The sequence below is a fragment of the Suncus etruscus genome, chromosome 14, assembly GCF_024139225.1.
Source record: "Suncus etruscus isolate mSunEtr1 chromosome 14, mSunEtr1.pri.cur, whole genome shotgun sequence".
Taxonomy (NCBI): domain Eukaryota; kingdom Metazoa; phylum Chordata; class Mammalia; order Eulipotyphla; family Soricidae; genus Suncus; species Suncus etruscus.
This window is the reverse complement of record NC_064861.1, coordinates 69,661,348-69,805,526: the sequence shown is the minus strand read 5'-3', so window position 1 is coordinate 69,805,526 and position 144,179 is coordinate 69,661,348. Positions and strand designations below refer to the sequence as shown.

Below are 144,179 nucleotides of genomic sequence, written 5' to 3'. Positions count from 1 at the left end.
GAAAACCATATTTACACATCAGGTATTTTTCAAGGCATTTATTTCCAAGACATATAAAGAGTTCATAGGACTTAACTGTCTAAAAACAAATTACCCAATGGAAGAAAAGTGGGCCAATACCTATAGACACATCTCCAAAAAATGTTGGAATCGCTAATATAAATGAAAAAAACAGCTCATTATTACTTATTATTTACTATATGAAAAAGCAAATCAAAATCACAATGGGAAATCTATTCCCTCACACCTGTGAGAACTGAAATAGTGAGGACTGAAAACACATAATGAGGACTAAAAACAAATATCAGGGAGGGTGTGAAGGAAAAGGAGCCTTGTCTATTGTAGGTAAGATTGTAAACAGGGGTAGCTTCTGTGCAGGACACTCAAAAAAGGAAAAATAGAACTGGCCATATGTTATAATAATTCTACTTCAAGGGATCTCTCACACAAAATTGAAGAAAAAACAATATGTACCCATATGTCTGATCAGAATTGCACTATTTGTAATTCCCAAAACCAGAGTTTATGTAAATATACATATACATATATACACATGCTTATATTTATGTAATAGAATAAAAAAGTAAGAGTACTCATTTGTGACAAGGAAAGAGCTTGTGAGAATTATGCTCAGTGAAAAAAATTCAGAATTAAAACAAATGCTGGGTGATATCACTCAACTGAGAATTTGAAAGACCAAAGCTAAGAAACAAACTAAAGAGAAGCAAACCCTTGTATTTTCACACTAGAATTGAGGGTGTTTGACAGGAATATTGATACCAGGACATAGGAAACAGACATTTGAAAAAGTTTAAATCTGTGCTTCTAGCATGCACACAGTGTTGTAAAACAAATTTTAAACTTCACATATAGATATATTATATATGCTACATCCATACATACATATATAATCTCTGGAGAAAAGCCATTGTGATTAAATAAAATTAAAGAAACATTAAGAAATTGAGATTATGGCTGCATTTTTCCCTGAATGATTAATGGAGCAGTGGAAAAAATGATGTTATGGCTATAATGAATTTATGAATTTTCCTGATGAAATAGTTCCTGTCATGTAAGAAACGAAATCTCACAAGACAATTGGCCCCTTGTGTTCTCATAATAGACAAAACACAAGGTTTGGGGACCTCTGAAATGTGAAATTTTCCTCTCATTTGCCTCATCCTGTGTTCTGTAAGGAATTTAAAATGCAAGTAGGTTTGAAGAGAAAAATACTGCTGAAAACAAATTGCCATATAATCATACTTTTTTCTCATGGACATCTTTGACTAGGAGAGTGATTCCAAGTTGACGTATGTAACAACCAAGTGCTAATCAAAGGCTGGCAGTGTGATGTGCCAAGGGGATTTGTATTCATAACACAACTCATCAGCATTGCCATAGTTCATCGTAAATTGGATCTGGTTCATTTCTTGCCTTCGATTCAGTTTGCTGCCATGCTGTATTACTGTGTCTTTTAACTACATACATATGTCTGTATTGAAGTTTCAAGGCTGAAAAAAGGATGACTTTAATACTGCATATTTCTAGACCACAGAGCTATCATTGTGTTTGTTTGTTTTTTGGATCATATCTGACTGTGCTCAGAGTTTACTCCTAGCTCTGCACTCAGGGATCACTCCTGGTAGGCTTGAGAGGACCATAGAGGGTGTTAGGGCTTAAGCCCAACTTAGTTGCATACAAAGCAGGCACAGTATTTGCCGAATTGTCTGATTTCTCTGGTCATACAACAACAAAACTAGAAACCAAAGTTAAGCCAAAGAAATAACTATGTAAGAGCCATCTCTTGCTAGTGGTTTTTGTTTGTTTGTTTTTTTAAATCTCATCTATCTTTCTTGGCAAAGTGCAACAGTTCAGTCTGTGTGTGTGTTTAGTAAAACTAGAAAAAGGAACTTTAAGGAGCTGTGGATGGTGACTCAAGCCATAAAACCTTAAAAGTGGAAGGTCTTGTGTTAAATCTTAACTCCTAAACATTGCCAACTACAACTCTGATGCCCTGCTTCCAGAACTGGTAGGTGTGACATATATAATAGGAACAACTGGGCTCCTGGATGTGATGTGGTGCAGTAGTATACTTCTGCCTTCTAGCCATGAGACAAGGAACTGTGTCTTTGCCACCACTCACATGCCAAGTAGGATATACTGATCCTAACATTTGTGATCCCCAGTGCCACCCAACAAGTGTGATCTCCAGCCTATTACAACCGTGTGTGTGTGTGTGTGTGTGTGTGTGTATGAAAGCTTCACAATCAAGTATCTACAACCCTGGTCAATCACAACAACAGAAACAAAGGGAAGTTGAAAAAGAGGAGCTCATATTTATAACCTAGATTACTTTTGGATGAGTTGTGCTAATATTCATCCTACCTTTTCTGATGATAGAAAATATAGCTTTTACAGTCAAGAATTAACACATAGCTCATCATTTAACAAGTTGGATGCCCATAGCTCTGGACATTTTATAATTTGAGTCAGCTCTCTGTATGTAAAACACAAAATGAGTATGTTATCATTATACTCAATTGACTTACAGTTTGGTAACAATTCAGTTGCCACAATTAGTCTTCTATACATCTATAAAGTTGTAAGCCAAAGGGTCTAAGAATCTGAGCTTTCAATAGATCTAATAATCATAAATATGCATATTTTCATATTTCAAATGTAGCAGTAACTTCTTAACACTAGAAAGAAAAACATGTTGCTGCCTATGACTCAATGCCTGCAAAATCTGTTTCTGAATATGGAGATTCACAGCAGAAATCCTCCATCTCTCCATGTTTCTGATATATTCTTTCCAGGCATGAAATTGTTTCAAGAGTAACACTCATAGAGTTCCCCTTCCACAAGCCAATCAAACATGGACCAAGAAGTAAAAATGATTTTATGCCACTAATATTCAAGTTCACCATATTTGGCACAGGGTCTTACACTGAAATTTTTAAGACTGGCAGCAGGTGGCTGGAGCGGTGGTACAGCAGGTAGAGAATTTACTTTGCATGTGGCTGACCCAGGTTGGATTCCCTAGACTTGACCCCCAGCATCCATTATGGTCCTCCAAGTACTGCCAGGAGTAACCCCTGAGCACATCTGGGTGTACCCCCCAAAACAAAACAAAAAGGCTGGCAGCAAATCTCATGGGTGCTGATAGCTTATATTTAAAAGATTGTTGGCATAATTTTATTTCGTTAAACCAAAGATTTTTCTGAGGTAGTAAACTGCATCAACCAAGAAAAAGAAAGAGATGGAAGACGTTCCTTCCAAATAGCACAGCTATAAATAAAGGACCATAGAAAAACACTCTCCATGAAATTAGCAAAATATTAGCAATGTGGAAACTGCCATCAATGGTGGTTAAACCCATTAGAGGAAAGTTGGTTTCAAAACAAGATTATTATGTAATTTTAACATTTCTGACCACAAAGCACAGAAACCATGTTTTTCCAGTGAAGAAATTGTGTAGCTATCAAAGAATAAGAATGCACCCTGATACCATTCATGGAGAAAATGAAAATATCCTCTCCCATCTATAGAACTCTGTCAAACTACGCATTTAACTCGAATGGGGAGAGAGTCCATTCAACTGTACGAAATGAACTATAATATAATTAGTCTAGACACCTTTCAAATGTCAGTATGATCAAAACACCCCCACTCCTAACTCTAGAGAAAGACAGAGCAGCTAAATGCATGGTCGAGGTTGGAACTTGGATTAGAAACAAAGAAGTTGCTTTCCGACAATATTGGGAACTAGCAAAGTTTGGCTGTGGAGGAATATGAATAGCATTTGCATTTATGCAAAAGTTCCCAATCTGGATTGTTTTCACTATGGGTATAGGAGAAATGGATCCTGTTCATTAGAAAGTCTTGCTGACTTACCAATGGTGAACGGACATGATCTCACCACTTACTCTCAAATGTTCCACAATGTTGAGTAGAAAGAGCACTGAAGGCAAGTTAACAATGTTAATGATAGGTGATCCGGATGAAGGGGTGTGTGAGCCCTCAAAGCAATGCTGGCATTTTTGCAGGTCTGATTTCTCCTTCAAAAATTAAAAGGAGTTCATGACAACAAAACCCAATGGAAATTAAAAAGATCAAGTAATGATTTGAAATGTTCACTTCCAATTCTATAATCTACCCAGTTGGAAAACTCAAAAGGAATAGAAATTTCCCCAAGCTTTTAGGACAATAATATTAAATACATATCTGCTCTGCAGGCAGCTTGGAAATAAGTTTTTCGACCATCTTTTTTATTCTCTTTCTAGTTAAAAAGGACTGAAAGGACAGACAGACCACTGTACAGAAACAACTGGAAGCAGATGCCCCATGCTTTGGGCCCCTTGAGGAAGTCAATTTTTGTCCACAATCCAGAAACTTGGGCAGCCATTACTGACAAGTAGCTTTCCCTCATCAAAAATCCAGATATAATGGCCATTTATCAACGTGGCTATGTGGTGGGACAGTTACAGTCAGATCCATATCAGCCTCTGTACATCCTGGGATCTAGAGCAGTCTCAGAAGGACTTTGTCTCTGTGTGTTGCTGCAATTGTGGCTAAGTCAGGAGCCACTCAATCAGGAGCTATACCCACAACTGTTGGCCCTAGGACCCTTGTATATTTTCACCTTAAATTTGAATACTTATATATTATAATTATAGATTCATCCAAGAATTCAGACCAGAATCAATACCTTTAGCTACCTCAAGTGGAGTCTGTAAATGCTCAAATTCCCATTCGCAATGCCACCAATGGCCAATCTATTATATTAGCACTCTCAGAAGGATGGTGAAGATGTGATCATCTTAGTTTCATAGTCTAAACAAAAATTATGGATGTAACTGGAAAGGGTCATCCAATATTTTCCAAGTGGTGATACAGATAATAGGAGGGGGGATGTGGAAGGTCAAGGGATTTCAGCAATGATCTAGGAAGACTAGGGAAGTAGCCTAGGGTACTATTGGGAGTACATTCTATTTGTTACTAAAAACAGTGATGTAGGCACTGCAATTGGAGTTAATTAAACCACTTTCAAATGAGCCACAATGGTGCATGGAAGAATCAGCCTGTTAAAGAAGGCAGAGTTCCAGTGGGAAATGTTGAAGGTTTTTACTTTTGCCTAAAAAGGAGCAGTGTCAACCATTATCAATTCTGTAACTGTGTACTTTTTGGGTATTCAATTAAAAATTATAAAGGGTGGGGCAATGTGCTAAATAAGTATGGAAATCTTCTTGCCCACTAAAATAAACCAGGAGAAAGACAAACACAAGGTGATCACACTGGGAAAGAGAGAGAGAGAGAGAGAGAGAGAGAGAGAGAGAGAGAGAGAGAGAGAGAGAGAGAGAGAGAGAGAGAGAGAGAGAGAGAACAGAAAAATCCAGGTACAAACAAGTCCCTTGACTCAGACTCTGAGATCTGAGGCAAATATGAGGATCCCTAAGGGAAAGGGGGATCCAAAGGATGTGATGAGAGATTTGGTACTTTGGTGGAAAGTGTGAGTATGGGGACATTTATTCTGAAGTGCCTTGAAACAAGACCCCTAAAACACAGAGCTGGTTAAACCAGTTCTTCTTAACCAGGTACTATGTTGCCAACAGTATATTCCAATGGGGACACATGGATAATTGCATAGACAAGAGCCACAGCATGAGACTAAGAGACCAACCAGCTCTTTGCAGGTGAGACAGGAAGGAAACAAGGTCAGAAGGGAACCACAGTGAGAAAATGTTTAAGAAACACTGATGTCAACTAACCTAACTTTCAATGAAAATAAAACTCAGACTCAGAATTTTTAGCATTCAAATGACTATGTAAGGACATCTGGACTTAAACAATGTACTTTATGTCCTAAGCTATGCCCATTGCTAACCAATAATATCTGGAAAGTATTTTTATTCCTATGTGTTTCTCACTGAAATATGAATAATCATGCATGTAGATGGATTTCAAAAGGTAAGTCGGACACAGCAAATAAAGTCTATTCTACTCTTGGTTTTCCCTGTAGGCCATTTAGGTTTGGGGAACTGTCTATTAAGAAAACTCATACTGGGACATTGGAACATGAACCTCATTTACCTAGGTATCACTGTCTTTGCTGCAATTACATATTCATAGGATTGTCCTACTGTTTCTAAGCAAAATGCAGCATTGATAGTCTGATAGAGAATCTGGCTCTTTTCCCCTGCTAATAGTCAAACATTTGTTTTCATTTTAAGAAATAAGAATAAATATCTTTCAGCAGTAAACTCCTGTGAACCAGAAATGGGCCTGTGGTTATTCATAAAGATTATTTTGCATTTTCTTTTAGTGAATCATTTCCTTGCCACTTTGAATATTTGCTATATATATGAAGACTGCATCTTAATATCTGTTGGTAGTGAAGTCAGGATATAGTGTGAAGACCCTTCAACAGTATCTCATTGGAGCAGCACACCAGGAAATCATCCCCTTGAGACACAGAAAAAAAAATCGATGAAACGCAGTTTTCATCTCACACATTGCTATGACCTTTGATAACTCCAATCTCCTATCTGTTCAAAATTCCTTAAATCTGGGGCTAGAGTGATAGCACAGTGGTAGGGCATTTACCTTGCATGCAGCCAATCTAGGTTGATTCCTGGCATCCCATATAGTCCCCTGAGCCTGCTAAGGGCAATTTCTGAGTGCAGAGCCAGTAGTTACCCTGGAATGCTACAGGATGTGGCTCATTAAAAAAAGTCCTTAACTTGGGGCCAGACACAAAGCACAGTGTCTAGGGCAGTTTCCTTATACATAAGCAGACCCAGGTTTGATCCCTGGCATTCTCAAAGGGTCCCCAAGCCTTTCAGGAGAGAGAGGCAGGAGTAACCCCTAAATGACACCAGATGAGGTCCCAGAACAAACAAACAAAAATCCTTAACTCTCTTTTTATACAAATTTCTGTTGGTTACTAGACATTGGGATGGGGTGAGGACATAGATCCATAACTGGAGAGGTAACACATTTCAAGAACTGAAATAAGAGTTTAAGAAGACTATCTACAAATGTTCTCAGATCATTTATGCGCTGTGTGATACTAGATATTCTCTAGTGGCCCCATAAGTTCCAAATTCATATGAAAGCCAAAGAACACTCTCCTTATTCACGTAGAAAGATGCCTGAGCTTTATCCATAGTCAGTGAAAGTGGGGCCAAGAATAAGAAATGAATCGACATTCTTTCTGACCTTGAAATCAATGAAACCAATGGAAAGTTAATGCTTGATTCTTTGTATAAACATCTGTGACTTCCCACATGTCAGCTTGTTTTCATTCTTACATTGATTAAGTAGGATCACAGCATGATCTTCCCTCCTGTAGACATCTTGTTTGTATTGCAAATTGTTAATAATATCTCCAAGCCCAACAATATGATCGTCACAGGGGGCCCCCATAGCCTTCACCATCACATCCACATTGTGGAGCTAATATAGCTAATATGCAGGAGGATACAAGGCCAGCTGCAGGTTTGGAGGCTGAAGTCATCAGAGCTGACATTCCCAGTGGAAATTTCAAATGATTAAAGGACTAGAATAGATTGAGTGAAATCTGATAAGCAAAGGTTAAAAACAAAAGCACTTGTTTCATTTCTCCTTTGGAGAACTTCATATTTCTATTTATGTGGCGATTTCTATCCATCCTCTCTAATTTCTTATTTATAATGTGAGTTAAATTTATTAAGATGGCTTTTTTGCAAAAGCTGGCTCCCTGTGTGTGACACCAGGCGGTGAAAATCCGCAAAAGTACACCGGCCCAGTGGGGCTCAGCTGTGAAAGACTGTGAGTGTGACCTGTCTATGTCTGTCTACTGTCCTCTTGCGTGAAACTCTTGCGAGTGGGGCAAAAAGAGCCTCCAGAAACCTCGCTCGCCCAGACGCCATTTTCAGGGAGGGACTTCAGAGCATAAAAACCGGCTAACCTTTGCAAAAGCTGGCTCCCTGTGTGTGACACCAGGCGGGGAAAATCCGCGAAAGTACACCGGCCCAGTGGGGCTCAGCTGTGAAAGACTGTGAGTGTGACCTGTCTATGTCTGTCTACTGTCCTCTTGCGTGAAACTCTTGCGAGTGGGGCAAAAAGAGCCTCCAGAAACCTCGCTCGCCCAGACGCCATTTTCAGGGAGGGACTTCAGAGCATAAAAACCGGCTAACCTTTGCAAAAGCTGGCTCCCTGTGTGTGACACCAGGCGGGGAAAATCCGCGAAAGTACACCGGCCCAGTGGGGCTCAGCTGTGAAAGACTGTGAGTGTGACCTGTCTATGTCTGTCTACTGTCCTCTTGCATGAAACTCTTGCGAGTGGGGCAAAAAGAGGCTCAGAGGAGCACGGCCGCTCCGCTTCGCTACGCGGCCGTGCACTCTTTCTAAGGAAAGAACTCCATTGCAACAAGAAGGAAAAATCACACTAAGAATGGCGCTATATCACAGAAGCAAACATTTCTCTCTGGACTGTCTTCTCTGTTGCATGCTCGGGCCTAAGATTTGACCCAGTGTGAGGCTTCATCCACGGAGGACTCCCCTCCCATAGAGGCAAGTCAGCCCATCCAGAAAGGGAGGAGCCAGAGGAGTGTGCTGCCTACATCATATAGACAATGAATACCACTACAACACGTAGAAAAACCCACAATACAAGTGTGACAATGGGGAAACAACGCAGGCCAGCATCAGACATAGAGAATGAAGATGACAATTCTGAGGACCAGATAATGACTGAACAACTAATCAACCTCTCAGATAAGGACTTTAGACTAGCAATATGGAAGGTGCTCAACAGACTCCAAGAAACCATGGATCGAGTTGAACAGAACACTAATAAGAACCAAGAAAATATGAAGGCAGAAATGACAAAACTCCAAACTGAAATAACATGTCAACTAACAGGACTGAAAAAGTCAGTAAACGAAGTGAATGACAAAATGGATAAGCTCTGGGACAGGGTATCAGAAGCTGAGAATAGACTTGGTGCTGTGGAAGATGAGATACATAACAATTCCATACAGCAGGAGAGATTGGACAAAAAACTTAAAGCAAATGAGCAGACAATGGAAAAATTAGTCAAAGAATGGGAACAGACGAAAATAGAAGTCTATGATAAGATCAACAGAAACAACTTAAGAATCATTGGAGTCCCAGAGACCCAGGAAGAAAATTTCCAGGAAGAATCAATGGTCAAGAACATCATTAAAGAGAAACTTCCAGAGCTAAAGAATATATGTGATCAAATCCTGCATGCCCGAAGAGTACCAACCAAAAGAGACCCCAGAAAAACCACCCCAAGACACATCCTAGTCACAATGACAAATCCCACAGATAGAGACAGAATTCTGAAAACAGCAAGATCAAAAGGGGAAATCATGTTCAAGCAAGCTTCCCTGAGATTTACAGCAGACCTGTCACCAGAAACGCTCAATGCCAGAAAGCAGTGGTGGGATATTGTGACAAGACTGAATGAAATGAATGCTTCACCCAGAATACTATACCCAGCAAAACTCACTTTCTGGTTTGATGGAAGAATACATGGTTTCACAGACAAAAAACAGCTCAGAAACTTCACAGACACAAAACCAGTCTTAAGAGAAAAACTGAAAGACCTAATCTAAGACAAGACTACCCAAAAGACACACCAAATTTTGAAATAAAGATGGCGTTAAATCCCAGGACAATTCTTTCTCTCAACGTCAATGGACTAAATGCACCAGTTAAGAGACACAGAGTGGCTAAATGGATCAAAAAACTCAATCCAACCTTCTGCTGCCTACAAGAAACGCACCTGAATAGTCAGAACAAACATAGACTCAAAATAAAAGGCTGGAGAAAAGTTATCCAAGCAAACAACACCCATAAAAAAGCTGGAGTGGCCATACTAATATCAGATAATGCAAACTTTATACTCAGGAAGGTTGTAAGGGACAAAGACGGACATTTTATATTAATCAAGGGGTACGTAGAGCAGGAAGAATTCACTCTCCTAAACATATATGCACCGAATGAGGGGCCAGCAAAATATTTAATACAACTGTTGACAAATCTGAAAAATAATATCAACAACAACACAATAATTGTGGGGGACCTTAACACGGCTTTGTCAACACTGGACAGGTCAACCAGACTGAAACCCAACAAGAATATACTAGACCTGAGGAGAGAAATGGAAGAAAGAGGCCTAGTGGATATATATAGGACACTCCATCCCCAGAAACCTGGATACACATTCTTCTCCAATGTACATGGGACATTCTCCAGGATAGACTACATGCTGGCACATAAAACATACCTCCATAAGATCAAGAGGATAGAAATTTTGCAGACTACCTTCGCTGACCACAAGGCTCTGAAATTATTTGTGAACTCCAAAGGGACTCAGAAGAAACACTTTAACACCTGGAAGTTAAACAGCCTCATGCTCAATAACCAGTGGGTCCGAGATGAAATCAAGGAGGAAATAAAAAGGTTCCTGGAAACAAATGACAATAAAGACACAAACTCTCAGAACTTATGGGACACAGCAAAAGCAGTACTGAGAGGAAAATTTATAGCTTTGCAAGCACACATCAGGAAGGAAGAAGGAGCTTACCTGAGTAGCTTAATGACACAGCTAATAGAACTAGAAAATGCTCAACAAAAGGACCCAAGAATAGGAAGACAGAAGGAAATAACAAAGCTGAGAGCAGAAATCAACGAAGTGGAAACTCAAAAAACAATCCGAAAGATCAACGAAAGCAGAAGTTGGTTCTTTGAAAAAATAAACAAGATTGATAGACCACTGGCAAACCTAACAAAGAAAGAGAGAGAGAGAAACTTGATAACTCGTATCAGGAATGAAAAAGGAGAGATCACTACTGATATGACAGAGATTCAAAGGGTAATCAGAAACTACTTTGAAAAACTCTACGCCACTAAAAATGAGAACCTGGAAGAAATGGATAAATTCTTGGACTCTTATAATCTTCCACGGTTGAAGGAAGAGGATGTAGCATATCTAAACACCCCCATCACCATTGATGAAATTAAAACAGTAATCAAATGTCTGCCGAAAAACAAAAGCCCAGGTACAGATGGATTCACTAATGAATTCTATCAAACTTTCCAAGAGGAACTACTGCCAATCTTGGCAAGACTCTTTCATGAAATTGAACAAACAGAAACACTTCCAAATAGCTTTTATGAAGCCAACATCACCTTGATACCTAAACCAGACAGAGACGCTACCAAAAGAGAAAATTACAGACCAATATCACTGATGAATGCAGATGCAATGATCCTCAACAAAATCCTGGCAAATAGGATTCAATGCCTCGTTAAGAAGATCATCCACTACGATCAAGTAGGTTTCATCCCAGGAATGCAAGGCTGGTTTAACATCCGTAAATCTATCAACATAATACACAACATCAATAACAAGAAAAATAAAAACCACATGATCATATCAATAGATGCAGAGAAAGCATTTGATAAGGTCCAACACCCATTCTTGATCAAAACTCTCAGCAAGATGGGAATGGAGGGAACCTTCCTCAATATAGTGAAGGCCATCTACCACAAGCCAGTGGCAAATATTATCCTCAATGGAGAAAAACTGAAAGCCTTTCCTCTAAATTCTGGCACAAGACAAGGCAGTCCTCTCTCACCACTCCTTTTCAACATAGCACTGGAAGTACTTGCTATAGCAATTAGGCAAGAAAAGGATATCAAGGGAATCCAGATAGGAAAGGAAGAAGTCAAGCTCTCACTGTTTGCAGATGACATGATACTCTACTTAGAAAACCCTAAAGACTCTATCAAAAAGCTTCTAGAAACAATAGACTCATATAGCAAGGTGGCAGGCTACAAAATTAACACACAAAAATCAATGGCCTTTCTATATACCAATAGTAATAAGGATGAAATGGACATTAAGAAAACAACCCCATTCACAATAGTACCACACAAACTCAAATATCTTGGAATCAACTTGACTAAATATGTGAAGGACCTATACAAAGAAAACTATAAAACTCTGCTCCAAGAAATAAGAGAGGACACACGGAAATGGAAACACATACCCTGCTCATGGCTTGGCAGGATTAACATCATCAAAATGTCAATACTCCCCAAGGCATTATACAGATTTAATGCCATCCCTCTAAAGATACCCATGACATTCTTCAAAGAAGTGGATCAGACACTTTTGAAATTCATTTGGAACAATAAACACCCTCGAATAGCTAAAGCAATCATTGGGAAAAAGAATATGGGAGGAATTACTTTTCCCAACTTTAAACTGTACTACAAAGCAACAATTATCAAAACAGCATGGTATTGGAATAAGGATAGGTCCTCAGATCAGTGGAATAGGCTTGAATACTCAGAAAATGTTCCCCAGAGATACAACCATCTAATTTTTGATAAAGGAGCAGGAAATCCTAAATGGAGCAGGGAAAGCCTCTTCAACAAGTGGTGTTGGCACAATTGGATAGCCACTTGCAAAAAATTGAACTTAGACCCCCAGCTAACATCATGTACGAAGGTAAAATCCAAATGGATTAAAGACCTCGATATCAGCCCCAAAACCATAAGATATATAGAACAGCACATAGGCAAAACACTACAGGACATTACAGGCATCTTCAAGGAGGAAACTGCACTCTCCAAGCAAGTGAAAGCAGAGATTAACAGATGGGAATATATTAAGCTGAGAAGCTTCTGCACCTCAAAGGAAATAGTGCCCAGGATACAAGAGCCACCCACTGAGTGGGAGAAACTATTCACCCAATACCCATCAGATAAGGGGCTAATCTCCAAAATATACAAGGCACTGACAGAACTTTACAAGAAAAAAACATCTAACCCCATCAAAAAATGGGGAGAAGAAATGAACAGACACTTTGACAAAGAAGAAATACGCATGGCCAAAAGACACATGAAAAAATGTTCCACATCACTAATCATCAGGGAGATGCAAATCAAAACAACGATGAGATACCACCTCACACCCCAGAGAATGGCACACATCACAAAGAATGAGAATAAACAGTGTTGGCGGGGATGTGGAGAGAAAGGAACTCTTATCCACTGCTGGTGGGAATGCTGTCTAGTTCAACCTTTATGGAAAGCGATATGGAGATTCCTCCAAAAACTGGAAATCGAGCTCCCATACGATCCAGCTATACCACTCCTAGGAATATACCCTAGGAACACAAAAATACAATACAAAAACCCCTTCCTTACACCTATATTCATTGCAGCTCTATTTACCATAGCAAGACTCTGGAAACAACCAAGATGCCCTTCAACAGACGAATGGCTAAAGAAACTGTGGTACATATACACAATGGAATATTATGCAGCTGTCAGGAGAGATGAAGTCATGAAATTTTCCTATACATGGATGTACATGGAATCTATTATGCTGAGTGAAATAAGTCAGAGAGAGAGAGAAAAACGCAGAATGGTCTCACTCATCTATGGGTTTTAAGAAAAATGAAAGACACCCTTGTAATAATAATTTTCAGACACAAAAGAGAAAAGAGCTGGAAGTTCCAGCTCACCTCAGGAAGCTCACCACAAAGAGTGATGAGTTTAGTTAGAGAAATAACTACATTTTGAACTGTCCTAATATTGAGAATGTATGAGGGAAATGTAGAGCCTGTTTAGGGTACAGGCGGGGGTTGGGTGGGGAGGAGGGAGATTTGGGACTTGGGTGATGGGAATGTTGCACTGGTGATGGGTGGTGTTCCTTTTATGACTGAAACCCAAACACAATCATGTATGTAATCAAGGTGTTTAAATAAAAAAAAATTAAAAAAATTGTTTTTATTACCAAAATTACTTCATAAGCTTCCTATGGTGAACAGAGCTAAGAAATCAGTAATATTTTAAGGCTTGATTTTGTGGGCACCAGAAAACTAGTATGTAGCTGGTTTGGTTCTACCCAATCTTGGGAAATCTTTTGCTCTTTCTATTGGAATTATTTATTCGTTCCAAAACACTGAACAAAGATGGATTTCTTTTCTATATTACACTCAGCATTAAGTTGTGTTTAGCCTTCCACTGCTAATAAAACAACAACTTGTGCTTAATGTGGATTGATTCAAATAAGAGAATTCAGCAACTTTCCAAATCCACCAACTTCTTCCTGTGTGGTTAAGCATTTCTGTATTTGATGAAAATGGAAAAAGGAAATGACGAAGAATTTGGATATTCTCCCGAATTATTTGTTCACTTTCGAAATCTTAATAAAAAGATTTCTCTAATTTATTTTTTATAATTCATGGGAAGCAAGGATAATTTCAGTGAAAAAGCTGGTCTTCAGACCAAACCATTTAATCTCTATGTGCATTGTTTGTTAGTTGTAAGAATTACCTTGCATTGGTAATTTAAACTGTTTCAGGTTGAGAATACTTCAGAGATTCTCTTTACAACAATTGCAGGAACGCAAAATTGACTTATTTCAGTGGGGTGTTTATGAAAAGCATATGAGCTTTTTCATTCATCATCAGCCTCTCTGTTATGTTGTGAGAATGATATAAACCAAACCCAAACAAGAATGAATATTTCTTTGTATATGTCTATATTTAATGTTCAGGAAGCTGCATTTTATTTTCTTTTTAGAGATTTATTCTATTATATTTCTGTTCAATAAAGTAGAATTGATAAGTATAATTGCAAGATATTTAAATATATCATAGTGATTTGATGTAATTATATTACATAGAGCATCTAAAAAAATAATTTCTGGGCCCAGAGTGGTGGCGCAAGCAGTAGGGCATTTGCCTTGCATGTGCTAACCTAGGACAAACTGTGGTTCAAAACCCCGACATCCCATATGGTCCCCTAAGCCATGAGCGATTTCTGCATGCATAGCCAGAAGTAACCCCTGAGCTTCACCAGCTGTAACCCAAAAAGCAAAAAAAAAAGAAAAAAAAATTATTAAGATGGACACTGAATAGAATTTTGCCATACAGCATCAAATTTTCTTGGGTTAGAATTTTAGCTTCTCCAGATAACATGAAAGTTTCTGAACAAGTTTTTTTGAGCCAGTTCCTCTGTTCCCCTCTTTCCTTCTTTTTTCCTTTGGTTTTGGGGCCATACCCCACAGTGCTCAGGGGTAACTCTTGACTCAAAAATCGCTCCTGGTAGATTTGGAATAGATTTAGATATGAAATGTTTGGGGATTGAACCCGTGTCCATCTTAGGTCGGCAGCATGCAATTTAAATGCCCTACTGCAATGCTATTGCTTCAGTCCCTATTACCCTATTTCAAAATTATAAATAGCAGGAATTCTATTGTGTATTTAATAAGTTTTATTTAATGAAAACATGAATTGAAGTGTCTGTGCATAATAAATACCAACTATGGGTGTAACTAGTCAAGAAGGTGCATTTGGTGGCAAGAATATGCTATCTGTTAAAATTTTTTAAGTTCAGTAAATATACACTGGATTGGATTAAATATATACTAATGCTTTCCAAATGGCATCTTACCTACTGGAAATTTGAGGGGCCAAGTGAATGAAATTGTGAGTCATTTGAATGATCAAATGAGCAAATAATCTCATTTAAAATATGGCCATACATTTACTTAAATATTTTAGATGGATGGTAATTTTATTCCATCAATCATTCTCTTTCACGCTTAGGGCTTTATTTTTGGACTCAAGAGTGTGGTAATTGGAGATTTCTGCTTCTGGCTGTGATGGATTAGTTTGCAGCTGACCAAACTGTATGCCAAGAAAAGGTAGATGCAATAAAAAACACATTTTTTGCAGGTACCAGGGAGCTATCAAGGTAGTTAAAACTTGTGGAGCCAAAAATATGGAGAGAAGGAAAGTGCAAGAGAGGAGAGAGTACAACATTGGCCAATATATTCCTAGTCTAGGAATTGCAAATTGTTAAACAGCGTGGGGTGGGGACTGAGGGAGTTTAAAATCATTGAGCAGGAAGCAGCAACTAAGCAGCATTTCTGACAGAGAGAGCCCCAAATTGGGCATCACACCTGTGAAAGCATCCTGGACTTTAAAGGAACTTTGAGGAAACAAATCCGAGAGCAAAGGGGAGAAAGAGGTACAAAATCAGCAACTCATCTCTAAGTTCTGTCTACAGGTTTCTGTCACAGGGCAATAGGCTAAGTAGAGATTGACTCTGAAATGTCCAAGATGAGCATCAGTTTCCTAGGGTCACAGCACAAAAAAGGGAAGCACTGGAATCAGAGTGCCCGAGAAGGAAGGAATTCTGATAAACAACCTGTGAGAGCAGTAACCAGAAAATAGATCAGGGCTAGTAACAAAGCCAATCCCCTGTTGGAAACTGTGCAAAACCTGCTCACATCCTGATGCTGAACTTAACTCTTGGCAGGAACTTAAAATCGAATTCTCTGGAGGACCAAGTCCTTAACATCTTCTAGCACCTCTACATTTTTGCATGCAAAAGAAAACAACATCTACTTTTTCAATTAAGAATTGAACAAAGACCTCTAGGAAAATTTAAAAAATAGAAATAGCTAATAATCCTCTCTACTTTGAAATCAACTAAAAAGAAGTCTAAAGCAGTGGTTTATATCAAGAGAGCAGAGGGTATGCTAGAAAATTGTCACCAAGCCCTATAATATAGAAAAAAAAAAGTCCTTCAGAATTTTGGAAACAGTAAAATGTTCTTCAATTAGTTCCAAAGATCAATACTTAGAATATCTTCAGAATTCTCCCCTTTTATTGCAAATGGCAAGATATCCTTCTTTTTCGAATAATATTAATCACAACTAGCTATATAAATATCCAATTTCTTGACATATTCATCTATCTATTAAGGGATAGTTACGTGGCTCTGCTCTCTTGGCTTTTGTTTCTATCAGGCACATAGACACAAAGAGTAAAATGGTTGTTACCAGGGGCAGTGAGCTTGACTGTGATAATAATTTCATGGTGTATATGTATAGCAAAGCAGCATGCTGAATGCCTTAAATATATCAACGGGGAAAAGATGAGTCTATGATTTTTCTCCTATGTAGAAGATCAAAGAAGTAATGAACAAAGTAATCAAAACAAAAACAAATATAGTAATACCATAACTGTCAAGTCCATTATAAACTCACTAAACTATAATAATATTTTTAATGCTTAGATTCTGAGAACAGATTGCTTGTTACCAGAGGTTACCAGAGCATGAAAGGGCTGGAAAATGAAACTAGTAGAAATAAGGGGCAAATGTCATAGTGGAGAGCTGACTTTTGGTAGTGTTATTATATTACATACATGATTCATATATAATCAGATTAGCCATATTATTTCAATTTAACAAATATATATATGATTTTTGAGAAAAAGGTAATAATCATATAGAAAAAAATCAATAAATAGAATATCCCAGCCATTCAACTACTAAGAAGTTACTAAGATTAGAAAGGCAAGTCAGAGAGTAGAATTTACCTGCAATATGTAACAAAGGATTCATATCAAGAATAGATCAACAACCTTAATAAATCACACTTCACAAATTAGAGCAAAGAGTAAGCCAATTAGTAAATAAGATGATCTTCATCATTAATCATCCATAAATGCAAATTGCCTAACAACTAAAGCTGAGGAAATTGGCAAGATGGAGATTCACTGGAGAGAACATGGAAGAACATAATAGAACCTCTGAAAGGGGAAATATGGGGCCCGAGCGGTGGCACAAGCAGTAAGGCATCTGCCTTGCCCATGCTAGCCTAGGACAGACCACGGTTTGATCCCCTGGCATCCCATATGGTCCCCTAAGCCAGGAGTTATTTCTGAGCTCATAGCCAGGAGTAACTCCTGAGCATCACTGTGTGTGGCCCAAAAACAAATTAATAATAATAATAATAATTAATAAAAATAAAAGGGGAAATGTTTGATAGCATGCTGGACAATTATTTGGCCCTATACATTAAATATTAATTCTTTTGTTGTTTTTGGCAGGACTGTGCCTGTCAGTCTTCGGAGGTTATATCTGGGTCTGCACTTAGGAATCACTCCTAGTGGGCTAAGGATGCCTGGGGTTGAATCTGGGTTGGCCATATGCAAATGCCCTACCTGCTGTGCTATTACTCCAATCCCAAAATATTAATATTAAATTTTATTTGACTCAGCAAATAAACTACCAGGTGTTTCAACAAAAATGCACAAAATATCTAGACGAAAGATACAAGAGCATGTCTATTACAGAAAATAACTAAATACCAAATACTTGTTATTATAGATAAATGACATTGTATAGCCATACACTATAATAACATGCACAAATAGAAATAATTTCATTTATACTACAAGTAACATCTATAAATAAACCTCATACACATTGTACTAGTTATAGAAGATAGGCATAAAGGCACAAATATGAATATTTTGGCTAGTATACTAAAGCTAATCAATGAGATTAGACTTATAGATGATTATCTTTGTCTGGAGGTTATAATCAGGAGAAGCTAAGCAAGTATTTTTGAAGTCTTAGTAATGTTCAATATTTAATTTGTTTTGTTTTGGACACACAGCCAACGATGCTCAGAGGTTACTCTTGGCTCTATACTCAGGAATCACTCCTGGTGGTACTCAGGGTACCATATGGGATGCTGTGTTTCAAACCCGGGGTTGAAGTACCTTACCTTCTGTACTATTGCTCTGGTCCCCTAATGTTTGTTTCTTAACAAAGGAATTAATTACATGTGTGTGCTCATTTCAAGTTTATTCTCTTGTATTCTTATGAGATGTACATTCTACTAATATCTAGCAAAATTAACTGAGTCACTAAGAACCTCTAAAATTTAGCTTAATAAAGCTATTATTAATTTGTAATAAATAATATCAAATTATAGCTTTACTCTACACATAAATCACATAAATAGAATTTGTCTTTTCTCTCCCATTCCTTTTCTGTTCTTTTTATGGGCCACACCAGTTAAAATTTTGTCTTTTCCACCTTTAGGGAGCTGTGAAGCCAGGCTGGGCTAAGTATTTATCTCCTCCCCTGCCACTTCCAGAAGTCCCAGAAGCCTCGCCCATGATATGATACAGAGCCTTTTGTCATGTCAGGAGAAGCAACCAACGTCATAGACTCATGGAACTCTCCAAAGAGAAACCCAACTAGCAGGGAAAAGATCTAGTCCTACATTAAATATTATCCCCAACAATAGATCAGTACAGGTCAACCATAAAAGGGATCTGCCCTTTTAAGAAAGACCCTAATTGTGATTGGCTGGTTGAGTCTATAACCCACCCTCCAACCTCAGAAGAGTTGGGGTAAGAGATTTTGGCAGTTAGAAGAGATAGTTGAAGCAGCAATTGGACCTAACTGTTTCTACTCCTTGCTTCTACTTTTCTCCCTGATTTTGCCAGATTTTTTTGGGCTCTTTATTCCCTTTATATTGTATACCTAATCCTTCTACCTATTCCTGGCCCTCATTCAACCTTACCCTGATCCCCAACCCATCGCTCTCTCCTTTCTTTCTCTCCTGGCCTAGGGTTTGTCATAAACCCCTGTGATTCTCTATTAAAAGGGATTGAAATATTTTGGGGCACAGGTGGTAGGGCATTTGTCTTGCAAGCGCTGACCTAGGACGGATCTCGATTCGATCACCCGGAGTCCCATATGGTCCCCCAAGCTATGAGCGATTTCTGAGCTCATAGCCAGGAGTAACCCCTGAGCATCATTGGGTGTGTCCCCCGAAAAAAATGGATTGAAATATTTTGTCAGAGTCTGCAAGTCCCCCGTGACCACCAGCAGCATGGTCGATCTCCAGCAGCTCGGCTCTAACATAAACTAAAAAATTCATGGGCATAAGGGCCTCGCAGTTAATCACACTGTAGCCCTACAGGAGCCCTTCAGAGGCCCTTATAAACCACCACAGTGACCATGTAAGATTGTTGGCCCAGCACAGCAGATCCTCAGATTTGTGTTGCACAACACACCCATGATTTTAATTCTGATTTCCAATAAGAATACACAAAATATTATGTAAATTACTCCTACCTGCCAAAGGGGCAGGCTTCAGGGAGTTTGGGGCACTGATGACTAGAGTGTAAGGAATGTTACATTGATGGTGGAATATTAAATGTCAGAAATAACTGAATTATGAACGATTCTATAAACCGCAGTGTCTAAAATAAATTAAATTAAAAACTGTCTTTTCTTTTTCCGGGTCTTATTTCTATATCGGCTTCCTCAAAGTAAGGAATCGCTTATCATCTTAGTTTTATTTACTAAGCACATTGATTTATTGGTTGTTTGCCATTTCTTAGATGCTAACAACTTTTTATTGTTATATGAAATGACTAGTATATGATCTGTTATTCTGAATGAAAATAAGATGGAACCCAACATTAGTTCTGACTATGTGACTTAGGTCTGCCTTTTATTATTCATCTGCCTACAGAAAAAATCCAGATGTAAGAGTATGTATGTGTGTGCAGGGAATCATATCTACTGGACAAGTATAATTGTCTCAAGAGAATTATTTTTTTTATTTCTACTATTGCTCCATACAAGATACAAGATTCAACACCCTTTTTTCTCAACAGTCAAACTAAACTTCAACTTAACATTTGGATTGCACCTGTGTGGGTTCGTCTTGTTTTTGCTTTATTTTGTTTTATTATTGATCTGTTTATTTGGTAGGGTAGCATATTCTTGCTTCTATGTAATAACACTATTTCTCCCCCAAAGGCAAGTTAATATACTCTATGAAAATATGATAGCAATTACATTGGTTCATTTTTTTCATCTTCCAGCAATCTCCTCGTGCTTTATCTGATCTTCCACTCTGCAGTTTTACCAATTTTTAGTGTAAATTTTCCTATCTTTACTATCCACACTTTCTCTACCCTTTGGAAGCAAAATTACTTCCCAACCCTACCTCAGAAGCAAAATTATTTTACTCTAAACAAAGAACACCTTAATTGTCAGGAAACAACACTTGCAAAAATGGAAGCTATTATTAGTTTGTTGATCTCGGAATCAATATCCAGGCTGCAGTTTAGGCAGAATACTCAGATCAAATGGACTCTGCAGACTGGTCTTATATCTGGGGAAAGAAAGGAAGATTTAGGGAAACATGCAATACCAGCTACAGAGCAAGTCTCTTATTAAAGCTTTGTGTGCAAACACCATCAAATTTCTCTCAGCTTTTACCATTCAAGGAAGGGAGGTCCAGCTTAGATAATAGTAAATTAGTTTGAGAGAACTGTACTCACTCTCATGCAACTGGATAAAATGAAACAGAACTGTTTGAAGACATCAGATAGCTACATTTAAGGAGGTGGTTCTCAAACGGGGGAGGGGCACGAGGCTCCCCCAAAGGGGTGCTTTTGACCTCGGCAAACACTGTCATAACAAGCTAAGCTCCGTGTTCATGTCTCTGTATGTCTCTGGAGCTGAGAGTTGCTGTGCCCTGCTTCAAACCCCGCTTCAAAAAAGCTATGTATTGCTAAACGTGCTCATTGTAGTCATATATCCAGACATCACCTCTGATTAAAAAAATCAGCTCAAATTATTTTATATATTTTTGAAGGTTATATATTTTGCAGGTTAAAGTTTTTTTTTAAATAAAGATACTATTTACAGTCATGTGCGAGGCGTGAAAAATGTTTTCTTCTTCCTAGGGGGGCATGACAGAAAATAATTGAGAAGTACTGATCTAAGGCAATATATTTTTGTGAGAATAAGGGTAGGAAGAAGATGTGTGGAAAAGCAAATGAGATGGGCACCTAAAATTTAGCCTCATTCTCCATTGAGGTCATCTGAAATTAGGTACTCAAAGGCAGAGAGAAGTAGAAATCACCACAGATCTATCACAGGGCTGGGAAAAAGGTAGCAAAAATAATTTTGGTTTTCCTTGCCCAGATGGAAGTGTCCTAGCCAAACCAGAAAGATTACTTGCTTAAAGCTCCACTCATCAGCACATGATAGTGAACAAAATATCAGCACTCTCTGATGTTGAGATGCCATTTAAAACCTAACTGATTCTCAAGTAGATGAAGGTGTTCTTTCTCAATCTCCTTGGTTCCTCTTAAAGCCAATGAAAATCCTTTTTTATATTTTTACTAAAATTTAGAGATTTCAATAGAATATAATTTGGCATTGAATTAAAAAAGACAATAGAGGACCCAAGAAACCTTGCAAAATAAAAATATAGATTCCCAAAGTAATTCATGAAAATATTAATTATGTATTTTGAAGTCATGGTAATTAAACATTTCAGAGTATTAAAATCTAAGCAGAATTTGGCAAAGAACTAGAGATTCTAACAATTTGTAAAGTGAAAATTCTAGGAATAAAATATCAAATTGAAGCCAATACTGTGTGGGTGAATATAATGGCATTTTAGACATAGTTTGCAAGGGAGTTTAGGTAAATAGACAATAATGAAAGCGCTAAGAATGAAATAGAATGTGAAATATTATGAAAATATCACTCTAGTGATAGTGAAAATAGTATAAAGAAATTGGACATCATTAAAATGATGACATATGAGCAATTGTACTACCATATTTAAAAAGAAAAAGCTTATGGCAAAGAAGCAACATTTTTAAGTATAATGTTAGATAATTTCCCAAAACTAGGACAAGAAACCTCCAACTTAAGTATTAAAATTCCTAGCAGAACAGTTATTAGAAAATGACAACCAAACACTGCTAAAGAAAAAAAATATTAAAAGAAAAATCCAAAAATGCACCTAGAAAAAAATTGTTTTATCTTAATTTGGGGAACAGTAAGAATAGTTGACTTAGCAACATGAAATAGTAAAAGGCAAAATGCATTTTGCATTATTTCTCAAATGTTATAGAAGATCAGTCAATATTAGCATCAATACCCAATAAAAAATACCCTTCAGAAAATGGAGACAAAACAAGCTGAGTCTATCTGTCACCACAGTCTTTCTCAAAGGGCAATAATAACAAGCGGTCTCTGGCAGAGAGGAAGTATTAAAGGCAGATGTGTAGAAATTAAAACTGAGCAGATTTAGTGTGTGGGCAGAATGAAGCCATTATTTGGTACACAATTTTAGTATTATGAAATGAAAAGAGTTACAAAGGTGGGTGATGATAATGTTTGCAGGACAATATTAATGACTGAATACTACTAAACACAGTATGGCAAATCTTATGTTGCCATAAATTATTGGAGGTGGGGGAAGTGATATATGCACAGATAACAAGACTAACATAAATACTGAGTACCTGTCAACAGCTTCAAAAAATAGTGTTTTGATATGTGGAATATTGGTGATGAATGTCAACCCTCCTGGCTTACTGGCTCATTTATATGAACATGAGGCACACACCAACTCAGCTTAATATGCAGTGGAGCTTTACAAAAATCCTCCCCTTTCTTAATAAAGTTTTTCTTTAAAATGAATACCCCTGCTTATACAAAAACAATCTATCATAATGCCTCCTAGAATTTGAAATTCACAAAATAAAATATTCAACATTAACATTTTATAGGCCAGATAAAGGGAGACTTCTCTGAGGTCTTTATATTGGCCAGAATGTAGCAAAAGTACTAATTTAAATTAGACTTTAACGAGCAAGAATGCATGCTCCAATCTCTAGAGTAGCTAGTCAAAAGACAGTAATGAAACAATTAGACTGACTTACAAGCTGACAGAGAGGTAAAAGATGGAATGGATAATTAGTCAAGGGTTTTTTCTCTTTGGTTTTCCTCAAATAAAGCCTAAAGGTACAGACTTGTAAATCTAAAATCACCTAAAAACTGAAAGAAAAAGCTTGAGTTCATGATAGTTGCTAAACAGAATCAGACAGAAAATGAATATAGTTAACAGAAAAATTTAACATAACTCATGTAGGTACCATGATGGTTTACAACCTGTCTAACAAGTCACATTGACATATAATCTGGCAAGATTATACCCTACCATCATGGTCTGGGGAGACATAATAAAATCAAAATAGAAGCTGTCTACCTAAGAGACAATAAAGATGAGCAAAGGTCTATTCTCCAAACCACGACTGAAAGATAACCCATGAGCAATGGTTTAATGGTTTCTCTGCATTCCTATATTCTTTTTGGATATTCCAACCTATGGTTCCAGGAATATTTTCTTCTTAGTAAAAATAAAAATCTGGATGTAAAATAAAAAAAGCTAAAGACAAGGCACTTATCTGATGTCACCTGTAGAAAGTTGGTCAAGGACTTTTTGGAACTGATCTTTATAGCAGTGGTTGAACAAAGTAGGCCATTCAGATCATGAATAAATATACAGTTGGCTCTGTTGGAAGATTTGGGGCATTGTGTTTTTGGAAATATCTCAATTCTCAATCTTCAAACTCAAGGGAATCTGTGAGCTAGTTAGTTTTCTTTCCAGAAAGCTCTGTTTGGCTAAATAGTCCCAGAATGTGTGACTTTTCTGTGTTATTAAGAAGTCTTCTGACTGATAGGAAAGAGAATAGCATAAATATTCAGGCATCTTGACTTCAAAGAGCCAAATATTTTAAGGATGAGCACAAAGAAATAATTAAGATTCCCTAGTAGAGACATTACAATGGGTGTAGCTTTCTCTGTTATACTTAAGAATCTCACATAAAAAAAAAAAGAATCTTACATGAAACATCTGAAGAATACTAAATGTTTTGAGAACTGCAAGATAAGGTGATTCCATAAAATCAAGGTTTGGGAACAGTTGCTGTAGTTTAGCAATGAGAAGAGAATGGTATGGAAAGGGAGATAGATGATGATATAAAGAAGGGATCTCAAGCTATTGGAGGGAAATCATGGAAACACCCAGGTCTAAACATCTAAAAACAAAAAAAAAATATTTTAAAGTCATTTCATTTTTGAAAATTAAGCTGAACAATAATTTTTTTCACTTGGGCTTGAGTAATGTACTCTATAAAATAAAAAATAAAGGTATAATATAACAAAAGGGGCTCAGGGTGGAGGGAAGGGAAGCATGCTGGGAACAGACAGAGGGAGGTTGACACTGGTGGTAGGAATTGCCCTACTTCACTGTCACTACGAACCTTAAATATAACTGTGAAATATTTGTAATTCACATTGTTTCAATAAATTTTTAAAAAAAAATGGACAATAGATATCCTTAATTTTCTTCTTTTCCTTTGCATTAATTTTCACTTATCTTAGAAATGGAGAAAACATTTAAGTGAAAGTAGAAGCATGAGAATTATTTAAATGTCTAAATAATAAAATCACAATCCTCGTTGTCACACACATAAAAGTGAAAGTTAAAACCATACCCATGGTGATTTAGGGGAGAAAGAGTATTTTTAGAAGACAGGAGTTAAGTAGGTAGAGTCCCCCATAATAGCATTTCTAGAATTACATAAATAATATTTTAAAAATTATGTATTTTAAGGTATAGTTGGGATAGCTAGCAACTCTCAAGATGAAGAAATATGATCAAGATTCTCAGATTTATACAAGGTACCCATCATTTCATTTTTTTTTTATAATCTGAAGTTTTCTCTCTGCTCAATTTCAAATACGGTTACAGCATTGAATGACTTGAGAAACTAGATCAAAGAGTTTGGAAGAGCCTTTCTCCTATCCCCTCATCTTCTCTGATGTCTCTTTTACCTAATGGGTGCCTTTAATTTATCAAAAAGCAGCAATGCTATAATAGTCCAATGTTCTGAAGGCACTGAGGTTAGCAAGGAAAAGGATGTATAGCTGTGATCTAAGACAGTGCTTGAGGAAGAGAAATATTTATTTTCCCACACATTTTTTAGCTTTAAAACCCACTGAGCTGAGGAAGATAAATGTGCATCTTTAAGACATATTTAAAATAAGTACAATTAATGATACCCTCATCCCTTTGGATCATTTTCATCTTCCATCTTCATCAGCCCTCATATCAGAGATGCACTCAGCATATTAGTTCTGTTGCATCTTGGATGTGGAAACTGGTGGTCCTCAAGGAATGGTGTTTTCCAGAAGCACATAGATAGATCTTAATATCTTAAATGGAGCCCTTAATATTTTCTCAACTATCTTACCTGTGACACCAATACTCCATGTCATGATATGTCATTCTCAGAACCTGGCTTTCTGCCACTCATTTAACTACATGGAAAGTCTACTGCCAAAGTTTTTCAATGAGTTGGTAAATTTAATAGGTTAGATATAGAATAATAAATAATACAAGGAGCCATCCTACCCCTTAGTCATTGTCATTTGTACTGCTCATTGTTGGACTTATTTTTGGGTAAAATTGATAATCCTAAATAGCAGGTTTCTGAAATAGTTTGGCAACCTTTGTTCCAGAAAGAATTTAAAAGAGAAAGACATTTAAAAAGAAACTAGTAAGAATGATTTGCTCTCTTTTAAGAAAATTCTTTTAGCCATTACTTTATAAAGGTATTTACTGATACTATGCAAAACTTACATATGTATCATTGCTTTTTTCCATAAAAATGCTTTATTGGGGCTGGAGCAATAGCACAGCAGGTTGGACACTTACCTTGCATGTGGCTGACCTGAGTTTGATCCCTGGCATCTAACATGGTTCCCTGTGCCTGCGAGGAGTTATTTCTGAGTGCAGAGCCATGAGTAACCCTTGAGTGCTGCTGAGTGTAGCCCAAAAACAAATTTAAAAAATACTTTATTTAAATATAGAAGGCAGTCAAGTGTCTGGGTTTCTATGCTAAAATCAGTCTGCCTATGTCAGAAATTTGGCTTTGCTTATCAGCTGTGTGACTTGAGAAGATCTAGTGAATGATAGGTATCTTCATTACCTCATCTATAAAATGGGATAAAAGTATCTATATTTTATCCTTTGAGGTCACATCTTGCATCATTTAGGGCTTATTCCTGACTCTGTGCTCAGGTATCATTCCTGGTGGGGTCCTGGAACTTTATAGGATAACAAGAATCAAACCCAGGTTGTCCATATGCAAGGCATGTTCCTTACCTGTTGTACTATCATTCAGCCACGAAGTTTATCTTTTCCTTATAGTGAAGTAAAATTTATACATGTAAAATTCTTAGATTAAGCAAATAATTCTACTTCTGATTATGTGTCCAAAAAATGAAATTAGATGTTTTAATTAAAATGATTCAACTTTCATAGAAGGATGTATAGATAAGTAAAATATATACTTACAATGGATCATTATATAGCCGGAAAGAGGAAGGACATTCAAATATGTTACACCATGGTTCAATCTTGACACTTTGTGATAAGTCAACTAAACCAGTCACAAAAGCTAAACATAAATTTTATTTTATCAGGTACCTATAAGGAGTCCAATTCATAGATTCAGAAGGATCTGGGTGCCAGGGGTAAGAGGGGCTTGAGAAAGGTGATTATTGTTTGTTGGTTCAGTTTCCATTTCTGATAGTACAGCTTACTTTTGCACCCAAGTTTAATCTTAGCTTTCTATATGATTTCTGAGCATCCCAGGAATGATCCCTGAGCATGGAACAAGAAATAAGTCCTGAGCGGGGCCGGAGAGATAGCATGGAGGTAAAACGTTTGCCTTTCATGAAGAAGGTCATCAGTTCGAATCCCGGCGTCCCATATGGTCCCCCGTGCCTGCCAGGAGCAATTTCTGAGCATGGAGCCAGGAGTAACCCCTGAGCACTGCCGGGTGTGACCCAAAAACCACAAAAAAAAAAAAAAAAACAAAAAAAAACAACAACAACAAAAAAAAAAAAAAAAAAAGTCCTGAGCACTACCAGCTGTAGCCCACAAACAAAACAAAACAAAATTCTGTCTGTGGAGCCAAAGAGACAATAGATGGAGTATAGCACTTGCTTTGCACCCAGCCAACCTCAGTTCAATCCATTGTAATCTTTCCTCTGAGCATTTTCAGGAGTAATTCCCAAGCACTAACCAAGCACGGAACCAGGAGTAAGCCCCAAACACTTCCAGATATAACTGAAAAAGCCAAAAAATATTTCTGGGGCATGAGTGGTTGAGTGGCAGAAATGGTTACACAACCACTTGGATGACATTTATGCCATGGAACTAGATACCTCCAACAAGTAAAAAATGGTTCATATTCTATGATAGCTACTTGAGACACTACCTCTTAAATGCTTCAAAGGATGCTTAACCCATGTTTCTCTTCTTGGTATTCAGCTTTATTAGCCTAACCTTGGGACATACTATGTAAGCAAATTCTAGGGTCCAGCCTCAGATCTACACATTCAGTAGAGTATGAGGGAGACAAGAGCAGTGTGTTGTGTTGTAACAAGCCCCCAGGGTGACTTGGATGGTTGGAAAATCTCTACTCTGAGTCTTAACAGAGCAAGCAATTGAAAGTAGTTAATGAGTATGAGGTGCCATATCATACATTACTCTTTGCTACTCTTTAGGCTCCCTTGATTCACTTTCTAGGACACATTGGTGTTTTGTGTAATTCCTCCTTTGCCTTCTTTACCAGATCTACTCCCCTTTCTTGTAGCTGAACTGTATAAGAAAAGATGGAGATATTGAAGAATAAACAACACTGAAAATTAGTTGCAGGCAGGGGTAAATCCCCAAGGTCTCTCGCTCATGTCTGTGAGAAAGAGACCAACCAGAGGTTGTTTCCATAGTGACGCACACTCTGCGATCTATAAATCGCAAAACACAGAAGAAAATTATTGAAAATGCCTGTGGAAACTGTAAAGTTTTCTTTCAAAAGAATGTTTGCAATACCTTAAATTGGCATGTTCCCTCTCATGATAAACATAGAGGTTATGGGTTATTTAAATGGGTTGTAAGCATCTGGGGGGCCATTGTGATTCTCATTAAACTTCCACTAACCATAAAGACCTCTTTTATTCTTAAAATGAACATGCTGTGAAGAAAGTCATTGCAAAATACCCAGACTGTGACAGACATTAACCTCCAGCATCAATAGCTTCGACTTTTCCCGAACTCCAATAAAACCTTGGAATTCTCAATTGGAGCTACTTTCCTCCTGCAATAAAGTTTGCTTTTTGTAAACCCATAAATTAAAAGTACTTTCCCTTTGTGGAAAAATATCTAAACTTGATTCCTTGCTTTTGTTTTCATCAGACACCCATAAGAGCAAATTTCTTCTTGATTCTTGGTAAGTAATAGTTGTGTGTCCTCAGGAAATCAAATGCTCAGACAATAGGTCAAAACTAATGCTGGCCAAAATTCCTTTCTGTTATTTTTCTTTATTTTGTGTGTGTGTGTGTGTGTGTGTGTGTGTGTGTGTGTGTGTGTGTGTGCCCATACACACGCGCGAGAGCTAGCAATGTGTACTCAAGATTTTCCTGTAATTTCTCTATAATGAATGTCTATAAAAGGAATTCTGGATTCATTTAGTAAATCTGAAAGTCTGTCCCCATGCATGTATTTTTGAGAACACCTCTTATTACCTGCCTCTGAGACTGTGTCTCTAGGCTCTTAACTGAGCTAGGACTATTTTCAAGGTGCAACTACTGTTTATTCCATGGCCTCCCGAAGTTTTAAACATCATTTTGTGAGTATATGTGAAAAGCTTTTGGGGCCATACTCAGTTTGGCACAACGCTTAAATCTTACTCCTTTTACTTTACTCAAGAATTACTCCTGATGCTACACAGGGAACTATATGCAGTGCCAGGGATCAAATTAGGGCCACCCAAATGCAGGCAAATAGCTTATTCCTGTACTGTGTTTCAATTTTTATCTGATTCCAGACTAAGTTTTTCAAAGTTTCCTTCTAATTCTGAAGGTTCTAGCATTCTACCAACCTGTCTAAGGAAAATTTCTGCAAAGCAAGTTAGTCAATTCTGAGAAATGTATGATTAGGGGCTAAGAGAGAATATACAACATGAAAACAGCTTTTTAATTTCTGTTCAGCTCTCCCTGGGGGACTTGAAAGGAGACAAAAATCCCAAGTTCTCATAATTTTGTTTTAGATAAGATGCTGGATACTAGACTGCTGTGTCCAAAATCATTGTTGGAAATAACACACTGAGGAAATTGCTGTGATGCCCAGGCACTGAAAAGGACCTTCTGGGCAATGTACTAAGAGTAGGCCTTGAAAGTAGTGGTAAACGAATGCCTAGACAGGATGAGCTTTTCTTTTTTCTTTCTTTCTTTCTCTCTTTCTTTTTCTTTCTTTCTTTCTTTCTTTCTTTCTTTCTTTCTTTCTTTCTTTCTTTCTTTCTTTCTTTCTTTTCTTTCTTTCTTTCTTTCTTTCTTTCTTTCTTTCTTTCTTTCTTTCTTTCTTCTCTCTCTCTCTCTCTTTCTTCTTTCTTTCTTTCTTCTCTCTCTCTCTTCTTCTTTCTTTCTTTCTTTCTTTCTTCTTTCTTTCTTTCTTTCTTTCTTTCTTTCTTTCTTTCTTTCTTTCTTTCTTTCTTTCTTTCTTTTCTTTCTTTCTTTCTTTCTTCTTTCTTTCTTTCTTTCTTTCTTTCTCTCTTCTCTCTCTCTCTCTCTCTCTCTTTCTTCTTTCTTTCTTTTTTTCTTTCTTTCTTTCTTTTCTTTCTTTCTTTCTTTCTTTCTTTCTTTCTTTCTTTCTTTCTTTCTTTCTTTCTTTCGTCCTTTCTTTCTTTCTTTCTTTCTTACTTACTTACTTTCTTTCCTTCTTTTCTTTCTTTCTTTCTTTCCTTTTTTTTGTGGTTTTTGGGTCACACCAGGCAGTACTCAGGGGTTATTCCTGGCTCCAGGCTCAGAAATTGCTCCTGGCAGGCACGGGGGACCATATGGGGCGCCAGGATTCGAACCAATGACCTCCTGCATGAAAGGCAAATGCCCTACCTCCATGCTATCTCTCCAGCCCCCAGGATGAGATTTTCTACTTTTTATTTTTCTACTTTTTTACTGTTGGATATGGGAAAGTTAAACAAAAGGGGCCTTTTAATTAATTATTTTTTAATCTTCTGTAGCTTTCTCAGGATCTCAGCTCATAAAGGAATTACTGATGAAAGGGAGGTGGAAAATCCCCACAACGATTTTAATGAAAAAAAGTCAGGGTAACATATCTGGTTCAAGAAAATCTTTCATTGCATTCTAGAAGTAGGTAACAGCAAAGTTGGATTTCTTCTTCAGGGCTTTTTCACCACTAACTGTGGTTCCTTTCTCTTGCCTTATCTGTAAGGCAGGTCTCTATTGCTGGGAAAGAAGAGGCCTTTCAATCCACTTTGTCACTTCTGCTCATCAGTCTAAACAGAGGATCTAGAGATGTGCCTCACCAATTTTCAAAAACATCTACCTCAGACAAGTTTATTTTTTCTGCCATGAATTGGGAGTGGTGGAAAAGTCCAGTCTTGGGGCAAGTGAAGTAGTACAGATGTGTAGGTGGTTGTATCCCTGGTAAAACATATGGTTTTCTGAACACTGCCAGGTGTGATCCTTGAGCATAGAGCCAGGAGTAAGTCTTGAGCATGACTCAGTGTGGCCCAATAAGGCCCAGTCTCCTTTGTCTTGCTCTATGGTAAAATTGGTCACCTGATGAATTTATAGTTCATATGAAGGACATAGAATTCCCTGGGTATAGACCTCAACCTTAGGGCTCTGGTTCCATTTTTATCACTCATATCCCCCTGTTCTCCAGTAAATAGTTTTGGGGGACATGTGGCATAGGGGTGCATCTTCAGGTCAGGCCAGGATGCTGAGCCCATCTATGGCATTGTTCCTATTCTTTTGCCTTTTCTTTCAGTAGGAGAGACTGCATTCTTTCTAAATATGGAAGCTTCCTACACAAACTGTCCTTCATCTGGAACATTCTATTTCTTCTCAACTCTACTGATGAGACCAATTGACTCAGTTCTTGAAGTGTACGAGAATGGCTTTTAACTTACTCTGCCCATTATACTATCAATTATTACACATTTATATTCCTTTGTGACAAAACTCACAAAAAAAGATTTTTCTGTCTAAAGCTCTGCCATTACTATGGGCTCCAAAATCCTAGCTGAATGTCAAAACCAGGATATTGGTTCTGATATCTTTAACAACTCAAATCTTCTTTTATGTCATGGATACCTTTGGTCACATGTGAGCAATAAACCCTGAGTAGGAACTTCCTTGGTAGTTGGCTATGTCCATAAGTACTTAGTTAATTCTCTCAACCATAGGCATATTCCCTCCCTATGCCCAATTTTCAGGGGATATGAAGGCTTAAATGAGTTAGATATTTTACCACATCTAGAAGAGTTCAGAGCTAGTCTTTTGGGAATTATCCACCCAAGAGACAAAAACCTTCATTTTAAGTTTTTGGGGGCTTGGGGCCATTACCAGGTGGTTCTTAAAGATGAAGTCAGTGATCCTGGGTGAGTTCTTGACCATGCCCAGGAAAAACGGCTTACCATGGGGCAGGACAGCAGAAGATGAGTGCATTAGATCAAACCCTTCAGGAGAACCTTATGGGTGATAACTTAAGTATTTTAGGGAGTGGGAGTGGGATACTTATAATGTGCTCAGCCAATCGGGTTCAAAAGATTGCTCTGTGCATGAAGTTTAAAATGAAGGAAAGTGAAAGCCATGACCAGTCACAAAAACTTCAGTGGTTTAGTTTTGCATGCAGTGTTATAGTGGCTTAGGGGAAAGCAGGGTGTGGGTTCTGCTTTTAGGAGGCCACCTTGTGCAGTTCCAATCTCCCCCATGGGGGGTTGGCCTCTCCTACATGATTGCCTGTTGAGACTACATTGGGGGTCTGGTAAGAGTTGGCTTTAAAGGGGCTTTTGCTCGTCTCCCTTGGTGAGAATATTAATCTACTTTCCCAACTCCAACAGCCGGTTCTCAGAGCTCACTCCTAGCTCTTACTCCTAGCTCAGAGATCATTCCTGGAAGGCTCAGGGAACTAAATGGCTGCCAGGGATCACACCCAGTTCAGCTATATATAAGGGAAGTACACTACCCATTGTGCTATCTCTCTGGTCCCTAGACTTAATTTTTATTATATATATTTTATTATATAAAAATGTATGTGTATATATGTATATACACTTATACTATTTATGTGCTTTACACATTTCTTTTCTTTTTTTTTCTTTTCTTTTGATTTTTGGGTCACACCCAGCAGTGCTCAGTGTTACTCCTGGCTCTACACTCAGAAATTAATCCTGACATACTCGGGGGACCATATAGGATGCTGGGATTTGAACCACCGTCCTTCTGCATGTAAGGCAAATGCAGTACCTCCATGCTATCTCTCTGGTCCCCACATTTATTTTCTTTAGATAATTTTAAATTAAAAATTGTAAATAACAGGTGACTAGCCTTCCTCATGAACAAAGGATCAAAATAATTAGATTGGGGATGAGAAACTGATTTTAAATCCCACATATTTAAGCAAGTATTCTCTACACTCATATCACAACATATGCAATATAGTGTACAATGTTTTTGTATACTTTATAAAACAGTATGTACTAAAGAATTTAGTACTTAACTCATGGTTCTCTTCAATTTACTTACATGTTTTTATTTTGTGGATTTTTTTTGTTTTGGGAATCACAGTCACCAGTACTCAGGGCTTACTCCTGGCTCAGCATTCAGGGATCACTTCTGGCAGGGACTGGGGAACCATATGGAATGCCAAGATCAAACCCAGGTTGGCTGCATGCAAGGCAAGCACTCTGCTTGCTGTACTACAGCTCCAGCTCATGTTTACATATTTTAAAATCCAAATACTTGTTTGTATTAATGTCTTGGTTAATTATTTCAAAGAGGAGCATTTGAGGCTAAGGGGGCAAGAGAGAATTCTTGTCTCTGGGCCCAACTTAGCTTCCCAAGGCAGCACCCACACTGCAGAATCACTTGGAGCCTTTCTCCCCTGCAGGTGGCCACTGAGCACAGGAACATCTTTTAAAGTATAGTCAGAATGCCACGGCCAGATTGTGCTGGACTCAAATTAGGCTCTTAATGACGATGGGGCTAGCGGCTAACCCCAGAGTAGGTGCTGTGTGCTCTTACATGGTTGACTCACCACATTCCTCTTCTCTCCAGGCCTCCAAAGCAATATGCGCCAGATAGTAGCTGTTTCTCATGCTTATCTTGTTCAAAGTACATGCTGTGTTGGGTCGGGACACTGTGGTGTGCTGGAACCACACTTATTCTCTAAACCCTTCCTTGATTATTTTCTTGAAATGGCAGTATTTCTACAGGCAGCTGTGGCCCACTCACTTCCCCATAAGGCTGAAACCAGAATCAGGGGTTTCAATTCATAGATCCAGGCTTTGACCACAGGCTCTGTGGGCTCCTGACTCTGTGTTATTCACTAATACCCAGCACTTAGTACTCTACTTGGGACCTAATAAGCACTCACCGTGTGTTTTCTTAAATTATTAATTAACTAATGGCACTAGCTTGTGCTTTCATCAATTGATTTAAATGTCAATTCACTAATTATCCTGGAGAAGCAGATGTGGTTTTACATGCTTAATTTAGGAGAAGGAAGCCTTTTGATTATCATGGGTTTGCTTTAGAGATCTTAAAAAAAAATAGGAGAAGGATTTAGTGATTTGATGAACCATGGAATTGATTGCTCCCATTACCCAATTTTAATGACTCGCCCACCTTGTCCAGTCTACTAGAAAGATTTTGGTAGCTTGACACTTGGCCCTACATTTTAAATAACAGATGACTCGCCTTCCTCATGAACAAGGGATCAAAATCATTAGATTGGGGATGAGAAACTGATTTTGTAAGTATTCTCTACACTCATATCACAACATATAACTCTCTTAAGGCTTGAAGTACAAAATTTTCATTAATTATTTTAATCACACCTAATCATTATGATAGAAGTTTCTGAGTAAAGTGAAGTAATGGATCTGCTTTGAGTCATGGCAATTTTACTACATTACTTGTATGAGATTTAGAGGAAGATTTTCAAGGAGGCCAGAATATGGTACTTGCCTTCTATATGTGAGGTACTGGATTTGATTCCTAGCACCCAATTTGGGGAAAATCAGCCCATAAATCTGGGCCATGGAAATAGATTAAAGGGCAAAAGTTCCAAACTTATATTCCCTCTAGCTTTTAACACAGCATTCTTCTACTGGTCTATTAGTTCACACAAAGTAACTTGCTTTCATTTTCCTATTGATAAAATGATACCAGCAGCACTCAGTTTTCCAGTAACAGGTACCAGACACTACTATCACAATGAATTCAACTTCCCTCAAACAAGTGGGTCCATTGAGTAAAAGGCAAAAATCAAGATTCCAGTTCAGGTGGTAGAAATTTCATATCTACACTGCCTGCTCTCTAACAGGTGTTCCTGTTCCCAAAAGGGGTCACTTGGACATATAAATTATGTCCAGCTAAGAAGAACGGGGACTATGTAAGGTCAAGAAGAATTTGGACCCCTCCTTCCAAAACCTTCCATAATGGAAATTGGAGGTACTAAGCAAGTCCAGGAACCTTTCATAAGAGAAAGGTTACATGTAATTGGAGAGCATGTGAGTTTTTTTTTTTTTTTTTTTTTTTTTTGCTAAGTGACCCCCTTCTCCCATTGAATCCACAGAACACTATCTCATTCAAAACCCTGGATTTATATCAAAACAACTGGTCTATCGGTAGACCAGTTGGTTCTTTTCTTTTACTAATCTGCCTGATGTTCATTTGATGCTTGCCAAATCTGGGAAAAACCCAAAGGGGTGGGAAGAGGGCTTCTCTACTCCTACATCATCTTGTTTCTCTCTCTTTCTTTGTACACATTGTTAATTTACTGTTCATTTAATCATGGGCCAGGTAAATTGTGCATTAAACACTTTAAACACTGCACCAATTCACCATTTCACCACATGGCAGCTATAGTCAACCACATACATGCATTCTAAAAGAAGAAAAATAAATATATTCAGTGTACATCACTAATTCCTGATTATCTTCATTTCCCCCTGTTATTTAATTACTGCCCTTGGGAGAGACATGATCTTTATAAATACCATGAAATCAGAAGGCTTGCATTGTTCTTCAAAGCCAATTTTCACTAAGAAATAAGACTGACCCATAGAAATCTTTATTCCTGCTTTTAGTTATTGTAATCTCCTTTTTAAAAAGCTACAAATCCTGATTTGTGATTTTTAGTGTCCTTTAGAAAATACCACCAATTCAACTAAATGCTCTATTTAGAGATACTGGTTTTTAGTCCGAGGCTTTTAATAAGTAAATGATTCACCACAGTCAATAATTTATCTCCAACAACATATTGATAAGTAAATAAATAATATAATTGAGTATCAGTGTGGGACTGTGTATGTGAATGTGTGTGTGCTTCAATCTAAATGTTGATAAGTACTAAAGAGAAGGTAAAGGAACCCCGAATTCTAATTGCACCTTGCACAACTCAGAAAACAAGATCGCAGCTTTTAATGTTATGTTAACCACCCAGTTAACCACACAAAGACCCATGAGTTTTGTTTGATGATGGATTGACCCTTCCAGACAATTTATACTCATTTCTAGAGGAAAAACTATGACTGCCACATGTTCCATGATCGGTCACAACCTTATGCAGCCTCTTTATTGTGATTCATTCTGCAAAAAGTGTTATACAACTTGGAAGTTCTCTTGCTCTGTTGTTTTAAGATTGGACCTTAAATGTAACTTCCTTAAAGACCAGGAAGTTGAGTGTTTTCTCCTCTTGCAGTGCCATTGAGGTGGCCAACAAAGTGTCTCTGTGATCACTTAAGGATGGACTGTAATTAAACAAGCAGAATTTCAACTTCTGGGAAAAGATTAACATCCATGGACTCCCACCATGTAAGCTTCAATTATTATGTGTCTTTTACTCAGTTCACTCAGTGTTTTTCATATCTCACTGTGAGCTGTGAACCAAGGTGCAACATCAAATTGCCTTTATATTTTCTTACTCTTGAACATAATTCCATTGTGTACATGTACCACATGGTTTCTTTACTCAGTCATTTGTTCTTGGGAACTTGGATTGTTTAGAGATTTTTAGCTATTGCAAACAGTGCTGCAATGAACATAGGAGTGTAGATGTCTTTAAGAATGAAACACAATAACTGACAAGTGGAAGAAAGGAGAAGCAAATGGGACTACATTAAATTAAGAAGCTTCTGAACCTCAAAAGTAACCATGACCAGAATATAAAAATAGCCTACAGACTGGGAAAAACTTTTTGCCCACTATTCATCTGATAAAAGAGTTAATGTCCGGAATATAGAAGGCAGATGATAGAACTCTACAAGAACAAAACCCCCATCAAGCTCCATTGATAAATGGGGAGAAAACATGAACCAAAAACTTCCTCAAAGAAGAAATACAAATGGCCAAAAGGCACATGAAAAATGCATAATATCTCACCCAATTCCCATCAGATAAAATATACAAGATACTGACAGAACTTAATAAGAAAAAATCTAACCCCATCAAAAATGGGGAGAAGAAATGAACAGACACTTCCTCAAAGAAAAAATACAAAAGGCCAAATGACACATGAAAAAATGCTCTAAATCACTAATAATCAGGGAGATGCAAATTAAAACACCAATAAGGTACAATCTCACATCACAGACGCTGGCACACATCACAAAGAACAAGAGCAATCAGGGCTGGCTCAGATGTGGAGAGAAAGGAACTCTCATTCACTGCTGGTGGAAATGCCATCTAGAACAGCCTTTATGGAAAACAATATGGAGATTCCTCAAAAAAAAACTTGAAATTGAGCTAACGATGATCCAGCTATAACACACCTAGGGATATCCTAAAACACAAAATTACAATACAAAAATGCCTTCTGCACACCTATATTCATTGCAGCGCTATTTACAATAGCCAGAATCTGAAAACAACCCAGATACTCTTCAACAGATGAATGACTAAAGAAATTGTAGTACATATACATAATGGAATACTATGCAGCTATCAGGAAAAATAAAGTCATGAAATTTTCCTATACATAGATGGACATAAAAACTATTATACTGAGTGAGATAAGTCAGAGAATGAGAGATAGAGAATAGTCTCACTCGTCTATGGGATTTAAGAAAAATGAAAAACATTATTGTAATAATACCCAGAGATAATAGAGAGGAGAGCAGGAAGGACCAGGGCACAATATGAAGCTTACCACAAAGGTTGGTGAGTGCAGTTAGAGAAATAACTACACTAACCACTATAATAACAATGATAATGAGTGAGAGAAGTAGAGTGCCTGTCTCAAATACAAGCAGGGGTGGGGGAGGAGAGAGATGGGGGCATTGGTGGTAGGAATGTCAGACTACTGAAGAGAGGTGTTCTTTTCATAACTAAAGCCCAACTACAAATATGTTTGTAATAATGGTGCTTAAATAAAGATACTATTTTTTTAAGAAAATAAATAAACAGGACTTCGTCATCAGGGAAATGCAAACACCTTACCTCACAGAGACTAGCCTCATCACAAAGAACAATTGGTGTTGGGAAGACGTGGGATAAAAGGACCCTCATTCACTGTTTGTGGGAATGTCCTATCTGGAAATCAATATGGCCATTGCCCTAGGTCTTATCTAAATGATGTTACCGATCACTACAGGTAGTTAAAAACTAATGATTTTTTAGACTCCATGAAAATCCTTGGCTCCAGGCAATTATTTGGGGGAATATATGTGCATATGAGCACTCCTAGATTCTAATTACAAACTAGATGCTGGTAGCAGCTTTCCCCAGTCCTGAGAATCACAAACTTCTCTCAGTCTTACTAAATGTGTTCTCAATGATGAAAATTGCTTCCTCCAGAATTAGCAGAATTAGGTAATAGTTTCAGTCCTTTACCCCTCTTCCCTAAATTTGTACATTATCAACAGTAAAGTCATCCTTAAATAAACATTCCTATAATATTTTTTCTTGTCTAAATACTGGGTTGCAATATCCATGGCATCGGTAATCTGCACTGTAAATAATGGCAGTGTCAAAAGCTGGTCTGAGATAGTTGCCCTGTGCTGGCTCTGCTGTGACCTTCAGCAAGTACACCGACTTCCCTCAACTCCATTTTCCTCATTCTAAAAGCTGAGCTGAAGGATTTATAATATTTTCCTCACTCTAACACTCTCAGATTCTTCACATAATTCAGTTACCTAAGCAAATTAGCAAGCACTGTCTTTACAAGTGTTTAGTGCTGTGTGCTCTGACAGAACGGATGGTTAAAGATACTTAAATCATCAGATCTGTCTAGTGCAGAACACTTTCTAAGTGCCCAGAGTTTGACCTAAATATCCTTCTTCTAAAGTACCATGATATCCTCAGTAAACCTGGCACTTTATACTATTTTGAAAGTAAAGTTTCAAAAATAAAGGAAATTCTTTATGTAGTAGATTATTTTGTAGCTAATAATAATAATAATAAATAATAATAATAATAATAATAATAACTATGAGACATCTTTAGACACTTAGTATAGACCTGGGGGAGTGTTTTCACCTAATTTCTCAACTCGATTCCATCCCCCATCAATAAAGTATGAATTTAAATGGTAAGTTGTTTAAAGTAGGAATTCAAATAGTAAGGCTGTTTGAAATTGGACACTATCACCAGGTGCATAGTACATGCTCAATAAATTTCACTGCTATTAACTAATTCCAAGACTTTTTATAGCAAATATAAATGTGTCTTAATCAGCAACCTTTCATTTTAGTGTCATAGCCCAGTAATGTTCATGTAGCCATCAATGACATCATAAACTGGGAAAACATTAGTATTCTGAGCTATTTTGTGTGCATCCATCCATTACAAGGGTTTCCAGCATCCTACAGTTGAGAGTTTAACACCAGTGACTGAGTGCCCTAGTGCTGCTATCTATGCATGTTTCAGAAACATCTGGGCCCATGTTCTACTTAACAAGAAAATGTAGTTTTATTGACCTAGAATGGAAAGCAGCAAAAGCCACTTCTTGTTTATGAACTAGATGGTCAGAGTAAAAAATTGCATTAAAAATTTCCTCATTTGCATAGCATGTCCTTTACTCATAACATTTAATTAATATGGTAACTCATCAAAAGTGCTAAATAATAATATATGCCATTATTCGTTTTGACCAACCCCAAAGGAACATACATTTATTCGGATTTCCCAGAGTAGAGAGATTAAGGCCTGAATATGCTGCCTTAGAACCTACAGCTATCTTTATTTTTCCCCAAGCTGCTAATTATGTTCTCAAAATATGATTAGTTGAAGCAATTTTATGCAAAGCACATCCTATCATACAATGCCTTTACATCTTTGTCATGGCGTGGCTGAGCTTATATAACCTAAATTAATAACCCATTATCAGAAAAGATGATCTGCGCACACATGATAATGCAGAATGAAGGGTTGTTTCAAAATATGTCAGTGAATTCAGAAACAAAATGAAGTTGTTTTAAAAATATGAAATACAACTTAAAGTAGGATTCATAGATACCTAGTAATGGCTAGTTATAATTCTCGAGTTGGGATGAACAACTGGGATCAATCATTTGAGAATATAATGGGAGCCTCTACTTGTATCAATTAAATCAGAATATTGGAGGAAATATTTCCATATAGTGATTGCTGCTCAAAGCTGCCCACATGATGATAATATGGCATGTTAGAGAGGAGAAGAAATCTCCTGACTCCACTAGGTTGTTCATATAAGTCAAGTATCAAATTAACATCAGACAGATTAAAAGGAGAAAAAAAATCTCTGCAAATGTAATTAGATACATATGGGAAACCTACACAGAAGTGGGCCCCAAAGGCAATGAAGAGGGTGAGAAAATATCCTGAGCTAAGGAATAGAAAAGGGATCTGAGTTTGAAAGTAAAGATAAGGGAAATGTCACATGAACAAAAAGACACTTCCTAGTTTGCCTTGTTATGTAGGCAAGCTTCTCTGAAAGAAATGTTATTTCTGGTAAAAATTTTAATTCTAGGTTATGTATCCATTTTTTTATTCTTCTAGGTTTAAGAAAGGTTTTCAGAAAATTGCAGTGCCTTGATGGACTTTAGCTCAAAATACTCTACAGACACATCTTGGGAATGACAGTTCTAAACATTTGGGGGAGATCTATTCTTTGGTAGCTAGAGCTGAAAAATCCATGAGCTAAGTTAGAAGATATGATGCTTTAGGGGTACTGTAAAATTGCATTTCATATTTTATCTAGTCCATACAAAAAGTACTTATATCTGTACCTTACTGATGAAGAGCAAGTAGATCATGGATTCAATAGAATGAGGCAATGTAAATTTTAAAACTTTGACCAGCTATTAAAAAATAGGCTTTAAATTTTTTCCAAGAAAATAGTATAAAAGGATTGAGTGATAGCATAGAGGGTAGGGTATTAGTCTTGCATGCAGCTATTCCAGGATTGATCCCCAGTACCCCATATGTTATGGGACCATATGGCAAGAATTATTGAGTGCAAATCCATGAGTAACCCCTGAACATTCCCAGGTGTGGCCTCCAAAAAACAAACACTAAAGCAGTATAAACATATATGATCATCCTTTATATTTTTACATTCCCTTTTTAACACAAAGGCTAATAAATGTCACAAATTTATAGATACTTAAAATCAGACATTCTCTAACTTTCTAATTATTTTGTAATATGTTTCTTTGTGGGAAATCTATTGTCATTTAAAATAAAATAATAAAGCAAAAAGTAATATCTTTCTAAATTGTTATGATTTTAGTTCAAAAACTGCGAGTGGGCTTTCACAGAAGGAACCTAAAAAAGCAATATTTATGAACAACATAATACACAATATCAACAACAAGAAAAATAAAACCATATGATTATACCAATAAATGCAGAGAACGCATTTGATAAGGTCCAACACCCATTCTTGATTTAAAAAAACCCTCATCAATATGGGAATAAAAGAAACTTTTCTCAATATAGTCAAAGCCATCTACCATAAGCAAATGGCAAATATGGAGAAAATGGCAAATATGGAGAAAAACTAAAAGCCTTTTCTCTAAAATCTGGTACAAAAGAAGGCTGCCATATCTCACTACTCCTATTCAACATAGTACTGGAAGTACTTATTATAGCGATTAGGCAAGAAAAAGATATCAAAGGCACCAGATAGAAAAGGAAGAAGTCAAACTCTTACTCTTTGCAAATGACATGAAACTATATTTAGAAAACCCTAAAGATTATCAAAACCCTTCTAGAAACAACATATTAACACATAAAAATCAATGGCCTTCTTTTACACTAATAATGTTAGAGAAGTAATGGACATTAAAAAAATCCCATTCACATTAGTGACACACAAACTGAAATATCTTAGAATTAATAAAGAGGTGAAGGACCTATACAAATAAGCCCTACAAAATACTGCTTCAAGAAATAAAAGAGGACACAAGGAAATCGAAACACATACCCTGCTCATACATTGACTGAATTAATATAAATAAAATGGCAATACTCTCCAAAGCACTGTACAGATTTAATGCAATTCCTCTAAAGATAACCATGACATTCTTCAAAGAAGTAGATCAAACACTCCTGAAATTCATTTGGAATAATAAATGCCCACAAATAGCTGACACAATCCTTGGGAAAAGGAATATGGGAAGCATTACTTTCCCCAATTTTAAATCGTACTACAAAGCAATAGTTATAAAAACAGCATGGTATTGGAATAAACAGAGATCCTCAGATCAATGGAATAGACTTGAGTATTCAGAGAATTTCTCTAGACATACAATCAACTAATTTTTGATAAAGGGGTAAGATATCAAAGTAGAGCAAGGAAAGTCTTGTTAGCAAATGATATTGGCACAAGTGGTTATCCACTTGCACAAAAGTGAACTCAGACCTTTAGCCAACACCATGCACAAAGATCAAATCCGAATGGATTAAAGACCTTGATATCAGGTCTAAAACCACAAGATATATAGAACAATATGTAGGTAAAACACTCCATGACATTAAGACTAAGGCTATCTTCAAAGAGAAAACAGCACTCTCCAAACAAGTGGAAGCAGAGATAAACAGATGGGACTATATTAAGTTGATAAGCTTCTGCACCTCAAAGGAAATAGTACCTAAGATACAAAAGCCACTCACAGAATGGGAGAAACTATTCACCTAATATCCATCAGATAAGGAGCTAATATCCTAAATATACTGACAGAACTTTACAAGAAAAAAGACATCTAAACTTATCGATAAATAAGTAGAAGAAATAAACAGACATTTCCTTAAAGAAGAAATACAAATGGCCAAAAGATACATGAAAAAATGCTCCACATTACTAATCATCAGGGAGATGCAAATCAAAACAACTATGAGGTACCATCTCATGCTAGAGAGAGTGGCACACATCACAAGAACAATCAATGGTGGCAGGATGTGGAGAGAAAGGGACTCTTATTCACTGCTGGTGGGAATGCTGTCTAGTCTAGCCTTTATGATAAACAATATGGAGATTCCTCAAAATACTGGAAATTGAGCTCCCACATGATCCAGCTATTCCACTCCTAGGGATATACCCTAGGAACACAAAAATACAATTCAAAAGTCCCTTCTTCATACCTATATTCATTGAAGTGCTATTTACAATAGCCAGACTCTGGAAACAACCAAGATGCCCTTCAACAGATGAATGGCTAAAGAAATTGTGGCACATATGTGCAATGAAATATTATACAGCCATCAGTAGAGATGAAGTCATGAAATTTTCCTATACATGGATGTACGTGGTATCTATTATGCTGAGTGAAATAAATCAGAGGGAGAGAGACAGACACAGAATAGTCTCACTCATCTATGGCTTTTAAAAAATTAATGACATTATTGTAATAAGGCTAGAGACAATAGAGATAAGGGATGGAAGGACCAGCTCACAATATGAAGCTCACCATGCTCTTAGGGAAATAACTACACTAACAACTAGCATGACAATGTTAATGAGTGAGAGAAGTAGCATGCCTGTCTTGAATATATGCAGGGGTAGGGGAGGTGGAAGCGGGGCGTTGTAGGTGGGAAGGTTACACTGGTGAAGGAGGGGTGTTCTGTTTATGACTGAAACTCAACTACAACATGCTTGTAATTATGGTGCTTAAATAAAGATTTTATAAAATTAAAAAATTAAAATAAAAGAAACGATTTAAAATGTAAAATTATTCAGCTGTTATAAAGAACTAAAACTTGCTTTCTTTTTACTACAACATGATGAAAATAGAGAGATTTGTGCAAAATAAAATTAATCAGAGGATAAAGATGAAGAGAATAACAAGTCATGTCATTCAGAGGGGAAAAGTAAAGCAAGCACCAAATCAGCTCACTTGGTCAGAAGAGAAAGGTGAGGAGAACACCAGGTCACTGCACTAAATCAGAGGAGAAAGACAAAGAAAACACCAGGTCATCTCACCCAGAGGAGAAGGATGAAGAGAACAGCAGGTCCCTTCACTAAGTCAGAGTAGAAAGTAGAAGAGAACACCAGGTCATCTCACTCAGTCAGAGGAGGAAAACAAAGAGAGCATCAGGTCACTTCACTCATTTGTGGTATAGAAAAAAGTAAAACCCAAGAATTGACATGGCAGAGTCAAACACACCTTTATATACTTTGATGACAAACTGAGGTTATCAGTAGGTGAAATGGGTATGGTGGAGACAGAAAGGATCCTATGGAGAGATCAGAGCAATAGTATAGCCAGTGAAGCACTTGCCTTGCTATCACCTGGCCCAGGTTCAATCATCAGTATCCTATGGTCTCCTGAATCTTCCAAGAGTGATCCCTAAGTAGAGAGTAAGGGAAAAAACTTGAGTACCACTGGGTTTGACCCAAAATAACACAAACCAAAGGGGTCCTATGGTCTGTGGTGTCATGGGTATTAGCATTTTGGAAGAGCATATGGTATAGTAAATTTGTACCCCAAAAAACATGTAAACATTTACAATCTTGTACATTGATGCCCCTATACTAAATTAAAACAATAAAAAGATATAACAGGGGCTAGACCAAAGAACTATATTGAGGTGCCACATGGCTGAAGAAGCACACTTGGCTTTTATACCATCAAGAAATATGACATCTAGAAGTCACATTTTATTATATTTTAACAATAATGGGGAGGACGATTGCCATGGGAAACTCATGCTATGATTTTTCCAACAAGAGAGAATTCAAATAAGATGCATTCCTACTATATTTTATGAAGTGTCAAGGGCACAAATAAGAACAAAAGAATAGCAGTTTTTGAAGACATTCAAATTCCATCCTGGCCATTTTTTTATTTACCAAATTTGGTGAAAAAAATGAACAAATCATTGTGGATATCTGAAAGAGTCTTACTCTCTAGAGTTAAACTTGATACAGGCAGAAATCTCTATCCTTAGTAGTAATAAATACTCACAAATATAGTGACTTGAATCATTCAAATAGAGAAAGCATTCTCATTATGACACAGAGTCATGCTGGCTTTTAGTGGCACACATGTTCCTATGTTTTATACATTTATTTGCTCATCCTAAGCTCAGGAAATCTGGAGATACATTGATTTGACATCATTTCCTCCTCTATTATCTATTGTAATTCAGTCCTTTGTCCTTAAAAGAGTTATTTTCTCCATTGTTTGAATTTAGGTTGGTCTGAAGATTTGTGTTGGCCAATAGAAGTCAAAGGAAGCCACTGCACTCATTTTAAAACCAGGACTCTAGAAAGTGGACTTACCTATTTTCTTTCCAAGAAATCTTCTACTCACATGAGAAGAGCCAGAAGACAAGTGACTGTGTGAAGCAGAACTGTAACCTATAGTCAGACATTCCTAGAGAAAGAGATGTTTCTGATCACCAGAGATGAGAAAAGAGATCGTCTATAAAGAAATCAGAGGGTCCTGCTGATCCCTGAGCACTGCTTAAGTGACTCAGGGACTAATAAAGCAATAAAGAAGCTTTCTAATTTTAAATAATGAAGTTCGGGTGTTCTGCAGAAAAAGCAAGATGGTATAGAATAGATCCTCATGCCTAGAATAGAGATGTTGGGTTGTATCAAAACTCCAACAAAATCATTGGCACTGGGAAAAAAGAAAATAGCCAAAGCTGGTGGGGAAATGGCAAGGAACTTAGTTGGCAAAGGCTTGGGAAACAGTGAGAAATAAAAAAGACTAGATTGGAAGCAAATGGTGACCCGTGGTTTATAACAACAAAGAAACTGTCCAAACTGTCTCTTATGAATAAGAAAAAGACCCTCATAATCATGTGCAGTTTAGATCTTGGCAGAATACTTTCCAGGTGGAAAATGAACATGCCACTTGATATTGTTTTCCCTGGAAATGATAAGGTATGGCAAGATTGAGAGTCATTCAAGACTCATCAGGAATGGGTGACTAAAACCCCAGGAATAATTACAGATGCTGCTAGTGGTCATTCACAGCTGCCTTGCCTTGGGAGGGAATTCTACATGAATTCTACATGACCGACTTGACTGTATTGTTTTCATTTCAGCATCTCATCAGTTGAAGCTGCCAACTAGAGATTTAAGAAATCATTTCATTTTACTCTACGCTTAGACTTAAACTCGTTTTAACAGCTTTATCTGTTATTCAGAAGAGGTACGGTTTGCTTGTTTGTTTGATAAAGGATCGTATTGTGATTGTAGTGTGCTTGCTTATGTGTTTATAGTTTTGCCAAATTGCTGATTTAAGTGGTTAGGACCTCTGGATGCATCCCCCTTAAGTCATTCTTTATTTCCCCTGTGGAAAACTGTCCTTAAGTAGCCTCAGAATTACCCACAAAATGTATTTCATGCTGTAAAAAAATTAGAGAAAATATAATTTCATTTTTCTTTCATATAGCCACAGAAGTTTAACATAAGTAATAGAAAAGGCACATTAAAATCTCCCAGTGAGGGTGAAAGTATCAAATGAAGCTATGCACAGGGAATAGTATGCAATGCAAATCATCTACATCATCCTTTTTAGTATTTTTACTACTTTTCTCTCTACAATCCATATATGTTCTGTCTCTTGTACAATAATATATTAGAAAATGGATTTATTGGCACACTATCTCTATAATAGCTTTACAAAACTTAAAAATATCTACACTTACTTACAAAATATGCATGTATTTATGCAAATCATGCAAGATAATACTGTAAAATCTCACCCCCCCCAAATAATGATTTCTTTTTAGTTCTCTGACACCAAGTTTGAGCCTCTAAGGATGACAGATTAATTCTTGAGTGGATGAATTTTTGTCTGTAAACACTTACCATTAAGATGAAAATGTTTTGAATATTTTTAAGATGCAAAATGGTTTTGCCTGGATGTCTTCCATTTTAAAAATTGTTTCTTTGTGAAGGTATAACTTTAATTAATGGCATCTGCATTTAGTTTTTGTTTGTTGATAGAAACAGATAATCTGAACTGAGAAGGTATATTACAGTTGTGCCAGAGAAATCTTAAGGTTTTTGCTCTGTGCTCAGGAGTGACTCCAGGAGTTTAGGGGACCATATGTGGTGATGGGTTTTCAATCATGTTTGGCTACATCCAAGGCAAATACCTAATCTTTTCTACTATCTCTCTGGTCCCAAAGTCTGACATTATTTTCAGAAAATTATTTTGCAAAATATTTGTTTAAGAAGTTTATGATAAGGATCGCCTCATCATTCTTCAAGAGTATTTCTTGCTGACATAGCTTTCATTCAATAAATAGTTTCTGAATAAATGGCTAAAGCAGAGCACTCTCTATAGCAAATGAAAGAAAGATAAAGAACATATAACAATGGTAGCATTGTGACCATAGAGAACGTTGTTAAGCTGATGCCTCTCCTGAATGGCTAAATCCTGAATTATAGTCATGCTTTTTTCATACTCAGGCCTATAAACTAGACATATATTAGGAAGGTCAAGTTTTAACATACAAATAGTTTGTGATTAATGGTGTCATATTCCTCCCTACAAATATAATTCATTAAGATCTTTATGTTTAAGTACTCTTCATTGTCTAGTTTTTTTTTTTCATTTCTTTTTTAAAATAAAATCTTTATTTAAGCACCATGATTACAAACATGTTTGTAGTTGGGTTTCAGTTATAATAAAAAGAACATCCCCCTTCACTAGTGCAACCTTTCCACCACCAATGTCCCTCATCTCCCGTCTCCCCATCCCCTCCTATATTTGAGACAGGTGCTCTATTTCTATTTTTCTCATCTTTTAGGTTTTTTTTTTTTTTATAAATAATTTACTTCCCTAACTAGTGTGATATAAAGCTCTCCTATTTGAGAGAGATGCTCTAAAGCAATATTCAGTGAGTCCAGGGGCCACTTTCAGTGACACTCAAAATGGGTAGAAGATTCACTCTGAGCAGCAGAGAATACAAAGTTGCTCAGGTCCAGTAGTGCTGAAGACAAGTAAGCGAGGCCACACCTAAAGGTGCTCAAAATTTCTAGGAGCAATCTTACCAGAGTCCCAGGAAAGCAAAGTATGTGTCCCTCATACCTGTACCATCTTCTCTGTCCTCAGAGCTTTTCTTTTCCAAATATGTGGCCATAACTATAGTGTTTCTGTTGACGAATATTCATTTTGGAATGAAATTTGCAGACGACTCCCTCCTACTTATTTTCATGAGAACTGAACTGAAACTCAGACTTGTTACCTGTTTGTTTCCACACCCAGTTGTCAGTAAGGCCAAGATTCTTGACTTTCTGATTTTCCGCAAAGAGAAACCTGACAACTCCCCAAGTTATAACCAAGTTTATAATTTAGAATTTGGTTCATATTTTGCTGCTTCCTCCTATCACTTGCTTTCATTTTTCACTCCTTGAGCAGATAAAGTACCCTCCAAGCATCAATTAGCGGTTCTATCAGAAAAGGTTAAAAGCAGATATGAGGACTATAAACAGGTTTAAAATGACAAAATTGTGTTTTAAAAAATAATGCAACCATCCCCAAGACCAGATCCATACAGAAAAGGAAGGCAGCAGTTCTTAGGATCTGAACTTTAACTAGCATCCAAGTGACTTTGAAATATTTTAACAGAACCAAATATATTCCTAACTCTTCCATTAGAGGTACGCTACTCTGAGGGAATCAGATAAAAATCTCAACTTTTCTCTCCCATCTTCTCTCTTGAATCACATGAATTTCCCTGTGCTCTAATAATGTTGAGTTGGAATCCAGGAAGCACATCCGAGCCTTTTATTAATATCATTATATTGTGTGTATGTTTCTCTGGGACTGGAAGCAGACGGATGCTTCAACACTTAAAGATGTTTGCCAATGGCAGCTATTTTCATGCATTCAAACCTCAACACTACGGGGAATGTCGCCTTCTTCTTTAATGATGAGCTGAATCTGTCAAGGAAAGTGATGAGCAGCAGTGGGTAGCGAACATTTCTTCCCACACTTGGTAGGCACTCCTTTGTGTAACTCTCTGATTGCAAGTTGGGAGGTGCACAATGTTAGGGGCCAGACACAATCACTCACTCAAGCCGAATACCTAACTAAAACTCTGCTACTCTGGGAACTATTGAAAACACCCCCTTGTTTTTGCCCAGCTAGCAGTCAGAATACAGCTTGTTCATAAAGGACAGTTCAAATATTAGGAACTTTTCTCTTGAAAATAAGCTGGGCAGAAAGTCATATGGACACTCCAGAATTTAAGGAAACAAGTGGCTATTGGAAGTGGCTCTGATGATTAGCATTACTGTTGTCAAATGAAATCAAACATAAAGGTGATTACCAGGTCAGGCACATTTGACTTGGACTATAAATCCCAACTCTTAAGTGTTTTGCAGTCACTGGGAGTTTTCCATTCTCCATCTTTCATCATTTCCTCCCCTGTCGTTTCAGAGACCATCACTCTTTCTGTTCTCTGAACTCTTGTAGTAATTACACTCACTACTACTTAATTACACACCACACTGCCTTGAGAGAACAAATGCTAGTGCCTGAAAGACTCTTAAAAATCCTCTCCTATAGCCATCTTACAGTAGAAGGTGCACCTCCCAAAAGGTGTTTACATTTTTTCTACTATCTCTAGAAGGCGCCAAATATAGAATAGAATTGAAATACAACTCAAAATGTATGGTTCAGGAAATAGGCGTCTTTCAAAAATAATCCTTGTCCCCTGCTGCCAGCTGGTGAGGTCCCTGAATGCCAAACATTGAAGGAAATGGAAAGCAAACACCCACCAAGTAGATACAAATAAAAGCACTGCAGTCTGACTTTCAGAGACCCTGGAGAATGGAAAAGTTGGCAACAGCAGCTGGAAAAAGGCCACTTAGGTAAATGGTACACTTGTCAGAAAATTCTGTTGTGATAGACAAGACTTAAAAAATTAAAATGAAAACATCTAGAAACTGTGCTCATCTTTTTAAGGTTTACAGTGACTCATCACGGGGGTGACAAAGTAGTCACTTGATAGAGAGATTATCGGGATTACCCTGCTTTGCTCAACTATCATGGGAAGTCTTGTCACTATTTGCCAAAAAAGGGAGAAAATACAGCAAAGAATTTTTTTTTCTTCCAAGTATCCATTATTCTGATCTGAAGATTCAGGGATCTTTGGAGAAATACTCATTATAGGAGCAGGGCAGAAAATATCCAAGGTGAATCTAATATATCTTTGCAGTGCCAAAAAAATGTCAGGAAGAGCTAAAACCAAAAATTTCTGTGAGAGGATATGTGAGAGTAATACAAGAACCTATGGAATCAGTTTTCTGTTGGCTTTGATTTGAGCACAAAAATATTGGATCATGAGCGCAATATTGGATTATGCCTGATGTATAAGATAAATATTCCCAAAGTTCATTGTGATATTAAGTAAAGAGAAGCTACAATTCACCCAGCAGAAAAATTCCAAACCTTTTAGAAACCATTTTCTTAAGTGTGTCTGCATGAATAACAAATTTCTTCCCAAGGACATAGTCTATAGAGAGGGAAAATATGAAAGTAACATTATGACAAAAAAATCAATAAACTCTACCTCCACCTGGAGGTCAAGGTTAATGCCAGTGATCCTTCACATGGGTTTATGTATCCTTGTACATAAAGGTTAAAATGGATAGCATTGGGGTGAAGATAAATATTTTGTGGACACAAAGATGATGATCATATATTTTGATAGGGTTGTTATCATTTATTTCTCTATGTGTGTTCACAAAGCAATCTAATTTATTTTGGGTAGGAAGTAGTGATGGGCTGCACCTGGATGTGCTCCAAGATTACTATACCTGGTGCTTGGAGACCATATGTAGAGCAAGAATTGAATCTACGTTGGCCATATGCAAGGCAAGTACTTTACTCACTGTACTTTCTCTGCAGCCCAAACCAATCCATTTTAAAATAAATTCTTCTTCTAGATATATATGCCAGTTCTAATTATCCAGCCATGCCTGACATCTTCCAAATCACAAAAAAGGAGAAAGATGCATTTTCAAAGTGCTTTATAGCTCTAGGTAGCTGAAGTCAGATTCACTTCAAAGGAAGCTGAATGTGATTTTCCTGGTCTGTGAAACACGTGTCTAACTCTATGTCAGAAGCTACATTCCACCACTAGAAAATGCCTGAATACAAGCTAAACTTGTTTATTGCTTTTATTTGCCTCCTCCTGCATTAAATATTGCCTTTTATCTTTTTCCATTTTATCCTTTGAATGAAAATTCAAAATTAATGGATTGCATTTACTTTTTTAACAATGACATAATATTTATAAATGGGATTATTTTTATAGAGGAGCAGCCATTTCTATAAACAGAACATACACCATAATTATTCAAATTTTTTATTCCATTAAATGAAAACATTTAAGTAATAATTAAGTGTTTCATAATTCAAACCCAAATTGTTACCCTAAAGTCAGATGCTTTCATACTATTTGAGTAAAATAGAATTATTATTTCTAACCCACTTACTATCTATTTTTAATTTAATAAAATGTTCTGTTGAGTTTATTTCTCTCATTTCTTTAAAAACACTCTGATAGCCTCTACTGAAATTAAATGATGACTCATTCCTATTCTCCTACTGACACTAATATTTCAATGGCTGATATTTTTGCCTCTGATTTAAGATTCTGGTTATTGGCAATGAAGATAATCCATGATCCCTGCTTTTTATAAAGAACTGTTGCTAGAAAATGTATTACTGTATTATTCTGATATTACTTATTGCATATTTCAAACTTTAAATATTAAAAAATAAGACTTACTTGAAAATTATATATATATTTCACAATGAGCAGCTTTTGTACTCACACCCTGCATCATTTGGGGGTACAGTGAAACAGTCCCCCCAAACAGTTTAACAGCCTATGATGGTCAATGCCAAAGCAAAAGAGGAATACAAACACACGAATTTGCCCTCCCAAATCAGGGAAGAATGTTGTTTGCCATCCATCTAAGATGTAATTTTGGTAACCTCCTAATTACTTACAGTCTAGTAAGCCACAAGACAGGCCAGTATCACCTAGCTCTAGGAAACTCCCTATAGATAACAGACTAAAATCAGTCTGTTCATTGTATCACTCTCTACCTCTTAGGACAGTCATTGTCTCTGAATTCTCAGCAGTAAATGCCTATTGTCTCCATCCAATGAAAACCTCCTGAAGACCTGATCTACCAATGCAGAACCTTCTACCTGGGATAAAGACTCTGGATAAGGCCTGTGCAGACTCTGATTCTCATCACAGGTTTACTCTTCTTTCCTGCATGCTATGATTACTTGGCAGTTCCTTTTCCACTGTTGGCCCAAGACTTTTTGCGCAAGCTGATCCTGGGTCCCCCTATTCATTTGTCACTCAATGAATATTGTTCCTTTCCCCTCACTTTTTTTGGGGGGGGAGGTTTGGGCCACACCCATTTGGTGCTCAAGGGTTACTCCTGGCTAAGCACTCAGAAATCGCCCCTGGCTTGGGGGGACCATATGGGATGCCAGGGGATCGAACCTCGGTCCTTTCTTGGCTAGCGCTTGCAAGGCAGACACCTTACCTCTAGCACCACCTCTCCAGCCCCTTCCCCTCACTTCTGTACAGACATCAGGTCTTCAGAGAAAGAGTCTTCATTCCCTAAGGCCCTTGAAAGTATCTATTTACATACTCTTTCTCTATCCTCTCAATGTACCATTTTTTTATTGCTGTGGGCTTTAATAATGTGTGGAACACAGGACTCACCATTTTATTCCAACACTCAATATAATGAAACAAATATTTTGTGACAAATGAACAAATATTGATAAAGCCCCTACTTAAGTTCCTGGCAGTGATCTGGCTTCTTTAGAAATAATAGCAAGTTCTCGGGGAAACAGATCGTTACGAGATAATAAACAAACAAATACATGCCAGGGAGTCTGTAAAAACACTAGATATGTTTTGAGGATAAAATAAAGCCTCTTACAGCAGAATAAGGAAGAGTGTGATGGGGGGCAATGAGGTAGTATTTTATAACCCCTGGGCTTCCTTAGACTGTCCTTGTGAGGACCCATCCTTGGAGAAAGAGGAAAATAACTTGAGGTACATGACATCTGGCTTTCTGGCCACATCATGCAGTGAAGGTGCAGGCATGTTGCTTAAGATCTTTGAATTTTATTCTCAGAGAGATGAGAAGTCAGAGAGAGTTATGAGCAGGGCGTGATGTGGTCTGATTCCGTAAATAAAGTGATGTGCTCTGAATAAGTGATAAAGGCTCTCTCTGGCTGCTCTGTGGAGTACAGGCTTGATGATGGAGAAGGCAGGAAGCAAGTACTTCAGTCAGCGGGCAGCTACAAAGGTGCAGGGAAGAGATATTTGGATTCCACTGTGTTTAAAGGGAGTGTGTTGAGGATTTACTGCTAGAAGTATGCATGGGAGTTGCAAAAGGGGTATAGAGGATAATGCCAAGATTTTAGGCTACCCGAGAGGAGCTTCCAATCACAGGGAAAAGAAGTGTGTGTGTGTGTGGGGTCTGTGTGTGTGCACGCGTGTGTGGGTGTGTTCATATGAATAGATGTAGAAGGGAAGGGGTGGTTGCAGGAAGACATAAGAATTAATAATCAGTCTAAGACAAGCCCATTTTCTTCCTGGATGAAATAATCTCCAACAAAAGCTATTCCTGAGAGCATTAGAAACTCACGAGTCAGAAATTGTGCTCAGGGGAGTCTACATTGAAATATTGACATGAGGCACTGAAGAAATGATCAAATATTTATAGAGTGGTAATTAATTTTTTAAGTTTTCCTTCCTCTAAGAGTTGGTTTATAAGAACAATACCAGGCCTGGTCACAATTCCTCTAGAAGTTTTCAAGGCTATGATTTTAAATGAAGACAGAAAACTATGTTTAATTCACTAACACTTGACAATGTTGAGTTATTGTGACCGGATGATATTAGTGGAAGTTCTTAGCATATTTTACTTTTAAATTCTTACCATAATTACATAGACCTCTATTCTTATCATTCAGTGGGTTATCTATTCTATTAAATGTGAAATGTGAAATAACTAAATTCCTTAAACTTGCATATCTTATTTTGTTTACATAAACTATTCTGATATTTATAAGCCTAGGTTTGTCTTCAGATACTTTGGCTTTTATTTTATTATTATGTTTCTGTTGTTGTTGTTTTGAGCAACGCCCATTTGATGCTCAGGAGTTACTCCTGGCTAGACACTCAGAAATCGCCCCTGGCTTGGGGGGACCATATGGGACACCGGGGGATCGAACCGCAGTCCGTCCTAGGCTAGCGCTTGCAAGGCAAATGCCTTACCTCTGGCACCACCTCTCCGAGCCCACTTTTGGCTTTTAATTCACAATATTACTATAATTGAAAAGCTCCCAGGCCAAAGAATAAAGCTAGAGTAGTCCATAGTTAGTAGCTTGATTTTCCCAAATCAACCCTAACAAGGCTACATTCTTTTTTTTTTTAAGGCTGCATTCTTGATTCAAAATTACATGAAGGGGCAGAGTAAAAGTTATCTGGAAAATATATATAGTCAGAACCCAAGAACAAAGACTACAGACTTGAAAAGCAAGTCAAAACAGGAGAAAGAAATAATACTATTAATTTAAAACAATTTATTGAGTTCATTGTAAATTACAAGTCCTTCATAGTTATATTTCAGGCATATGGTGACAGTGGATTAGGGCCATTCCCACCATCAGTGTTGACCTCCTCAACCAGAAGGAACAAAACTAATATTGATTTATTTTTGGTTTTGGGGGGCCACTCTTGGTGACTTCCAGGTTATGCGCTCAGAAATCGCTCCTGGTTTGGAGGACCCTATGGGAAGCCAGGGATCAAACCCAGCTCCATCCTGGGCTAGGGCAGGCCAGGCAGATGCCTTAACCCTTGCGCCACCACTCCGACCCCCTGGAAACAAAACTAACATTAAAAATATAAAGTGGGGGAGCTGATTTCTGCTGTGTGAACAGAAGGAGGGAAGACAGCTTGGGCCTTCTCTCTGTTGTTCTGTGGCCTGGGATTTTGATCCTCTGTGTCATTCTTCCCTGAGGGCTTCTCTTCTTCAGAAGTAAGCCATTCCACCCCACAGAGAGTGGAGCTGATTTCTGCTGTGTAAATAGAAGCACGGTAGACATCTTGGACCTTCTCTCTGCTGTCCTGCGGCCTGTGATTTCGATCCTCCTGCACCATTCTTTCCTGAGGGCTCCTCTTCTTCAGAGGTGAGCCATCCCCACCTAAAGGTTGGAGCCAGAGGAGCATGGCTCAATGACACCGCTTATAAAATTAGAAAAAGACCAACAAATGAAACAAAAAAGGTAGGCAATAGGAAATAACAAAGCTTAGAGCAAAAATCAATGAAGTGGAATTTCAAAAAACAATCGAAAGATCAACAAAAGCAAAAGTTGGTTCTTTGAAAAAAAAATAAACAATATTGATAAACAACTGGCAAAACTCATAAAGAAAGGGAGAGCAAGAAACTTGATAAACAAAATTAGAAATGAAAAGGGGGAGATCACTACAGATATTGCAGAGATTCAAAGGGTAATCAGAAGCTACTTTGAAAAACTTTGTACCACAAAACATGAGAACCTGGAATAAATGGAAAAATTCTTGGACTCATAACCTTTCACAGTTGAATAAGGATGAGGTAGCATATCTAAACAGTCCCATCACTATAGAGGAAATTAATATGGTGACCAAAAAATTTCCCAAAAACAAATACCCAGTCCCAAATGGGTTCACTAATGAATTCTTTTAAACCTTTCAAGAGGAACTTCTCCCAATTCTTTTGAGGCTCTTTTGTAAAATTGAAGAAATAGGGACACTTCCAAATAGTTTCTATGAAGCTAACATTCCCTTAATACTAAAACAAGATAGATGCTGCCAAAAAAAGAAAATTACAGACCAATATTCCCTATAAATATAGATGTAAAGATCCTCAACAGAATTCTGGCAAATAGAATTCATCAAGAAGATCATTCACTATAATCAAGTACATTTCATCCCAGAAATGCAAGAATGATTTAACATCCACAAATCAATCAACATAATACATCATATCAACAAAAAAATAAAAATCATGATCATATCAATAGATGCAGATAAAGCATTCGATAAGATCCAACACCCATTCTTGTTAAAAAAAAACCTTCATCAAGACGGGAATTAAAGGAACTTATCTCAATATAGTAAAGGCCATCTACCACAGAAAATGGCAAATATTATTCTCAATGGAGATGAACTAAAATCCTTTCCTCTAAAATCTGGTACAAGACAAGGCTACCTTCTGTCACCACTCATGTTCAATAGTACTGGAATTACTTGCTATAGCGATTAGGCAAGAAAAAGATATCAAGGGCATTCAGATAGGTAAGGAAGAAGTTAAGCTCTCACTGTTTGCAGATGGCATGATACTATATTTAGAAAACCCTAAGGACTCTGCCAAAAAGCTTCTGCCAAAAAACAATGGATTCATATAGCAAATAGGCAGGTTAAAAAATTAACATTCAAAAGTTAATGGCCTTCTTGTACAGTAATAATGATAAAGAATATATGGACATTAAAAAAACAATCCCATTCACATTAGTGCCCCCAAACTCAAATATCTTGGAGTCAACTTAACTAAAGAGGTGAAGAACCTATACAAAGAAAACTACAAACACTGCTTCAGAAATAAAAGAGGACACAAGGAAATGGAGACACATACCCTGCTCATGGATTGGCAGGATTAACAACATTAAAATGGCGATACTCCCCAAAGCATTGTACATATTTAATACAGTGCCTCTAAAGATAACCATGACATTCTTCAAAGAAGTGGATCAAACATTCCTGAAATTTATTTGGAACAATAAACATCCACGAATAGCTAAAGTACTCCTTGGGAAAAAGAATATGGGAAGCATTACTTTCCCAGTTTTAAACTGTATTACAAAGAAAATATAAATATATTTATTTATAAAATAAAATATAATAAAAATATAATAAATATCAAAAAATAGTTATCAAAACAGCATGGCATTGGAATAATGACAGATCCTCAGATCAGTGGAATAGGCTTAAGTATTCAGAGAATGTTCCCCAGACATACAATCAACTAATCTTTGATAAAGGAGCAAGAAATCCAAAATGGAGCAAGAAAAACCTCTTCAACAAGTGGTGTTGGCACAACTGGTTAGCCACTTGCAAAAGAGCTTACTCAGACCCCCAGCTAACACCATGCACAAAGGTAAAGTCCAAATGGATTAAAGACTTGATATTAGGCATAAAACCATAAGTTATATAGAACAACATGTAGGTAAAACACTCCATGTCATTGAGACAAAAGGCATCTTTAAGGAGGAAACAGCACACTCCAAACAAGTGCAAGCAGAGATAAACAGATGGGACTATATTAAGCTGAGAAGATTCTGCACCTCAGAGGAAATAGTGCCTAGGATACAAAAGCTACCCAGCAGAATGGGAGAAACTATTCACTTAATACCCATTTGACAAGGGGCTAATATTGAAAATATACAAGGTACTGACATAACTTAATAAGAAAAAAACATATAACCCAATCAAAAATTTGAAGAAATAAACAGACACATCCTAAAAGAAGAAATACAAATGGCCAAAAGACACATGAAAAAATGCTCCACATCACTAACCATAAGGGAGATGCAAATCAAAACTACAATGAGGTACCATCTCACACCACAGAGACTGGCACACATCACAAAGAACAAGATAACCAATTCTGGAGGGGATGTGAAGAGAAAGAAACTCTCATTCACTGCTGGTGGTAATGCCATCTAGTCCAGCCTTTATGGAAAAAAATATGGAGATTCCTCAAAAAACTGGAAATTGATCTTCCATATGATCCAGCTATACCACTCCTAGGGATATACCCTAGAAACACAAAAATACAATTCAAATATCCCTTTCTCACACCTATATTCATGCAGCACTATTTACAATAGCCAGACTCTGGAAACAACCAAGATGCTCTTCAGCAGATGAATGGCTAAAGAAACTAGTACATATACACAATGGAATATTATGCAGCCGTCAGGAGAGATGAAGTCATGACATTTTCCTATACATGGATGTACATGTGATCTATTATGCTAAGTGAAATAAGAATTTTAAGAATAATTAAAGACATTATTGTAATAATGCCTAGATACAATAGAGCTAAGGTCTGGAAGAGCCGGAAGGACCAGCTTACAATTTGAAGCTCACCACAAAGAGTGCTGAATGCTGTTAGGGAAATACCTACACTACCAACTAGCATGACAATGTTAGAGAATGAGAGAAGCAGAATACCTGTCTCAAATACAGGCAGGGGTGGAGGATGAAGGGGGGCATTGCTGGTGGGAATGTTGCACTGGTGAAGGGGGGTATTCTGTTTATGACTGAAACCCTATTACAATCATGTTTGCAATAATGGTGCTTAAATAAAGATCTTACATATCTAAAAAAGAATATAAAGCTGATTTGAAGTAAGATAAATATAATATAAAAGGAGCTTAGAGATATTAATTTCTTTACTTACAAAAAGAAAAAAACCTCCTAAAACAAACAAAGCATGAGCAAATTGAAATTCCGGATAAACAGCCTTCAGCCTATGCCTCCAAAGTATGAGGTCAGGCAAATATAGATAGAATAGCAAGATAAGATAATCAGGGGATGAGCCTTAGGACTTATAGATGAGGCCTTCGTAGAAGAAAACAGGCAATATCCCTTTATAGTTTTATTTTAAATGACAACAGATGAGTAATGAATTCAAAGCAAATAGAAAGGAATTGAAAGGAAAAAATTATTTAAGAAAATACTAGGAAAATTTAAGAGAAAAGAAGAATTTCTTCCAAGAGCTCATCAGACTATTTTATATGGCCAAGTAAAGAATCTATGAACTCGAACATGTGTTGTTAGGACCTTCCTAAACTATGGGATCTAGAGAGACAGTATAGTGGGAAGGGAGTTTGCCTTGCTCACAGCTGACCTGACTCCATCTCCAGTATTTCATAAGGTATTCTGTGCATTGGCAGGAGTGATCCCTGAGTGCAAAGCTGGAAGTAAGCCCACAATCAGTTGTAGCCCCCAAAACAAAACAAAATAAAACAAAAAAGCTTCTTAAACTGCGAATAGTTTAGGGGAGGGATTCTCAACAGGGTATTCAAAAATTGGGGGATAAAATTTAAAATAATGATATATGATTAATTGCAATCTCCAAAGGAGGAAAGAGAATGAGACAAAGATATTAAATTTAATAATAGCCAAAGCATTTCCAAAATTAGAGGGATATGGATAGGGAAGATGACAATGTCACAGGGAATAGGATGGAGAATTTTGGAATGATATAACATACTTACACTACTTCTGGAACAGTATAATGTTATTTGTAAATGCACATAGTAATTATAAGCTATGAAATAATTAAAAAATTATAAATGCATTTTAGAAATTCAAGGGTAACTGCTACATACTGGTTAGAAGATAAAGCACATTTGGGATGAAATAAACTTTTGAGAAGAAAGATTCAAGAGTTGGAAAATATAAAGGGGCTGAAGGATAGTCCAGGAGGTAAAGTGCTTGCTCTTCATGTAGCCAACCTTGATTCAATCCTCAACAACTCATATAATTCCTCAGACTAAAGCTGGAAGCAAGCCATGAGCATCACTGGATAATGAAGAATAAACATCCAACCTGTTTAGATGTGATGGTAATTAAGACCTAGAAGATGGTACAGAAGTGCCTAGAATCCTCTTGCCAACAACACAAGGCAAAAGATTGGGCCAAGACCTTATATTTCGAGTCCTGGATTCAATTCTTCTATGTGTACAGTGTGTTATGTGTGTTTCTGTGTGTGTGTGTGTGTGCAAGAGAGAGAGAGAGAGGCAGAGAGAGAGAGAGAGAGAGAGAGAGAGAGAGAGAGAGAGAGATGGGTCTCCCAAACTAAGAAGCAATACTTAGACGCCAGCACAGCGTGTGAGAATTCAACTTAAATCTGACTCTATGGATCTATAGATTTAGCAGCACATTCTTGGGCTCAGTGCTACAACACTGTCTACCAACACTACTTCAATCACCAACCTAAAACTGTTTATGCTGGTAACTGAGAGGGTTTAAATCTGAGCTTGCCAAGATCCCTTTCTTGAGTATGTGACTAATGTATTCAGAGCGCTCACATAACTCAGAGAAATAATTTACTTACTAAATTTCCTCTTAATTAACAAGATATACAAATGAGAAATAACTGGGTAGAGCATGTAGTGTAGAGCATTTTCTATGTAGTATAGGTAATAGCTACATTCTTTAGACATACCATCACTTCCAAAGTTTCTTGTGTTTACCCACATAGAAGTTTTATACAGCTCATCCTTTTGGGTTTTATGGAGGCATGATAGATGAGCCCATTGATGGCTGGTACTTGATTCAATCTTCAGTTTAAGAGGCAGGAGAGTGGGAACTAGAATCCCAATTCTCCAATCACATGGTGATCTCCATCATTAAATGATTTCCAAAGTCATCTCATTAGTCTAACAAGAACTACTTCATCACTGTCCTGACTTAGGGAATTTTGAGGGCTTCAGTACCTCTATGCCAGAAAAAAATTGGACCAGGATCATAGAAATATTTTGTATTATAAATCACAACATCACACCAGGAAGAAGGATCATTAGCAGAGACTGGTACATTTTGATGATGCCTCAATGACAAGATATGTCATTGGAAAATAACTGTTAAATCTTGGTAGACATGATAAAGCATAAAGACTTCAGAAAACAGCTAATTTTCATTATGGTCTAACTTGGGAAATTCACATCTATATTATTATATAATTACTTTATTATTATTAACTGATAATGCTCAGGTCTTATTCCTGGTTCTGTGTTCAGAGATAACTCCTAATAGTACTCTCGGGATGACATGTGGTGCTATAGAGCAAACCAGGGTTGTCCAGGTGCAAAGCAAGTGTCTTGACCTTTGTACAATCTCTCTGGCCATGAAGAACTTTATGATTTATTTTTGGGTTTTGTGCACACCTGGCTGTGCTCAAAGCTTAATCTTGAATGTGTTTAGAAGTCACACCTGGCAGGCTCAAGAAACCTTATAGTGTACCAGAAATCAAAACCAAGCCAGCTGCTTACAAGGCAAACAAACACTCTAGCCACTGTATTATATTTCTCATCTTTACCATTTATATTAGAACTCTGTCAGGGTAACAATTCTATTATAACTGAAGGTTTTCAATTCTCTTTTTCTCTGATCAGGAACTTGGGATTATTTAACTGAACCATTCTTCACGGAGATGAATTCATACTGGAAGAGTTTTCTGATGGGATTTTATTATCTAAATGATCACAAAGAACAAAGCAGATAAAGGGAATATGTCAATAGGAATGTGGGCTTTTTTTAATACTTCAAAATGAAGTATTTTAAAGTACTTTTCAATGATTTGAATTTGTGTAGGAACATTATTAGTGCATCAAGTAATATGAAAGAGAAAAGAAATACATCATAATTTGAACATTTTTGTAGATAGTGTCTCTTGTTCTTCCAGGGGATAAAAAAAATTAAGATCAACTTATCGATTGAACCTTTGGCTATGATATGCTTCTGCAGGAAGATGTTCACAGACTTTGTTTTATTATTGTTCATGTCTAATTATATCTGAGTAATTGCTCACTTCTAATCTAATCATGTCTTTCTACCTTGAAAATAAAAGTCTGTTAAGCAATACTAGGGGGTTGAAATGCATAACCTCAGGCTAATTTTTAATTCGACATTTCATCATTTCTATCTTGGATAGCATATGGCTGACAACAGAAAAATTAGCATTCTCTTTGTACTTGATTATTAAGGTGTGTATGCAATGTGTATGCAATAAATAAAAAGTAAGAATAATGGTTGATTTCAAATATTTTTAATGTGGCACATTTTCAAAGATATTTTCAATATCTCCAGTTACCAAATATTTGCTTATTTATTTGATTTTGGGGCCTCAACTGCCAGTACTAATGGCTTACTCCTGACTCTATCCTCAGGGATCACTCCTGGCAGTGCTCAAGGGACAGTCGAATTGATTATGCTCAGGATAAGTGACTTACCCTCTATACAATCTCTCTAGCCCAAACTGACTATGTTTAATGTGACCTTGTTCTACTATCAAATTTCTTGAGACATAAACGGAGAAGAAAATATTAAAAAAATATTCTATTGAACATTTGTCAATATAGTCTACTATGTAGGTATTTGATAGCTACTACTGTACTTTATTGGTTGGTTTATTATATTTAATCAGTCTAAGAGTCATAAGGATAATATTCATTAAATAATGCACAAGAAATTCTGGGATGTATCATCTATTATAATCCGTTCCTAAAATTATGAGAATACCTTGCTTTGAGGATATATTTTTAGTCATTTTTCAAAATTTTTGTTTATATACAAAATTAAAATATCGAAGCCTAGGATATAGTTCAAGGGCTGAAGCACATACCTTGCTTGGTAGTTTTCATTTCTGGCATTGAATACCCCTACATGCTATCAGGAGCTAGCACAGAGTCAGATTAGACCCTGAGCACCACCAGAAATGGTCCTAAAAAGCAAATAAAAAAAAAAACAGATAAAGAACGAAGGACAGTAAGATAGTAAAATAATTATTGCTAGATAGAGTTTGAATTTGAGTCAAAGTTTCATGTTTCTTCATTACAATTTATTTAAATCTGCTTAAGCCTACTGGAATTATTTCTGTCATTTAACAAATTCACACTGTGAAGACCCCCTGGTGGCCCACACTTAACGTGGTTTAATTAATATAATTTTAATTATTATAAATTACAACACCGGCATCAATGTATTATATTATCATTTAAACCTGAAATCAAAAGATATAGCAAAATATATCAAAAGATATATATTTAATTCCATGCTCAATTATATAGTAGATGAACATTAAGAACAAAAATGACAAACCAAAACAACAGCAAGAACTAGATTTTATCCAGTGGACAAGTTATTTCAGTGGAAATAGTGTAACCAATAAGTCAATAACTAAAAAACAAGGAACAGAGAGATATCACAGAGATGTAGGCACTTGCTTTCCACGTGAGAGATAGACAATAGCAGCTTCTGAATATGGGAAGGCATCCCCCCCAAACAAACAAAATAAAAATTAAAAATAAAAGCTAGTCTTGTTAATGGATATAACTAAAGAAATGAATGAATAAAATGTGTTTTAAAAAGCTCAAAATGGAGTCTATCACATCAAATCCCACCAAAATTATTTAGTACCACCTCTAGTACATTAAGTTAGAGTATATGCCTACCATAAAGGACCAGGGCACTATCCTTGCCACTGCATGGCAACTTAGTACTGCCCAAGGTAAACTAGATGACCCCAAGGCTACTGGTTCAGAGTCAACCTGAGTTGAGAATTGGTACAATAGTTCTACATAGCCAGGCCAAGTATTCCTGGACGTGACCTTGGGCCCCTTTGTGCTGCTTGGGAAGGGTTCCCCACAAAAATGTAAATTTAACTAAAACTTAGCCAAGCTATAGTTGCAGTGTCTCACCAAAGAGAAAATCAAAATTAATCTATCTGGGCTTTCTTGGTCAGCAAGGAGGGAATAACCAAATTAGTCAAACCCAAGCAACAGTGACCACTGAAGACAGACCTGAATCAACAGCAGCCAGGACCAACAATGCAGGAATTTTAAGGGTCCACATGTCATCAATTTTACTAGCTCCTCTATCTTCCTCCAAGGCCATTTCTATTTTAGAAACGTCAACCATTGACAGAACCAGTAGCTAAAATGCTAATACTGAGTGGGTCACAAACTTTGGCTGTTTTTTTAACCTGTTCACTAAGCTTGTCAACCCTAAAGAACAATTTGTAAAGCTTTCAATGGCATGGTAAGATAAAACTAACAACCCTGTCATGAATTGGAAATCAATAAAGCATTAAAAATGCAAATACATTCTTGTTAATATGATATAATTGTGAAGAACTTTTAGGCATTCAATTATCATTTAACACAAAAGCCTGTAACGATTTAATTAGGAATCCTTCACCTAATTGAGGTCAAGATTGTTAGCAGTAGATGTCTAATTAACTTGCTTACAGCAGAGATCTTTTTTAAAACCTCCCTAGATAAAATCCTTCCTTACAAAGTCTCTACCCCATTTCCCCATCCACAAACACACTTGGAATGCATAAAAAAGCTGTAAGAATCCAAATAAAGTCTATACCTGAGTAGACAGTAATTAGATTCTTGATTCTATTAATATATATATATATATATATATAATGTTTATGTATTATCTATGTGGGGAGAAGACAAAAGGGAATGTCCAAGGTCCATATTATTGTTGCAATTTATTTTGAGTATTATACAACCCAAAATGCATCTATATATTTACAAAATGGAAAGTATTTGAATAGTTTTATATCTCTTGAGAGATGGTGGTGATTATTTTGAGCAATACTTGGCTCCATGAAATGATAAAGCTAAATTAAATTGTAATCTGATATAAGAATGTAAACATCTAGTTGTTCTAGTTCAGATTAAGAATACCTCAGACACAGTAGCACTTTTAAAAGCTGTTTAAGAATATTCTGAATATTAGCCTCTTTGGGTCAAATTATGTACTTTTAAATTCTAGTTATCAAATCTCTCCTCAACCCCAAAATAAAATATAAGATAAAGTCATCAAATTAATCTTCTTTGTCTAAGAGAATAAATAGCCCATTTTATTTCTTTAAGTTTAAGAGTTGGATAATTATTTCAGCAGGAAACACATACTAGAATAGAACTTTATAATGAGTTTATAAGAACCATGAAAGATGGATTGTTCTAGGACCATCTGCCTGATGCATTGACCAAGTCCAGATTTTATCTCCTAAAGCTTTCATCCACCAAGGTTGCACAGGAAAAAATTTTTAAAGGGCAGAATCCACATCAATTGAATAATTATTCATTAATTATATGTGCTTTTATGGTTAAAGATTTTCTTTTATTTGTTTATACTTAGCATATACCAAGTAAATTCTGTCCTTGGTTTTTTTTCTCCAAATTTTACATTTAACAACTTTAAAAATTAGAGTTCAACAGAATAGATGTTGAGAATGATTTGCATATAGAGTAAATGCATGTTTCCTCATTAAGATTAGCATCAACAACCCAAATTAGAAATGTGTATTACACATCACTGGAGCGGCCATTGTAAAAACTTGGAATTAATTACTTTAATGACTCAAAGACTTTGTGATTTTTATTAGGAATACTTGCCCACTTCACATTTCTCTTTAAATTTTTCAAATTTGCTTCTTAAAATCAGCAGATGAGACATTTCTTTTCCACTGGGCTATACATCAGGAACCTGAGAGTCCATCAGAAAGTAGGCCTTTCTGTTCAGTGTTCTCCAGCTTTCCCCATTGCCTTCAGTTCTTTGAACAAAACCAGCTCTCCCATGCCTTCAGCCACCATCACACACTGGTTTCTCCACATGGAAAGCATGTCCTCTAATCTATACCTTGCTGTCTTTGTGCGCCTCCATTCATTCATCATTGAAATTTCACTTCAAATGACTGTGAAAGATCTCAGATATGATGATAACAGTGACTTTCAATAGAAAACTTCTATGATGGTCAATGGACATTTTTCAAAGTCTGGAGGGAATAATCTCAATGAAGTCTTCCAAGTCTGGATTTACAAAGTGTCCTAGAAATACCCTGTATATATTAAGACAGCAGTGAAAATTATGTATGCCACTCATCCCAGGGAAATGGGCCATGAAAAAAGAATTTTTCTGAGTGTAAACCTGGTGTAGGGTTCAGTGAGAAGACATAGAAAGTAGAATCCTAAATACTATAGTATTTAAGCATCCTAATTTAAATAATAATTTATGTAATCTGTGGATTTAAATTTAAATGCAATTGCTTTTATATTCTATCCATTTCACAATCCAACTTGCAGCATTTGGTTGCTTGTCTTACAAATTAATGAGAATATACCTAACCTATAACTCTGGATGCAATCACTTCCTTTTATTTTGTTCTTTGTATCTTTTGGTGGTTGTTTGTTTATTTGGGGGCCAATCTAGCACTGCTCATGGCTTATTCCTGGTTGTAAGATCAGAGATATTTCCTGGTGGGATTCAGGAGACCAATGTGGTACTGGAGATCGAACCCTGAGTGGACTGTCTGCAAAGCAAGTGCTCTACCTGCTATACTATTTTCCAGCCCCTATATGCTATTTCTGAAATTTTTCTTTACTAAGACAATAGTTTATCTTATACTTTCCTTCATGTTTAGACTACAAAGTTGGAAGAAAAGTGGACATGATTTTAAAAAGAAAGAAAAATATCTATTAAGAAGCAAACAAAATTCTGCACTCTCTAGAAGCTAGACAAGCAATCATTTGGCAAGACTGATAAGGGGGGAAGTAGCAACATATTAATAATATTGTCGACCTTCTGCAGGAACCGAACAAACTGAATAATGTACAAAGTGGTCTTAGACCCTATCTTTAAACAGCACAACTTACAAAGGACTCCAGGAAGCAGGAAGGTAAGTTCAGATGTTTTCTGGAGAGGTAAGTAAAACAATTTTAGCACTGCCTAATCCATTGATTAGAGTCCCCCCTAAGGAGAGATGTTTACATGTAAATATTCTCTTCCTTTGAAATTATCCTTCTGTCAAAGGGAGTCTCATACACAATCATGTGAATGTTTTATGTGATTAATTCACTAAAAAACTTATTACTGATGATCCCTACTGAATGAAGATATGCTAGGAGCTATGCTAGAAACTTCCATTTGTAAATGTGCATATTTGGTTTTGCTATCTTTGGGTAGAGAACTTGATAAATCACCAGTCACACTTCTTGGCTTCTCCTGTTTTTGAACTCTTAGTCAGCAGCTATTACATGGACTATGTATTTCTTAGTTATAAAGAGAGAAAGAGGCAGCACTGTATAATGTGTTAAAATTATATTTATCCAAAGACTTTGCTGTTTTTCATAAATATGCTCAAAATTTGGTTCTCCTCTTTAGCTTCTAGGTGGATTCAAAATAGATACTCACAGAAAAAGAAAGGTTGAATAAGACTGGAGAAATGTGACAATAGTCAAAATACAGTAGCATATTTATAATAAAAATTAAAATGTAGTCATTGAACATCTACTCAAACAACCCTTACAGTTGTCTGAATGTGTTACTTACAAGTAATAAAAATTTTTGAGAGAATGTCTAAGACATAGCAATAAAAGAAGTGCTTCCTGTATATCAGAGATTATCTCTTACAGATCAACAATCTGCACCCAACAATTATTGTACTAGATATGCTCATTCAGATTTTATTAAGTTTTATCCCATCAAGTTAGTAGGTATAATATGAAGAATGTGAATAGTGAACTAGTGTTAGAAATTAGGGAAGTAAACATCCTTTTTTGCCATTAAGCAAAAAGACATTTAGTTTCCTGCTAAAATCATGCTCATGAATGTGGCCTAAAACAGTCAATACTCTTGATATTGTAATTCTAGATGCTTCTGCCAGGAGAAAGAAAACGGGGGAAAAATACAAAGCAAACCAAGAGTTAGTTGATGCAGGAGTGGTGACAATGGATCTCTGTAGTTGTTCAAGGTTCCCAGGCTCATTAATATTTTTAGGAGAAATATTGAGTAGTAATGATGAAACTATAAAAAATAATATTGAATATTAATGATGCTCAGACTCAGAGTTAGGAATGTTGAAAAGTTCTTGGAAAATAAAGAAGAAAATGAAACTCCTTAGGTGAGAAGGAACTTAGTATAGGATTAATTTAAATGTGGCTGGTTTTGTAGTTTTTTTTTTTTTATTGTGGGATTTTTGTGGGAATTTTATAGGAAAAACCAAGTCTTTATGCAAGACTCAAAACACTCTTTGACTTTCTTATCAATTGATAAAAATTTTACAAAGAAATTGCTAAAAATGTTAAAAAGAATTCAAGGATCCTACAAAGATCCTGGCTGGTCTGAGCCCTTTGGATTCGGCCATTTGTCTTAGGCATGTTCATTATCTTATCCTCCTTGGGGACGCAAAATTCTAAGGATCTGAGCCAGACCCCTATTAGGTCAATAGGAACAGATGGAACTTCTAGCAAGGGGAGGCTGACTGAGGCTTCTTCTTCAACTACTAACACTGTGAGTAGTCTCAAGATACAACTACTGTGCTAAAATTCTGTACGCAGTCAATATTAAGTAATTCAATAGCCTATCTACAATAAATGGATTGATATCTTAGCAGATACTTATTTCTTTGTGTTAAAGAAATATTTGATCATACTTTAAAAGAGAATTAGTGATTTTTATAATTGACTTGTATATCTTATTGAAATAATTTCAATATTTATACATGCTTTCCTGATAAAAAAAAACCCCAAAAAAAGACATCTTATTTTTTATTACAAACTAGCCTTGTAAGCCATAAAATACCCATAAATTATATAGTTTTTGGAGATACTAGCTTTTACATCTTTACTTTTTAATTTAAATGCAATAATTGTTGTTTAAGTTTTATTTTGTGCTAAGAACTCTTTATGAATGATGCTATCTCTTTTACAACTCATTTTCTTAATGTTTTAATAAGAGTGAAACTTATGGCTTATCTATGTAGTAAAATTTCATAGGTCGTCCTTTTTTAAAAAATTGAAACTCTTCTCACTGTATCTTACCTTGACAAGAGACCATCAACTATTCATGTTTAGGAAAAAATGAGGTTGTTCAGCAAATCTCGACATTCTCTTTGAATCTCTTAATCAAAGACATTTTCAAGAGAGTACTGAGGCTAAAAGGGCATTAGATCACCTGGGAAAAGACATGGAAAATTACCCATCTGCTTGATAGCTGGGGGGTATGGGGCATTGAATTATATCCGGAAAGAAGAGAAAATGTTCTGTGGTAGTTCTACTTTTTCAGATCCCAAATGATCATCTTTGTAGAGGGAGAAATTTTAGGGACTTTCATAAGAAACTGTCTCCCTATGCCTGCCTAATTATTGACTTCCTGTTCAGTTCTGTGGTATGAAACTGTTGTTACTTGTCCAAATCAAGCCTTACTCTTCATCTTAGAATGACCTACATAATTCTTCCATCTTGAAGCATAAGTTTTTTTTCTAACTTACTTGATATTGTTCTTTTACATAAACACACATGAGCATGTATCTACCTGACATTTATCTTTTTCTTTAGTGAGCATGTATCTACCTGACATTTATCTTTTTCTTTAGTGGGATAAAAAATTTGCTCAAATACATTTTGAAGGGCAGGGTATTATATCTCTTCTTATTTTTGTGTTCCCTTTATTTATGTTTTTTGGGCCATACCTAGTGGTGCTCTGTGATTCTTCCTGGCTCTGCACTCAGGAATCACTCCTGGCAGACTCAGGTTGTTGGGTGAGGAGGTCAGAACCAACTATATAGAATACCAGTGTTGAACCCAGGTTGGTTGCATGCGAGGAGAATGCCCTATGTGCTCATTATCCTAACTCTCTACCCATTTTTTTATTCTTTTCTTGAATGGTGATCACTTTTCCTTACTACATGTCTAGCTATGTATCTGGCACCTTCCCTGTATTCAGCTGGAGAAGAAAGAACAAAGAATGAATGGGGAGAGGTATAAAATTTCAGAGAGGTGGAATATGCTATCAAGAATACTTCAGCTTGGGGCTGGAGAGATGGGACAGTGGTAGGGTATTTGCCTTGCATATGGCCGGCGAGGATGGAAGGGAACCTGGTTAAATTCCTGGCATCTCATATGGTCTCCCAGCCTGCCAGGGGCAACTCTGAGTGCAGAGTCAGAAGTAAATCTTGAGCACTGCTGTTTTGGGGTGTGGCCCCAAAACAATCAATCAATAAAATAAAGTTAAAACAAAAAAGAATACCTCAGCGTAGGGCCAGAGCATTAACACAGTTGGTAGGGCATTTGCCTTGCATGTTGTTGACTGGGTTTGATCCCTGACATCCCATATAGCCCCTGAGTCTACCAGGAAAAATTTCTGAGCATAGAGCCATGACTGCCACTATGTGTGACCCCCCCCCCCCAACAAAAAGAGCTCCTCAGCAGAAAAATGAGGGCAACTCTTAAATATATCAAGAGTGCCTTATTAAATATCATCTACTGTATATGTGATAGTGCCATTTATAGTGTGCATCTATTTATTAAAATTTTTATTGCCTCTCTCTACAGACTTAATTTTTAGCTTCACCAGCTCAGGTAAAACAAGCCTGCATCTCTAAGATTTTTAAAGGGAACAATACATAAAAGAATTGTAAAAGGGCTACAAAAAGTTATAAGGTCATCCTAGGCTTCCACTGTCATATAGTTCCCTGACTACAGTTATTGTTGTCAAATCTGTCAAAAGTTATTCTGTATCTTAAGTCAGTAGTGGCTCCCAAACACAGCTCTGAGGTCATAAAAAATGTCTTTGTGGGGGACATTCTTCTTAAAGGGAAAAGATCCTGTTTTCTTCCACAGTGTTCTCTGCCTGCGTCTATACCACTTTGTAGCAGTTCAGCTCCAGTGTTTGGCTAATAGAAAATGACAGCTCTTAAGCTACTGCAAATAATCTTAAAATATTAGGGTCAGTTAGGAGGTGAGAAGAAGTAACAAGAGATAAATGAATTGAGAGAAGTCACCAGATGCCTAACAGCTGAGAAACCAGCCGGGAGTGAAATTGTCAGGAAAATATCCTAGTAACAGGAGCCAAAAATTATTTGAAGACTGAGGGGACCTGGTGCTCAATGTGAAGTTGTGTTTATCTTTAATACACCCCAGTGGGTATCCCCATATTCCAAATCTTCATCAAAGACCACAAAATACACACTTGCAATTTCTGAGGGAGTGGCTGGGTTTTAGGGTTGGTATAGAAACAAAGACATTTGGGAGACAGAGTGATAGTACAGCATGAAGGGCACTGGACTTGGAAGTAGTAGATCTGGGCTTAATCCCTGGCATCCCTTACGTTTTCCCAAACTCCTCCTGGTATAATTCTTGAGCACCAGAGCCAGAAGTAACCCAGGAGATTCACCAGGAATAGCCAAATCACCTCCTCTTTCTGCAAAATAATAATAATAAAAAAGAACTAGAGACATTTTTCTGAATTGATACCATGGAGAGCAAAAACTAGTCCACACAGGGTGGGGAGATGATCAAACCTATAAAAGGAGACTGATGGCCCATCAAAGAGAGCCATTGCTGCTCAGGAAGTAGGACACATTTGGGGAAGCAATTTGGAAATACACAAAGATTGGATTTTGGGGTTTGAAGCCTATTTCTCTGGCAGTAATGTACCAGCTGACACACAGCCTGTGGAGGAAGTGACTGATAAAAGAACGGTTTACATAATAAAATGGAACCATTCAAACTAAGATAAGATAGAGATGACAGGCAGCCCAGATTCAAGACAAGACTGGAACATGTTGCAGTAGAGCCAGAGCTAGGGGGATGATTGCCAAGATATAATGAACAACTCAGTGCCTCCTGAAGACATTAATGAGTCTGTTGAAGCTTTGGCAGAAGGAAACAGGAGATGGAGGGGTGCAAGAGCTGACATGAGGATAGGGCAGGGGAAAGTTGCTAAGGGTCACCACCTTCACAGTCTTCTTTCACACTTAGAACTTTATATCTTTGCCAATCTTCTGCTCACTTGCTGCCTAGCTCTGGTCTTTCCTATCCTTGGAAAGATCATAGATTATGCAATGGGAACAGATTCTTGGCACTAGCTCACCGATATACCTTCTCTGTCCTAGAGCTGTCTCTGTTTGCTCTTGGAGGTGTGGAGGGAGTGTTATTCCTGTCTCCTTTTTCTAGAAGATATCAAGTAAACAAGAGCTGAGAACATTCTAAGTGACCTCTGGACTCAAATGATGATGAAACTTCTGAATCTGCCCTCCTTCTTCCAGGATGAATCTTTTCTCCCTCAGACACAACATTTTTAACTGTTCTCCTCTGTGTGAACTAAGACTGGCTCATCTCCTACTAAAAGGTAATGATTGAGAGCTATCCAGAGTGTGCAGTAAGTCTCAGAGGTCCTGAGACAAACAGAAGAAGTCTATTGGAGATGCTGGCTGCAAGAGGTAAGTCTTCCTATATCTCTCCTTCTCACACTTCTATTTGGGCTGTGAACTAGATTCTCCTCTCCAGATTGCAGTTACAAAAAATGTCAGTGAGCCCCTTTGAAATGTGTGGACAGATAAAATATGGGATGTTCTCTTCCTTGAAATGTTCAGAGTTGTTAAATGTATTGATATGAATGTGATACTTCATCAGGGCAGTTTGGATTTTAGCCAATCTGGCTCATAGAAATAGCTACCTTATCCCTATCTAATGTCTATCATAAAACCCGTATAGCCACAATTAGTTGAACATTTAATAAGAATAATGGTATTCTAATTATTCCTACTGGGAATTGTGCTCTACACCTAGAAAAACATTTTTACTATGCAGCATTTTCTTAACTGGAAAACTTCATTTCTTCTTGTAGGTATCCTTGGGGCTATAGAATATTCTTGTCTGTCTAATTCTTACCTATCAATCTTGGGAAATTTTTGTTCTCTACTCTTTCTAGAGAAATTCTTTGGTGTAATGGAAAGAAACAGTGCTGCATTTCTGTTTAGTAATTCGTATGCATAAATTAATTTGGAAGTCACTTTTACTTATATTAAAAACAACAAATAAATGAGCTTGATATATTCCCTAAAAGAGAATTTGGAGTGGCCAAAGAGATAGTATGGAAGTAAAGCATTTGCATTGCATGCAGAAGGATGGTAGTTTGAATCCTGGTGTCCCATATGGTCCCCCGAGCCTGCCAGGAGTGATTTCTGAGCGTAGAGCCAGGAATAACCCCTGTGCACTGCCGGGTGTGACCCTCCCAAAAAACAGACAAAAACAAACAAAAAAGAGAATTTGGGGGCACAATGTCTAGGGTTACTCCTGGTAGTACTTTGGGACTATGTGAGATTCCCAGGATTGAACCTGGGTTAGCCATGTATAAGACAGGTGCTGTGCCTACAATATTATCTCTCCTTCCTCAGGATGTAAATATTATAATTTCTAAGCGAATTCAAACTTGGATAAAAACCTTATGTTTAGGTCACCCCATAATATCCTATTCAACTTACTTACTGATTAATAAATGAAAAATTTGCCAATAAAGATGATAAAATTCCAGAGTTCTTCAGATTTTGTACTTCAATAATAGTCATTGCCTGCCCATTTTTAAGTCAAATTTACTTTTAATACTTTAAAAAAATTGTGAGGATAGTATAGTTTTCATATATCCCCATATTCAGCTTCCCTTCTTTCTTATTAACATCTAATAATTAGTATGGTATATCTGTTAAATTGATAAATATTTATATAATTTTAGTAAAATCCATACTTTTACTTAATTGACTTATTTTTTTCTTTCTTTTTTTTTTTTTTGAGGCCACACTTATAGGTACTCAGAGGTTACTCTGGCTTTGTACTCAAGAGTTACTCCTGTATTAGTAAGAATTTTGTAAAAAAATACTTAAAAACCTAAAAAAAAAAAGAAGAGTTACTCCCGGCAATGCTCAGAAGACCATATTGGATAGTGGGTCAGATGTATACAAGGTAAATCTACTTTCTGTATCACTCTAGCCTCCAGTAGACTTATTTTTGCTATAGCAGGATACCCTTCAAAATTCTATATCACATGTCAAGTCTTCTTAAAATATTCTTGACTGTCACTATTTCTCAAATTTTCCTGTTTGGAGTGACATTGACAGTTTTAGGAATATTTGTCAAGTATTTTGTAGAATGTCCATTAACTGCGATTTATGTATTGTGTTTCTTATGATTAGTTGAAGGTTATAGGCTTGGAGGGAGAGACTACGTAGGTAAGGTGGCATTTTATCACAACATATCAAGGGTAGATGCCAGCAATATGATTTGTCATTGTGGGTATTGATATTCTTGGCTGGCAAAATATTTAAATGTTTCCATCACTTAACGTTGTTCTTCCCAGGCTTTTTTTCATACTATTATCTTTAGGAATAAGAATGTATTCCTCTTACTTTTTCCTTTAAAAGGTAAAATAAGTCTTTGGAGAAAACTATTCGAGTAATAATATAATAAAAATATAAAAGAGCCTGGGGGATCTTGTAGTACCAGAAACTAAGAAAGTATTAAAGAAATGAAAGGACAACTGCAATTGTTATTGTGAAAGATTTGTAAGTCACGTTGATCACAATAAAAATTATTTAAAAAAAAAGAAATGAAAGGACAGAGTTATGTCCAGTGGATATAGAAACTATTCTGAAATATTTCCTAGTGGTCAAAATTAGAACAGTTCAAACAACAAGATAAAGAAATATGTAGGGCTATAATCCAACATGAAACATAAACATGCAGGTTTCATACTAATATCACTCATAACTGAATTAAAAATGGGCAAGAAGACCCATGAACTGAAATACTCTTATAATAGGTATAAATAATTCCCCCTAGTAGGGGTAGATCTTGTTTCTTCATATCCAATTATTGGATAGTTGTTGAATTTAGCAACTTATTCCTAATGATGGAGTATAGAGTTCAAAATGTTACTTTACATTAGAGAAGACTAGTCAATCCTTTCAATGGGTTAAAGCCAACATCCAAAATTCTGTAGCTCCTTAATGGAAGCTGATGATAGGGTACTTGATTCTGTAGAAGTTCTCCACCAAGCTAGTCATCAGCAAATATAATACTATCCAACAAGAGAATGAAAGGACATTGTACAAGATGCACATTGAATGAATGGTACAAAAAAGTTCTGAGAAGCCATCACAGTTCAGAGAAAACTGTGGAAACATGGTAACCAAATCTAATGTGATTTCTTAGGTTTGCTCTGGAACAGAAAATGATTGCTAATGGAAAATTTGGTCTAATCTGAAGTCAAAACTGTAGTGAATAGCAGTGCTTTAATAAGAGTTTCTTTATTCTAATATTTGTATAAGAATTGCTTGACTTAACTTTGCAACTTCTCGTATATGTATGAGTTTCCCAAGAAAAATCATTAGTAAAAAATAAAAGACAGGGCTATATAGATAGTAAGGGGGAGATAAGGCATTTTCCTTGCATTCAACTGACTCTAAATTGATCACTACTACCTCATAGGGTCTTTTAAGTATCAAAGGCAAGATTAAGTAATAAACACTGCTAGGGTAAACCCCCTAACTAAAAATTAATTAATTGATTACACTAAAAATAAATAAATTACAGATCCTAAAGTAAGCATGAGAAACAAACTACAACAATCAACCTTTAAAATATATGTTTCAAGGAGGTGGGCTGAGGGATTGGAGGGAAATTAGAGATACAAGTGGAGGCAAATCGGCACTGGTGATGGAACAGGTTTTGGAATATTGTATGCCTGAAAATCAACTATGCATAACTTTGCAAAAAATAATTCCTTAATTGAAAAATTAAATAAATTCTAAATTTAAAATAAAACATCTTTTAAAAAAATGTGTTAAGTATATGATAATTAAACATAGAGACTAACTTAAATGACTCATCTTTCTATTAATAAATAAAGTTAGGAGAGTAAATTCATTTTCTGATTTTTGAACCTAAGAAAACCATAGACTGCTTTGATTTCATTATTTACACGCAAACATCTTTATAAGCAGAATATTTATATTTTTAATTTTGAGTAAGTGGCACTTCAAACATTTTTGCTCAAATTCTTAATTTTTTAATATCTTTATTTAAACACCTTGATTACAAACATGATTGTAGTTGGGTTTCAGATATGTAAGGAACACCCCTCCTTCACAAGTGCAGCATTCCCATCACCAATATCCCAAAACTCCCTCCTCACCACCCCACCCCTGCCTATACTCTAGACAGGCATTCTACTTCCCTCATTCATTCACATGATATGATAGTTCTTAATGTAGTTATTTCTCTAACTGCACTCATCACTCTTTGTGGTCAGTTTTATGTCTGAGCTGGACCTTCCAGCCCTCCTCTCTTTTGTCTCTGAGAATTATTGCAAGAATATCTTTTATTTTTCTTAAAACCCATAGAAGAGTGAGACAATTGTCCTTCTATCTTTCTTTCTGACTCATCCATGTATAGGAAAATGTAATAACTTCATCTCTCCTGATGGCTGAATAATATTCCACTGTGTATATATACCACAGTTTCTTTAGCTATTCTTCTGTCGAAAGGCATCTTGGTTGTTTCAAGAGTCTGGCTATTGTAAATAGCGCTGCAATGAATTTAAGTGTGAGGAAGGGATTTTTTTTATTGTATTTTTGTGTTCCTAGGGTATATCCCTAGGAGTGGTATAGCTGGATCGTATGGGAGCTCAATTTCCAGTTTTTGGAGAAATCTCCATATGGCTTTCCATAAAGGTTGGACTAGATGGCATTCCCACTAGCAGTGAATAAGAGTTCCTTTCTCTCCACACCCCCACCAGCACTGCTTGTTCTCATTCTTTGTGACGTGTGCCAATCTCTGTAGTGTGAGATGGTACCTCATAGTTGTTTTGATTTGCATCTCCCTGATGGTTAGTGATGTGGAGCATTTTTATGTGCCTTTTGGCTATTTGTATTCCTTTTTTTACAAAGTGTCTGTTCATTTCTTCTTCCCATTTTTTGATGGGATTAGATGTTGTTGTTGTTTTTTCTTGTAAAGTACTGTCAGTGCCTTGTAAATTTTGGATATTAGCCTCTTATCTGATGGGTATTGGGTGAATAGTTTCTGCCACTTAGTGGGTGGCTCTTGTATCCTGGGCACTATTTCCTTTGAGGTGCAGAAGCTTCTCAGCTTACTATATTCCCAGTTGTTTATCTCTGCTTTCACTTGTTTGGAGAGTGCTGTTTCCTCCTTAAAGATGCCTTTAGTCTCAATATCATGGAGTGTTTTACCTACGTGTTGTTCTATATACCTTATGGTTTCAGGTCTGATATCAAGGTCTTTAATACATTTGGATTTTACCTTCATACATGGTGTTAGCTGGTGGTCTGAGTTTGCTTTTTTGCAAGTGGTTAACCAGTTCTGCCAACTTGTTGAAGAGGCTTTCCTTCGTCCATTTAGGCTTTCTTGCTTCTTTATCAAGAATTAGGTGACTGAATGTCTGGGGAACATTCTCTGAGTATTCAAGCCTATTCCAATGATCTGTGGGCCTGTTTTTATTCCAAACCATGCTGTTTTGATAACTAGTGTTTTGTATACAGTTTAAAATTGGGGAAAGTAATGCCTCTTATATTCCTTTTCCCCAGGATTGCTTTAGCTATTCAAGGGTGTTTATTGTTTCAAATTAATTTCAGAAGTGTTTGATCCACTTGTTTGAAGAATGCCCTGGGTATCTTTAGAGGGATCACATTAAATCTGTATAATGCTTTGGGGAGTATTGCCATTTTAATGATGTTGATCCTACCAATCCATGAGAAGGGTATGTCTTTTCATTTCCACGTGTCTTCTCTTATTTCTTGGAGCAGGGTTTTATAGTTTTCTTTGTACAGGTCCTTCACCTAACACAGTCAAGTTGACTCCAAGAAATTTGAGTTTGTAATGTAAATTTACTAATGTAAAAGGGGTTGTTTTCTTTCTTTCTATTTTTTTTTTTTGGTTATTCGGGGCACACCCATTTGATGCTCAGGGGTTACACCTGGCTAAGTGCTCAGAAATTGCCCCTGGATTGGGGGGACCATATGGGACGCCGGGGGATCGAACCGTGTTCCTTCCTTGGCTAGTGCTTGCAAGGCAGACACCTTACCTCTAGTGCCATCTTACCGGCCCCAGGTTGTTTCTTAATGTACATTTCTTCCCTATCATTTTTGGTATATACAAAGGCCATTAACTTTTTGTATGTTAATTTTGTAGTCTGCCACATTGCTGTATGAATATATTGTTTCTAGTAGCTTTTTGGTAGAGTCTTTAGGGTTTTCTAAGTAGAGTATCATGTCATCTGCAAACAGTGAGAGTTTGACTTCTTCCTTTCTCTATCTGGATTCCCCTGATATCTTTTTCTTGCATAATTGCTATAGCAAGTAATTCCAGTACTATGTTGAATAGGAGTGGTGAAGAGAAGACAGCCTTGTCTTGTACCAGAATTTAGAGGAAAGGCTTTTATTTTTCTCCATTGAGGATAATATTTGCCATTAGCTTATGGTAGATTGACTTAACTATATTGAGAAAGGTCCCTTTCATTCCCATCTTTTTAAGAGTTTTTTTTTTTATCAAGAATGGGTGTTGGACTGTATCAAATGCTTTCTCTGTGTTTATTGATATGATCATGTGATTTTTATTTTTCTTGTTGTTGATGCTGTGTTGTATGTTATTAGATTTATGAATGTTGAATCATCCTTGCATTCCTGGGATGAAACCTACTTGTCCTTTGCAACTTTTCTGCGTCTAAAGTTTGTGTTGTCTGATATTAACATGGACACCCAGCTTTTTTAAGGGTGTTGTTTGCTTGGATAATTTTCCTCCAGCCTTTGAATTTGAGTCTATGTTTGTTCTGATTATTCAGGTGTTTTTCTTGTAGGCAGCAGAATATTGGATTGATCTTTTTTTATCCATTTCGCCACTCTTTGTCTCTTAATTGGTGCATTTAGTCTATTGACATTGAGGGAATATGATTGCCTTGGGATTTAATGCCATCTTTGTTTATAAGTTTGGCATGTCTATTGGTCTGTCTTGTCTTAAAGTAGACCTTTTACTTTTTCCTTTAAGGCTGGTTTTGCATCTGTAAAGTTTCTGGCCTGTTGCTTATCTGTGAAGCTATGTATCCTTTATTCAAACCTGAACATGAGTCTGGCTGGGTGCAGTATTCTAGGTGATGCCTCCATTTTATTCAGTCTTGTCAAAATATCCCATCACTGTCTACTGGCCTTGACAATTATTTGTGACATGTCTGCTGTATATCTTAAGGATGCTCCTTTAAATTTAATTTCCCTTTTTAATCTTGATGCTTTCAGTATTCTATCTCTATCTGTAGAATTTGTCATTGTGACTAGGATGTGTCTTGGGGTGTTTTTTCTTTGGGTCTCTTTTGGCTGGTACTCTTTGGGCATGCAGGATTGATTTCATGCAGTCTTTAGCTCTGGGAGTTTCTCTGTAATGATGTCTTTGACTGTTGATTCTTCCTGGGGATCTCCTTCTTTGGCCTCTGGGACTCCAATGATTCTTAAGTTGTTTCTGTTGAGTTTATCAAAGACTTCTATTTTCATCTGTTCACATTTCTTGAGTACTTTTTCCATTGCCTGATCGTTTGCCTTAAGGTTCTTTTCCAATCTCTTCAGCTGTATGGAGTTGTTATGCATTTCATCTTCCAGTTCACTGATTCTGTCCTTGGCTGCTGTTATCCTGTTGGAGAGGCTTTCCATTGAGGTTTTCAGTTCAGCTACCATGTGTTTTCAGATCTGTTATTTCAGTTTGGAGTTTTCTGATTTCTATCTTTGTGCTCTGATCAACTAGAGCTGTTTTCTTAGATTTCCATGAGGATCTTTTATATTTCAATTTTAACCTCCTTATCTGAGTGATTAATCAGATGTTTGGTATTTTTTGGGTCATCAGAGCTATCATCTTCTCTGTACATGGTGTTTGCCTATGAGGTTTCCCCATTGTCACATTTGTAGTTTGATTTTTTTTCTACATGTTATGATAGGATTCATTAGTTAGAAAGAGCATTCAGCAGTGAAGCGAAGCGGAACCCTGTTTGGGTGGGCCCCAGAAGCCTCAGTCTCTAAGATTCCCATGGGGGGGGCACTCTCTAGGTGGGCATGCTTAGGTACCCCTCAATGAGGAAGGTAGTGGGGGCCTGCACTCACCCTGGTCAGGTGGATCCAAGACTCCTTAGTCTCTGAGCTTCTCATGGAGGACACTCTCCAGGCAGGAACACCTATACCCCTCAATTATGGGAGCAGTGGAGGCCTGCACTAGCCCTGGTCAGGCAGGTCCAAGACCCCTCAGTCTCTGAGCTTCTCACAGAGAGCACTCTCCAGCTCATCCAAATCTTAAGAGGTGTTTTCTCACAGCAGTTTTCAGGGATTACTCCTACTTTTGTTCTCAGAGATCACTCATGATAGTGCTCAGAGAACTATATGCAGTGCCAAGTAATAAACTGGACTCAGATTCCAGGAGTGAATGGAGCACAAAGTCAGGTGTAATTTCTGGTTTGCCTCCCTCCCTGAGGTGAAAGCAATGTACCAGCTTCACTACTACCACCGTAAGCATTTTTCTCAGGTTAAAAGCAGAGAATGCCATAAAATTCTTAATTTTTTAAAAAAGGCTGTTCTTGACCTTCACCAAAAATCCTTCACATACATACACTATTTTCATTAAATTTTGTTTGTAACCCATTTGTACTACATTGTATAGAATAATAGTTATTTTTAACATGTTATCTAAAATTACTTTTTAGACAGACATATGGCTTACTCTGATTCTGATGTTAGAACTAGAAATAAATACAGTCCACACTAGTTACAGTCATGTTACCATTTCAGAATCACTCACAGATAATACTCACACATCCTCAACTTCCCACTTCATAATCAGATGCATATTAAACATTAATATCAAACAAGTATATTTAGTGTTATGTGTTATGTAAATGTAGATACAAAGAAACCACAGTAAAACACACTGAGCTACATAAACCTGTAATTTCTACTATAAGGAAAATAACTTATATTTTTGTATCTTACAAGTAGATTATAGAATGTGTGACTTCAATCTTACAATTAGGATTTAGCAGAATCTGTGATGAAACTGGATAGTACCATGACATTTTTTAATAAAAATTACTATAGAATTCTATTTAAAAATACTAATTTATTTGTTTTTCCTGTTTTAGCAATACTCTAGTATTTGGCATAAACGATTTTATTAACAATAGCAAGTAGAATAACTAGAATGTTTAATCAAGAAACCTCTATAATGGGGCTTGAGCACAGTGGGTAGAGCATTTGCTTTGCACATGGCCAACCCATATTTGATACTTGGCATCTCATTTGGTCCCCCAAGCACTGCCATGATTAAATTTCTGAGTGCAGAGCCAGGAGTAAATTCTGAGCACTGACAGATTTGTAACCCCTCAAGAAAAAGAAAACTTTATAACAAAAATAAGTGTTAAAGGGGCCAGAGCGGTGGCACAGAGGTTTGAAGTTTGCCTTGCATGCGGCTAACCTATGACGAACTGCGGTTTGATCCCCCCACGTCCCATATGGTCCCCCAAGCCAGGAGTGATTTCTGAGTGCATAGCCAGGAGTAATCTCTAGGCATCACCTAGTGTGGCCCCAAACCCCAAAAAATAAAATAAAATAAAAAATAAGTGTTATAATTAAGTATTTAGTAAAATCTACTAACTATTAAATAAACTCCTTAATTATTAATAGTACAAACTATATTTCATTTCATCACCTATATCACTTAAATGAAAATAGAGGGATAAATATAGTGGTATATACTCATTTATTTTATTTTTTTAAGTTTCTTTCAGTTAATAGAAGAATGTGGAAAAGAATAGTTGAGGGTATTTGGGAATTAAGAGAGCATCAATACCAGTTCTCTTACATATAATCTATTCTACTAAAGGGTAAATTTGACATGTTTCCAGCCACCACTAAAACTGTCAGAAAACCCTTGAAAGTGGCATTTGAAAAAAATCAATAGTGACCCTTCAAATCTTTTCAGTTGGTCAACTTTGATTGCCTGGGTCCTTGTAACAGGAGAGAGAGAGAGAGAGAGAGAGAGAGAGAGAGAGAGAGAGAGAGAGAGAGAGAGAGAGAGAGAGAGAGAGAGAGAGAGAGAGACCCATTTAGAGATACAATATTATAGAAACATTGAAATGCATCCTTGGGTCCTACTTAGAAAAAATATCATGATTTCTTAAATGCATTCATCTCCTGGGGGATAAAAAGGAATAAAAAAGAGTTTAGTGGATTAACTCTTAACATGTAACTTTGGAAAGAAATGTCAGGAAAGTTTTCCCATTAGCAAAGATGCTAAATTTGCTATGGATGCTGCTTTTTGAGAAAATCTTTTTTCAAGTATTTTATTACCAAGTAATTTGACGTTTGAAGTTGAGTTCAGTGAAATGACTGGATAAAGAAACTATGGTTCAGATACACAATGGAATACTACTTGGTTTTAGGAAAAGATCAAATCATACAAATTGCTACTATATAGATGGATCTAGAGAAAATCATGGTGGGGAAAGTTAGTCAGAAAGAAAGGGACAGACATAGAATGATCATTGTCATACATGGGGCATAAAAAAACATAGCAGAGGAATAACAATGCCTAAAGATAATAGAAAGCTTACTAGCAGAGATGGCAGATGTGAAAAAATGGTGGATAGAAGTATAGTTTTTGTATACCACTGTATACACACTGGTATACATTCTGGTATACACTAAGAACTATATACATATGGAAGAGATGGAGCTGGGATGTTTTACTTATAAAGTCCTACCAATAACCAGTAACAGTTTTGTCAAACATAGTGCCTCAAATAAATTATTTTAAAAGATAAGTGCAGCTATTACTTTTGTTTGTATTTGGGGCCACGTCTGGCAGTGCTCAGGGTTTACTCCTTGCTGGCAGGCCTGGGGGAACATATAAGACGCTGGGGATCAAATATTTTTTTCTTTTCTTTTTCTTTTTTTTTTGGGGGGGGGGGGGTTTTGGGCCACACCCGTTTGATGCTCAGGGGTTACTCCTGGCTATGTGCTCAGAAATCGCCCCTGGCTTGGGGGGACCATATGGGACGCGGGGGGATCGAACCGCGGTCCGTTCCTTGGCTAGCGCTTGTAAGGCAGACACCTTACCTCTAGCGCCACCTTCCCAGCCCCCAAATATTTTTTTCTAACATTTTACTTATGTGAAAGCTGTTGGTCATATACATGGACTATCAGAAGAAACACATTTTTTGTTATATACTTAAACATAACTTTAAATATTGTCAAGATGAAATTTCTGGGGGTAATAAAAACATTCCAGACAGAGTAGGAACATGATTTTACAACTATTTTCATTGTCAGTTTGTCACTTACTTGACAAATATAAAGGTTCCCCCTAATAATATGATCCCAGCAGTAATTTTTTTGTTTGTACTTCAATGATAAATGTGCTATTCATCTTATAGGTTACATGGACTCTAATTAAATTTCCCTAAACATGTGAATTGAGTTACTCATTCAAGTGTCACACTCATTTTCTCCCTGTCTCTATTTAATTTTTTTCTTTCAGAACTTTATTTTCCTCACGCAGTCAAATTGTCTGCAGGAGAGCCAATGCTGGGCTTGGTGCTGGTCTCAAAGGAGTGATTTTTTTAAAAATCCATTTTTATTGAGGTGTACTTATACATACAGATTTTCATTGTGCTACTCAATATATCTTAAGAAATATTACCATCACCAAGTCCAAGAAACTAAATATTTATATTTATTATTCTCAGAACATTCCTAATATCCCTTTGACATAAATCCATGCCCCCAAGAGAAGGTAAAAAATGAATTGCTTTCTTTCCACCACTGGGAGTTAGTCTGTCCTGTCCCAGAATTTCCAAGAAACTGCATTATTCTCCCATGTGTCTATCATCCCTTCTTCTATTCCACAAGATGTTTTTGGAGACTTGGCCACACTGTCATATCTATCAAGGGTTTATGTTGTGGTAAGCAGAGATTAGATTTTTTGACTCACATTCTTTGTTAGCACTAGTCTTTACCTCCGACACCCAGAAAAATGAGAAAGGGAACTTTTATTCTTCAGCATTCTATTGATCTATTGTAGAACCTTAACAAAATTCCACTAGACCTACATTTCCATTTGTTAGATAAGGTGGGTGATAAGCCATGGTCACTTTGTAAATTCAAAGAGTTTTAACATAAGAGATATGGAATGCTGAGGGCCTGGGATGCTCCTCACAATTTAAAGGTGTCAAAACGACCAGAAAGGATTATGATTTTCCTCACAAACTTGTATAATAATGTCTGATCATGATTCCAAAGACTACTGTAATTGGTTTCTATCATTATCGACAGCATTAGTATCTCCAACACACATTGCTATGAAAAGCAACTATTTATTTTACATACAGTAAATTGCATTTTCAAATGGCAAGTGAGCAGGAGGAACAGAAGGCTTCTTAGGGAAACTAATTCTTGTTTCTAAAGAACTAGTCTCCTATTTATGGAAGGTGTGCATTCCTGATAAATAGAAAAATAATACTTGGAAGAATTGCATAAATATAGATACACTTTTCCAAATTGTTCTGTTTACCCCCCCAATATCTTAATTATCCCAGCAGTAAAGTGGTCTTTGCAAATTCCTTCACTTCTTTGCTATCCCCCTACTTTTGCTTCCCTCTGGGAAGACCCACATTCACGTTAGAATTGGTTCCCTTTTCTTTACCTTCTGTCATATTTCCTCTGCTGATTTCTTAGCAATACTCCATGTCGTCTTGCAAAACATCCTTTTGTGTGAGAACAGAAATGTGCCTAGACAATCTGAGTGGTTATCAGAACTTTATGGTCCTTGGCAGGCAGGAGAACCTTTGGGGCTTTGCGAATTTTAATCTCCCCAAGGCTCTGCTAGTGAGTGAAACTGTGTGATCCAAGCAGGAAGGTGGTGGTAGCCTCCACAGTAGCTACTTCCTTGCTTGATATGCTAAGTAATGCCAGCAAAAACAACATGTATAGTCCATGGTTATGAAAGACTATCGAAATAAGCAAAAGATCTGCGTTGTTCCCTCCTCATCACAGAGTTAAATTACTATATAGGAAAATTCACTAGCAAAATTTTGAAAACTAAGGCTTATAATGACGTTGGTTGGTGGCTCTTAATGTCAGTGGACAAAGGTATGAAAGAAAATGATGAACTCAGGGGTTTGAAGTCCCAGCTCTAACACCACTCAATGACCTCAGTTTTTTCAAGTGTGCCCTGGTGGAGACATAACTTCTATAGCCTCGGGGTTGAAATGATTGAAAATCAAACACGGAAGCTCATCCTGCAATGGATGCATTAAAAGCTGACTCACAGCCTTTCCAGGTTTCTTCTCATTGATGCAGAGGAATGAGAAGCTGATCATTGAAATGGATATAACAGAAGATACTGTTGGCTCTGGGGACGTTGAAACTCATTCTCATGAGAGTTTGTCCATGGAACAACCCACCTCCAACTCACTGAGTGACCTTGCCACCTGCATCTCTAGGAATATTGCAGTGAGATATAGCTACTGTTCTTATTTTCAGTTTTCTTGATTCTTAATCCTATCCCCTGTATTAATCATTTATTCCATATCCAGAGTTTGTGAAAAATTTGGTTTTTGTCAATTCTTGTCAGGGTTCTTGTCCTTTCAGGAGCAGAAAGTTCTTAAAATTGCTTGCATAGCTGTTCTCCAACATCACGTAGGGTCATAAGAAAAATGTCATTAAAAACATCCTAGAGTTGATTTTATTTTAATTTTCAAATGGTAGCATGTTGTTTGACCAGAGTAACAACTATCTACATGATTCAGTTTTACTGAATCGATTGGCAGATGGTTCTGTGAAAAAAAAAAAACACTAAAATATATATTCAGTGTTTCATTTTTAACTGTAGCATGTGGTAATTACCAGCTGTTCAATATTTGTCACTTTCATGAAGAATCTATAACAATGGAAGATGATTTATCTTTAGGAATTTTAAGTGGACATATCTCAATTTTTATTAGCTTCTCCCCTTTTCTGACATAATCTATAAGATTTTTTTTTATAAACAAATCTAAGTGGAATTTTTTTGCTGGCTTTTTCATTAACTGCTGATGCAATAGTGAATACATTCTGCAATTAGTTGTAGGATTTTTATGACATTTCTATTTTATTAAGCATGCCTCTTGTCACAATGACCTCTGAAGGGGAAAAATCTTTCTCTGAGAGCTGAGTGACTACAGTGACTGAAATTAATCTTTTAGCATCTCAAAATAATGCTGAATATTTCCTTGTCTTTATTTCAAAACATAGGTTCAACCTATGCACGTTTACTTATTTATGGGCAAGTCAAGTTTACCTAGTCTCTTTTAGTCTGTGGAATCTTCATGAATTCTGAGTGTTCTCATCATATGCGTCCAGTCTTAGGACCCAAATTGAGTTATTTTTGTATTTTTGAAAAACAGTTTAAAAACTAAATATTATTTGAACGAGGTAGTTGTGAAATAGGCTATTCAGAAGCTCATACAAGTGTGACATTTTACAAACATTTTCTGTAAAATATCTCAGAAATATTTTTTATTCATTGCCTATTTTCTCTGCTAGTCTATATTATTAGAGACATGATTATAGAAATAATTAATTCAATAGTATTAGATCAATTGTATTTTTCTTTATGGCTTACCCTTATAGTCCTTTTTGAATTTCACTTGATTAATAAAGTTGGAAAAATATCAATAGTCATCTGGAACTTAAGAATAGCTTAGAAGCACTATAGACTCTTCAAAGTCTGCTGATAGGAAGATAAGCATGACTGGAGAAATTGAACTGGAGAGAGAAACCGATCTTAAATAATTGTAGTTGAAATGCCTTCCTTTTATAAATTTTAAAGAAATATATGATCATCTTGGATCATTGCCAAAGACTTAAAAGCTGCCTGTACAACTCAGGCATGCAAAATATTAGGTATATTTGAATCTTGATCAAAGAATTTTCTTCTCACTTTTAAATAATAAAAACCCCCATGCCCATTTTAAGATATAAAGAATAACTTCCAAGATGAACTAATAATTTCTCAAAGATAACATAGAGATGGCCAACAGGCATATGGGGAGAAAAGTTCATTATCATTGATTAGCAAGGAAATATATATCAAAATGAAAATGAGGTATCCTATCACACCAGCAAGAATTGCCCAGATCAAAAAGTATGGAAACAGTAAGTCCTGGCAGGGATGTGGTGGTACTACTACTTGATTCAACCTCTTTAGAAATGACTTGAAGACTTCTCAAAAAATATTAAAAATAGAGCTTCCAGCGCACTTGTAATTGGACTCCTGGGCAGTGACTTCAAGAGCATAAAAATATTAATCTAAAAAGATATATGTAAACCTAAGTTCATCGTTGCAACTCTTTTTAATAACCAAGAGATGGAAACAACCCACCTGACAAAAAATAAATGAGTGGATAAAGAAATTACAATATTTATAGAGTAGAATACTCATCAAAGAGAAAAGATGACTGTTGAACTTGCTACAAGTTGTATAGAAATGGTAAGTGTCCTGAAAAGTAAAGTGGGTCAGAAAGTAAAAAAGAGAGGCCGGGCGGTGGCGCTAAAGGTAAGGTGCGCCTGCCTTGCCTGCGGTAGCCTTGGACGGACCACGGTTCGATCCCCCGGTGTCCCATATGGTCCCCCAAGCCAGGAGCAACTTCTGAGCGCATAGCCAGGAGTAACCCCTGAGCGTTACCGGGTGTGGCCCAAAAACCAAAAAAAAAAAAAAAAAAAAAAAAAAAAAGAAAGTAAAAAAGAGAATTACTAGATGACTATTCATATACATACAATGAAGAAAAAAAGCAAAGAATTATATAGGCCCCATATATATACATATATATGGAAATAAATCTGTGATCCAGTCAATAGAAGTGTGAGGTAAGGATGCTCTGGAGGATCTTAGGATAAAGGTGGAGGGAACCTGGCATGCTGGTGGTAGGTATAAAGCAAAAACAGAAAAGATGGGGATCAGAGTGATAGTACAAAGTATAGGGTTTTTGCCTTGCAAATGGCCTACCAGGGTTTAATCCCCAGCATTTCATATCATCCACAAACCTGCTAAAAATAATTAATTTCTGAGTACAGAGCTAGGAGTAATTTCTGAGAAACACTGGGTGAAGTCCACCCCTCTCTATTCCCCCTTTCCCACCCCCAAAAACAGAAAAAATAATTAATTTAATTGTTGTTAAATTAAACTTTAACTTATTAAATTTATTTTATTTGTAAATTTACTTTTACCAGTTATTGTTTTATTTACTAATTTAATTTTACTTATTTTTAATTAAATAAAATAATTTTATTTTTGTGCAGACCTCTTTAGTTTCAGTGGCAGCAACCAGATTCCATTCAACCTTTTCCTCCCTTCCAGAAGCATGAAGCAAATTTTCCTTCGATCCTCACCTCTCATTGTTTTGTTTTGTTTTGTTTTGTTTTGTTTTGTTTTTTGAGGCCACACCAGTGACACTCAAGAATTACTCCTGGCTATGCGCTCAGAAATTGCTCCTGGCTTGGGGAACCATATGGGATGCCATGGGTTAGAACTGTGGTCTGTCCTAGGTTAGCACATGCAAGGCAGTTGCCCTACCACTTGTGCCACCACTCCGGCACCATCACCTCTCATTTTTAAGATCAAAGAGTAACTCATATTTTTTTCCTCACACACACACACACACAAGCACACACAAGCACACACGAGCTCACACCACCCTTCTTTTTGTGTGCCTATGAATAGGTCAGTAATATAACAGAATTTTCTAAGAAACTGTGTTTGTGAAACTCCTTCCTATATAACTAGAAATCTTAATTACAATACAGTCTTAAGCTAAGTGAGCATCAATTATGAGGATTTTCCTTCTGATATTTACATCTTGATCTGACTCATAACAGAGAATGTTATTAGTATATGGGTATACTAATAAAGGCTTTTAATATACTTGAGGAAAAACTGAGCTGACAGATTCAAAAAATCTACTTAATTACATTTATTTGTGCTGAAAAGTTATGCTAAAAATATATGGGCTCTAGCAGATCATAATCAGACCCGAATCAATTATTGGATTTGAAAACATTGTTATGATATTTCAGTCCTTCAATCCACTAAACAAATTAATCAAAAACCCTATCTTCCCATCCTAGATTTTATAAACATAATTAGAAAATTGAAATACATTGTTCTGCATTTTATGCCTTTTTCACGGCTTAAAATCAGTACTAATCAAGAATTAAATCAGGTATGAAATTTTATTGAGGTTCAAATAAGATTTTCTTCTTGCCAATCACTCTTCCATCTTTGTTCTCCCCACACACCAAGATAGACTCTTCTTTCTCTGGTTGTCTTTTGCACCTATGAAGACTACTAATGATTTGGGTAAGATTCAGAGCAAGACTAAAATGAAATGATCTGCCATCTCTGTTTACCCTTGAACAAGCAGCTCCTCTCTGGTCCCTTCGTGCTTAGCAGAAAGGCAGACTTAATTAGTTAAAGTCACGAACAACACGGAACAAAGTAGTCATTTCTAGCCTTTTGTGAATCTTTAAAAGATTCCGTTGGAAAAAAATGCCCGTTTTGCTTGCAATAATTTACACCAGAAAGGGCTTTGTAATTTACTATGCATCTTCCTATTCTTCCTTCAATCTAAGTTAATTTATTTTAAAGTACTGTCACCAACGGTCTTCGTTCAGATAGAAGATAAATATGAAAATTAAAATGCTTGATGGAATAAGATATTGCGGGAGCCCTCCAAGTCTAGGCAAATTAAAAGATAATATCTCTTAGATAAGACTCTTTCAAGCATCTCTTTCATTTTCCATACCTTAACTCTTCTCCATCCCCCATAAAATTTTCCTTTGTGAGTTTGTTTCCTTTTCCTGTAAATCATTTTTGGGGAGTAAACTGCAGAGTATACTTTCTTATGTAAGTTGTATGTAAGCTTGTCACTTCAGCCCATTATTAGTTTTTCTCATTTAAAGTCTAATATTTAGCATGCTTATTGTCTTTTTCTCTTGCCTCTGCTATGCTATGTGCAAAATCCAAAAGTACTTTTCTCTGGAGTTATAAGAAGAAATATTCTGTGGTCTTTCCAAAGTATTTTATGTGGCAATGTCTTTTTCCAATTTTTTTAAGAGGTAACAAAAACCTGAATATTAGTTTTAGGATGACCTTGTGTATTGTGGCAATTGTGATAGCACTATTTATAATAGAAAACATTTCCCAGAGCTGAAAACATAGAAGGTTGAGTCACTAAATTATTGATTAACATTAGAAAACCCTCTGCTACCATTCAAACCAATCTTATCAAGGATAATAATCCAGGGCTGGATTTCATTGTTTATATGCTTAGTGAATGAAGTTAAATTTATCAAAAGAATCCTTTCAATGTCTTGTCAATGTTTAAAGGTAAACCTTAGGTCCAAACTTAAAATTTTTTCCTCATTTCTCCTCACTCACAATTTAGTATCTGTCAATCTCAGGTCAAAGAAACCACTTCTATTGGGAAAACCTTCTTAATGAGTAGCTATTCTCCCTTCACTCCACTGTAGGGGTTATCATTTACCTTACTTCTATTACTGATTCTTTATCGCATCTTCATATGCACATTTATTTCACCACTGTGCTCATACATATGGAGCAAAATATTTATGAACGTTATTATCAGCAAAATGACGGAGTAGGCAGATGCAAGTTCCCATACCCCCAGAAAAAATAACTGAAAAGCAAGCAGAAATTGTCAGAACCAAAGTTTTGAAGTGCTCTGAAAGATCATCACAGAGTAAACCAATGAATGCCGAATCAGGAAAAAAACAACTGAAAGAGAATAAGTAAATGCTGCATCATTTTTCTTGGCCCTTTTTCTGTCTCTTCTAACATATTTGGGAGCTACTACATACCTGCAAGAGTGAGACAGAATTCTCCTTTGTCTAGTTGCACTTAAAACTAACTGAGGAAATAGACACAGCTGTCTCCAGATGGAAAAATAGTATAGTAGATAGGATACTTCTCTTGCATGCAACCAATCTGGGTTGATCCTCAGCACCCTGTATTGTCCCCCAAATCCTTCCGGGAGTAGTTCTCTCAATGCAGAGCCAGGAGTAAGTCCTGAACAGTGCTAGATGTGGCCCAGAAATCAATAAAATAAGATAAAATAAAATAAAAATAAAGGTGCTTATACAAGAGAAACAAAGATCTATTAAAATGAGCAATAATGAAGTCTAATTTCATATCAACTAAAATGGTCAAAATTAGCACATTAAAATAATAGGTATTACAATGTCGATAAAATAGTACTTTATGGTAATTTGAAGTCATCCAACTTAAAAAGCATATCCAATAAATGCAGCTACCAAAGCATAAAGAGAACACCATTATTATTGTATTTTGGATTGTAAATACCTTTGTGTTTCATACAGAATTTAAAATGCAAATTTATAAAAATCCATCAATCCATATTATGGACTCCTGGTAAGATGCCACTTGGAAAAAAAATGACACAGATGAGCACAGGCATCTTTGTGGGTTTTTGAAGTTAGTTTCCATTTTAACTATTTTCCACATACATTTAAGATGCTAAATATAATTCCTCTGGCAATTTCCAACAACAATCCACAGATAAAAAAAATGAGAAGTGAATCAATTTATTCACATCCAAAAGTCCCTGATCATTTTCTAATTGCAAAGTTGTGGCCCTGTGTGAAGCATTATTCTCTGGGATTTGTTGAAAGAACATTCATGGCTACAATCTCAAGAGTGAAAACTTCCAGAAGTCGATTTCGCACCACAAGGAGTACATCGCCTCTTTTCTCACCAACAGTTAGCTACTCTTTGGTCTCCTTCCTACAGCCCTGGCTACCTCCCCACTCTGTCTTACAAAGAGCAGCTGGAGCACATTTTATACACAAATCCTATTATTCCATTGCCCTTTTCAAATGGTAACAAAATGCAGAACTTTCCCTCTGCACTCTGAATAAAAACTTTGATTATCTGTCTTCTCTAGGAATACTAAGTCAAGAGGATCTTGGGGTGAGGGAGAAAGACAGTTACCTTGGTACATACAATGATTGCTGGGGATACTTTAAAGGAAGGTACAGTCTACTCTGTTCAAGCTCATGCTCAGAAATGTTTGGGGAACCACATCAGATATTGCGGGAACAAACCAGATTTGGCTGCACGTAGAACAAGCACCTCAACAAAGCCATCTATCTCAAACTGGACTGCCCTTGCCCTTAAAGCCACTGAACTACATTTTTTGGGAGCTATTTTTGCCAGGAACCCAAGAATAAGAGCTGTCAGGATTGATTCAGTGAATGCAGGAGGCCCTGGGGCTTGAACCTCAGCCTTACACTTGCTGGGTAAATGCTTTCAGCCATTATGTCACCTTCAGGGCTTCCAAATCTAGCATTTTTTACAAGTAGGGCCTTGAGACACTATCAAGGAAAGAAATCTCAAGAGCATTGAAATTTGTCAGGAACAATATACTCTTTTCATCTCCTGTATTCCATTGCATTCTCCTGAGAATGCCCTCTTGATGCTGGAAGCTAGTTCTCTAAAGACTAATAAGAATATCCCTGACATCCTTCACAGTTAAACTTGTCCCAGGAATCTCCCTGGCATCAGAAGGTGCCATTGCCCTAATGTTCCCCATTTACAAGAAGTCACTGGCTAAAAAGTAGAAAATAGAAAGTCATGTACAAAGAAATTAAGTTTTAGTAGAGGGGACTTTGACTCCATGTGCATAAAATAATCATTTCAGTGCAAGCCTCCCAACATGACAGCCAAGGAATCCTGGACCATCCATTTCTACATGGGCACTTTCAAGCCTCTTGGGTGAGACTGATGAAGGATGAAGTCAAAGAATTGGCAAAATTCTGTGCAGGATTCTTCACCCTGTACAAGAGTCAATTGATGTGGGATTTCTATGAGGCCAGTTCCCATACATTTCAAGAGCCTTAATATCATTCATTTCCCGGGCCCCAGTGGTAATTTTTGCTCGAAATTCATTCTTTTAAACTAATTAGACATGCCAAAGCAATCTATTAGAGGGGGCACATAGCACCACATTATTTATAGGATTTGGCAAGTACAAATCTCGTTGTATAAATTTAAGTGCACATGTGATTTAAGTTAATTTTTCTGAAATTAAACTTTATTTTCTTTTTTTCTTTTTTGAATTTTTCCATTCTGCCAGGCATTGCAAAACTAATTTAGGGGCATCCCATCTCCCAGTCACTGCCATCCTTACAACTTGATTAGTGATGCATCTATGCATGCACTAGGCTACTGGGAAGAGAAGTTAGCTGGCAGAGTCATGATCATGAACTTCCGTCATATCTGATATGCCCTCTTTTCATCTGGGTACAGAGTTGTCAGTCTGTACCAGGACTATTTTTCCTAGCTCCCAGCAGCCTTGCTTCAGCATCACTAGCACTGTCTTTGCCCCGTAGGGCACCTAGGAAATGATTCTTGCAGCATATCATTTTAGACTACTGGAAAAATCCATAAAGCCCCATACACTCTAAAAAAAGACACATGACTTAACAATAACACTATTTATGGTCCTGGAGATTTTTTGTTGGTTTGGTTTGGTTTAAGAGCTACAATTGGCTGTGCTCAGGGCTTACTTCTGGCTCTGCTTTCAGGGATCATTCCTGGCAGTGCTCAAGGAACCATATGGTTTGATGAGGACCAAATATGAATCAGCAACATTCAAGTACCACTGTACTATCATTTTATTCCAAAAAGTTATCAATTTCATTTATTTTTAAAATTCTGGATTTAAACTTTGGAGTTTCCAAGCCTAATTTTCTATCCCTTTCTACCCCTAACCTCAATTTTGAGGTATTTAATATGTCATGGTCTAGTGTCTAAATAGAGGCAGAATTAGAAAGCTATCATGTAAACAAAAATGTCCAATAACTGGAAGAATGAAATAATTCACCCTAAAAAAGGGAAAATTATTCAGCTTTCAAATGTTTGTTCCTTTAAGAAATTATTAAATTGAACTAAAGCTTGGGAAATTTTTTTTTTAAATCTCATAATGTTCACTTTTACAAGATGCCTATACATGCATATGACAAATTTGAAAGTGAATATATAAAAATAATAAACACTAAGCAGGTGTGCATAGGAGATTCAATATTTTTTCTCCCCTTCTTTGGGCATACAAATGGAAATGCATACTCTTTACAGTAGAAGCACACATACAACTTGGATTTCTAAGAAAGAAAAAATACAAGTGCTGTCGAGAGCCCAAATAAAATAAGAATTGGAGAGATTTCCTTGGTTTGGGCACTTAGAAGGTAATTGAAGAACTTAGCCAGAGCATTTTCAGTGAAGCTGATGGGGGTGGAAGTCAATTCGCTGTAGATTAAAATTTAAAATGGGAAGTTAAATATGTTAGTGAATCTAAACCCGATTTCCAAACAGCTTGGGCTATAAAAGGAGAGAGATAAAGCAATAGCTACAGCGAGGCATTAGCTCAGAAAAAGGCTTCTATATATTTAATAGAAGATATTAGCAGATACTTAGGGGCTGGGTAGGAGTGAGAAGAAAGGCAAACATTTGAATATAGGTTAAAAGCCTCAATTTACTCTGTGGAGAAGGAAAGAAAATTATTAGTAGAGAAAAGTGGCTGATGCCAGGGTAGGCTCTAAGAGAGGGAAAATAATAAAGAATTAAAACCAGTGGCTGTGATGAGCAGCCTAGGTAGGAGAGCAATGGGCAGACGAATATTCTGAGCAGCATTGGAGTGAAGCCATCAGGGGTTGCTGGAAAGTGTGATGACACCAATCTATTCCAACGTGTGATCCAATCTAACAGACTGCAGGAGTCTGAGACTGGAGCAGGAAAAGGTGGGCCCATTTGGAGTTGAGAGTTGACAACTTTTGGTAGGAAAACAGGACAAAAACCCTCACTCCTGTTCAACTTCAGTGATGTGGAAGCCCAGGGAACTGGGATGGAAATGGTGCCTTGGAAAAGGAGCTCACATGTAGCACTAAGAGTTGAGAGCTTGAAGCATCTTCAAGACTGGGCTCTAGGGCACTCCTTGATCTCTTCCTTGCTAATAGACTACTTCATTAGCATCTCTTGTTGACAGATCTGTTTGTTGTTGTAGTTGTTATCATTTCCTTTTTTATAAATACAATCTAACCAGGGAATATATTTACCAGCACAATTTCTTGAACTTTTTTTTTTTACTTTGGAGAGGTGTGGTTAGAATTAGACACAAAAGGGAACTAACTACCTTAGGTTCTATAGTTGATTACTTCCTGCATGCAATGATTAAGAGCCATGTGATACAGAAATTGAACTCAAGTTTCCCATATGCGTAGTATGTTCTGAGCTCATTGAACTCTCCACCCTTTTTCTTTTAATTTCATAGCATACAAATGATATTTAAAATATGCCTTTTCCTGAGAAAAATTGATAGACATTCTAATAGAAATTTAAAACATATAGCAAAAATGTTAGGTTTAAATTTATTATGAAATAATGATCCTAAATAGTTAATATAATGGTAATATTAATCTCATCTAAAATAGCAGGATGCGATCAAAAAGATAGTACAGTTGATGGGGCACTTGTTTTGGCATGTAATTGACCTGGGTTCAATTCCCAGCATCCCATATGGTCCCTCAAGTCTGCCAGGAGTAAGTACAGGAATTGCCAAGAGTAACCCCAGAAGAGCTCCTGGTATGACCCAAAAATAAAGAAAAAAATAAAATCAGAAACAGAAAAAAATATAAGAAAAAACTTTTCTTTGTGACTATAATCCTTAGAATTTACTCTCTTAACCACTCAGTTATGAATCATACAGCAGTTGTGGCTTGCTGATTCTATCTTTTATCCCATAGAGTATTCTTGAATAGCTAGAGAAGCAACCGTGTGTGTTGTCACACACGGAAAAATGAGCAGCTCTTTACTCCTGAGAATGAAGTTGATCTAAAGGCATTGGTGAGTTTGCCCAGGTCTGTGCAGGAAAAGAAGCTCTAAGGAAACAGATGAAGGCCCAGACTCTGCATCTTGCCAGAGGTTATCCAACCTTTTACTGACCAAACTTCTTCCTGACAATTTGGTTTTATAAAAACAGTGAGCAAAAATATGTCAAGATCACATTTTCCTCTCTGATTACAGGAAATAGTATTTATATTTTTCTTACTAATTTGACAAAATAATTCATGTAAATTATTCTTTTAAACTTTCTGATCTTTATTTTTGGTTTTGGAATCATGCCCAGTAGAACTCAGGACTTAATCCTGGCTCAAAGCTCACTGCTTAAGAGAACCAGGATGCCCAGGACTGGCATGCAGGCAAGTGTCTTAATTCTTGTACTATCACTTTGGTTCTGTATTTTAGCAAGTAGACATGATTTTTTTATCCTAAATTATTAAGAAAATTACTTTTATTATTGGTGTCAGAGTGTCTCTGATAAGTTGGGTTTTTTTCTCTGATAACATTGGTTCTTTCCAATAATATAGAAAATGGGAAATACTGGGTACACACTAAGAATCTACCTGGGGGACTAGGGTGAGGTGGCAAGAGAGCAACTATTTCATGTCCAGATAATCTGTAGAATAGATTATGGGCTCAAAGTCTGAGAGGGGTTTTGTAGCATATATCATGACGCACATTAGAGCACCAGCCTTCTTTATTTAGAAAGAATATTAAATATTTAGCATAAAAACTAACAATAGACACCATAATTTTTTTCAAATTAGCCCCAATCTGTAAATCATATTAATAAATACACCCAAAAATGAGAAAAATTAAAACACTATGTATACTTTCACAAGTAGATATTTGTATTACAATTCCGTAATTATTAAGGATTATTTTAAATTTAAATTTTTAAGGCAAATATTTGTTGAGTTTTTTTGTGTGTGGGGGGGGCTCCCGGTGGAGACCAGAAGGCCTGCTGGACAAATTCTAAAAGAGCTGTAATACTGAAGTTTTTTTTTTTTTTTTTGGTAGAGTTAGTTATTGAGTATCTATTCTGCATCTGACACTGGTATAGGTGTTGAATAGATATTATTTATTATTTTTACCCTTAACACTATCAAGTAAGTTGTATTGTCTCAACTTTATTGTCATAAATAAAATATTTTCATTATAATTTAGGTGGTTATTATAGAGTTAAAGCTCATAGGATTCACGTTAAAAGTTACTGCACCATACAACCACCAAAATGCCTATGCCCCAATATAACTGTGTTCACTACAATTTTAAAGGAGAGAGAAGAAGAGAAATTCTCATGTCACTGGCTAGTCAACACTACCCGGAACAAGGTGTTTTGGTCACTATTCGTTATTTTGCAATAAGGTAAAGTTATTAAATCTTATGTTTTCAAGAATGATCTGGTTTTATATTCATTTATCCAGTGGGACTTATTATTTTTGCTTTCCAACATTGTGTTATTACATTGAGATTATTTAATATCCAGAGGTGAATCTGTTTTTAAAAATAGAATTGATTCAGAAAGTAAAGTCTAATAACTCTGTCATTCTCACAAATTGACCTGTCTGATATATCTCCCAATACAGAAAAAGCCTCCATACCAAACTTAGTTACTGCTAAATATCAAAAGTTTGACTCTTGATATGTTCCAGTATTGACCATAAAGGGGTGTGGTCAAAGGTTTGGTTCTGAGCAGCTTCATCTTTAAATGTCACTGAAGTTTCCAACACATCAATAGAAGGGAAAAATTCATCTTTTTCTAAGCATCATTGAACACCACCATTGTATTTTAAAAGTACACTTGTAATAAGGCAAAGAACTCTTATCTCTGGGTTTATTTTTATTAAAAGTCAGGATGCATACCTTAATAACTCTCCTGAGAAGCACCAAGCAAATAAGTAGTAATTTAGACTTTAATTTTTTTTTTCAAGTACAAATTAAAACTTGTCTCACAAGTCAAATGGGGGTCTTTCTACACTTTATGTGATGGAAAAGAGAATTAATCTAGACTACACAGAAGTCTTTGCATTAGAAATCTTTCCTTAGCCATGCTCCCGAGCTCATGGTTCCCTATTAAGGGTCTCTCTCTTTTTCACCTATCAATCCCCTGACAAAATATCTAACTTGACTCAACTGATCTGAGTTCCAACTCTAGGATTGTCATTAACACTTGCATGTTTAAGGGCAAGTTATTTCATTTTTTATTACCATTACATTCATGTCAATAAATAGTACTTAATTTAGGAGGAAGCTTCTGAGGGTTAAGATAGATATTGTGAGTAAATAGTACATGTTGACTCATATAATTACATATAAAAGGAGTGATTGTAAATTAAATACAAACTTAAAAAACAGAAATATTTTACTGGGCTTTTTCCCCTCTGGAGAAGCCCATGTTCTCTCTTGAATATGTATCTCTATCTCTTTCTACTCCTCTCATATTTCTTTAAGTTTCTTAAAAAATAACATCTTGCTTCCCTAAAATATATGTGAAACTAGTATACAAGCATTTTTTTGAGAAATAGTATGGTGAAGAAGTTTTAATTACTAGGGTAAAATGAAAAACAATAAGGCATATCTCATTTTTTTTTTTGGTTTTTAGGGCCACACCTATTTGATGCTCAGGTGTTATTCCTGGCTACATGCTCAGAAATTGCCCCTGGCTTGGGGGGACAATACGGGAGGCCGGGGGATCGAACTGTGGTCCTTTCCTTGGCTAGCACTTGCAAGGCAGACACCTTACCTCTAGCGCCACCTCACCGGCCACAGTATATCTCATTTTAATGTTTTAAACAATAGAGTGTTCTGACTTATTTTCAAATGCTGGATAATTTATAATTAGGATGTTCTGTGGCTAAGCTTTGAAATGGAGGAATTGATATATATTCATATTCAAGTCTCTAAGACTATTTTTATGAAAAGTCTAGGATTAGCAAAACTAAAATTACAAACACACTTAAAGAAAAACACAAAAGATCATGTAATATCTATCATTTTAATGGTAATAAGTATAGCCTTTAGAGGCATAGGCAAAAAGGGCTGCATTTAGCAGTTCATTCTATCACCATGCCAACTTTTATGTTGTCAGTTTCATTAGCCATTGCATAATGGGCAAGATTAATAATCATGAGCTTTCAGATTTTGCACACAGTTGACAGATAAATAAGGAGCAAAAGAACCTCTTTCTCTAAGAGCAAAGAAAGTCACCTGCCAACAGAAAACTTCCTTCTCTACCCCTTCTGGCCGAAGTACCAAAGTATTTCTGACCAAAATACCAGTTCCCATAGTTCTGGGAACTTAGTACTCACTGGAGAGGTCCTGGGGAATTTGTTGAGGCACTGGTAAAAAGTAGCTGATAATTGCTAGCAGAAGGGATGAAACCATCGTAATAATTGTCAAAAGCAACAGACCAGATACTACTCCCCAACACCAGTTATTGATCATTTCCTGCCATGACATCATGGAGTTCATGGTCCTTTCAGCTCTGGGTTTGTTGACCTTCTTCTAGGTCCCAACCCCCTTTATGTCTTTCTATCTGAATTTAAATATTTATTTGTGCCTCATTCTTCCCTCTGTCCTCTGATTGTGTTAGTTCTACTTACATTGCAGTTCATCAGCATTTAATAATAACATGAATTATTCTCGATTTGATCATTTAAATGGTGCTAAAGAAAAGTGATCAAGGAAGGTCAGAGAGATAGTTCATTGGAGAGAGTCACATGCATTTCTTGCACAGGGACTCAAGTTAGAACTAATGAGTGTGGCTCTGGGGATCCCTGGTATTGCTAGTTATGGCCCTGGGTGACCCCACACAAAGCCCTGATGAGCAGCACTGAATTGTCAGTCTGGGCATTGAATTGCTGAGAGTGGCTCTGTTTGGAGGAGGAAAAGGAGGAATGGAATGAGAATGAGAATCGTTCAAGGGGACCAGAGCAATAGTGTAGCAGGTTTGTCTTGCATGCAACCCACCTGGGTTTGATCCCCAGCATACCATAAGTTACCCAGAGAATCCAGTTTTCCCTCAGAGAACCAGGAATCAGCTGTAAGCATCACTGAGTGTGACTAAAAAAGCCAAAAACAAAATTGATCAAGGAATAATAACATCTTTACATCAACTGAAGCTGCATTTTGTTGTTATTTTTTGTTTGTTTGTTTTTGTTTTGAGGCCACATCTCTCAGTGCTCAGAGCTTATTCCTAACTTATTCCTAGCTCATGGCTTACTTCTGGTGATTGTCAGGGGACTATACAAGGTGATGGGATTAAACCTGGGTCCTTTTTAGTCCCTTAATCTGTAAGTGGATACTTGAATGTTTCTCCCTGCCTCTTTGTTTTTAATTTACTCTCAGAAACTTCCTCTTTTGATTTTAGAAGCTGAGATTCTTTCAGGTTTATATGTTATAAATGGTTTTGACTGAAAAATCAGTGTTAACCATTGGGTTTGAAAGCAGGTGTCTTGAATAATCTGAAATACTGCTGCTTTTTGAATGTCCACTTTCAAAGTTCATCTCTTATCTATATATCAGCTTGGTTATTCCCCTTAGCACAAGAAAGTAGCTATCATTTATGGTTGATAGTTCTAGAGTATATTAGAGCTATGATTTTATCCTGTCCTATCATCAATTTCTATGGGCTAAATGTATATGCTGTCCATTTTCCTCGGTCCAGCCTTTGCAGAATATGCTCTTCAACTTTGAAATGCATGCTTGGTTGCCCACAGTTAATTAAATGACTAATCAGCTACTGAAAGACAAAATGGATGAGACAGTAACAATTAAATTATAGGGTCTTGGGAGATATCTTAGAGAGAAGACATCCATACACCATGTTCAATAGGCCCAGTTTTATTCCTAGTATCACATGTTTCCACCAGCACCACTAGTTGTAGCCACATAGCCCTGATAACCCCCAGTACCAATGGAACAGTCCATTGTACAATCAGTCCACAGGGTCAGTCCAAGATTGGCGAATTGATTCTCAACTCCACTGAGCACTGCCTCGGAGACACCAAAAACTAAAGTATAAAATTAATGTATTAACTTGTACTTCACTCAAGTAAATATTTATATAAAAAGATAACTACTGATTTGCAGAATAGACAGCAAGATCAATGAAATATATTGTCAATGTTATATTTATCTACTTTTTCTTCCTTTGCTGTCCATGAAATGAGGTTTTTAGGGGTGAATCATGGAACACCTTAGTAACTTCAAAAACATGGATTCTTACCCTGAACATTCATATGCTTCTTGCCATAAATTACCAATGCAAGATGATGGGTATGAGAGAAGAGAATGTGGCAAATATTTTAAATATAAGTTTTAGGAGAGTAATATTTTTTATTCAATTCAAATATTAGGACCCAAGGCTACAATTACTTGATTTCACTCTTTGTAGCTCTACACATGAAGTTTGGAAATCTAAACCAGACCCTAGTCTCAGAAAGCAATCTGAACCACTACATTTCAATAGGATTACTAACAATTCACCAAAAAGATACCAGACCATGCATTGAATTGAACGACTTTTTATTTTACTTCTTGTCATTTCAACTTAGAGAAAGATGCCTGGGCCACTATCTAACTCTGCTTCCTTTCTCCTCCAAATCTTAGACACAAATGAGAAATAAAAACATCAGAACATTCATTATTTAATCTTCTAACTTCTATTGATGACTAATTTTAAATGTCAAATTCCTCACAAGCACAAAATAAAACTATGCAAAATGAACCACAAAATATAATAATATCTAAGCCTCTGGTCAGATTTCCATTAAGAAATTTTTTTGCTTTGCATTACATCATCTTAATGTTTGATAAACTCTGTAGAAATGGGCCAGTATTTTAATGATTATAGTTTTAAGATAGAGATTTACATTTGAGAATTTTATTCTCAACAGATTAACCTCACTGGATAGAATTATTCTTTGCCTTATAGAAAAAATGTCACTTTTCCAATTGGTTTTTCCATTATTCTAAAGAAATGTTTTATCTCAAGGGCTATTGTTACTACACAAATAGTAACTAGAACTCAACATTTTCCTCATGTACAATGGATATATAATGCCTATTTTTTATTTTTTATTGAAATGATAATGTATGTAAACAACTCAAAATAATGTTTTACCGTTAATAATGTTCCATCTAAATAATATTAAAAATGCAAGTAGAATAATTATTTCATTCTCCCAAATAATTATTTTATTTTGGATTATATCTGTCTCCCATTAGGCAACATACAATGGGTTGAAATAAATTTCAAATACAAACACTTGTTTATAAATCTCCATCTGTGATTTTAACTATATAATAATGTTATGCAAGTAGAATTTGTTATTCTGAAAGTATTTTAACTTGAGTGTATAAAAATATTAGCATAAGAAATTACTTTTACAAGGGTGGCATGTGTAAGTCATCAATATCAATTTAGTTCAGAAATATTTGCCAAAACATTTATAATACAATTATACTTAAGAATTAGTATGGCTTTACTTATTTAACAACTGTTTCAATATTGCTGTGTTTATATTTTTTAAATACATCAGCAAAATCTCCTGACTAAAAAAAAAATGTATGTATAATAAACTTGCCTTTTCTTTCTAAGTATGTACATTTTACAACTGGCTTAATGGTACACTTAAAGTTGTAAGAATTTTCCAAGACTGAGTCCCCTTTTTTGCCTCCTGAGCTTCTGGGATAGATTCTAGTCCCCAAAGCCATCAAACTGGAATAAGGTGAAAAAATGAATGAATTAAAAAAAAAACTACTTAGTAGCATTTAGCACAAGAACTAAGATTTGGAATTAACCTTGATGTCCAACAACAGGTAAGTGGACCATGAATATGTGGCATATATACACAACAGAATATTATGCATCAGTAAGAAATGATAAAATCATGCAACTTGAAGCAACATGGATAAATATGGAAGATATTATGTTAAATGAGCAAACCAGAAGATTGATAAACAGAGGATGATGCCATTTACATGTATTTAAAATAAATAGATGAGGAAATGCAATGGTTTAAAGGAAAGGATGCTTAGATCACCCTTGGCCCCAGAGTCAATAGCACTGAAATCAGGAGACCCAAATTTTAACAGTTAAGGTTAAAAAGATACCTGTCAAGATGGCAGGTTGGAAATGGGATAGTCAGAAAGGGAATCTGGGAATATTGGAAGAGTGGAGTTGACATTAGTGGCTGGATTGGTGCAGGAACATTGTAGGTCTAAATCCCAAATACAAATAACTGTAAAACCACAGTGTAAATTAAATTTTAAAAAGAACATAAAAATACAAATATTTAACATTATAAAATAATTTGGGATGTTATTTATGTTTGGTCACATATATCTGAGTAATTTATCTCTTATTTATATAAATTATCCTATGTTTCAATTGGTTTTCTTGGATGTTGTTTCACTTAAATACAGTTTCCTAGAACTTCTTGAGAATATTGTGGGAGAAATTCCTGTCCAGTTCTTTTTTTTTTTTTCATCTTTTCTGTTGAAAGAAAAGTTCCTATACTGTATTTTAAAGGAGTAATTTATTGTGTAAATGCTCTAAAGCTTTAAGCTGTCTATCAGATTAACATATTAACTTTAATTGGTATTTAATAATTACATTACCTAAGTTTAATTGAGAGAAGATAAAGATTTTTTTCTGTTTAAAATTCAAAGTTTAGGGCTTTATGAAATTTTGTCATGATGAAATCTAGAATGTTGTTACTAATAAAATTTCCTGTAATTATGAAAATGACATTTACATAGACCATGTGCCTATCATGCTTACATACTTAGGATATATAAATAATCCTAAATATAAATATTTATATATTTATAAATATATAAATATTTATATATATAAATATATCATGTCACTTTTTATTAAAGAGTGAGAAAATGAATAAAATAAGAGCCAATATATGTACTATATGGAATATTAGATATAGATATATGTGAATAATCAGAGTAGTAAGACAGATTTGCTGTTTGGGATTAGGTATTGAAAATTTGTTTTAAAATTCTCAATATTTTAGATAAAGTAGGACTTCTTTATGAATATAGTATCATCATGGAAAAGTCATTCTAGTATTTGCAGGCAAAAACTCTTTTCAAGAATCACTAAAATGATTTTCTGAAGGCATTTGATCTTTAGATTCTCAATACCAATTTTCCTTTTAAAATGCTTTAAACCCTTTAGAGCCATTTCTAGGAAAAGCCATTGTATATTTGTACTCCTCTATATAAAGTCATTTCTATGTCATATTATTAGATGTCATAAATCTAGGACTTCTGAACTTACTGATAATGTTCTTTCATTGAAACAGCTGGATCAACCCAACTGGATTTAGCAGCAGATCAACATAAAATTTTACAGTTTATTGGCTAGTAAGACTTATCTATAGTTTGATATCAAATAGTATTAAGGTATTTTCATATACATGTATATATGATCTAATTAAAGTTCTATTAAAACATCACATTATCACATATTTCTGCCAAAGAATTTCTTTCCCTGCTTGGTATTTGTCTGATTGCTCTGTTTAAACTCTCTGTAGGTCAAGGACATAAATCTTTTGACCTAATTTCCCCAAGTTATTAATCAACACTTAACTCAAAATTTTCTAATTTCTCATTTGACATTTAATCTATGTACATAAAGAAAATAAATCATAAAGTTAAAGCTATTTTGTGTGATTGCATTGATCTGCTTTCACATGGAACTTTAAATATGAAGTCTGTGTTCCCACAGGCTTTACAAATTTGGGCAATGCGAAAATTAATTATGATATAGAAAAGTGTTTATTTTAGTTTAAAATGTCTCACTCAGGGATCAAGAGGTAGTACAGCAATTAGAGTGCCTACCTAGAATGTACCTTACCTGGGTTCAATTTCTGGCACCACATTATGGCCAGAGCATTGCCAAGCTTGGCCTTGGAGGTATATGGTACCACTAAAGTGGCCCACGAAAACTCTAGTCCAGCAAAACCTTTATAGCACAACAACCTGGTTGGCTGAGAATTGCTGGTGAGGTAGGTTTCCTGTACCCCCATCTCCCTTGCCCAGCCTCCTGAGCATCAACCGGGAAAAAAAAAAAAACTTCCTCCAAAAAAAAAGGGAAGAGTGTCACTCACAAATAGCTCTAGAAAAAAATGTATAACAGAAAACAAAAGTCCAGGATCCAGGGTGGTAACAGTTTAAATGATCTGTTTTATGCCATAAAGTCTATTGCATTAAAAATTAAATTCAAATCCTAAAAGGTTGATGCCTATCTTTTAATAAGTCAACGATAATGGCAAAACACTACAAAGATGAAAATCAGAGTATAAATTTAGTTGCAGAATAGAATGTGATTTTCAACCTTGGAAGGTTCATTACCAACTGTATAGTTTTGAGTGGCTCCCATCTCTTTTCTGCAATTTCTGTTCCCCAGGAAAAAAAAATGAGAGACCAATTAGCTTACTGGTTTCCAGATATATTTGCAAGTCTGTCTAGATCTTAGAAAACAGCTAAAAATAACTTTCTTTCTACTCCATATTTCCTTTAATCTCAGGTTAACTTTTTTATAGCAGAGGAAATAATTGTGTGTGTTTCTTTGTTGTTTTTTGTTTGTTTGTTTGTTTGTTTGTTTTGATGGGAGACCACACTCTCTTGCGAGCTTACTCCTGGCTCTGTATTCAGGTATTCTTGGCAGGACTCTAGTGACCATATTTGGTGGAGATTTGAACTTGGGTTGACTATGTGTAAGGTGCCCTACCCACAATACTGTCTCTTTGGCCCCAGCAGAAAATAATTATAATCTCCAAAAGTCTAAGATATCTTCCTTCTATTTAATATAAATCACTATGTCAATATACATGAGTTGTGCTCATGTGTAAATGTGTGTAAATTGATAGTTTTTCAACATCTAATGAATAGATTAAAATACTTTAAATTGTACACCTGTGTTTGGGCAGGGAAAGGTCTTCGGTACTGGCAATTATTTACATAAAAGAACAAATTGGTTTTGCTGAATTCGCTGACTTCCAAACTCCATTTCTAAGTTCCTACCATTTCAAGGCTGTCTTGATTAAGATGTAGGAGGGAATTAAGTTTATTCAAGTTAGATTAATGAAAAGCTGATTTGAATAGTGTTATCCCACACTATTATTTCCTTGCTTCTCCTTCACTCTGTTAATATTCTTTTTCCTTACTCCTCGAGTTTAATATATGATTATTTTACAGAAAGTACTCATAGAGCACGTTTCAGAACCACATGTGGCCATTTTATATCGGTTGCAGTATTTTGAAATTATGGTTTCATTATCTCTTGGCCTGGTTTTGAGAGAGAAAAAATAAGTGCATCGCCACCATTATAAGCTATGGGGGCTTCGGAAAACCATTAAGATTGAAACACGATGCTTGCAAAAAATGATTCTAACAAATGATGTGCTTTGAAATTTCTTTTGACTGTGTTCTTATTCATTTTTTTTTAAATCTCACATAGTGTTCTAAATCAGTTACAATGAATCATAGGGTTGAATTCAGCTTTGCAAATATATTAAAAGAAATTATCAGGCATTTCATTTCATCAAGAAATATCACACAAGGAACAAAAGTAAACCTTTGCTAGCAAGTATTGCACAAAGAGCAAAAAGAATTGAATCAGTATTATTGCTTTCCATTTGACAAGCACAAAATTGTGCTATCTCCAAGAGAGAAACTATTTGTAAACTTCTCTGAACACAGTTATCTTTGTATTCATTACTTACAAATCTATATTGTGGTTTGGTGATATTGCATAAATACTGTGGTACCTGAGCCCACATTATACACCTTGTTTAAATTCTCTTTGGTTACTGATGATGTTATTTAACTATTTGCTCTGGAAAATTTGAGTTTCCTTCTGAACTTTTAAAGGTGGTAGAAATGGAGACATATAGTCATAACTTCACTATCACCTTTGTTTAAAGTACAGAGTTTTCACTTTTAAAATGAAGCCTCTTTCCTCCGCCATTGTGTGAATGAATTCTAGAAGCAACTTTATGATTTCTAATATTTCCAAGATTATCTGGTGACAGATTACCTGGCTTATTACATATTGCTCTAAGATATGTAATTAAACAGCATATACTAAGAAATGTTTTTCATTGGTTAATTCTTCTAGACAAATGTGTTATATAATTATTGTTTAAAACTATCAGTCTGGCTTTCAGTTATCCAGAGACTGATTTGTTATTGTTATTATGTGAGGTAAATGCTAATTCACAATTTTCTCAGACACTATCAACTGGATTCTGGTTTTCAAATTCAAGAATAGGACAGAGAGATCATCGAGGGGTTAAAGTATGTCTTACAAAGTAGCTAACCCAGATTCAATATCTTACACCTCCTATGGTTCCCTCCAAGTCTGTGATCCTGAAGACAGGTCTAGGTATAAGTTTATAATAATAATAAACTAAAAGAATGATGAGCACAACGTAGAAGAGAAGTTCATTAAACCACTGAGTACTTTGACTTCAACTCTGTCAAGTTCTTGGGAAGGTAGGTAAATGTTCTGCATTCCAGGAATTATTTGCCTTTAAGTCTGGTTCTACTTTCAATTCCTAGGGACAGTAGGGAACTATGTTTTATGAAATTGCAGAACATCTCTGAAAACTGAGTTCATTTGGAATCTGAACTATAAGCTATATACTTTCCCAGATCCCTACTATTTAGACTGCAGTGTTTGCTTTCACATTATATAAATAGTTAATAAACCATCTATATCAGAGATAAGATTCAGATCAATATATTTAAAAGATTTTTCTATGTTTTTTGTTTAATAGTTTTAGTATTTTAGTAGAGACTTTTCTCCCCTCTTTTTCTGGTAAGAGGTCTATCTTCCAGATTTAATATGAAAGATAATTCTGGTAATAGGATTTTTGTTGTTGTTTTTAGGCCACACCAGTGATACTCAGGGGTTATTCCTGGCTATAGGCTCAGAAATTGCCCCTGGTTTGGGGGACCATATGGGACACCTTATACCCTGCGCCACTGCTTCGGCCCCAGAATATTTTAATGGCAAAATAATTTATTAGATAAATACTGATAGGAGTAAACATAACAACAGTATATATAGGTGCAAATAGTCAGTTGTGTAGACCATTCAAAAAAATACATGCTTGAATTTTGGAGTCATTTTTAAAAGGTAAAACTACTCTAGTTTTTCTATAGGCAAATTCCAGAAAGCTTTGTGAGGTAAGTACTGTAAATTGTCTTCTTTTTTTTTTTTAATTTTATTTTTATTATTTTTTTTTTTTTTGGTTCTTGGGCCACACCCGGTAACGCTCAGGGGTTACTCCTGGCTATGTGCTCAGAAGTTGCTCCTGGCTTGGGGGACCATATGGGACACCGGGGGATCGAACCGCTGTCCGTCCAAGGCTAGCGCAGGCAAGGCAGGCACCTTACCTTTAGCGCCACCGCCCGGCCCCAAATTGTCCTCTTTATAATAATTATTTTTCTAATTTCTTTCTGTACTGACTGAGACTTATAAAGGACCTATAGAAAATGTAAGGACATCTCAAAACAATTTTTAAAATATATATGATTCAGTAATTTAACTCCTTGGATCTTATCACCAGAACATAAAACATACTTTAAGGAGCTTAAATGATAGTCCAGCAGGTAGGATGTTTGCCTTGCACATGGCCAACTGTGTTTGATCCCTGGTATCATATTGTTCCCTGAGCCCATCAGGAGTGATCTCTGAGTAGTGAATCAGGAACAAGCCCTGAGTTTACTACCCAGATGTGGCCGAACAACTTACTCCCTTAAAAAAGAAAACACATTAATTTGAGAAATATATATGCACAAGATAATTTCAGTGCTATTTACATAATTAAGATCTTGAGATATCCAACTGCCCCACAACAGATAGGCAGACAAAAGAAATGTAGTAGGTAGACTCCTACTAAGATATAAGATGAAATCCAGTCTTTGCTTCAACATGAATACAACTAAAAGAGTGTCCTCTCATTAAGTCAGAGATGACAAAGACATGCTGGATCATGTCACTTAGATGTGGTATATGCAGAAATAAAATAAGTGAATGGATACTATCCAATGAAAACCAGCCATTGAACTCTGATAACAGAACCAAGATTACTTGTGCTGCAGAGATGTCAGGCATTCGCCTTGCATGTGGCCCACTAAATTCAATCCTTGATACCCCATGTGGCCTCCTCAGTCCCTCCACTCCAGAAATCCTTGAGTATAGAGCCAGGAATAGTAAGATCTCCCCCAAATAAGCCCCCCCCCCAAAAAAAACACAACAAAAAGACAAAACCAAGGTTACCAAAATTGGAATTAAGAAAATGGAGGCAAAGAAGAAACCTCTGAGTGGTGGTGAAAGGCCTTGGAGGTAGGTATAGTCAGTAATATTGTACCTCTATCCACAAGTATTAATACTATTGTAAACCATATTACCTCAGTAATAATAATAGTAATAACAACAACAACAATAAATTCAAACATAGCAAAAAAAAGGACTTTGGATTCTTCTATTTTCTTGTATTATTTCGTTGGTTTTTGCTTTTGGGTCATAACCATGTTCAGGATTTACTCCTTGCTCTCTACTCAGTGATCACTCCTGGAGGTAGTTTGGGGTACCACATAGGGTGCCAGGGAACAAACCTAGATTGGTTACATGCCATGCAACTAGCTTACCTTCTGTGCACTCTCTTTCTCTGTCTCTCTCTCACTCACTTACTCTCTGACCCCTTCTTAAAGATGCCAATGATAAAAACGCTGTTCTCTTTTATTTCTTAAAAAAAGGTAAAAGAGAAATACAATCAGACAACTGGCACTAAATTTCCAAATTAAAGGTAAAAATGTGAAACTTCTTACCTGCATAAATATGTTTTCTTATGACATTCAATTTGAACTCTCTAAAAGAAAGCTACTTTTAAAAAGGGTGTCCTTAAATTATATGCTTTTGTGTCATTAAACATTTATTTTCTTCAAATACATCAAGAATGTCATTCATTCAAAGCTGTATGTTATCTTTAATCATAAAACACAACTAGGCTTATTGAATATGAATACATTCGTACTTTGATGCACTCAAAATTGCTGTGGTTTGCTTTTTTGGGAAAAAATTCTGTTTCAGTGTAACTTTAGCTTATGAATATTATAACAGCTCTTCCCTGTTCACATTCAGTGAAGTGAGACAACCTTCACTCTGGTGTTTGGGGTCTCCTTCCAAGAATTTGTCTTATGAAAATGCATATTCAATGGTTGAATGTCTCTGAAGAAAAGCAATATGGAAAGCTTATAACCTTTATGAATACTTTGGGCTTTGTTTTTATTTTTCAGAATAACAGTAAAATATTTCATATGTTCACTTTTCAAAATAAAAGGATAAATGAATTTCACAGAGTAAAGAAGACTACTATGTTTTTCTCACTAGGGATATGTGTGTATGAGACAGAGAGAAAAAAAGAGACAGAGAAACATACACTTAATCACTATCATGCTACCCAGACTATCAAATTCACTAGATTAGGGGTTATCATTGGCCTTTGAGTCATACGGGTATTTATGCTTTTAATATTAGAACCATTTCTTTCGAATTGCTGGATAAAAAATAGTATTTTGCAACATGAAGCACCTGACTCTAGAAATTAAAAACTAGAGGCTATTCAAGTGGTAACAGTACATGTAAGGTCAAGTATAGTACATGCTTTCATGATTATTGGAATAATCATTTCCTACCTTTTCATTGATATTTGATAGTAATATATATACACAAATATATATATAAACACATATTTGCTAAGTAGAACATCAGCAAAAAAGGGGAGCTTAATAGTAATTTAATGAGATTGTATTGAAGCAAAATGCTTCTAGATTTAAAAAGCAAGTAAGTAAAACCTTGAGAAAAGGCCATGGAGAGTTGAGAGACATGAGCTGAGGTGTGTGTGTGTGTGTGTGTGTGTGTGTGTGTGTGTGTGTGTGTCTGTCTGTCTGTCTGTCTGTCTCTGTAGTCATCCTATTCTAAACACATCAGTTTTCCTCCTCAGGTCTTGAAGAGTGCCTTAAAGCTTTGAATTTTTGCTAAATGGTCCTAGGAGGTCTGGTCAGGGGGCCCCATTTTTTCAGTCCTCAGCTTTCCCCTCCCAAGGACTCCATCCTGCCTCCTTCGTGCAAGTCCCTCTAGTCTAGTGGATGCTGTCTGCTTTCTCCCTTTTCTTCCACTCCCCCAGCTGAGCCCCACCATAGCAGCTATGATAGCCTTAATGTTTTGAGCTAAAGTCTCACTTTTTTTAGCATCACAGATGATTTATGGGAGTAGACTTTTTTATATGGACATATTGAGGAGCTGTCAGATTGTGTTGATTAAGTAGTCCGGCTGCAGAGGCAAACTGCCAAGGTGGAAAACAAGACGGTAAAGCATCCCACCTTCGACTTTGCCAGCAACTTCTTGGGGCTTTCGTTTTCCGATAAATAAATCAGAAATGAGGACATTGGTGAGAAGAAAAAAGAGGGGGAGGTGGAGGAGGAGGAAAGTCTCTACCTCAGGTGGTTGTTTAAAAAATTATTGGAAATTAATCTATATATGATACATGACAAAATCTGGTGCTGGATTCATTCATCAGTGACTAAATTGCTCTCAGTAGATTGTCGATTTCCCTAAAAAGGAACGTTATTTGCACATTAGTAACATAGTCACATCCATGTTTTTTGCAACATCCTTGAACTGGTGATAGGATCATTACAGAGATTCCGAAATTGAAGAGTTGTCCTGATATTGCTCCCTAATGCTATCTTAACAAGACTTAACACAGAGTAGAGGAGAGCTTCTGAGGGTTCAAAAAAGACACTCCAGTGTCTGAGAAATCTGGGCAAGATGAAGCATCACATGTTAAATAATGGTTCACAAATCCTCCACATTTCCCTATTGCAATTCTTAAATCACATGGTGATTGTGATTTGAGATGTATCTTTCCTGATCATGCAAACATTTGTCCATATGAAACAATCAGGGCAAACATATTATCCTGCAGCATGGGTTCTGTCTGTCTATGTCTATCACTGCTTTGAGATACGTAGTTTTATTATGCAACATTTACATAGTTATGACAGTCCTTTTCAGTAAGAAGAAGCATTCTCCTCTTTCAGTCTCTTTTATGTCGCTTCATGATGGGAACAGGATGCTCAAACCTTTAGCTCAAAAACCAGATATTTCATTTTTTGTTTTTGTTTTTGTTTTGGGTCATGCCGAGAAGTGCTCAGGGGTGACTCCTGGCTCTGAATTCATAAATTGCTCCTAGCAGGCACAGGGGAGCATATGGGATGCCATCTGTCCTGGGTCTGCTGTTGTGCTATCTCTTCTCTCAGACCCCACCAGATATTTCTTGAGATATTCTTCATGCGCTGGATTTTTCTTCTCTCTCTTGGATTCTCTCTCCTCTCTCTTCCCCCACCCCTTCCTTTGTACTCAGAGAATGTGATTCTGAATGAATGATGGGCTATAACTCAACTACTACACTGCCTTCCTGCTTCCCTTTCTTTCAGAAATGTTCTTCCATGGTATTCCATAGTATTCTTTGGTATCCCCTTCCCCAGTTTGTTCTCTGCTTCTGGGGTACCAACTCATCTCTGGCATCTCTGGCCTCTGTTATATCTCACCTTTTGCAGAGATTTCTCAGTACCCTGCGATAAGGGAGGATTCCTATTCATTATGTATGTTACAAAGCAGGTTGTCAGAAATATATGTTGCTATTTTATCTTCAGGAATTGTAGTGATTTCTACTGTTCTATCCCTGTACCATATGGGTTTCCCCCTAGCAAGGACACTGCCTGAAATTCTCATTCTACCACTTCAGTCACTAAATTGTTTGATTCTGATCTATCATTAACCTCCTTGGGTCACTCTTTTCTGATGAGCAAGAGGATCAGTTGATGGTTTTCAACCTAGCAATAAGCCCTGAGGTGCTGGGGAAAAACTCTAGTAGTTTGGGGTAGGTAGTTTGGGTAGTTGGGGAAGGTAGTTTGATATAAGGAAGCCTATCTACTTAATTTTCTTATGTTTTATAGATACAAGCAACCTTTGTCTTGTCTTGGAAAAAATTCTTTGAGCCTTAAATATAATGTTGAATCAACTAAGCTGATTTCTACATCAATATCTCTTGAGAAAATACTATGGAATCTGTTTTATGAACTAGATATAAAATATATGCTAAATTAATCTCAAATTAAATTAAGCCAAACCTCAATGTACTGTTTTATAACAAAAATAGAAAAGCTGCTATATGATTTTCTGCATGTCAGTAGACTCAACTGCTCTCATTATTTGTATTAGCAAAGATTAGATGTACTCAAACATCATTTAGAAATCTTTCCTCACTATAAATTTGGATGTCTCTTTTAAGACTATGTTCTTTCTCCTATAAACCATTTTCTAACATACCCTCTTTTCCTAAACAAGATTTACTTCTCAAAGTCATGGAAATATACTGACTCAAAATTTCTACAACTAGGGGCCAGAGAGATAGCACAGCCATAGGGCATTTGCCTTGCATGTAGCTGATCCAGGACAGATGGTAGTTCGAATCCCAGCATCCCATATGGTCCCCCGTGCCTGCCAGGAGCAATTTCTGAGCACAGAGCCAGGAGTAACTCCTGAGAACTGCCCAAAAAAAATAAGCAAAAAAAAATTAAATTCCCACAACTAAATTTCTACATGGATTTATAATTATTCATAGCTGTGCTAGACCAAGAATGGTAGGAAAAACATGAATAGAATAATTACAGGAACATAACTTCTGGATCTTTTGGCTACAAGTCTATACATAGTTTCCTTGCCTTAATGCAACTATGATTTGAGCAAGTTAATTAATCTCTATGTATCTATTATTCCCCCCAGAATCTTTAAAATGCTTTAAGGAGTATTAAATGTTAGCATTTCCATGACTTGTCACAGTACCTAAAACACAATAAACTGCAACTAGATGATAACATTGATTTGTAAGCTTTCTCTGAGTCTGCCCAAGAAAGTAGAACCTTATTCCAGAACACAAAATTGAAAATATATATGTATTTATAATATGCAATTATCTAGGATAGCTATGTCATTTTATATATATGATGTTGGTATCTTTAAATAAGATAACTTACAAATATTGATATCATTCTAGTTCCTATATAATTGACAAAAAAAGTATAATTTGTGCCAGAAATGGAGATCCTAAAATAGCACATAGCATGCCTGGGCAACATACCTGAGTACCAGACACTAGCATAACCGGAAGTGATGTCCTACTACAAATTAGGAATGTGCATGATGGTCTTTATTGCTTAGACATGGCATAGATAAAAATATGCATGCATCTAGATCAGTATATAGATATATGCACTTGCTCTAACAAATAATATCAATACCAAGAAAACCCTGGAGAAGAGTGTCATATGTTTGGAATAACTGAATGTGCAAGCAGAGAGGATTAAAAGAGCTAAAATGTCAACCATTTAATCCTTAGAATAGGCACTGCTAACTTGCTAGTTTCCCTCTCTCCAGATATGCTGAATCTCTTATTATTCTCAGCCTTGACACCCCCTCAGCAATCTCTATCACATCAAGCAGGAATGTATAAAAGGGTTTGAGATGTAAGTAGGACAACAGGTAAGGTGTTTGTCTTGCATGCAGCCAACCCAGATTCCAACTTTGGCACCATCAATAGCCCCTTATTTTCTGAGCAGATAGCCAGGAGTAAACCCCAAACACAGCTGCATGTGGCAAAACAGAAAAATTAGAAACAAACAGAAAAGGAAATAAATAAGAGAAGAATCCTATTTATCACCCCTCCCTAAAGTAATATCATAAAGGTTCAAGAATACAGAGGAAATGCTATTAAGTGCATTTTCTTCCCTCCAAAATACAAAAAAGCATAAAAGCAATAAATAGCAAACCACAAATGTTCCTTCAACTAAAAAATCTTTAGGAAAATATTCCTAAAGTGAACAGTCAATTTAATGAAGCAAGACGATTGGAAAATAAATCAGGCATTGAAATTATTTTTAAAATCTATGATTTAAAAGACTAACTTTTGCCAAAACAGAATAATTATAAAGCAATGAGGACTCAGTAAAATACATATTAATCAAACACAGAATTTGAATATGCATTTAAATTCATAACCTGTGTGGAATGAATTTATTTAATATTCAAAGATACAAAGTAAATTCCTAAATACTGCAGTTTTATTTAATTGTTGCCAAGTAAGTCTGGAAAACAATTCTTGGAAAATATATTCAGATTTAAATAAATTGAGAATATTCTTTTTTTTAAAAATGTATTTGTACGGCACACTTATTTAGTAGCTAGATGTTCAGATGAAAAAAGTATGAAAGCAGAAAGCTGGTAAATTTAATTATAGTAACTTTCAAATATAGAATCCCCAGATATTGGGACTAAAACTACTTTTTAAGGAAGAAACTATTTGATCTTCCCCAGTCTTATCTGTATCTTTGTAGTAATATTTACCTTTATCATTCATGTTTTAGAATGTATGCTTTCAGAACTCAGTTGTTTGCCTTAAAAATAACATAAGAGACCAAATCAGTTTGTTTACTGTCTTCTTTTCCTCTTCCTCATATTAAATGATATTCAGAATAATTACTTTAGTCAAGTACACAGACCATCAGAACAGAATCCATGAGCTCACCAGGAACTCTACCTGTAGTTTGTCTCCTATTTTTCTGTATAATTGAGACAATAGCAAATTCAGCTCCTTTACTATATTCAGGTTGTTTTCATCTATAAAATGACAAATCACTCACAATCGAACATTTTAAAGCAGGATTATTATACTACATGCATAAGTCCATGTGCAAAGAATTTAGATTAAAAATCCAATAAAATATTTCTATTGTAATCATCAAATTCCATTGGACTAGATATATCAAGTAATATTCTAGGAAAGACTTCTTCAAAGTTATGCAAATAAAAGTTATGCGTAATAAGTTATACAAACTAAATTTGAATGAGAACTTAGATGACTATGAAAATGAATGCAACTTTCTGTAATCATTTCCCCTAAATTGTACCTCTTGGACCATTAGTTTTAGAGTGGTTTAATATTTATGAATATGAAAAAGGGTATTTTGGTCAAATCCATTTGTAAGGTATTTGATTATGTAAATTATCAGTATCCATGGTTATGAGTTTGGGTGATTGGGTATCTTATAGAGGAAAGTTAGATTACTTTTACCCATTTCATTTGTCCATTGGTTTGTTTTTTAACAGAGAAATAACAAAAGTCAGATTAATTATGATCTGCTTGAAATGCTCCTTTACATTCAATTCTCTATACCTATAATTTATAACATGTCATGATGACCGTGAGATTTTTTAAAGAACTCAGATATATCTATAGTTAAGTGTCTAGAAAGGACCTTAGTTTTTCTCCATAGTAAAAATTCTTCATAAAAATCCTTGATAAGGAGCCTGGAACAATTGCACAATGGGTAAGGAATGATCCTTGAGCATAGTACTACTAGTAGGCCTAGAGCACTGCCTGGTGTGGCCCCAAAACAAAATAAAAACCATCCTGATAAAATTGTTTATCAAAACTTTATGCTAAGTTTCTCCTCAAATGAGGGAGCACCTTCTCTTTTTTTCTCTACTTTCCAAGAAACTTTTCTAGCTTTTTTTTTGGGGGGGGGAGTGGGTTTGGGGTTTGGGTTACACCTGGCAGCGCTCAGGGGTTACTCCTGGCTCTATGCTCAGAAATTGCCCCCAGCAGGCTTGGGGGACCATATTGAGATGTCAGGATTAGAACCACCGTCCTTCTGCATGCAAGGCAAAAGCCCTACCTCCATGCTATCTCTGGGCCCCTCTAGCATTTTTTATAAAAAAGCTTATCATATTATCTGAATGAAAAAAATTAATTTAAAAGCATCCTATGTACCTCCTAGATATTTCTTGAGGATGAATATATCAAATACTAAATCAGTGCAGATTACTTTAAAGGTACTCCTTTATTAGTGCTATTTTCTCTGCAAGATAAAAGTTTATAGGATAGGAAAGGCAAGTCAGTTGATAATTTGTATTATAGGTCCAGCCCAAATACAAGTCAAAAATATTGTTTCTGAGGCATGAGCTATAGTACAGCTAGTAGAGGATTTGTCTTGCACTCAACCTGTCCCAGGTTCACTCCCGGGCCTCCCATATTGTTCCCTGAGCACAACCTGGAGCAATTCCTGAGTTCAAAGCCAGGAGGAAGTCTGAGCATTATCGGGTGTGACCCCCAAACAAAAAAAATGTTGTTTCTTGTAGAACAATCTTTTTAAAAATTAAGTTTCATCACACAGAGCTCATCTTAAAACACTGAATAAAAGGAGCAAGTTTAAGGGGAAAATAGTCTAATGGGCCACCTCGTCTGAAAGAGTAAATTCAGTTGTGTCAAAATTTTTTTATTCACCTCAATGGGTGGTATTCTCCAAATAGAAGTCATGTTATTTTGACTTCTTGACAATAATTTAACACCCTTGTTCTTGTTTACTGGAATTCCAAATACCTCCCAAGATACTCTTATTGCAATTGGCCCAACCAGCAGTTTGTATGTGCGATGACACATACAGAAGTTAGAAGTCAAATACATCCCAATGTTTAAAATGGTTTGTTTACAGTAAATGGATCACTCCCCTTCTCTGCAGTTGCTCAGAATCTTCTGGAACTCAGAGTGTACAATGAGCACAAACTGAGCCATTTGATTTTTTGGAGCTGAACTCAAGAGGTGACTTTTGTTATTTAATTACTGGGATAACTATTGATTTACAGTACAGTAAATTCAGGTTGAAAGAATTTTATTTTAAACTGACAAATATACTAACCCTGAGCTACATAAATTAATTACAATTAGGTAATGATAAATAATCAGTTCCTTGGTTGGGCAGCCACCTTTCAAGGTACAATAGCCACCTAGAATGTACAACTGTTAGTGCCAATTTAGAACATTTACATCTCAACAGACTTCTAGTGAACACATCTCCTTTCTAGATGAGACACTGGGTGTCTACTAAGGTAGACACCTAAAAATCTCCTTTTTCAAACACAGTTCTTTGTCCAAAGACTTCAAGTGACTTATTTTAACTTCTGTCATTTAAAATTATTAAATTTAAGAAGACTTTGTCATAAACTGATAGAATGCATTGAATGTGGCAATAAAATGTTTGGGAAGTGTATCTTAAACATTGGATTTATATCAGGGGCTAGAGAGAGAGTACAGGAGGCTTGCCTGACATGTAGCCAATCTGGTTTTGATATCCAGCACTCCATATGGTTTTCTGGGCTGCATCAGAAATGATACCTGAGCACTCTCTTCTCCTCCCCCTCCTTTCCCCTCCCCTCTCCCCCTCCCCTCCCCCTTTCCTTTCCTTCCCCTCCTCTTCTTTCTCCTCTATCAATTCCTCCCCTTCCAACTCCCCTCCCCACCTCTCCCCTCCCCTCTCTTCTCCTCCCCTCTCTTTTTCCCCTCCCCTCCCCTCTCTTCTCTTCCCCTCCACTCTCCTCCCCTCTCTTCTCATCCCCTCCCCTCTCCTCCCCTTGCTTCTCATCCCTTCCCCTCTCCTCCCCTTGCTTCTCATCCCCTTCCCTCTCCTCCCCTTGTTGCTTCTCATCCCCTCCCCTCCCCTTGCTTCTCATCCCCTCCCCTCTCACCTCCTCTCCTCTCCTCACCTCTCCTTCCCTCTCCTCTTTTCTCTTTCCCTCCCCTTTCCTTCCCCCTCTCCTCTCCTCTCTTCTCCTCCCCTCTTCCCCTCTTTTCCTCCCCCCTCCTATCCTCTCTTCTCCACCCCTCTTCCCCTCCTTTCCTCCCCCCTCCTCCCTTCCCCTCTCTTTCCCCCTCTCCTCTCCTCCCCTCTCCTTTCCTTTCCTCTTTTCCCTTTCCTTCCTTCTTCTCTCTTCTCTCCTCTACTTCCCCCCCTTCTCTCCTCCCTCTCTTCTCCCCTCTCTTCTCCTTCCCTCCCTTTTCCTTCCCTCCCTCCCCTCCCCTCCCTTCCCTTCTCCTCTCCTCTCCTCCCCTCCCCTCCCCTCCCCTCCCCTCCCCTCTCCTCTCCTCTCCTCTCCTCTCCTCTCCTCCCCTCCCCTCCCCTCCCCTCCCCTCCCCTCCCCTCCCCTCCCGTCTCCTCCCCTCCCCTCCCCTCCCCTCTCCTCTCCTCTCCTCTCCTCTCCTCTCCTCTCCTCTCCTCTCCTCTCCTCTCCCACAGAGATCAAACTCTGGGTCCTGAGACTTGCATGTGCTTACTCCATCAGTGAACTATACCTCTAGGTTGAAAAGTATCTACTTAAATCTCTAGCTTTAATTCAGGAATTTTTAACTATCTCTCTGCTATTGGCTTCTAGTATGATCCCCTTTTGGTAAGACATCAAATTTTGTATGATTTCATGTTAAAGGGTATGGTGGTGTTATCATTAGGACTGTGTCTTCTTAGAAAATAGTCCTTAGAAGGTAGCCCTATACTCTGCTATTGCTGACTGAAGCCATCGACCACATTCCGTTCATTTGATTGTAAATGTGTTGAGTCTTTATTAACTTCCTGCCTGCTGCATCTATCTTTTCCTCATACTGGGATGTTGAGATCATCAATGGTAATTATGAATTCACCTATTTCTCCTTGAAGGTCTATTAGGGTTTTTATTTTCTTCCAGAATGGAAACTGGGGCTCTGTTAAGATGCACATGTATGTTAAGAATAATTGTGTTTGAGAAGTCTCTGGTTTCTCAACTTTTCATCCTGATAGATTTCCTTGTTTTGAAGTCAGCTTTGGATTTCAGAGACAGCTCAAAGAGCTGAAGTGAGGACCGTGTAAGCTTACTAAGCAGTTGAAAATACATCCGCGAGTTTTGGAGATGCCTCCAAAGGAAAAGGTTATTTTGGAAAAGCAAGAAAAGGGGGAGGATCCTCTGGGAGTGACAGTGCTGACAAGAAGGCTCAGGGTCCTAAAGGTGGTGGCAAGGCAGTAAAGGACAGGTACATGGAAAAATCATGGAAGCCCTGGAAAAGTTAAAGTCTGGAATTCGAGTCAATGAAGTGGCCACACAATATAGTGAAGATAAAGCCAGGCAAGGAATGATTTGGGTTGGATGACCAGAAGCTCTATGGTAGGACCATTTCAAGAAGCTGTATTTGCCTTGCCTGTGATTAGTCTAGATAAACGTATGTTTACAGACCCTCCAGTCAAGACTAAATTTGATTACCATGTTATTATAGTAGAAGGGAGAAAATAAAAGTGTATGAAAAGTTGAACATGTTTTATAAATTATTTCTTTAAATTATGTTATAGAATCCTTGTATTTCATGAACTTATTGTTATAGGTATGTATATAAAGTCAGGTGGTTCAAGGTTAGTGCATGCTGATATAAGTATTTAATTGATAGTTCTCAGTGATAAAGTAGGTAGATTTCTAAACTATGGTGCCTTTCCTCCCAGAATTGTTTGATCCTAGTAGTTATATATCTCAGATTCCCAGTGTATCCTACGAGTTAATTTAAAAACCATCTCTTTGAGAAATGAAATGTCAGCTCACGTTATTCCCTTGTTAAACTAAACATTAAATAAATTTATTTGTTTCTTATATTCACAAAATAAGTTCTTGGACAACACAGATTATAAAAGTGAGCCAATTTTGATTTTCTAAAACTGACATAGTCAAAGCCAGGGCTTCTTAAAACTTTTTCTACTTGTGATATCTTTTCACTCAAAAAATGCAACACGGGGGCCGGAGAGATAGCATGGAGGTAAGGCGTTTGCCTTTCATGCAGAAGGTCATTGGTTCGAATCCCGACATCTTATATGGTCCCCTGAGCCTGCCAGGAGCGATTTCTGAGCATGGATCCAGGAGCAATCCCTGAACACTGCTGGGTGTGACCCCAAAACAAACACAAAAAATGCAGCATGGTAGAGAGAAGAAATGAACACACTTCCTCAAAGAAGAAATACAAGTGGCCAAAATGCATATAAAAATGATCCACATCACTAATTATCAGGAAGATAAAAATCAAAACAACAATGATGTACCATCTCACACCACAGAGACTGGCATACATCACAAAGAAAAAAGAACAATCAGTATTTAGTGGGGATGTGGAAAGAAAGGAACTCTCATTCACTGCTGGTGGAAATGCCATCTAGTACAGCCTTTATGGAAAACAATATGGAGATTCCTCAAAATACTGGAAATTGAGTTCCCATATAATCCAGCTATACCATTCCTAGGGATATATCCTAAGAACACAAAACCATTATACACACCTATATTCATTGCAGCACTATTTTCAATAGCCAGAATCTGGAAACAACCCAGATGCCCAACAACAGATAAGTAGCTAAAGAAACTGGTACGTATACATAATGGAATACTATGCAGCTGTCAGGAAAAATGAAGTCATGAAATTTTCCTATACATAAAAGACATGGAATCTATTAAACTGAGTGAAATAAGTCAGAAGGAGAGAGATAGACACAGAATAGTCTCACTCATCTATGGGATTTTAGAAAAATAAAAGATATTATTGTAATAGTACCCAGAGGCAATAGAGATCACGACTGGAAGGACTGGCCCACTATATGAAGTTTGCCACAAAGAGTAGTGAGTTGAGTTAAAGAAATAACTGCACTAACACTATGATGACAATTGTAGAGAGTGAGAAAAACAGAATGTCTGTCTCAAATACAGACAGCGGTGAGGGCAGAGGGAGATGGGGTCATTGGTGGTGGAAGGTTGCACTGGTGAAGGGTGGGGGGATTCTTTTTTTTTATACCTGAAACCCAACTACAAAAATGGTTGTAATCATGGTACTTAAATATATTATTTTTTAAAATGCAGCATGGGGGAATACTGCTTGAAACACCTAGAATTCATTGTGCAGTTGATCACAGAAAGATTTTTGGTGGTTGTTCATTCAGAAATTTTACTCTGTTGACAAAATTTTCATGACACCCACACAGGTACTGTTATATGAACCTATGGTATATGGATTTAAGAATTCTAGTCTATGTTATCTGTACTTGGCACATAATGCCTATTCATTATTAACACAATTATTTTTCTTTATACTGTAAAGTAAATTTTACTGTGAATTGTAAAGGTAACATGGTTAAAGTACTGTTTAAAAAAGCTGAAGTGATTCCAATCTGGTATTTCAATTAATATTTTGTGATCATTATTATTATTATTGATTATAGGTGGCATTGAACAGCACCTATATAAGTTACTTTTCCTATTTGTTTTTTTTATTCTTTGCTCTTTTTTCTTTTTCTTTTTTGTGCTGTAAACTGAGCACTTCATATAACTGCATTTTCTAAATAACAGTTTTTATTCTTTTTTTAGAGGTTACCCTAGAGTTTCCAGTATGCATTTACAAATATCCAACTCTACTTTATAAATAACACTGCATCACCTCATAAGTAGTATGTATACCTTATAATGACAAAATAAGCCTAATCCTTTTTCTCTGTTGTCATTTTATTTATACATAAGTGTACATAAACATATAAATAAGCTGACATAATAGGATAGATTGTGACTATTATTACTTAGGAGAAAGTGTTGTCTATTAAATCAATTTAGAACAGGAAATTTAAAAGCTTTTATTTTGCCTTCACTTATTGGTTCTCTGATGTACTTCTTTTCTTTAAGTACATCTGAGTATTTGAACTATATCAATTTACTACTCTCTGGGAAAAAAAAATACTTCTTTTAACATTTTGGTAACTCTTTTCTACCTTGAGCAAATACACTCCATTTTTGCTAGTGGAAAATTATTTCTATTTTGCTTATGAAGGGCAATTTCTTGGGGTACAAAATTCCATGTGATTTTGTTTCTCTTTAAATATTTCTCTTCCCTGTTCTTCTTACTTGCAATCCACTGTTTAATGGACTGTAATTTTTACATTGTTTTTCTTTCAATATTGTCACTCTCCAAAGTTTGGATTTTAAGACATTTCTTTATCTTTTCTTCCTGAGAATTGTATATCAGTTGTCGTACAGTGATTTTCAACTGTGTCCCTCAGCTTCCTGGATCTGTTCTTTGGTGCTTGACATTAACTTATGACGACACATAGTTATTATATAGTTACATAGTAGTTATTGAGACAAGTATTGCTTCTATTCATTTATTTCTTCTCCTACTATTCCAACTAAGCATATGTTAAATTTCTTATAGCTGCTCCAGGTCTCTCTCTTTCTTTTCTCTCACCCCCCACACACAAACACACACACACACACGCACACACACACACACACACACACTTTCTTTATCACTTGGTACTAAAATGAGTTACTGCTTTTGCTTTAACTTAGTACTACATTTTTGTCTCTTACTATCTTCTTACTTGGAAGCCACATGCAGTGGTGCTCAGTTCTTACTCCTTGCTCTGTGCTCAAGCACCAAGAGGCTGGAAATTGAAACAGATTGGCCACATATGCCAGGCAATCACAGGTAATGTGATTTTCTGGTCCCAAGAATTGGGGATTCTTTATAATAAGGTATTAAAAATAGAGTCTCTGGGGCTAGTGAGGTGGCACTAGAGGTAAGGTTTCTGCCTTGCAAGCGCTAGCCAAAGAAGGACCACAGTTTGATTCCCCCCAGCATCCCATATGATCCCCCCAAGCCAGGGGCAATTTCTGAGCTCTTAGCCAGGAGTAACCCCTGAGAATCAAACGGGTGTGGAACAAAAAAAAAATTGAGTCTCTATGTTCAGAACAAAAACACAGAGAGAGCTCATACAAGCAAACCATGTGGAATACCATTAGTTTTAATTTTTAGAACAATTTAATTCTACATTTTTCTTTAACTCTCCCTATAAGGACAAGACTCTTTCTATTATAGGCAAAAGATTCATGGAGTGCTGACCCCTACCAAGGCAGAGAGAGCTGTGAGAAGCTGACTGGAGCCCTATGTGTGAAGAAATAAATATAATCTGACTTTGTAAAGCAAATGTTCTTTTCTACTATGACCATAAATAAGGACAAAAAATGTCCAGAGTGGCTTAAAACATAAATACTCTAAAAACATAACTAACCAATCTGCATTGTAGAAATAAATATTAAACTTGTTCTTGACTTGTTAAATTTTTCATCTGAAGAACAATTGCATCTAGTGATTAAAATAGTGACATCTAAATATTTAACATTTAAACAATATTTAAAGATGGGAGGTAAAAATATATGACCCTGATTTCCATAAGCTCATTCCATGAGTATATTTTTTTAAACTTAGCCTTTGATAGCAGGTTATAAAACACAGCATATAAAATTTTGATCAATTTACCATGGGATTTAAATTTTGTTTAATTTATCAATGAAGAAGCCATCAAGAATATAAGAACTTGCTGAAAGGGCAATTGAGAAACAAGGAGGTTGGTTAGTCAGGAATGAAAGAAATGCCTAAATCTGTCCAAATAAGACTGCTAAATTATGTATAAGACTGGCTGTTAAAAGGTCAATAAATTATATTATCAATATTTTCTGGTTAACCTCTAACTTTATAGAGCTCTGAACTACTGGCACATTTGTCAGCTGTGGGCTGTTAGTCACCTATTCTGTGACCACAATTTTAAACCTTCAAGAAATTTGGCTGAGAGTCCAGCAGAATTTTTACAAAATATTATGTCATAAAAGCAACAGCCATTACTATGTTGCATCTCTTTCTAGAAGCAGCTCTGTAGGTAACCATGTTGTTTTTGAACCAAGATACCTTTTGGGTTAAGAAGGATGAAGTGATAAGTCCCAATCCTGCACATCCTCACTGAAGCTTTATTTACAATATACTACACAGACAGTGGAGGTTTAGCATACTAAAAAGATTTCCTAGCTAAGAAATTGGTATATAGCAGCCTCAGAAGACCCTCATTTATCTTCCAGCTAGTAAATCCCATCAGTATGTTTAGAGAAGGACAAAACTGCCAGAGGTGTCCCCAAAGAGAATGAAACAGACTTAGGCCCTCTGTTAACCCTTTCTGACTAATGTGGACAAAAAATGATGCTTCCATGAACTGTTGTGCATTTGCTTTTGGTGATTGCAAAAATTTTTTATAAGGGAAAGCTTGTAATTTTCATGCAAATATAAAATGAGCACATGCCAAAAACCGTTTACCACTCACTAATGGATAACCAGACCTGGAGCATGATTTGTTGGTTCACAGAAGAATCCAGATGATACAGCCACACGTGGGCAATCAGGCATGGTGAAATGAATGTACAATGGTCAGTAGTCACTGGATAATGATCAGTTCCATTCCACAAGACCAAATTCATCAGCCTTTCATAAAAAAATAAAAAGTAATCACTAACTGGATCATGTCCTTCTCTTCTCTCTAGAGTTATAAGATAGCTCATAACAATGACTTGACAAGCCTCAGACAAAACCTAGCCTCCTTTTTTTATGGGTACATGTTTCTAACAAAATTTTCACCGATTTCTCTGACAGTGGAGGAAAACTTCTCAGGTATTTACCTGCATTGTTCTATACTTCACTGATTTCATATCAATAATAATTGCTATTTTATCTCATTCTTGATGCAACTCCAGAGGTCACATTGTTTTCTACACCAAGAACTCTTTAAGATTCAGAGGGATGACATGCTAATTAATTCCTCTCTGATAAATCTCCTTTTCTCAGTGAGTTTTCATCAAATTTTAGGTATTTACCTGAAGAAAAGATTTGCTGGATTGAGGATATTTATATATTCAGGCTTAATGGATATTGATAGATATTGTGTTTCTCAAGTGATTGTACTAACTACCACATTCATTAGCCATAAAGAATTCTTTCTATGAACATGAAAACTAAGAAGTTCTAAAAATGAGTTTGCATCAATTAAGGGTTACTCGTTAAACAATTACCCTTGTACATTTCATGACTTCTACAATTCTGGTGATATGGTCTTTAACCATGACAAGAATATAAATATGGCATGTTTGGGCATTAGCCACAGAATTTCAAAACCCTTGAGATTCCTTAAATGCCATCATTTTTCTAATTAAGTAACTCATAAAATTTTCATATAATAACCCCAGAGTGGGGCTGTCTCCTATAAAATAACCATAGAATTTAGAACTTAGAATTTTAATCTGTGAACCCCAATTCCATTAGAGCTCATGTGAATGAAGATGGGAGGATATAGTGACAACAGTTTTCAACACTCAACAGCATGACCAATGTTGTTAAATACTAGGATATGTGTAACTTACCCATCAAACCAGTTAGATGTACTAATTCTAGTCTATGTTTCAAGATAGCTCTTGAGTAAATCATCTTGGTAGTATAAACTTTATGAACCAAGGCCAGTAGTAATGGAATTTACCATTTCTGTCCATGTGGACAGACTAGAAAGTCTGGGCTAAAAAGTGGGTCATTATTGTGAGTGAGGTGACAGGCTGTATATCACCATAGGAAATGACATTTTTTTTATTTTTATTGTGGCCAAAGTGAATTACAAATCTTACACAGTGATATTTAAGGTACACAGTGACAATAAATGAGGGCCTTTCCACCACCAGTGTTGTCCTCCCTTCATCCCTACTCCCAAGCATATATCCCTTATCTCCCTCCTTGATCCTCCAGAATGCTAGTGTAACTAAAAGCACGTATGTTAATACTAATGTAAACCATTTTTTTTTTGCAGTTCCAGATATTTTTACTAGTGGTTTCTTAAAGGTTTAGAGTCAAAGGAGCACTGTAAAAACAATGTTAGAGTGGCAATTATCGTTTGCATGGGCCCACCAAAGTATGGGGGACATGAAAAGGAAAAACTTTGGCCTAAATACAAGGAGATCCTACCCCTGAAGTTTCCTGTCATAAGACCAATTCTAGGCTTTAGGCAAACTAGTTTGTCCAATCCAGGTCATTGTCTGTAGTGCCCATGAAGTTTTATTTTTCACACAGTCTCTGTTGTTGGTATCATGTTTCTGTATTGAAGATCATGGAATTTGTATATCCTACATTGAAGTCAGGATGGTGTGGAGCGGTGTCTAATTTCAACTCGCAATTAAAGGGCAATGCAGAAAGTCCTGTCCAGTATGCAGGTCATTTTGTTGTTGTTTAAATCTTCTCAGTGTTAAGGGAAGATTCTTTTTGAGTAAATTGATGTCAGAACAGCAGTAGGCTCTTCTCTGGTAGAGGATTGCTTCCAGGTGATGTCATAGACAACTTTGGATGTTTCATAGATGGCTTACCTGGTTCAGAGGTGAATGGAGAATGCCCAAATCTTTGAGGCCTGCACCAGGTCATCATGTCAATGTTCAGGGTGTAAGGTTTCATTGCACCACTAGATTTGTGTGTTCCTATCTCTATTAGATAAGAACTTATTTGTATGTATAGTATTATGAAATGACATTCTTTTAACACAAAAATTTTCAGTTCAAAACAGGTCAAGAGAAATTGACCATCTCACTTGTCACAGTGGGCATTGGCCTCTCTATTAATGCTAATGGAGGAGTCTGAGGCAGTGACTTGAGATGTGATTTGCATTCATTCTTGTACAATATGAAAAGGACTCTTGTCTGTGCATTATAAATGCTTCATTGAAAATAATTGAAGTTTACAGACATAATATTTCATATTTATTTCTGTAAAATTAGAGTAACCCAAGAAAGGAAGAATCTGTGGAAATCCATTTGTGAAGTAGGCATTAACAAGTAAGCATGTGTAAGATGATACCCAGATATTAACCCAAAACAAAGATGTTTTCTCATCTTCATCTTCCTTCAAATCTCTTCCTTTGATATGTAAAGGCCCACCTGGATCACTCAGTCTTCTCCCACCCTGGTGGATTTTTTTCTGAGAGAAAAAAAGAGAGTTTGGCTTTGGCAGGAAGAGAGAGATACCAAGAGGTGAGAGAAGCAAACTTATGCCATGATCCTTTAAAAAAGAAAAGTGGGGGGGGGGGCAAACTGACTCCATGATTCTTTTCTGACTGGCTTGATTTATTAATCCTTTGCAGTTACCCTACCTGCTTCACAATGTGGGGATTTTTCTTACAACTGGTGCTCAAATAGTAACTTGAGGACACGAGAAGATCCCAGTAATGGTGAGTGATTTGACTGTCTGGTGGATTATCACCATCATGGCCTCCTCCAGCTGGACTGAGCATGCCGTGCCTGCACCAGTACATCAGTGCACATGACCCCTTATCTAAATACAGCAGTGCCCCCCTCAGGAGGGACAGAAGTAGGCAGTGAAGGGGAGGGAGCTGAAGACTCTTAGCAGCATCCCATGGCCGATGCTCACCATGTTTCTTCTACTAAAGGTGCTTTGTTTAAGGACCTCAGCCCCCCAACTCACAGCATCTTATAGAGGTCATTGATGGGGTAAAAGACAAAGAGAAAGCTCCATTTGAGAGTGACCAACAGCAAGGAGATCAGTGGGTTCACCCATCCAGATTTTGGCCCAGGAACTAAAAGGCTTTTAAGTCCCAGATGACCTAAGCTGCCTACCACAGAAGGAGAAGATGAAGGGAAAAAATCAAGAAGATGGAGTATCTAAAACCAGCTGAAACACAACTGAAGAAAAGCTGCTCTCAGAACTTCCTACAACATTCTTCTAGGTTAATCTCTCAATCCTATTTGCAATGGTCACTATATTGCTGGTTAAAAACTGTGTCTTCTACCTGAATTAGATTTTAATAGCTACTGTTTTATTATATGCCCCACTACAAAGAGAAAATTTTGTATCCAATTTTAATGGTTTAATATTAGTTTGCACAGTTCTAGTGAAATGCATACCGTTAGATTTTTAATAGTTTCAGCTATCCAAGTGAATGTTTCCCTACATTAGCACAATGTTTGCTGTGATGTTTGATTCTGTATATTATTTAGCAACTTTTTATCAAAATTATGTCTGCTAAAATGTTCTAATGTTTTTGTTCACAAAAGCTGATGGAAAAGAAACTTGGACATTATGGACGCTTTTATAGTGCTCATTATAAGAATGTTTTAGAAAACTTATTTTTAAACTGTATATCTATCTTCAGAAATGTTCTTATGATTTTGTTTGGAGAAGCTTATGGAAAAGAAACTCGGATGTTCTAGACTCATATTACAGCATTGTATGTAAGAATGTTTAAGAATTTGAGGCCAGAGCAGTGGTACAAGTGGTAGGGTGTTTGCTTTGCATGTGCTAACCAAGATGGACCTTGGTTCGATCCCCCAGCATCTCATATGATTTCCCAAGCCAGGAGTGATTTCTGAGTGCATAGCCAGGAGTAACCCCTGAGTGTCACTGGATGTGGCCCTCAAAAAAGAAAGAAAAAAGAAGGTTTAAGAATTTTCAAATTAAGTATATCTTCAGAAAGGCTCTAATGTTTATGTTCAGAGAAGTCTATGAAAAATTTTGTGATATGTATAAGACAAAGATAGAAAAGCTTGATTGAATGATATATATATATAATCTAACTTTGGCACTTTTACAACCAACATTTGCTGTGCCTATGCAAAATAACAACCATGTTTACAAATTCTGAACTGGGGTTCCCCCCCTCATGCAGAGAACAGTAGAAAAAAACTTCTGTAGACATTCTAAATTTTTTTTGTTTTGAACAGAAAGGTGGAATTGAAAGTTGACACACAGTTTTAACCCAAAACAAAGGCATTCCCCATCTTCCTCTTTCCCTAAAACATTTTCTTTGATATATAAAAGCTCTCCTGGATCACCCTACCTTTGCCTAACCTGGTAAATTTATACTGGGTTAATAAAGAAAGCCATTCTGGTTTTGGCTAGGAGATCCCACAAGGTAAAAGCCACTGACTCCATTACTCTCCAGTCTGGTTTGGTTTATTAATCTTTCACCACTACCCTGCTTCATAAGACCCATCCACCAAGAGATAGAAATATGGAATGGGGGGGATTGGTTTTACAATTTTGGGATTTATTTTACATGCATTCACACAAAATACAGTGTTTTTCAATAACAAAATGATACTACATTTGAGTATTCACTTAATACAATTATACAATTTGGGGGATTATTAGTTTTCTGGGGCCCAGAAACATAGAGTAGGTAGTAGAATAGTTGCCATACATGCAGCCAACTTGGTTCAATTCCCAATTGGTTTCCCAAGCTTTCCTAGAGTGATCCCTGAGCTCAGAATCAGAAGTAAACCCTGAGCATGGCCAGGTATGACACCCCCCCACCCAATAAAAAACCAAAAAGAAAATCATTGTTTACCTGGTTAAGACTTTTGGTTTTAATTTTTGTTCCCAGTGGGGAGTTGAGAAGCTTGGGTCGATGGAATGAAGAAAATAAAAGTGTTGCCTCGAGGAAATTGATATAACAACAGCCAGGTGATTAAGGAAGACAGGATAAAGAAAAATGACTGGCTTTTAAGATATTATAAAAGTATCTTTTAAAGTTTCTCCAGGTTTATTGTTGACTGGAAAACAAGTTTAATTCCAAGGATTCTATGTAGTATTTACTACTCTTGTGCAGAGTACATTTCAAACTATTTTTTAAAGGCGCTTCAACTTCTTTTGTAAGTAAGCTATTCATGAATGAGCAACCAGATCTGAATAGATCATGGAAGCCTGATGATTTTGTTGTTGTTGTTGTTGTTGGGTTTTGGGTCACATCTGGCAGTGCTCAGGGGTTACTCCTGGCTTGATGCTCAGAAATTTCTCCTAGCAGGCTCAGGGGACCATATGGGACCACCATCCTTCTTCATGAACGGCAAACGCCCTACCTCCATGCCATCTCTCCAGCCCCAAGCCTGATGATTTGAGAAGTCCCATTGACTATCTGCAGTGGCAAAGCAAAAATGATACAAAAATTGAACAGGCGAAAAAGATTCAACTCAGAGCTATGGCAAAAAGAGAGAGAAACCTAAATTCAATGTGAGTTCAATGCCCTCCCCGAAAGGACAGGGGAGATTCATCAAAGGCTGGAATAAAGAAAAAACACAGAAGGCCATTTGTACTGTTTTTAATTTACCTCAGAGAACAGTCGCTTTTCTTCTATCTTTGTGACAAAAGTAGTTTCACAACTTGCAACCAGTCACCTACCAAGTGAGTCTTTTTGGCCTCAGAAATGGGAGGTTGGAAAGATGCTTCCCCCCCCCCCCCCCCCAACACTCACAGTCAAAAGGTAGGAGTAGAACAACTGGTATGAGGTATATCTAAAAGTTTATATATCAAAAGGATCAGGAGGGAGAAAAATTTCACTGGTTTTCTAATGAGAGAGAGAGAGAGAGAGAGAGAGAGAGAGAGAGAGAGATCAAGTTTAGGAGTCAGGAAGAAACATATCTAAAGTTTGTTAAAGCTGAGTACAATGTTTGAGCATCATAGTCAACAGAAATAAGTTTCTTTTGTTGTTGTTGTTGTTGTTTGGGTCACATCCAGCGATGCTCGGGTGTCCTGGCTCTGTACTCAGAAATAACCCCTGGCAGGCAAAAGGGACCATATGAGATGCCGGGAATCTAACCACTATCTGTACTGGGTAAGCATGCAAGGCAAATGCTCTACCACTGTGCTATCTTTCTGGCCCCTAGAAATAAGTTTCTTAAAACACTACTGTAGCAGTGGTTTATATAGGCAGGGGATGAGAAATGTGTGGGAAAGTAGCAGCCTTCATAGACATTTATCTGTGGGTATAAAAGTTGGCGATTAAGAGATTCAAAGGGACTGATTAGGGTAATTGTGGGTGTTAGAAAAATCTCAACTTTGAAGTCACAAATGCAAATTAGAAGCCCAGGGAAGAATAACTTTGAAGGGATTAGATACAGCCCCACCACAGTCTGGAGTCTACTCCAATTTAATGAGATGTTACTGATGGAAAGAAAGGTTCATATTACTTAAGGAAAAAAAAAAAAAAAGACCTTCATGACAGTACCTGAAATGACATTTAAGAAAATAGCTGGGTACCATGACCTACCCAATTGACACAGAACATTAATCTCTACAGATAGAAAACTGGATGGTCAGAAGAAAAAAAACTTTTGAAAGGGCTAAATGGAATCTTGCTAATGCCTTTCTGAAAAGCAGGGATCTCTGTTTTTTTTTTATGCAACTTTTAGTGAATCAATCAGTTCTCTAATGGGAGAAATGCAGACAGCCTGACACAGACTGGGTTCTGGGGAATTTTGATCATTTCAGTGCAGCAGAAACCATCACGATTTTTCTTTTCTGGATAATGAAGCTTGCTTTGCAAGATAGGACTCTGAGTCACAAAAGACGCCTCCTTGTCAAGAAAGATACAGTGTGGGAATCAGGAATTGTGCCTTCCACGGTCACATAGGAAAAAGGATTCTGACCTTCTGATGATAAGAAAGTATTATTTCTGTATTAGCAGGGCACCCAGCACACAGTGTGAGAAGTAAAAAGTCATGCAATTTACATGTTCGCTGTGGAAAATTTAGATGGTCAAAAAAGAGAGAAAGAGAGATGTGGAAACTAGAAATACTGCTTTTCTCTGAATGAGTTTATGCACCTTTACTCCATGATAAGAATTAGGTGTAGTTTACCTTAGAAATGATAACTTTAGAGATTGTGCAGTACTGGCACTTTGGGAGATAGCGGGAGCTGGGCAAATCAAATAGGAAGATGCATCCAAGCACTAAATAGAGATGTTAAGAAAAGCTTGCAGCAGATGAAGTTATTATTTACCTGATGTGTTGTTATCGCTCAGATCATTGGATACACCTTAAAATGCAAATTGCTCCTTTCTAGATATTGGCTTTTTTTTTTTCACTTTATTCAGGGAACTGGAGATAATTTTGACTCTCTTCTAGGGTCCTGTCTTTCAGATAAAAAAAAAAAAACCAACAACAACAAAGCTAGAGTTATTTTAATCTGTTCTACAGGTTTCTCCTTCTTTTGGAGACTTTACCATCCTATCTGATTCTATACTCAATATTCCTATTCTAAAGAGTGTCTACTAATGAAAGATCTTCTAATGCTAAGGATATAAAGCCATTCAGAGAGCAAGAGGGAGAGAGAGAGAAGAAAAATATATGCCCCAAAGACAGAAATGGGAGAGGGCATAGAGAGAGTGAGGGGAAAATGGGGACATCGGTGGTGGGAAATGTGCATTGGTGAAGGTTATTGTACATTGTATGAATAATCATGGACAACTTTATCTGTGGAAAATAAATCAGCTATATTATGAACAACCTTGTAATCATGGCATTTAATTTAATAAAATAAAAAATAAAGATATTTATGGGCACATTATATGCTCATATTTAAGCAATTCTTAAAACCAATATATAACTAAGGTATAGTAATATATCTTCTATTTACCTCCCTTTTATATAAAAAATTATACTAAATTATACTCATACTAAACAGTAGCAGAATATCCCATCTGGAACTATGTCACTTTGGTATCAGGACTACTCTGAGCTGAAGGCAAGTAAGAAGTCGTAGATATGTGTAGAGCTTTTTGCTTTTTTTCCCCTACTTGTCTAAAAGTAGGACAAAGACCAAAAGACGGACAAAGACCATAAAAAAGGTGCCTGCTTTCCCCTATCAATCCGAAACAATAAAATCAATCCCCTGAGACAACTCTAAAGAGATGATATCAGAAAAATTACACACAAATACCATTAATCTGTTTTCAGCTTTTATGATCTCTTCAAGTATTTACCATCCTGCAAACCTTAAAAACAGTCCTCCTGGGGCTGGTATGATAGCACAGTAAGTAGGACCTTTGCCTTAAATGCAGTTGACCCAGGTTTGATCCCTGGCATTCCATTTAGCCTTCACCCACAGCCCACCAGAAGTGATTCTTGAGATCAGAACCAGGAATAAACCCTGAGCACCACAGGGCATGAACCCTCCATTAAAAACACACACACACACACACACACACACACACACAAAACAACACAAAAAACCTAAAACCTGTCTTCCTTTTGTCTTGCCACTTCTTTAGAAACATGATAAATATTACAGCCTTGGGGCCAGAGCTTTGGGGCAGCAGTAGGATGTTTGCCTTGCAAGCGGCTGACCCAGGAGGAACTGTGGTTCGATCCCCTGGTGTCTCAAATGGTCCCTCAAGCCAAGAGTGATGTCTAGCGCATAGCCAGCCAGAAGTAACCCCTGAGTGTCATCGGGTATGGCCCAAAATAAATAAATAAATTAGTAAATAAGTATTACATCCTTTCCCTACCACTTACAATACCAACTATTTAGATCTTTGAATGCACCAAATGCCTAGACAGTCAGGTTTGCTAAACTATCAAAATGAGTCAATGTAGGACACTTCATAAAATAAGATTTCAGAAAAAAATAATAAGCCATTGATTAAAAACAAATAGTAGGGGCAAATGTAATTTTATATCCTAAAATACAAAAGATAATGCTTGGTTTGAATATGCATCTTACACTGAAAATCAGGAAAATACATACTGGAAGTCTAACCAGAGGAAGCCATCACCTTAGACTGGGTAGGCCTGGACTGTCTACTTAGCCAACTACCTTCCTACCCTTTCATCTGGACCCCAACATGTCTCCTGCTATTACATCTCATGTTTTCACAGGAGTTTTGAGTGTGTGAACTCAGGTTTAGATAGAGCAGAGTTTTACCATCCATATGAATTTTTAAAGCAATTTTCATTACTTTATTTTTGCAGCATTTCTACTGCACTCCCCATTTTCTCGGGCCCTGCTCCTCACACCCACCCTCTCTGAGCAGCTTCAGTTCACAGTTCTGATGGCCATACCTGAGGGTTTCTTTTCACTGGGGATGGTCTATGGGCTTGTTTTGTTTCTTTATACTCCACACATAAGCGAGATCATCTGGTATTTGTCTTTTTCCTTTGGCTCACTTCACTAAGCATGACTCCTTCCAAATTACAGTGAACTACAAGATTCATCTTTTTTCACCATCTCTAAACAACCATCTGGCTGGAACTGAAGGGATAGAAGAGTGAGTAAGGTGTTGTCATGCAAGCATCCAATTCATAGTTGATCCTGGGAAGTTTATATAGTCCCTTGAGCCCTGCCAGGAGTGATCCTTGAGCTCAGAGCCAGGAATACACCCTGAGCACCAATAGGTATGACTCCAAAAATATTAAACCAGTAAGTCAAAAAGGAAGCAAAAAATGCCTAAGCATGGATAAGCTACAATGTCATCCTAACCACTTTCAGTACACTCAGTATAGAAACACATCCCTTTTCTTTTTTTCTGTAGCTTGCTCTTCAGTCTGTGCTTGTTAATCACATTTCCCAAATTTAAAACCCCTTTTTCGTGTGTTGGCTGATGGGGCCCACCCAACTATGCTCAGAGATTACTCTTGATTATATCCTCAAGGTCACTCCTGGCAGTGCTCAGTGGACCACCATATAGGATGTTGAAGATCTATTCTGGTGGGCCATGTTCAAGACCTTAGTACTACCCAGTTCCTTAATGCCATTTTTATTCAATTCTTTCTATAATTTTTGGATGATCTCTACATCGATACAATCTTCAATGATACCAAACAATGAGATGTTATACTGTTCTTTTGGAATTTGCTTAATCTATCACACTGCAAACATCTTTATGCAACAAAGCAAGGCAAGTTAATTATTTAATATCAAGATAGACTGCAACTAGGCAATCTCCTGAAATTGTGGCCCAAAGCAGAGGTAAAAATCACTTTAATAGGAGTGTTTATGGGAATTATGACAATAATGAAAGGCACAACAATGGCGCTCCTCGGGGGCCTGAGCAATAGCACAGAGGTAGGGCATTTGCCTTGCATGTGCCAATCTAAGATGGATCTTGGTTCAATTCCTCCAACGTCCCATATGGTCCCATGGTCCTCCAAGCCAGGAGCAATTTCTGAGAGCATAGCCAGGAGTAACCCCTGAGAGTCACAGGGTGTGGCCCAAAAAGCAAAAAAAAAAAAAAAGAATGGAGTTCTTTGATTGGTTACTTCACCACAGTACTCTTTGGTACACTGAGGCAGAAGGAGCACATGAAACTTAGACACAGCCTTGGTTGTTGTGAATCTTTATTGTGGTTACATTCTGGTTTGGGTCCTGTATAGCCATTTATTAATTTACCAATTGTTTTTATAGCAATAGCAGCCCCACTATTCCTCCCCTTTTATATAACAAATGGGTTTGGTTCTTCTATTCTAGTCTGGTCCATTGGATGATCTATGACCTATTTAGCTCAGCCCAGTTCCCCGAAAGGCCCACTCAAAATTCCTATCTCTCAGAATGGTGCAATAGTACGGTGGTTAAGGTGCACTTACCATGCATGTGGCCAACCTGGGTTCTATTTCTGGCACCCCTGAGCACTGCTAGGATTGGTCCTGAGTCCAGTGATAGGAGTAACCCCTGAGCACTGCCAAGTGTGACCCCCACACACAAAATTAGAATTCCTGTTGGTGGCTTTCTCTCTGGATACCCGAACTTAGCTACCTTCTCCTGTTTCTAACTTTCCCATGGCTATTATAACACATCAAGCTAAGGCACTTCTTAATTCAAGGGAACAGGGAAAGCAGAGCCAAGACTGTAATTGAACCCTTAAAACACCATAGGTGTTACTGACACCAGGCACCAAAAGTGAAAAGTATGTAAGACGGTGACATTATGGCTGTCATTTATTTACAGTTATAATGATGCAGACATTTGAAGTAGGCAGTGGGAGAAGACGGGAGAAATTCTCAAGATGTCATAACTAAGACATGCTTCGAGAAACAAGATTCAGTCTGAAAAAGAAAAAAAAATCACCCTGCTTCCAGATCAGCTTACTCAGGAAGTCCAGACCCCCTCTGGAGATGATTAACAGCAGAAACAAAGGCCCTGGAAAGACTGAAAATGAGGAGACCCTTAGGGCTTAAAGTTGTTTTCCTGACAATGTTGTAGCAAGGATTTTTTGTTTGTTTGTTTATTTGTTTTGGGCCACACCCCTTGATGCTCAGGGGTTACTCCTGGCTATGCACTCAAATAGCTCCTGGCTTGGGGGCCCCATATGGGACACTGGGAGATCGAACCGCTGTCCCTCCTAGGCTAGCACTTGCAAGGCAGATGCCTTACTTCTAGTGCCACCGCTCGGCCCTATAGCAAGGATTCTTAGCCATTCAGAGTTCAAACTGAGGCAGCTTTAAAGTAAAAATAAATAAATAAATAAATAAATAAATAAATAAATAAATACCCAGATATAATCTTTTGGAGTTTCCCCCAAGCCACTGAGGACACTGTTTTAGAGAAGCAACATTTCTCTTTGGAAGCATAATCTCTTTCTTACTCTTCAGAATGCTTTTCTCTCTCGTCTACCCTTCTCTCTCCCCTCACTCCTCTTTCCTCTCCCCTCTCCCTTTTCTCCTCTCCTCTCTCCCTTCTCACATCATGCTTGTCATTGAACTTGGAGCCTACTTTAATAAAAGCCCTATGCTTTATTGTTCTTCTTTTAGATTATCTTCCATGATGAAAAACAGAGGTTGGGGCTAACTTCATTTCCTGCAAAGAGCATAACCTTCTTCACCCTGAGACAGCACCTGACATCTGGAACATACACATCCCACTGACAATGCATTGATGACTTTGGAAGAAATCCACTTATTAATGGGCTGTGCGATTCACAGGGTGTTCTTCAAGAATCAACTGTATTAACCATGAATTTCTTGCATCAGTATCCAGAGATACTGTACATAGAGCAACCTTGTAGTAATGGAAAACACAGTTCACAATCCAACTGCTAATCAGGAGGCTGAAAAACTAAACAAAGAAGAACACTGGTCAGAAATAAAATTGATTATATTTTACACAGAAAAGGAAATAAGCTGAACATTTGGTCAAGTGGCAAGTCACAAAAAAGTACATACATATCACAAATTTAATTCTATGGGATTGCAAAAAAATGCAAAAATAAGTCTAATGTAATAAAAGCTCCTATGAATACAAGATAAAAAAGAAGCAAAGCACATAAATGACAAAGGAATCCATAGGGAGAGTTAAATTTAAAGATACGTGCTTCATATTGCTTCAGACCAGAAATTTTCACTGTTACATTCTTGTGTTGGCTAGAAGGTGTTGTTTTTTTTACATTATTACTGTTTCCAAATATGTTTGTGCATCTATAAGCACATATATAAAATGCTTTATACATTTATCTTAATGTGTATAATACATGAATATTGATCACTTTTTTCATATGTATTAATGCATATGTACAGGTAAATTGGTGATGACAATACCTGTAATGGCTGATTTCTAGTTTAGATAACTTGGACTATTCTTCTCCCTCAAGATTATTTTCTTTAGTCAATTTTAGTCACTGTTTATATAACTCGTGGATTGAGTCTCTTTTAAAATAGACTTTCTCCAACTCAATTTAATGAAGAATAAACACTTTTGACAATATTATAGACTATTACTTCTTTAAGACCCAACTGCTATAAACTTCTCCCTAACGGTAACTGTGTGAAAAGAAATTTTCCCCCCAGACAGCAACACTTACGTAGGAGGTCCCAAAGTGCAACCTGTTCCACTAAACTTATTCTTTTTTTGTGGGGGGAGGGGTCACACCCGGCAGCGCTCAGGGGTTACTCCTGGCTCTATGCTCAGAAATAGATCCTGGCAGGCTCAGGGGACCATATGGGACGCCAGGATTCGAACCACCGACCTTCTGCATGCAAGGCAAAAGCCTTACCTCCATGCTATCTCTCCGGCCCCTACACTAAAGTTATTCTAATCAGCTAGTATTCTCAGGGCAGTATAAACCTGGAATGAGCCTCTACCCAATCTATAAATACAATGATATTTTTAGACTAATGAGAACAAGACTGTGGAGATCTGGAGAGGGGCATCTTTCACTCCTTGAGCAGAATGTTCACACTGAAACCCAATCCTAACCTTCATACACAAGGCCTAAAAAGTGAAAATTATAAGAATGGATGATGGAAATAGTCAAAAGATTGCTGATGGGCATGTTAAAGGCAACTTTGGACACAGTCAAGAATGTTTAGACTTGCTGTAAACACACTTGTATCTGAGAAGATATTGACACAGTAGATCTCACATAGAACACACAGGATCACAACCTACCAGTCCATACTCAACATTTTACTGTTCAGAATGTCTAGCTCAATGTATACATAGGTACATTCATCAGGACTCAGGGGTTGGATGTCTTCGTCAAAGGCTTCTGGAACCTTCCCGTGTTTTCTAAGCTACAGCTATGATATAACTCGAAATTAACACTGATATTTTGCTTATAACAAGATACTGTTTATTCTAAAGAAAAAAAAACTTTGACTTTGTCTTCAAATTAATGATATTTTTCACTGCTATGCTCTTGAAGCTGGTCTAGAAAAATAGGCCTTATTTTCAAATGTCTTTGTCTTTGTTTTTGTTCTGGTTCCATTGATCAATGTACTTTTGAAAAACAAATTCAATTAATTGATTTAATTTGTGATTTCTTTAGCTATGACACTGTATTTATGGGAACACAGCTAAAGTTTTACTTGTCAATAATGTAACCATTGTTCATTCTTCTGACTAACAAAGTGACGTTGAGGTCTTTTTAATAATTTATTATAACAATGACCTGATCTGATATTTTTTTACATTGACACCATTTCTGAAAATCATTATTTCATTTTTCTTTGTGTGTATGTGTGCTTATGATGATGACACCTACCGCGAGGTTTGTTGGTTTGGCTTGTTACTGTGGGTTGAATCTTTTTTATTTTTTTAAAGTCCCTGCCAAAATCTTTGTTTCATCTTCAGCATCACTGAATACGAGTCACAAATATATCTAGCTGAGCTCAAGTATATCAGACAAAGCCAACAGAACTTAGGGAGTACCTGTCTATCTGCCCATATGCATTCAAAAGGAAATTAATTGGAACAGTCATTCCATAAACCTGCTGTGAGCTCAGTGTGACAGTGTGGTAAGGCAAGGATTTAAGTTATATTTTCTTAACAAACCGGTAATCAATGATCAATGTGAGTTGGTTGTCTCCACAACCATTACTTTCCATAAAAATAAACCCAACTGCATTCAGTTCTGTGGGCTCCAAACATTGACAGTGCATTTGTGCAGGACCATGACTGATCTCATTGCTTTTTTAAATGGCCATTTTATTAAAGAAAATTAACAGAAATAAGAAAAGTAAAGAAAGATGCTCAGCCTTCCATCACAAATTAAATTATTTTCACATTTATTTCTTCTCTAAGCCCTCATCATACTTTTATAAATTTCATTTTAGCTTTTATACACTGGTGTTTACATAAAAATTTTGGCCACAACTATATGTTCAGAATGATATTTAGTGGATACAAAATATTACATCAAGTCAATTAAATATCTTTCTTAAACAATTTTTATTCCTGGTAATAGAAATTTAAGCTGTAATGACATTAAAACAAAAAATTAAAACTAACCTATTATTTAATGGTAATTTAAATGGATTTAAAGTTAAAAATACAATAAAAACGTAAAATTTAAAGACTGTAAAACGGACATTTTTTATTGTTACTTTATACAACATATATTTCAAATGATACTTTTCTATTGATTTTTTATGAGTATATTCTGTTTACAAATACATTTCTCAATAACTTAAATAGAATTTGTAGCAAACACATCTCTTTCCCCATCAAACTCAGAGATATTTTCCTATGTTTTATCTCTGAATCAATCAAATGATTTATTAAATATTCAGAATCCTTAGTACTGATGCATACTGCTATGTACTCCAGAACCTAATTTTAAATTTTACCATTAGGACTAATAATGTTGTTTACAATAATTTTCCTTTGTTCAAATTCAATTCAGAATCCTTGTTATTTACCTTTCTTCTCCTTTAACATAAACTAATTTTCAACCTTCTTTTTGTCCTTCATAATCTTACAATTTTCAATATTGCAGTCAATTAATAGAACTTCCTTTGTCTTCTATCTGCTTTGTGTTTCCACATTTCCCAATAAGCCATTATTTCTATATTTATGACTTAGCTTTATTATGAATATTTGTGTCAGCCTCTCTCCAGTATTCATTTCTACCAACATATTGACTCTTATTTTCTTATTTTATGCCCTGAATATTTTTATTACTAGTTTAATGGCTCAGATTATTCCAGATTTGCCACATAACTTAGTTAGATACAGAGACACACTTGGCCATGAGTGACCTGTGGACAGCTATCTTCTTTGCTAGATTTTAAAGCACCACTGTAACTTCATCAACTATGACTAAGAAACAGTGGGGTGGGATATAGCCATGGGGGAGGCTACATATACAGAGAAGCAGAAACACAAGGGAAATCTTTGCACTAGCCTCTAGATGCTATGGGCCTCAAACTATTCTAGAAAACTATCAAGATGGCTTCGTTTCAAAAAAGTAGGACTCCAATCAATGGTCCTTTAAGAAATCACTAAGAATACTATTAAACAACAAGGTTCAACCAGATAGAGGGATTCTAGATTACTTTACATCCGATTGTATTTCTCTATTTCAGAAACAATTGAAAGATGAAACTATTCAAAGTTAAACAAAAAGGGGACTGGCGAGGTGGCGCTAGAAGTAAGGTGTCTGCCTTGCAAGCACTAGCCAAGGAAGGACCACGGTTAGATCCCCGCGTCCCATATGGTCCCCCCAAGCCAGAGGCAATTTCTGAGTGCTTAGCAAGGAGTAACCCCTGAGCATCAAACGGGTGTGGCCCGAAAAACCAAAAAAAAAAAAAGTTAAACAAAAAGGCATTCACTCAGGGTATGCAAGAAAATTGCAATATCCAATATGAACACCCTGTAGGCTTAGGGATGTAGTAAAACACTTGCTTAAATATGGATTTTGTTTTAAGAGGATGCAGATGTCTCGACAAATAAGTGTCTCCTGTGTGAGAAATTCTGGGTAACTACTAAAGGCGATCAATTTGTTGCCAGAAGGAATCACACAAGATTGAAAGAGAAATTAACAGAAATATTTACAGTAACAAAGAAGACAGCTTTTTTAAGGGGGTAAGAAAACCCAATAAATTAAGCATGTTAAAAATTGTGGCAAGGGAAATAGCTCAGCTTCACTACTAATCTTCAAAAGAATATCATGGCTGCAGACTCTTCCTAGGTAGTTTGATTCAGGTTGAAAACTCTGGGGCCTTTTTGGAATGAGGGAAGGCAGATTACTCTTTCTGCTAAAGGCACAGGAACCTGTAGCCATATTTGACACCTCCCAAGAAAAATGGACTAACACAATTAAGTATTATCACACTGCCAGGCCACCAAATTTGTTCTATATCCTGTACTACGTGATCTCACATGGCCACAGGACACCTCAAACTTTCTTAGTAATGTTAGCCCAGTAGGATTGCAGAACATCTGATAAGAAAGTTCATACAAAACGACCTAACTCAGTGAGCCCAAATAGTAACTCAGAAGGTTCAGCTGGCATCAACCATAGCCCAGAAAATCCTTTAACTATAACTTTATTAGTACTACTGAGAGATATAACAATCATTACAAATTAACCATTTGACATAATTTTGAACATTCCATTTGTCTTTATGTTGTAAAAAATATGAAGTAAGTTTGTTTTTGCCTGTTAGGGAATAGGTTAGGGTGGCAGGTGGGAAACTGTGGACACTAGTGGAAGGAAGGTTATACATACTGATGGTAGGATTAGTGTTGAAATGTTTAATGCCTGAAATGATTGCATTGTGAACAAGTTGGTAAATTACAGTGTTATAATAACATTTAAAAAAATGAAGTATTGCTATGTAGATAAAAATATTTGGAGGCTTCTTTAGAATTCATTAATACAGAAAATGTCAAAGAAATATGCTGCAAATCATTTTAAAGTCTAAAAGAATAATTCATCTAAGAAAGATGGACCTTTCCCCCCAAAATGTTAAAAAGATATATTTGACCGGGCTATTTCCCTCTTTGTCTGTCTGTCTCTCGCACACATACGCTCACACAAATGAAAAGATTCACAAGGTGTCTTTTAATCTATTTAAAACTTTAAACAATGAAGGCAAGCTAGATCCTTGATTTTATTCTTGCTGCCTTAGTTCAGAGTTCCTTTTCTGAACAAAGGCCTCATGAATTTTCTCTTTCACCACTTGATGATAAAAAGCAGATTCCGCTCCAACTCTTAACTGTCCTGATTGGTCACTGTGCTCTTTTACCTCCCAAATGATATCAGATAACCCTTTCACACAAATTTTCATCACAGGACAGAAAGAATAGAGCATCATCAGATACCTTGATACCCATTCCCTTTCTGTCTACTAATTAAAGATGTTGCTCATACTACAGATACTGGTTTTAATTTTCGCAGAATTTATTTATTTACGAGAGTCAGACTGGGATGGAGTGGTAGTAACTAAGCCCAAATCTTAGTGGCTTCATTATATTTTTCCTGTCACAGACATCAGTTGATCTGAACAAGCCAGGCCATCTTTTAAAATAGTTTCAAAACCAACCAAATAACAAACAAACAGAGAAAACATCACTTCTAAGGGTCTCAATCAATAATGTAATTCTTTGATTCAAGAGATGTAGATCATTCTGTAAGCGCAGAGCATCACACAGGTCCTCGACTCCATCAATCATCAGACATTAAGAAAATTCTGTCCTTCCATGACATAGAAGCTGAAGATTCAGTGTCAACAATGACCTCAACATTTAGGAACAATCAATTACCTTGGAAAACCCACAACCAGGGCCTGGAAACCAAGGACATCAGGCAAATGCATGGGCATAAGGAACACTGAACTAGATATGCTGATTGGGAATGAAACTCAAGTGACCAGTGGAAAAGTAAATGTCAATTTTCATTTACATATGCTATTTTCCCTAGTCCCTCTTCTGGAGCAATCACAATATAATAATACCTTGTGTCACTTAGCAGAACTCTCCTCCACCTATCAAGACTAATCATAACATTATCTTTCATTTAACTGAAACGCTTGCCTTCTCTACTTGGCAACATCTGCCACACAAAGAATCAGCAAATAACCCAGTTAAAAGGGATTTTCAAGTCATTGAGCAGTAGAACTCTAAACATTCATTTATAAATTTAAGACTCCAATGATATAAGACAAGAACAATCAGAATTCTAAGATACTCAACTCTCAAGTGAAAGCACTGGGGTTAAAAAAAATTCATCCAGGCCAGGTCATCATGGTCATATGGCTTCCTGGTTATATATTCTATGGCCTTAGATATGCTAAAGTCAAGCACAATAATTAATTATTCATTAATCAAAGTCAAAATCTAATAATAAAAAAAATTCACTCAAAAGAAAACGTGCTGTCAGATAACCAGAAACAAATGTTTAAAGGGGGGTAATTTTAGAGGAGTGATCATTCAAGGAACA

The 144,179-nt window shown here is 36.6% G+C and overlaps 1 non-coding gene and 1 pseudogene across 1 annotated transcript; one reads left to right on the top strand and one right to left on the bottom strand.

Moving 5' to 3' along the window:
- Positions 1-58,807: 58,807 nt before the first annotated feature.
- On the top strand, positions 58,808-120,156 carry LOC126028459 (peptidyl-prolyl cis-trans isomerase NIMA-interacting 4-like; annotated as a pseudogene).
- On the bottom strand, positions 96,840-96,901 carry LOC126029290 (U7 small nuclear RNA). Its single transcript, XR_007502913.1, has one exon. It is a non-coding gene; the product is annotated as a U7 small nuclear RNA (small nuclear RNA).
- Positions 120,157-144,179: the final 24,023 nt, after the last annotated feature.